The sequence below is a fragment of the Neovison vison genome, chromosome 2 (assembly GCF_020171115.1).
Source record: "Neovison vison isolate M4711 chromosome 2, ASM_NN_V1, whole genome shotgun sequence".
NCBI lineage: Eukaryota > Metazoa > Chordata > Mammalia > Carnivora > Mustelidae > Neogale > Neogale vison.
In genome coordinates, this window is record NC_058092.1 from 79,560,886 (window position 1) to 79,705,064 (window position 144,179).

Consider the following 144,179-nt stretch of genomic DNA (forward strand, 5'->3'; position numbering starts at 1 on the left):
CCGCGGCGGTTCGAACTCCGTGCGGCGGTGTTCCCTCGTTCCCCGCGTGGAGTGTTTGATGCTTACACGCCCTGAGCTCAGGAGAGGGTACGAGGCTTCCGAACGCGGACGAGAGCGCGGCGCGCGCTGTTGTCAGGTGGGTCTACCTCCCAACTACGCCTTGGGTGGTGAGTGACTGACTGCTCCTTGGAGGGTGAAAACAGGCCTACCTGGGGGAGTTTTGTTCCTGTCCCTCCCGGCACCCTCGGTCGCGCTTCGCGTCTTCACCCTTGCTGCGGACGCTGCTCTGCAGGCTTTTATTTTACATGAGAAATCGGAGGAAGATGTCCTGTTTTAATCTGCTTCTTTCAGATGAACGTAGGATCAAGTGCTGTCAAATTGAGAGTTCTTGGTAACCGGACCATACGCCATAAATCTATAACCCCCTTCCCAAATGAGGAATCTTTTTTCGACTACAGCCCATCCTTTACGTACAAGGTTTATAAAAAACACCTGTTTTTCAGTGTTGACGGGTGTGCGTGAGCGTAGAGCTACCGACGCGTTATTAGGACCAGCAGAGGATCTGGTCAGGGCCTGTAGGTAGCATGATGCCCTTTTCCACGTATGTAAAGGCAGTGAAAATAGACTTTTATAACCTATTATAAGTTGAAGGGAAGAAAAGTCTTCATCTGAAAGTAAATGGCTCTGCAGGGGAAAAAAAAAGCAAATGTATTCATTGGTACTTAAGAAGTTTTAGGGAATTGTTACATTAAGATACATAGAAGAGGGGCGCCTGGGTGGTTCAGTGGGTTAAGCCTCTGCCTTGGGCTCAGGTCATTATCCCAGAGTCCTGGGATGGAGCCCCTTTGCTCAGCAGGGAGCCTGCTTCCCCCCCTCTCTCTGCCCGCTCTTCTGCCTACTTGTGATCTCTGTCAAATAAATAAATAAAATGTTAAAAAAAAATACATAGAAGATGTTGGATGTAAAACCTGATTTAGTTTAAACTTAGTATCGAATGACATTTTGGAATTTATCCAGCTTGTCTGTACTACCCTTTTTTCCTTCACCATCCCATAGATGATGTTGAAAAGATAAAGCAGTATGGGCACCTGACCCATTGACTTTTGTATGGGAGAGTCTTCTCACCTAGGCAGAAGCAAATTTGTGCAAACGAAAAGGGAAAAAAGAAACTTTTCTCAGCTCTTACATAGCATCTCATTTAATTTCCTGCCACAGTTTCTTCCAAAAAGGTGAGAGTTTTCTTTTTAATCTTCCTTCTTACATCTGAGAAATTTTGTGTGGGGAGTAAATTTGCTATTCTATTTTAGCTGGATGAAGGGAGGGAAGGGCAATTCAGCAATCTTCATTTATTCACTGAACATACTGACCTGTAAGTGCCTTACAGTTCTCAATATAATACATAAGACTCCTAACCTTTTGGAGCTTGAGATGTGGTCAGAATTCTAGAAGGGTGATGAAAAAGAGGTGCTATAATGACAAAGGTAAATGGGATCTGAAAGAAGAATGTAATTTTAAGATGCAGAAAGATCTACAGTAGTAGAGATTTTAAAGCCTTAGTTTTTATTATATTAATATGTACTTTAATACATAATGATTGTATGTGTTAATGGTTAATAATAAAATGTGGCCTTTTATCACGATTTTTATGGGTAAAGGTTATTTAGTAGAGAATTCACAACTCTAGAGATACTCACAAGTTGAAGAAAGAAAAACTTTTCTTCATGTATTTCTGAGTTAACTTGCCAAATGCGATTTTGATCTCTATGATTGTGATGCGAATGTCTGTGTTTTTTTAATTTTATAACCATTGTGAATGGGAGAAGGAGATAACCTTTATTTGGTAATAAATTGCCATTAAGAAAATATGAATGACTATAATGATACCAATTTTGTCAGATTTCCAGAGATTGTAACTTGATTTTATAGGTTCAAACAGCTCATCTTGAAATTGATCTATGAGTTAGAAATTACAGTATGATATAATTAAAAGGTCTTTGGATCCTGATGACTTAGGTTCAGATCTTGTTGCCACCATTTACAGTTTATGTGACCTTTAGCAAATTATTTATTTTACCTTATTTTTAGTTTGTTTTAACTTGAACATGGAATAACAGTGTTTAATGTGCACTATTGTTAGAAAGATTAAATGTGCTTAAAAAAGGGGAACTATTGAACTTTCTATTTCCTTGGCTTTACACTGGGGAGAAACTCATTGTAATTGGGTTTTTGTTTTGTTTTAAATTACCATGAAAGATTGCACAACATTTGAGATAAATAGAAAAATAATAGAGTTGAATTCTATTAATGTGAGAGTATTTTGACACCACAGATTCTTTCTGGCAAGGTACAAGAAATACACTTCTTTTTTTAAGAAATGGAATCTAGTTCATCAGAGTACTGTAAAAAAGACAATGAAGAAGAAAGTTTGCTTGCAAATGTTGCTTCCTTAAGACATGAACTGAAGATAACAGAATGGAGTTTACAGAGTTTAGGGGAAGAGTTATCCAGGTACGTAAGTAAAATCACATATGCACTTCAGAATATGACTTTAATTTATGAATGTAAAATGTATGAAGTTCATTATTATATATTGTGTTTTAATAGAATAGAATAGGAAATAATCTATAATCTTTAATGTAATTCTTGGTTTAGGAAAGAAAATAGAAGTGTTAGAGAAGTGTTTATACATTAAATAAACACCTGTGCTATATTAGTACTCAGAGTATAAAATATGTTTTGGGCTTAATTAGTCTTTTATTATTATGACTACTTTTTGAATCTTAAGTAATTCTAGCATAGAGTCTCTAAACTACACAGATTGTTCGTTAAAACTCATTACAATTTATTAAGAATTTTAGTTGAGACATTGCTCTAAGTTCATAACTGAATGTGATTTCCATCACAACTTCAGGTGCTTTTCTTTCTGTTTTCTTGTTCAATGTATAGAAATTTGGAGTGAATACTTAAATTAGGAACTAAAATGGATTTTTCTTTTTTCTCTAGTGTTAGTCCAAGTGAAAATTCCGATTACGCTTCTAATCTCTTAAGACCTGAAAAACTCATTCTGGAAGATCTTTCTCAGCCTAACCAGCTTGGACTTTTGAATCACATACCTTATAAAAAAGTTTGTAAAATGCCCACTGGCAGTACTGATTTTCAAAAAAAGCCAAGAGATAAGGTTATTGTTTTTAGACCTGTCTACTTAAAAGTAACTTTAGTTTCAGACCTGTTTACTTAAAATACCTTTCCTTTGAGTTTTTTCTTTAAATATCTGTTTATGTTTTCCATAGTCTTTTACCATTGTGCTTAAGACTCTTGAATTTAAATATGATGGTTCTTATTATGTCCTAACAAGAAAGTAGTTGCTGTGGTGTATTACTGTATTTTTAGACTTCTATATTTATTACCTTTTTGCAATTAAATGTTTTGTTTTCCCAAGTAAATGGTAACCCCTGTGATTTTTGGCACTATACATAATAAGAAATCAGTTATTTATTAAGTGGTTAAAATATATTTAGAATATTTAGCCTGGGTTATCTGCTATATGATAGTGTAGCACTGTTCTCTTTTCATTATCCCTAAATTTTGTGGATGATCTTAGACATCTTTACTGGTCTGGAACATTTTCCTTCTGTCTTTTTTTTTTCAGTCCTATTATCTACCTCCTTGTGTTTACCTTTCTTCCTTATTCAACCCTTCAATCTCCCTTTCCAATCTCCTTTTCCTGTTCTCTATTATCTCACTGCCAGCACACATGCATGCGTTTGTTTGCATATGCACATCATAATCTTCTTTCATAAAAATGTGCTCTTCCCACTTCAGGAAGCTAACAGCTGAGAGGTTTTCTTTTTCTAAGAAAGCTGCTTATGAAGCTTTGTGAGCCTGCAAGTTAGAAAATAAATTCAAATTCCATGTCTTCAAAGACTGTGTAATTCTATGAAATTTGATCTATATTCTAAATCAAATTGCTGATCATTTTTGCTACATATATGCTTTAATTGAAATCATTGTGTTTTACCCTAAACAAAATAAAAAGACTAATGATAAATTGGAGGGGAAAATATTGACAATGCCTATTAAAGACAGAGAGCTAATCTCTTTAACATGGAAAGCTTCTAGGAAGAAGATGAACAACCCAATAGAAAAATGAACAAAAGACATGTATGAAACAGGAAGTTAAAATGGTCTTCAAACAAATAAAAAGGTGTTCAGTCTCATTCATAATAAGAGAAATTCACAGTGAAACTATACTTAGGTACCAGTTCATACCTATCAGATATTTGACACTATATTTTGCAGGTAATATTAGGAGGAGATAGGCATTCTCATACATTGCTGGTAGCAGTGCAGAATGATACAGTCCTTTATGGAAGGGCATTTGGTAATGTTTCCCCAAATCACACATGCTCTTATCCTTGACTTGAGAATCCCACTTGTAGAAAGGTACATGACAGGTATGCCTGCATAAGTACAAAAGGAGACTTTGTCATAACAGATTAGAAATACCTCAAGTGCCTTTCTCAGGGGATTGGTTGAATAAACATGCAGTGGAAACTGCAGCTCAGGTGGGGAGATGAAAGGAGTTTCTAACTATCTTGATTATGGAGAGATTGGCAAGATATATTTAAAAAAATGCAAGGTACAGAATGATGTATATAGAATGCTAGTTTTTGCATAACTCACTGTGAGGGTGGGTAATTTGTATTGCTTGCAGATGAAGGTGGAAACACGAGAAGACTATGTTTAAGGCCTAACTTAGCTTTCCTATATAGGCAGTTCCCCATTATTATTATTATTATTATTATTATTTAGGATTTTATTTTTTACTTGAGATAGAGAAAGCATGAGTAGCAAGAGGGGCAGACTCCCTGCTGATCAGGGAGCCCAGTGCGGGTCTCAATCCCAAGACCCTGAGGTCATGACCTGAGCCATAGGCAGACACTCAGTCACTCAAGCCACCTAGATGCCTCAGTTCCCTAATGTTTTTTCTGTATGGTTGGTGTTATACAAAAATTTATAAATAAGAAAATTAAAGGGGTGTTTGGGTGGCTCTGTTAGTTAAACAATTTGACTTCCACTCAGGTCATGATCTCAGAGTCCTGGGATGGACCCTCATGAGCCTCATGTTGAGCTCTGCTTCTCCCCCATCCCTCTCTTCCTCTCCCACTGCTTGTGCTTGCTCTCTCCCGTCTCTCACACTCAAATAATTAAAATCCTAAAAAACCCACTTGTTAAATGGTTACTTACCTACTAAAAATGGGAATGAGGCTTCTGCGTATACTTTTTATATAGTTTTGACTTGAATTGCATATTACTTTTTTAAGAGTGAAATCATGTCTTAAAAACCTCAACCCTCATGAAAATAAAAAGAATTTCTTATAAAATATATATTCAGATGTATAACAAAAATGTGTATAAAGAATTTGTTTATTATCCATTTTGTTGATTTATTAACCATTTTGTCATTTGGATTCTTTCCATTATCTCTTATGGACAAGGTAGGTATGAATAATTCTTATATTTACAAGTGTAAAAGTTTTAGGTTTATACCCAGGACTAATATTGTTGAGTGTTAGCGTCTTCAACTTTACTGGATAATACCAAGAACTTTCCCAAATTGTACCATTGTTTTTTAAGCTATGCTTATTTATGTCTATATTCACCAGCAGTGGAGGAGAGAGCTGATTGTCCCACACAGCCTCACCAGCACTCACTAAACATCTGAACTCATTTTCTGAGTTAGTCATTTTACTGACAGTTGTTCATCATTTTCCATTACCTAAAAGGCTTAATGAAAGAATCCAAAATAGATTGCTCTTTTTAATTTTTCAGATGTCTTTTTCATCTGCCCCCGTGGATCACGAGATCAGAAATCTTCGAGAGAAACTTAACAAACTCAGGCAACAGAATGCTTGTTTGGTCTCACAGAATCATTCTTTAATGACTAAAATGGAATCTGTCCACTTTGAATTAACACAGTCAAGAGCAAAAGTATGTTTTTTGAAGTGGTGACTATGGCAATGGAAAGTACTTTGAATCATTTTAAGATTTAGAATTGGAAAAATAGTCCATGTATTGGCTTAATGTGTTACATATAATAAATTTTATAATGATAATATAGGATCAACATGGAATGTTGGAGTCTAATTTACGTGAGTTTAATATCTGCAAATGATTTAGGAGAGATTGTATTTACATAAGTCAGCGCTTCTTAAAATCTTAAGATTACCAATTCATGTGGTTTTATTTTTATAGAGAAAATATAGCTTATTTATCTTCCTTTTTAAACTAATACATTCCCATTGTTGAAACTTTGAAAATAGAAAAGGGGAGAAAGATCACCCAGTTTCCACCAATGAGAAACTACTTTACTGGCTTATTACATAGTTGAATCCAGACTGTTCGAATAGTTTTCTTTTTTCCTGTGTTTTTTAACTTCGTGCATAGTCTGAGCATTTTCTTTTTATAAGATTTTATTTATTTATTTGACATCGTGAGAGAGATCACAAGTCTGCAGAGAGAGAAGGGGAAGCAGGCTCCCCGCTGAGCAGAGAGCCCAATGCAGGTCTCAGTCCCACGACCCTGAGATCATGACCTGAGCCAAAGGCAGAGGCTTAAACTTCTGAGCCACCCAGGCAACCCTGAGCATTTTCTGATGGATAGTCCAAGCATTTTCTAATATATTTACTTGGCTTCTCCACTGATCATTTTTTTAATCGTAGCTTTGTTTCCTTATGTGATTATGCCATAATTTAATTAATAATTCTCCTTTTAAGTGGCTATTTTTTTTTTAAGTAATCTCTACACCCAAAGTGGGACTTGACCTCATGACTCCCAAGTTGAAGAGTTTCATGCTCTACAGACAGCCAGCCAGGCGCCTCTAATGGTTTCCTATTTTTTGCTGTATGATTGTAATTATATAAAAAATTAGAAACCAAAATGTCCAATAATAGAGGGATGGTAAATTACAATATATCTATGTAAGGGATTGCTACAAAGCTTTTTTTGAGGTTAAATAAATCCATTCTAAGATCCAAAGTTAATAATATATGAAAAGGCACCTAGAACCTGCATAAAGCATTCAAAAACTGTTACCTAAAATATTGAGTGGTAGAGGAACATTACAGAGCAACACACATAGGCAGGGTGATCCCAGTTTTGCTTTTTATTAAAAGAGCAAATGTGTGTATATGTTTGTGTTTATGTATATAGGTATATATAACATATATAAGAATAGAAAGACTGCACTCCATATTGTTGATAATTTTGAGAGGGATTGGATTGTCTTGTCTCCAGCGAGGCTTTCACTATTTACTTTTATATTTGTATTGTTTTAAGTAGTAGGGTTATGGGAGATCCTTATTTTTCTTTTGTGTGTTTTATTTTTTTTTTAATTTTTAAATTTAATTTTATTTTTACTTTTCAAAGATTTTTATTTATTTGACAGAGAGATAGAGAGCACTGGTAGGCAGAGTGGCAGTCAGAGGGAGAGGGAAAAGCAGGCTGTCTGCTGAGCAGGGAGCCCAATGCAGGGTTCGATCCCAGGATCCTGGGATCAGGACCTGAGCCCAAGACAGACACTTACCTGACTGAGCCAGCTCTTTTGTATATTTTAAACAAAAAGTGCTATTGGAGATAATTCCAGCCTAAGAAGAAAAAAAATACTCCAATGAACAAGAAACTTTTTTGTATTTGGGATTATTTCTAGGATAGAATTTTAGAATAACCAAATTACAGGGAAAATTTTTTTTCAAGATTTATTGTACTCTGCATTCAGTATTATACTGAGGTTTTGTTTTTTTTTACATTTTATTTTTTTGAGGGGAAGTATTTTGTTTTTCTTGATTTCTCACAAGGTTACCTTTCACTATGTTTGTTTGCTATGTAATTTGTTCACTTTTTTTTTTTTTTAAAGATTTTATTTATTTATTTGACAGACAGAGATTACAAGTAGGCAGAGAGGCAGGCAGAGAGAGAGGAGAGGAAGCAGGCTCCCTGCTGGGCGGAGAGCCTGATGCTGGGCTTGTTCCCAGAACCCTGGGATCATGACCTGAGCTGAAGGCAGAGGCTTTAACCCACTGAGCCACCCAGGCTCCCCTTGTTCACCTTTTTTGTTTATTAATTGTTTTAACTTTTCTACCAACTATAGATTTTTTTTAAGTCATAGAAGCTTAATTATTTAAAGGCAAAGGGATATTAAGAGAATTTTACTAATAACTACCAAACCAAAACAGCATTTTGTTCCTTTCTTTTAGTATGTAGAAACACCAGTGGTTATTTATTGTATGTAACAGGAGAATTATTTATAATTATAAATAATTTATAATTATTTATATTTTATATATAAAATATATATTTATATTTTATATTATATTTTATATTTTACTTACCATGTCAGCATTTTCTACATTTTCTACATTGCCTAACAAAATGTTTTTTAGGGAGACTCCCTTTCCTAGGGCAGGTCTTAGCTTTTGCTGTTGCATATATACCACTATTGGAAATCTTGGGCTGAAATTCCTCATTGTGTCAACCAGTATATTCATAATTTATCTTTCCCAATGTTTGTTACACTTTTGGAGCCAGGCATCCTGCTCTTCCCAGCTTATTGCCCCTCAGGCCTGCTGTCCGACTGCTCTCCTGAGACTCGTCTTTGATATTCTAGGTTGGATCTACTGTCCCTGGATCCTGTGTCTTCTTCTTTTCTTGGTTTACTCTTTCTTTAAGTGGAACATATTTTTCTACTAACCCCCCCCAGCATGTCCGAAATGTCCTAATTTCTCCCCTACATTTGATTTTAGGTTGAAAATTATTTTGCCTCAGGATTTCTAGGACATTGCTTACTTGTCTTCTATCTTTTGCTGCTTCTCTGAAAAGTCCAATGCCATTGTGAATCAGTTTTCTTAGCATGTAATTTTTTCCATTGTTTTTCCTTTTATGGTAGTTTTAAGTATATGTGCTGCTGAAGCGAGCACATTATGTTAGTTTTAAGGATCTTCCCTCTTTCCTTGGTGTTTCAGAATTTCAGAATGACATGTCTTTCAGTAGACCTTTTTCTTCAGGCTGAAATCTTGTGTTCTTTAGTCCTGGAAATTTTTCTTATGCAATCTCTTCAGTAATATTCTTCCCTCTGTTTTCTTCTGTTTTTCCTCTTAGGTGATCACCTCTACTGGCCCTCTAACTCTTTCAACCTTATAATTTATTAAGTTTTTTTCCCCTCATGTTTTCTATCTCCTTGTCTTCCTGTGATACTTTTTTTTTTAAATTTTATTTATTTATTTATTTGACAGACAGAGATCACAAGTAGGCAGAGAAGCAGGCATAGAGAGAGAGAGGAGGAAGCAGGCTCCCTGCTGAGCAGAGAGCCTGACTCGCCTGATCCCAGGACCGTGGGATCATGACTGGAGCCGAAGGCAGAGGCTTTAACCCATTGAGCCACCCAGGCACCCCCTGTGATACTTTTTAAGAGATTTCTCAAAACTATCATCTACCTGTGTTAAATCATTTTTTAGCTTTCATATTTTTTCATTTTCCAGAGCTTTTCCATATTCTCTAATTCTTTGCTTTGTATTGAATAATATCCTGATGCATCCTCACTTAGTTTTCTGCAGATTTAATGATGTGTGTGTGTGTGTGTGTGTGCATGCATATTTGCCTTGCTTGCTGCCAGTTGCCTCTTTGTTTTGGCCTCTGACTTATAGGTTAGAAATGTTTTTGCAGATGTTAGTGTTTTAGCTATTTATATTTAAGAGAAAGGCACTTAAATTTTGTTTAGAAGCTCTGTGTATGAAGGTGAAGTTTGAAGTCCACTGAGCTTTATATGTTGGTGATACCTGGGGAGATGGCTCTTTTTTTTTTAAAATATTTTATTTATTTGACAGAGAGAAATCACAACCAGGCAGAGAGGCAGGCAGAGAGAGAAGGAAACAGGCTCCCCGCTGAGCAGAGAGCCCGATGCGGGGCTCGATCCCAGGACCCTGGGATCATGACCCGAGCTGAAGGCAGAGGCCTTAACCTACAGAGCCACCCAGGCGCCCCGAGATGGCTCTTTTGTAGGGAGATACCTTAGCTCTTTCATCCAGTGTCAGTATGTGAAGTCTTTTTCTTTGGAGCTGTTGAATTTCTCCAGCAAAGAATCCTTTAATTTCCCACCTGTGGGATAGCCCTAAATCAGATGAAGTAAGTAGTTGGAAACTGACCATTTTATATTAATCAATTTGTTTATTTATAAATACTTCATCCCTGCTCATCATTCTACATAGTTTCCCAGAGTTCTAAACTTTTCCTGTTCAATTTCCCTAGGTAATAAATTTTCTCTCTCTTCCTGATAGGCCATCATTTAATTGTTGGTGTTTTAAGAATGGGAAAAGGAGTGTTGACTTACCGACAGAGATTTTGAGCTATACTCCAGGTTTTCTTTCCTGGACCTATGCTTTTCTGTATTTTCTAGGTTTTCTCTAGTAAGCATGTATCCTAAAATAAGGTCTTAAATTGTAAAAAGATTCAATAGGTATTCTTTTGTTTACTTTTTTATGATTTGATCTTTATATTTAATTTTCTGATTTATGTGAAGTTTATCTTCTTGGATGTTGTCAGTAGAGATTCTCCACCCTCAACCCCAAATAGCTAATCAGTTATCTTGGAATATTAAGAATAGATAGGGTGAGCTTCACATAGACCAGTGATTAGGGAGTTATATTGGACACCCTCATCAGTCAGAAAAAGAAACAAAGTACCAATTAGATTAATTTATCTTCTGACACGAAGTGCTCTAAAACTTATTTTGTTGTTGTTTTAGGTTTCTATGCTTGAATCTGTTCAACAACAGGCAGCCAGTGTGCCAATCTTAGAAGAACAGATTATAAATTTAGAAGCAGAAGTTTCAGCCCAAGATAAAGTTTTGAGGTAAGTATACTTTTTTAAGGCTTTAAAATTTTTATTTCTTCTGCTTTTTGGTATATCTTGTGAAATCTGTACCCCAATAAATCTGTAGTGTCCTGTAGACTGTCTTAGAACTTAAGGAATCTGTTCTACAATCCACCATACCTCCTCTTGGCTCCAGGATGCGTGATGTTTAAGGGGGCTAAAAAAGACTAAATATTAGCTGAGATGGTTATTTACATGCTTTTATTGAAAATGAACTCGTTCATTTCTTGCCTCACGTAGTAGTACATACTGGTGCTTCAGTGGGAGGTCAAGAAATAAAATAGAAGGAATCAGGCACCTTATAATTTATCCCCTTCTTCTGCTTTGAATAAAATGAGAGCTGTATGTGTACTAAATAGCCCATTACTTCATTTTGATGATTCTCAAAGTGTAGTTCTGAGACCAGCAATATTAGCATCTTCTAGGAACTTATTAAAATTGTAGGTCTCAGGGGCACCTGGCTGGCACAGTCATCTGACTCTTGGTTTGGCTCAAGGTTGTGATCTTGGTTGTTAGTTTGAGCCTTGTGTCAGAATCTCTGCTTGAGATTCTCTCTCCCTCTCCCCCATCTCCCTCTCTCTAGAATAAATAAATAAATAAATAAATAAATCTTTCTAAAAAATTGTAGATTTCAGGTTCTGTCTCAAATTTACTGAATTACAAATTCTAAGAGATGAGACCCAGCAATCCATGTTTGAATAAATCCTGCAGGTCATTCTCATTTACCCTAAAGTAATTTTTCATTACCATCAGTCTTGTAATTTCTTTGTATTACAAGGTATTTTGTATTTTTAGTTGTTGTGAGTTTGTTCATGTTCTGTTCATTGATGGTATATAGGAAGGCTATTGCTTTTTGTATAATAATTTTGTAATTAGAACTATTTGTCATAATCTTTTATTCTAATTTATCATTTGTAATAATTTATCATTTTTGTAATTAGAACTATTTGTCATAATATTTTATTCTAATAATTTATCATTTTGAGTCTCCTGGATTTTTCAGGCATCTAATGATAATATCAGCAAAAGAAAGAAAATATTGTCTTTTCAAAATTTATACTTACTACTTTTCATTTTTCTTTTTGTAGCTGTTCGAGGAATCATTGAATATAGTGGTGATAATAGTCATTCTTTTTTTTTTTTTAAATTTTATTTATTTGTTTGACAGAGAGATATCACAAGTAGGCAGAGAGGCAGGCAGAGAGAGAGAGAGGAGGAAGCAGGCTCCCTGCTGAGCAGAGAGCCCGATGCGGGACTCGATCCCAGGACCCTGAGATCATGACCTGAGCCTAAGGCAGCGGCTTAACCCACTGAGCCACCCAGGCGCCCCAATAGTCATTCTTATCTAGTTTCTGGACTATATGGTTATGCTTCTAGTATCTGACTATGAAATAGGATATAAGCTGTTTTTTCAGATATATGTATTATTTCATTCCTTATAAAGATTCTTAGTAGACAGATGATGAATTTTGTCTCTCTCTTATTAAATAATGGTTTCTCTTACCTCAGTGATTTAAAATGATAGAATTCTTAGTATTGAGCTATTCTTGCATACGTGGAATAATCTCTTTAATAGCCTTTTAAAAAATTTTATTGGGATGTCTGGGTGGCTCAGTTAGTTGAGCATTGGGCTCTTGGTTTCTGCTCAGTTCATGACCTCATGGGTGGTGAGATGAACACCACCCCCACCCCCGTCTGGCTCTGCAGGGAGTCTGCATGAAGGTTCTCTCCCTCTGCCCATCCCCCCACTTGTACACACATGCATGTACACACTGTCTCTCAGTAAATAAATCTTTAAAAAAAATATATATCCTTTATTTAATAGGGCGGCCGAAGATAAGTTAGAGCAGAGCCAGAAAATGGTGATTGAAAAGGAGCAGAGTTTGCAGAAGTCCCAAGAAGAGTGTATAAAGTTAAAGGTGGACTTACTTGAACAAAGTAAACAAGGAAAGAGGTATGTGTTTTCAAAGCAAATTTTCAAACAAATTGTTTTTATAGAAGGAAAAAGAATATATTACCTATTTAAAATCATAGCTAATTTTTTTTTTTTAAAGATTTTATCTATCTGACATACAGAGAGATCACAAGTTGTCAGGGAAGCAGGCAGAAGGGGGCGGGTGGGGGGGAGCAGACTACCCTGCTGAGCAGAGAGCCCAGTGCGGGGCTTGATCCCAGCACCCTGAGATCATGACCTGAGCTGGAGGCAGAGACTTAACCCACTGAGCCACCCAGGCGTCCCATAAAATCATAGCTAATTTTTAAAGTGAAAAAATTTAAGTAACCCGGTGGTAGGATAATTTAATGTTCTTTTTGTCTATTAATTTTTTTTTCATTTTCTATTAAAAACTTCATATTACTGGCATTCTGGATTGGGATTAGAAACTTAATAATGATAGTCAGTATATTGATATTTACTTATTTCTGAAACTAAGGTTTAAAACTACATAAAATTCATGAGGAAGTGTAGTTGGATCTTCCTTTAGGAACACATAAGTAATGCAGAAGTATTTATTTTATATAAACTCGTTTTAAGATAAAGTTTTGTAAGTAGCATTGACTAAGGAACCATTAACTCTTAATGTCAATTAACTTGTAAATGGATAGGATTTTTTAAGTTTAATAATATTTTCTAATATCATTATATAATTATAGCAGTTTTACACAGAGTAAAGTGATAATCTGCATTTTGATCTTCAAAAAAAATTTTTTTTTCTTGGGGCTCCTGGGTGGCTTAGTCCCTTAGACATCTGACTCTTGGTTTCAGGTCAGGTCATGATCTCAGGGTAATGAGATCAAGCCCCTTGTTCAGTTCCATGCTCAGGAGGGGCCTGCTTGAGATTCTCTCTATCCCTCTCCCTCTGTCCCTTCCCCACTCACATGCTTGCACACACACTCTCTCAAATAAAAAAAAATAAAATAAAATCTTTAAAAAGCTTTTTTTTCTTTTTTGAGTTTTTATTTAAATTCCAGTTAGTTAATGTACAGTGTTAATACTAGCTTCAGGTGTAGAATTTAGTGATTCATGACTTAAATACAATACAAGTGCCCCCCTAAATACCCATCACCTATTTAACCCATCCCCTACCCACCTCCCCTCCATCAACCCTCAGTTTGTTTTCAGTAGTTAAGGGTCTGTTTTATGGTTTGTCCCCCACCCATCCATGTTCATCTGTTTTGTTGCTTAAATTCCACATATGAATGAAATCATTATGGTATTTGTCTTTTTGTGACTGACTTATTTCGTCTGGAGTAATACTGTCTAACTCGGTCCATGTCATTGCAAGTGGCAGGATTTCATTCTTTTTGGTGACTGAAGAATATTCCATTGTATATACATACTGCATCTTCTTTATCCATTTATCAGTTGATGGACATTTGGGCTTTTCCCATTATTTGACTGTTGTCGATAATCAAAACATTGGGGTGCACGTATCTCTTCAAATCAGTATTTTTGTATCCTTTGGGTAAATAGCTAGTAGTGCAATTGCTGGATCGTAGGAAAGTTCTATTTTTTAACTTCTTTTTTTATTTAAAGTAGACTCCATGCCTAGTGTGGAGCCCAGCACGGAGCTTGAATTCACAACCCTGAGATCTAGACCTGAGGTGAGATCATGACTCAGACGCTTAACTGACTGAGCCACCCATGAGCCTCTATTTTTAACTTTTTGAGGCACCTCCATACTGTTTCCAGAGTGACTGCATCATTTGGCAAGGTTGTGGAGAAAGGGGAACCCTCTTACACTGTTGGTGGGAATGCAAAAAATTTTTTATTTTCAAAAAAGGTATACCATGATAAAATAAGGTTTTGAAGGAAGTTTTTTTTTAAGAAAATATTTTTTGAAAAGTTGTCATAAATAAGTTAAATATTTGTTTGCATGTGCATTTAAACTTCTAAAAACCACTTGAAATCTTTAAGTCATTTTTCCTTAAGCTTGGAAGAACATTTTCCCACAGTATTTGGTTAGTATAGTTCAAGTTTCAGTATATATTTGGATGGCACTATTACTTTATGGAAATATTTAGGTTTTGGAGTCAACCAGATTTTATTTCTCAGTGGCTCTGTTATCTTGGGCAAACTGTTTGACCTTCTGGAGCTTTAGTTTGTTCATCTGCTAAATCAAGATGATAGTATATCTTTGTGAGGATTAAATGAGAAAAAAGAAATGTAAGGTGCCTCTTAATAAACACTAACAAATGTGGCTATTTTAAGTGTAAACTGTGGGTTTAAACATTCTGAAATTAAGACATATTCAGATAAATTTTTACTTACTCAGATAAACATTTTGTATATGGTTATTTGAAATAAAGAAATGATAATACACAAAGACTAGCTTCATAATATAGCTAAGAAAAAGTACAGAGGAAGAATGACTGGTTATCTCTGTAAAACTTAAAAAAGAGATAATTTTTATGGAAGGGTGTTGACTTTGCTTTCATACATTCTGGACAAGGCATGGAAGTATGAAAGCATCACTGCTAAGAATAGTAGGGAGTTTTTTTGTACGTATAAATGGATAGATATAGTAGGAAATGAGGCAAGAAATTGTTAGGCCAAAGTATTTGTGTTTTAATCTGGAGAGCACATATAGGCAATTGATATTTTTAGGTAGAGATATGACATCTAAATTTTTTTTTAAAGATTTTATTTATTTATTTGACAGAGAGAAATCACAAGTAGGCAGAGAGGCAGAGAGAGAGAGAGGAGGAAGCAGGCTCCCTGCTGAGCAGAGAGCCCGATGCGGGACTCGATCCCAGGACCCCAAGATCATGACCTGAGCCAAAGGCAGCGGCTTAACCCACTGAGCCACCCAGGTGCACCGACATCTAAATTTTTGAGAACTTTTTGAAACTCCATCCATCTAGAATGGATGTTGGCATTCTAAAATTGGAATCTTTGCAAAGACTTGAAGATTAATCATAATCATAATGGGTTAGAAAACTAGTGTAAAGGAAAAGATTGTTTAGCTTTATGCTGTTTATGAGAGACATACCCAAAATATAAGGACACAGAAAAATTGAAAGCAAAAGAATTAGAAGAAATATTTTAGGCAAATAGTCACTAAAACAAAGTAGATATAGCTATATTAATATCACACAAAATAGATTTAAGTGCAACAAGCATTACTAGAGTTAAAATTACTCTTATAGGGGTGCCTGGGTGGCTCAGTTGGTTAACTGTCTGACTCTTGATTTCTGTTCAGGTCATGATCTCATGGTTGTGAGATCCAGGCCTGTGTCAGGCTCTGTGCTGGGTGTGGAGCCTGCTTAAGATTCTTTCTCCCCCTCTCCCTCTGCTCCTCTCCCTGCCCCAAACCTCTCTCCCCCTCTCAAAAAACAAACAAACAAACAAACAAAAAAGGCTCGTATATAATGTTTAAATAACCCTTAAGCAGAAGCCCTAAAGATTCTGAACTTGTGTGAGTCTAATAGTAAAATTTCAAATAAAATGAACAAATCTGTAATCATATAGGGAACATTTTTACACATTACTAGGAATTGTTAGGTGAGTAACAAGAAAGCTAGAAGTTGAAGAGTTCAATGACAATTAACAATCTTGATCTCATGTGTATATATGGAAACCTATACCCAACAGTTTGAAAATTCACATTCTTTTAAGCACTTCTAGAATATTTATAATCTCTCACCTCACTGTGCCAAAAGTGTGAGTTTCAACAAACAACAAAAGATTGATATGTTTTATGTATTGCTTTCTCAGACTGTTGTACAATTAAATTAGAATGTAATCCCCCAAATCATGTATGTTTGGAAATTTAAAGCCAGCCTTCTTGATACTTATGGAGCATTGAAGAAATTAGATAAAGATTAGAAAGCTCTTGAAGAGGAGTGATATAAAAAAATAATCATAGCTCATGGGCTGCAGCCAAAGATACTCTTTTATTATTATTATTATTATTATTATTATTATTATTACATTCAGTTAGCCAGCATATAGTACATTTGATGTAGTGGTCAATGTTTCATTAGTTGTGTATAACACACACACACCCAGTGCTCACCATCACACATGCCCTCCTTAATACCCATACTCTCCCTTCTATAACCCTTAGTTTGGTTCCTGGATCCAGAGTCTCTCATGGCTTGTCTCCCTCTCTGATTTCTTTCCATTCACTTTTCCTTCCCTTCCCTTATGATCCCCTGCACTATTCCTTATGTTCCACATATGAGTGAAATCATATGATAATTGCCTTTCTCTGCTTGACTTATTTCACTCAGCGTAATCCCCTCCAGTTCTATCCATGTCAATGCAAATGATGGATATTCAGCCTTTCTAATGGCTGAGTAATAGTCCATTGTATATGTAAACCACATCTTTATCCGTTCATCTGTTGAAGGGCATCTTGGCTCCCTCCACAGTTTGTCTATCGTGGACATTGTTGCTATGAACACTGGAGGTGCAAGCACCCCTTCTTTTCACTACGTCTGTATAACCAAATAAATTCTTAGAGGAAAATTTTTAGCCTCCTATGTGTATGTTAAATTAATATATGAGTGAGAATGAATGAGTTAAAACATCCAATTTATATAGTCAAAAAAAGGACAGTAGAAAAAAGAGCATCACAAGAAAAATAAAAATAGAAGTATTGTAATAATAAAAGATGAAATGGTGGAATAGAAAACAAGAAAACAATAGAATCACAAAAACCTAAATCTGGTTCTTTTCATAATGACCAAACTAATGGGTACCAGATAAGATTAATCAAGGAGACAAGGCACAAAAGCAATACTGGGATTGAAAAGGAACTTCTAAATTACAGATTTAGCTATGATTTAAGAAATAAGACCAAATACTATGAACCATTGTAGTATGATAAATATGAAAACTTAGACTGAATAAATGACTTTTTAACAAAATATAATTTAACAGAATTTAAGAATAAATTGAAAGCGTGAATTGATATATAGCCATTATATATATTGAATCAATAGTTAAAAATTTGCCTACAAGAAAGTAAACCAAAGAAAACAATGGTGATGACAAAAGGAAACATGCCCATTATGGCTCACAATATCAAGTTTTGGCAAAGTTGTGGAGCCCTTGGAATTCTGATATGCAGGTTATGCAGGGGGCCATTGAGGGGAAGCTTCAGGGTTTGTCAGGAGGCAGAGAGAGTTGGGAGAAAAATATGAGCAGGAGAAGTTATTGTGGTGTCTGTGAGAAGGAGCAGTTAAGGCAGGGTCAGCAGGTTTAGGTTTGGTAGTATAAATAATCTCAATGGACTGAGTGTAAGACTGTCCTGAGTTGTCTAGTACCTGGTCCTGAGGTAATTAGGACAGGGGATTATTGGCCATGAGTATAAGAGCCAAAGACTGGAGTGAGGAACCGGCTCTGGGGCTAATTAGTTCGTTTATGAAAGGTAAACTTCCAGGTGAGTAATTTCCTATCTTGAAGAATTGGCTAACCCTGGGAGGGCCAGTCTTCCTAGGATCTGTAAGGTCCCACATATAAAAATGTCAGAATAGAAGGACATACTTAATCTGATAGAGAAAGTTATAAAATGTTACTGAAAATTTTAAGAAAGACCTAACTAATGAAGTATATATCAGAGATTGCTTTGGCAGCACATACTAAAATAAAACTATATATACTATTTTTTTCTGGAAGGGAGCCTAATATAAAATTGTCAGTTTTTCCCAAAATAATTGATACATTTAATACAATTTCAATCAGTATCCCAAAAGATTTTTGGTAAACCGTATTGAACTGACCCTGAATATCATATGTAAGAACAAAGGTCTAAGAATAAGGGAGACAATTTTGAAGCTGTAGACCAAAGTGGAGGACATGCCTGTAGATACCAGGACTTCTCAAGTTTATGAATTAAATTAATGTGTTGTTGGTATAGGAATATCCTATCCATCCCCCCCCCCAAAATTGATTGTATAGAACAGACCCTCTTTAGCAAACAGACACACAAGGGAAACTTGGTATGTAACAGGTGGCATTACAAATCAGGGGAAAGATTCGAAGAATCAGTAAGTTAAGGTGCTGGACAGACTGACATTGTGTATTTCATATGTGGTAGAGTGGAAAGAGTATAATGTCACTTATGTAGTGTGCTCCCAAGAATGAATAGCCTGCATCCACTACTCATGAGGAAACAGGCAAGGCTAAGCAGATGTGTAGCAGCATGCATTCAATGATTACTGGATTTCTCACGTGGGACACATCAGCTGTCTAGAGAATGTGAGAGAACCCTGGTCTGATGTGTTTCTCTCATGGTGAAGCACAAAGCTTGAGAAATAGTAGGTAGTTGTGAAAAGAGAGGGAAGTAGGATGAGAAAAACATGTTGTAATGATAATCTACTTCCAGATAGCTTGAGTGGCTGCTGCACATTTATGCCAGCTTTGGTCATAGGTCATTTAACTTTATACTTGATCACATTAGGAAGTAAAAGAAGGTAGAATCATTCAATCCAGGGCTTCACAGTAAACATAGAATTGTCCACCAGCTTCTGGCAGTTGAAGATCTCATCTTGTGTGACTCTTCAATGGTGTTGTCATTATAGACCTTTGAGTAACCTCTGTGTGTGTGTGTGTGTGAGAGAGAGAGAGAGAAAGGTTTTTTTCTACTTATTAAACAGTGAATGCTCATATTTCCCTATATAAGAAAAAAAAATACTCGCATAGCATGAGTCTAAAATCATGTTTTTTTGTGCACCTTATTTGACATTTAATTTTGTGTCAGTAGTCCGTGTACCCTGGTGGCTGAGAGCAAGGGCCCACCTGCTTCTTAGATTCATACATTGTGTTTACTACTTAGTATATGTGAGGGCGTGCCTTGAGCATACTGTTTAGTCTTTTTAGGTACTAGTTACAGATAAAATAAGGATAATGTCCAATTGAGAGTTGTGACCATTTGATTAGGTATATAAAGCAGCTAAAGCTCTCTGTGGCACATAATATATGTTCAATAAATTCAAACTATTATTGTAAAAAAATTGTCGGTATCATGAAAGACTTAAAAAAAGCTGAGCTATTCTAGATTAAAGAAACTAAAGATAGAAAATAACTAAAAGCGGTATGTGATCCTAGATCAGAAGGAAAAAAAAGATCTATAAAGAACATTAGAATAACTGATAAAACTTACACATGAATTATATGTTAGATAATAGTATTGTAACAATTTTAAATTTCTTGAATTTGATAGTTGTGGTTATATGAGGCAATGTGTGTTTTCTTAGGATACATACTAAAGTATTTAAGGGTGAAGGTTACTAATTTCTCTAGAATGCAGTTCACTACAAAAACATCTCAGGTGAGAGACAAAAGCAGTTATGGCAAAATATCAAAATTGGTTAATCTGCATTAAGGGGTACCTGTTTGCAATTTAAAAAACAAAAAGTTCATAAAATGTTGCTGGGAAAATTCATTATTGATTTTTAATAAATAAATAAGATCCCTGCTTTGTGCTTGTAGGAGTGCTGACAGTCCTGACTCTGTTTTTGGCCCTCCATCTTGTTCATGTTCACTGGATTACCTCTCTTGGGGCTACGCATTCTGGGCCCCTTGAGATTAATATATATAGCTTAGAAATGCCAATCAAGGTAGGGATCGGGGCGGCTTGCATTGGCCTCCCAGGAATCTGTTAAAAATAACATAGTCTTTCCCCTTTCCATGCACAGGTAGGCCACAAGACCTAATTAAAGGTTAGTTCTCAGGTACATGCAAACCCTCTGATCTCACTGTGGTGTCCCCATTTCCTCCCTGCCATGCATCCCCTTGCTTTATAAAATCTTTAGGCTAAGGTCTGGACTTTACAGAGAAGAAGTTTAGATAATAGAAAAACGTTTAGGCGTGGGTATGATACTGATTATATTTCAGCCCAGTAGTCTCAGTTCGATGTGAAAAGTAAGAGGAAAGATCAGGGTTAACTAAGGCAGGGCTTTGTAGTGGTTGGATGTTGTTATTTAGATTTTTATATCTTTTAGATATGTCTTTTGAAAATACCTTCTTGAAAATTTACTTGCCCTTTGCAAAGGTCATAGGATTTATTGAGTATTTTTAATATACTAGACAATGGACTGATTCTGTAATAACTGATCTTTGAGAATTTGTACAGCCTAAGCCACTTCCCATAATCTTTTCCAGATAAAGAAAAAAAAATTGCCAACACATAGGAATGTATATATGTTTCAAAGTTAATGTACTTTATTTTTCATATTGATAATAGTGAGGAAATTTTTTAGTCTCTATTCTTCATTTTGCAGTTTAAGCCTAATATTCTTATTTAGTACTGCTCATTTCTAATTTTTCCTTACAATAAAGTATAGGTTACTTTGGAGTTTCACTAGTCAAATGTAGAACATTCTTTACTTTTATTAATCATCCCTTTTTAAATTTTAGAGCTGAACGACAAAGGAATGAAGCACTATATAATGCTGAAGAGTTAAGTAAAGCCTTCCAACATTATAAAGAAAAAGTGGCAGAAAAACTGGAAAAGGTAAGAAGCAGATGTGCCAATTCAGTGTTTTGTGTTACTGTCTATATCTAAATATAAAAACAGACATAAATAGAATATGTTTGCTTACAACTAAAGCAGGGAATAATTTTTATGACCTCATAATAAAATTGTTGGAATAAAGAATTTATAAGTAGTGGTTAAGGCTGGTGTTCATAATCTTCTTTTAATGAGCAAAAAACTTCTCAAGGAACATTCCTTGAACATTTTCTGCATAGTAGTATAGTGACTTTATTACATTCATTTAATATTTTCAAGTAATAGCACAGGGATTATAAAACCTGTTTGGAGGAAGGCCATATGCTGAATATTCAGATGTTGAGCTCAGAAGGGAGGTCTGGTCAATAGATACTAATGTGAGAGAATTTCATTTTGATTTAATAATTAAAACAGAGGAAGTTAATGATTCTGTTCAAAGAAAGGTAGACAGAAGAAATAATAAAATTTTAATAAGGGGGTGTTTGGGTGGCTCAGTTGGTTAAGCATCTGCCTTCAGCTCAGGTCACGATCCCAGGATCTTGGGATCAAGCCCCACATCAGGCTCCTTGCTCAGTGGGGGACCTGCTTCTCCCTCTGACTGCTGTTCTGCCTACTTGTGCTTGCTCTCTCTCTCTCTGTCAAATAAATAAATAAAATCTTTAAAAAAGAATTTAATAAGAGGGGTGCCTGGGTGGCTTGGTTGGTTAGCTCAGGTCATGATCTCAGGGTCCTGGGATGGAGCCCAGCATCAGGCTCCCCACTGCAGGGGGTCTGCTTCTCCCTCTACCCCCACCCTGCTTTTGTGCTCTCTCTTTACTCTCTTTCTTTCTCTTAAATGAATAAATAAAATCTTTTTTAAAAATTAGAAAAAATAAAAATAAGGACAGATACAATATGATTTCACTCATATATGGAATCTAAAAAAAATGAACAAAAAGCAGTATCAGACCTATAAATAAAGAAAACAAACTGATGGTTCACAGAAAGGGAAGGAGGGTGGGGGAGGGCAAAATGGCTATACCCGTAGGAGGTACAGGCTTCCAGTTAGGGAATGCATAAGTCACAGGGATGAAAGGTACAGTATAGGAAATAGAGTCAATGGTATTGTAATAGTGTTGTGTGGTGTCAGATGGGAACTACACTTGTGGTGAGCATAGCATAATGCATAGAGTTGCAGAATCACTGTGTTAGATATCTGAAACTAATGTAACATTGTGTGTCAACTGTATTTCTTTCTTTCTTTCTTTCTTTCTTTTTAAGATTTTATTTATTTGACACAGAGAAATCACAAGTAGGCAGAGAGACAGGGGTGGGCGGGGGAGCAAGTTCCCCCCTGAGCAGAGAGCCCGATGTGGGACTCCATCCCAGGACCCTGGGATCATGACCTGAGCCAAAGGCAGAGACCCAACCCGCTGAGCCACACAGGCTCCCAACTATATTTCAATGAAAAAAAAAAATTAAAAATCAGGATCTTATTAAGTACTGTCTAAAGTGTAAATTAATCTGGTCACTGTTTTGAAAGCCTTGGAGAAGATCCCCATGGGAATGAAATAGCATAGAAGGGATTTTTTATAAGGTAATATGAAGGAGGTAGAATACTCACTGCGGGGGAATATCCTCAGGGAGAGGGAGGACTTTATACAGGAAAGAAAGAAAAAACACAAGATGCTTTTTCACACTTCTCCTTAGGATTCTCAGTTTCAAACCGTGGTCAGCAGAGCCCTGTAGTAATGTAGATGTAACAGAAAGTGGAGGCAGATCTCTTGAGCCTTCTTCCCCCACCACTCCAACCTGGGTGCTTGACTTTTTTTTTTTTTTAAGATTTTATTTCTGTCTTTGAGAGAGAGAGAAAGAGATTGAGAGAATGAGCAGTGGGGAGGGGCAAATGGAGAAGCAGATTCCCGCTGAGCAGGCAGCTGGATGTGGGGCTGGATCTCAGGATCCTGGGATCATGACCTGAACTGAAGGCAGATGCTTAACTGAGGCCACCCAGGCACCTCCTGGGTGCTTTACTTTTACCTGTTTTAGATTTGATTTCAGTGGGAGTATTCAAGAATACAATAAAATTTCAAGAATTATTTCTCTGGAACATTTGCGGTATAGTTTGCCTTTACTAACTTGATGTAGCATCCCTATATGAGTTGCTTGCCTGTGGCCTGTGAGGCCAGAACACTTGCTTTCAGATGGTAGTACCATTGCCCCTCTTTCACAGGCCTTAACCATTTCTGGACAGATGGTCGAGTCCCCCTCCCTGCCCTTTGTTATTGCTGAGGAAGTTTACTTTGCTCCTTTCACTACAAGACCAGGGCCTTAAACATGTTGAATGTGAATTGTACTCTCATTTTTATTTCTGAAATCACTATTTTTTTTTTTTGGAACACCTAAAATTTATGACCACAGTAGTATGTCAACTTAAAATGAATTATTGTTTTAGGTTCAAGTTGAAGAAGAAATATTAGAGAAAAATCTAATTAGCTGTGAAAAAGAAAATAAAAGGCTACAGGAAAAGTGTGGTCTATATAAAAGTGACCTTGAAATTCTGAAAGAGAAATTAAGGTACAGTATCCTGTTGTGGAAAAAGGATTTTTATGTGGAAATGAAGAAAGAACTGAAACATTATAAGATAGAATATTTGTATGTTGTAATTATGGCCTTAAATTGCATAGAAAGATAGGTTTCGTGACTGAAATTGTTTTCTAGGTAATGTTAGGATTCTTTTTTTTTATTAAATAATTTTTTAATATTTTTTTATAAACATATAATGTATTACTAGCCCCAGGGGTACAGGTCTATGAATCACCAGTTTTACACACTTCACAGCACTCACCATAGCACATACCCTCCCCAATGTCCATAACCCCATCACCCTCTCATGACCCCCCTTTCCCCGGCAACCTTTGTTTTGTGAGATTAAGAGTCTCTTATGATTTGTCTCCCTCCTGATCTCATCTTATTTCATTTATTCTTTTCCTATCCCCCCAACCCCCCACGTTGCATCTCCACTTCCTCATATAAGGAAATTATATGATAGTTGTCTTTCTCTGATTGCCTTATTTCTCTAAGCATGATACCCTCTAGTTCCATCCACGTCATCGCAAATGGCAAGATTTCATTTCTTTTGATGGCTGTATAATATTCCATTGTATTTATATACCACATCTTTATCCATTCATCTGTTGATGGACATCTAGGTTTTTTCCATAGTTTGTGTATTGCGGACATTGCTGCTATAAACATTCGGGTGCTAACGTTAGGATTCTTAACCAATAAAGTATGTTGATATTAATATGCTTGTAAATACAGAGTAATATGATCAACATATTTGCTTTGCATATATTTAGAGAAAATGAACACACACATACTGTCCTTGTAGAGTGACATTAGCTTATTAGTAAAATATGTGTTTTTCAAATCATGATGAATTACTTAGTCCAGACTTCTCATTTCAGAGACATTAAAAATGTGAAATAGGAAACTATGAATGCATTGTGATGTATTTCAGTATTTAATTTTTTATTGTTGAATATTATTCTGCTGTATGGATGTACCACATTTTTGTATCCATTAATCCATTCACCAGCAGTTCTAAAGATTAGATTGGTCTAATGTTTGACATGTTTTTATAGGTGTATGTGGATGTGTGTGGGCGTATATATTTGAAAATAATACTGTTTAGTATTCAGTTAATGGTTGATTACTGTTTCTTAGAGTTATGGCTAATAGTTCATGATTTTTCCTTATATAATTTAAAATTTTCTTGGGCGCCTGGGTGGCTCAGTGGGTTAAGCCGCTGCCTTCGGCTCAGGTCATGATCTCAGGGTCCTGGGATCGAGTCCTGCATCGGGCTCTCTGCTCAGCAGGGAGCCTGCTTCCATCTCTCTCTCTCTGCCTGCCTCTGCATCTACTTGTGATCTCTCTCTATCAAATAAATAAATAAAATCTTTAAAAAACATATTTAAAACTTTCTTGATGTTGCAATATGTTGATTTAGGATTTTGAGTTAGATCTCCTGTCTTACACTTTTCAAAAGAGAGCAGAAATGCTTTGAAGATAATGGAATTGTCCTGCCCTCCTATTTACTGTGAGCACTGGCAAAGTTTCATAACCTTTCTATAGCTTGGTTTCCTTATCTGTAAGCAGAGAATGATAATAGTGCTGCCCACATAAAGTTGTGGGTGCCTGGCGTGCAGAAAGTAGGCACTCAGTAAAGGTGAGCTGGTGTTACTGTTCTAGAATTAAAGCTTTAAAAATATTTAAAAAGTGAGATTAACTAAATATGACTTCTGAAAATAGGGTATATTTTATTCTCATTTTTATGCTTGTTTCTTCATAGGCAGTTAAAAGAAGAAAATAACAATGGAAAAGAAAAATTAAGGCTCATGGCAGTGAAAAATTCAGAAGTTATGGCACAACTGACTGAATCTAGGCAAAATATTCTGAAACTAGAGAGTGAATTAGAGGACAAAGAAGAAGTACTTAGAGAAAAATTTTCTCTAATGAATGAAAACCGAGAATTAAAGGTCCGTGTTGTAGCACAGAATGAGCGACTAGATTTGTGTCAACAAGAAATAGAAAGTTCAAGGGTGGAACTGAGAAGTTTGGAAAAAGTTATGTCCCAGTTGCCAGTAAGTATGGGTGAAAAAGAAAATCTTACTGAACTGCTTTATGAGAGGTCATCATCTTGTGGTTGCTTTATTAGTATACATATATGTATGTATGTATGTATGTATTTTTACATATCTGTACTTTCAATCATGAATTTCTCCTCTGTCTAATCCCTTTTCTTTTTCTGCACTTAACCTTTCTACTCTTCCACCTGTCTTAGTCTCTGAGGTGCCATATGTAAGAACAACACAGGATTTTTTTTTTTTTTTTTTTTTTGACAGAAAGCACAAGTAGGCAGAGCAGCAGGCAGAGGGAGAGGGAGAAGCAGGCTTTCCACCGAGCAGGGAACCTGATGTGGGGCTTCATCCCAGGTCCCTGGAATTATGATCTGAGCTGAAGGCAGCAACTTAACTGATTGAGCCACCCAGGCGCCCTGACACAGGATTTTTTAAAAATAGCTTCATTTAGTGTGTAAACCTCAATTCACAGACCTGTACCCCTGGGGATAAAAATACATTATATGTTTATAAAAAAAAAATTAAAAACAACAACAACAACAACTAAATAGCTTCATTTAAGTAACATTGACATAGCATAGAATTCACTAATTTTAATTGTACTGTTCAGTTATTTTTAGTAACCTTGCAAGTTTTGGAACAATACCACGATCTAGTTTTCAAACATTTTTATCATCCTCAAAAGATCTTTGTGCTTATTTATAATTAGTAACTGTACCCATACCCACCCCTAGGGAACCACTAATCTACTTTCTTGTCGCTAGAGATTTGTCTTTTTTGAGCATTTCATATAAATAAAATTATACAATATATGGTTTCTTGCATTCTAAAAATTTGGGGGGGATCATCCATTGTGACATATATCAGTACTTCATTTCCTTTTATTGTTGAATATTAGTCCATTGTATGGATATACCACATTTTATTTATCTATTCACCATTAGATGGACATTTGGATTGCTTCCACTTTTGGACTATTAAGAACAATGCTACTGTGAACATTTGCATACAACTGTTTTTGTGGACATACTTTTCATTTCTCTTGAGTAGATAGTTATGTAGGAGTGGACTTTCGGTGTCATATGGTAAAGTTATGTTAAACTGTTTTCCAGAGTAACTGTACCATTTTAGGTTCTCACCAGGAATGTAATATTATTCCTGCTTTTCTGCATCCTAGCCAACATCTTTGATTATCTGTCTTTTAGATTATAGCCATCTTAATGGGTATAAAGTGGTATCACATTGTAGTTTTAATTTGCATTTTTCTAATGACTAATAATGTTGTATGGCTTTTCATGTACTTACTAGAATGCACAGAACATTAAAATGTTTTTATGATAGCAGCTGACCACTATTTCTCTTTCAGTTATATATATGACCATATATATAAGTGAGATTAGGAAGAAAGTAAATATAACTATCAGAAACCCATTATTGATACATGTATGATAAGGGTGAGATCAGGAAAAGAGCGTAGATAAATATCTCATGGATGGTTTCAAATATATTTGAATGGGTGGTAGACTCTTACCAATTTTAAACTACCATGGAATTAATAAGCTGAAAGGGGCCTTAGAAATCGTTTGATTCAACACCGTCATTTTATCGCTGAAGAAATATAGCGCCAAGGAAGTAAGTAACTTTTACAACTAGTTCATAGTAGAATTAAAACTAGAATGCATAATTCTTGGTTCCCAGACCTCTGCTATATCTGCTTTCCTAGGATCCTGATTTTTTTGCTTAGGTTTTTAATGTACTGTTTACTTTTGAAATTTGACAGTAATTAAATGCAGATTACATTCATTTTTTAATTTTTTAAAAAGATTTTATTTATTTGAAAGGGAGAGAGAGAGAGAATAAGTGGGGATAGGAGCAGAGGGAGAAGGAGAAGCAGGCTCCCTACTGAGCAGGGAGCCTGATGCAAGTCTTCACCCCAGAACCCTGGGTTCCTGACCTGAGCCAAAGACAGATGCTTAACTGACTGAGCCACCCAGGAACCCAATAGCATTCATTTTAAACTGATATTCTCATTTGACTCAATATCATGAATTACTTTCTATATGATTCTGAAGTTGGTTTGGTAATATATGTTTGATCCTGTGTTTCATGCAATGCTAGGAATAACATGGTTTGGAATTGTGAATTTTTTTCATTTCTAGGAAGCTTGGTTTGGTTATAATTTGAAGGTAGTAGTCATTAAGTGCTTATCTTACCCCCTTTCACAACTAATTTAAAAAATTCTCTATTGTTCAAACACAGAAAAGCACATACCACTTGCTATATCTGAGTAATATATTGTGATATCCACTTCAGATTTTTTTAGAATAAAATTTTACAGATAAATAAAGCCTCTTTATGTACTGTGTTAGATCCCAGTCCTTTGAATCTGTCCACAGAGGTAGGCACTATTCCAAAACTTATGTGTATTGTTCTTGTCTATATTTTAAATGTTGCCACAATGTGAATGCTCTAGAAAAACATATATTACTAATATATTTTTGGAAAATACTACATGTGCCTCTGTTGTTTTTCACTTAATGTTGTGTTATATGATGTCTCCAGATGATTTATATAATGCAGATTTATTTTAACTCTTGTGTTTTTCCTGCTATCTTATCATTTCATAATGTATTTATACATTTATCCTATTGATGGACCTTAGGTTATTTCTATTAATTCACATAATTTTTAAAAATTGGAGTTCTGAATAATAAAACAGTTGCATCATCGATGTTGTAAGTTTACATGTGTTTGTTTTTAAATTTGCAGTTAAAAAGAGAAATGTTTGGTTTTAAATCATCTCTTTCTAAACACCAGATGAGTAGTTTCTCAAACAAGGAAGACAATTACATTGGCTGCTGTGAGGCAAATAAAATGGTGATTTCAGAATTGAGGTATGGTTTTCAGATGCTGAAGTTGCAGCAAATACAGTGTTTTTTTTTAAATTGGTAATTAATCTTTAAGAAGATGAAAAATGTACAGAAATGTTCTGCAAGTATTATAACAAATATCTTTGTTTCCACAACTAATAATTGATTCTTCCTAACATTCTGTGATTTTTTTTTTCAAATGTGTTTAAGTAAAAACATTATGGGTTATTCCTTCCCACTAGTCTCATTCTCCTCCTAAGTGTCCACCATCCTGAATTGGGTGTATATTCTTCAGTCCATTTTGTATATGTTTACATCCATACATGGAAAATATACTATGTGCTTATATTGTTTGTAATTTTGCTTTTTCACTCAGCATTATTTTTTAAATTCATAAATGTTGCGGTAGGTACTTAGAGGTAGGTAGTTAGAGTGACTAATCAATGGGTGGATTAGTATGGTTAGTTTTAGTAGCTAACTATATAGGAGTCTATCCTATAACTGTATCACTATTTATTGATAGCTACCTTGTTTCTACTTTTCTCCCATTATAAACAGTGCTCCAAATTCCATACATTTACATGTTTCCTTTTACAATATGCCAGAGTTTCTCCAAAAGTGAAATTGCTGGCTCTTGGTGTGTGTATATTTTTAGTTTTACTAGGTATTATCAAGTTTTTAAAATAGCTGACCAGTTTAGATTCCAATCAATGGTATGTAAGAATTTCTACATCCTGCCCAATAGTTAACAAATACCAGAGTTTTAAAATTTTGCTAACTTGAGGTAAAAATGATATGAGATATTTATATAGGATCTTTCTAATAATTTTTGGTGTATTTTATTTTGTTCCAGGATTAAGCTTGCAATAAAGGAGGCAGAAATTCAAAAGCTTCAGGCAAACCTGGCTGCAAATCAGTTATCTAAGAGTCTTATTGCTTGTAATGAGAAACAAGAAAGTGGCAAATTAAATAGTTTAGAGACAGAACCAGTAAAACTAGGAGGTAGTCAATTAGGTGAGTGTATTAAATTGAATTTTTAAATTCTAGGTCTTTTTTTTTTTTAAGATTTTATTTATTTTGGGGGAGGGGGAAGCATACGCATGAGCAGGGGGAGGGGCAAAAGGAGAATCAGGCTCCCCGCTGAGCAGGGACCCTGGGATCATTACCTGAGGCAGACATTTAACTGACTGAACCACCAAGGTGCCCCTTAATTCTGAGTCTTTTATGATAATTTTTTTAGAGAAATGGATTATCAAAAGTTTAGTTTCTATTATCGATAATCTGTTAGTACTAGTTTGGGTTGGTCTGATCTCTCCTCATTCATGATTTTATCTATCTGAGGCCTTTCTCTCTCTCTTTCTCTCTCTCTTTTTTTAAAGATTTTTTAATTTATTAATTTGAGAGAGAGTGAGTGAAAGCAAGAGCAGGGTAGGGGCAGAGGGAGAGCATGAAGCAGACTCCCCGCTAAGCAGGGAGCCTAATGCAGGTCTCAATCCTAGGACCCCAACATCATGATCTGAGCCAAAGGCAGATGCTTAACTGACAGAGCCACCCAGGTTCCCCTCTCTTTTCGTTTTGATAAATCTGACTCAGGGTTTATCAGTTTTATTCTTTCAAAGAACCAGGTCCTTGTTTCATTGATCTATTCTGGGTTTCTTTTTTTGTTTGTTTCTATATCATTTATTTCTGCTCTAATCTTTATTTCCCTTCTCCTGACTTTAGGCTTTGTTTGTGTTCTTTTTCTAGCTCCTTTCCAGTGGCTTTTAAAAAAAAATTTTTTTTTAAATTTTTATTATTTTTTTTAAAGATTTTATTTATTTGAGAGAGAGAGATCACAAGTAGGCAGAGAGGCATGTAGAGAGAGAGGAGGAAGCAGGCTCCCCGCTGAGCAGAGAGCCCAATGTGGAGCTCGATCTCAGGACCCTGAGATCATGACCTGAGCCGAAGACAGAGGCTTAACCCTCTGAGCCACACAGGTGCCCTGCCTTTTTTTTTTTTTTTAAATACAAAGATATATTTCTTTCTTTCTTCCTTTCTTTCTTTCTTTTTTTTTTTTAAAGATTTATTTATCTGAGAAAGAACGAGAAAGCACACACAAGCAGAGGGGAGAGGCAAAGAGAGAGGGAGAAGCAGACTCCCCACTGAGTAGGGATCCCGATGCAGGACTCGATTTCAGGACCCTGGGATCCAGATGCTTTACTGACTGACCCACTCAGGTGCCCTCCAATGGCATTTTTTATAGAAGAGTAGAACAATCCTAAAATTTGTATGGGACCACAAAAGACCCAATAGCCAAAGTAATTTTGAAAAAGTAAAACAAAGCTGGAGGCATCACATTTCCTAATTTCAAACTATATTACAAAGCTATAATATTTAAAACAGTGTGGTATTGACATTAAAACCAGACATAGATGAATGGAACAGCATAGATACCACAAAACCTGTGCATAAGGAGTCAATTAATTTATAACAAAGGAGATAAGAACATTCGATAGGATAAGGATAGCTTTTTCAATAAACACTGTCAGGAAAACTGAATAGCCAAATGCAAAAGAATGAAAGTAGATTACTATCTTACAGACAAAAATCAACTCAAAATGGATTATGGACGAATATAAAACCTGAAACTGTGAAACTAGAAGAAAATATAAGAAAAAATCTCCTAGATATCAGTCTCGATGATGATTTTCTTTTGGACTTAAGACCAAAACCAAAAGCAAGAAAGTAAAAATAAGTGGGACTATATCAAACTAAAAAGCTTCTCTCCAGCAAAAGAAAAGACAACCTATAAAGTGGGAGAAAGCATTTGTAAATCATATCTGATAAGGCTTAATATCCATACATAAAAATTCCTACAACTCAATACCAAAAAAATTTAATTTAAAAAAATGGGCAGAGGCGGGGCACCTGGCTCAGTCATTTGAGTATCTGACTCTTGATTTCAACTCAGTCTTGATCTCAGGGTCGTGTAATCAAGCCCCAGGTTGGGTTTGGCACTCAGTGTAAAGTCTGCTTGTCCTCACCCTCTGCTCCTGCCCTAGCTTTCTCTTTCTCTCAAATAAATAAAATATATATTTTTTAATGGGCAGAGGATCTACATAGACATTCTTCCAAAGAAGACATCCACATGGTAAACACATGAAAAGATGCTCAACAGCACTAATCATCAGGGAAATGCAATCAAAGCCACAATGACATATCACCCCACATCTTTCAGAATGGCTATCATCAAAAAGGCAAGAAATAAACACTGGTGAGGATGTGAAGAAAAGGGAACCCTTGTGCCCTGTTGGTGATCACGTATATTGTACAGTTGCTTTGGAAAACAGGATGGAAGTTCCTCAAAAAATTAAAAATAGGACTACCATATGTTGTAGTAATTGCAGTTAGGAGTATTTATCTGACATCTGAAATTACTATCTTTTCTTTTTATTATGTTCAGTTAGCCATCATATAATACATCATTAGTTTTTGATGTAGTGTTCAATGATTCATTAGTTGCAAATAACACACAGTGCTCATCACAACATGTCACTTCCTTAATACCCATCATCTGGTTTCTCTATCCTGCCAACCCCCTGAAATCACTATCTTGAAAAGATGTCTGCACTCCTATACTATATATATGTATATAATGTACGCATACTCACTGATATATTATTCAGCCATAAAAAAGACACCCTGCCACTTGTGACAACATGGATGAACCTTGAGGACATTAGGTTAAACAAGAAGTCAGGCAGAGAAAGAAATACTGCATGATCTCGCTAATGTACGAAATGTCAAAACAACAAAACAAACTCATAGAGGACAAACTGGTGTTTGCCAGAGACAGGACTTGGTAAATGTGGTCAAAAGGTACAAACTTTCAGTTATAATATAAACAAGTCCTGGAGATGTAATATATAGCATGATGACTATAGTTACTAATACCGTATTATATGTATAAAAATTGTTGGGAGAGAATATCTTTCTTTTTCTTTATTGTGTTATGTTAGTCATTCGTTTTTTTTTTTTTTTTTAAAGATTTTATTTATTTATTTGACAGAGCGAGATCACAAGCAGGCAGAGAGAGAGAGGAGGAAGCAGGCACCCCGCTGAGCAGAGAGCCTGATACGGGCCTCGATCCCAGGACCCTGAGATCATGACCTGAGCCGAAGGCAGCGGCTCAACCCACTGAGCCACCCAGGCACCCAGTCATTCGTTTTTGATGCAGTGTTCCAGGATTCATTGTTTATGTGGGAGAGAAGATCTTAAAAGCTGTCATCCCTCCCTAAAATTTGTAACTATATGTGATGATGCATATTAAATAGACATTGTAGTAATCATTTCAAAATGAATACATATACCAAATCATTATGTCATACACCTGAAACTAATATAGTGTTATATGTCAATTATATATCAATAAAAAATAGCTGGAATAACTATATTAATTTTGGACAAATCAGAGTTGAGGCTGACAGAACTAGAAGGATAAATTAACAAATCCACATATATATCTGAAGATTTCTAAAGTACTTTCTCAATAATTGATAGAACAAGTACACAGAAAATCATTAGGAGGGGGCGCCTGAGTCACTCAGTGGGTTGTGCCACTGCCTTCCGCTCGGGTCATGATCTCAGGATCCTGGAATCAAGTCCCTCATCAGGCTCTCTGCTCGGCAAGGACCCTGCTTCCCCCTCTCTCTGCCTGCTGCTCTGCCTACTTGTGATCTCTCTCTGTCAAATAAATAAAATCTTTAAAAAAAATCATTAAGAGGAAAGAAGACTTAAGTACTATAAAGAAGTTTAGAAGTTTAATATGATTGACATTCACTCTATATAGTAATCACCAGAATATACAATTTTCTCAAATGTATTTAAAATATTCATCACGAGGGGCGCCTGGGTGGCTCAGTGGGTTAAGCCACTGCCTTCGGCTCAGGTCATGATCTCAGGGTCCTGGGATCGAGTCCCTCATGGGGCTCTCTGCTCTGCAGGGAGCCTGCTTCCTCCTCTTCCTCTCTCTGCCTCCCTGTCTGCCTGCTTGTGATCTCTGTCTGTCAAATAAATAAAATATTCATCACGATACTCCATATGCTGGCTAATAAATGAAGTCTCAAAACATTTTAAAAAACTGAAATTTAAAAAAAAAACCTGAAATCAGGTTCATTCATACAACCTAATGTCCACTACTAATAACCAAAAATTCGCCAGAAAATTCTAAATATTTGGAAATAAACACACACAAAAGATATTATAGGATATTTTGAAGTAAATAAAATGAAAATACAACATATAAAAATTAGTGTCAGCTATAGCATTGCCTAAATATAATTTTATACCTTAAAACACTTAGATTAGAAAAGAAGAAATGTTTAAAATCAATAATCTAAGCTTTCACTGTAGGAAAAATTAAGGACAATTAAACCCAAAGGAAACTGAGAAGGAGTACAAGGGATCCTGCGGGTATGTTTTTCTAGTTTTTTTTTTTTTTTAATTAAAGTATAGTTAACATAGTGCGTTATGTTAGCATCAGGTATACAATATAGTAATTCAACATTTCTATACATTACTCAGCATTCATCATGATAAGTGTATTCTTAATCCCTTTTATCAGTTTAACTCTTTCCCCACCCTCTGGCAACAACCAATTTGTTCTCCATATATGAGTGTATTTTTGTGTTTTTTTCTTTGTTCATTTGTTTCTTAAATTCCACATGTGAGTGAAATCAAACAGTATTTGTCTTTCTCTGACTTATTTCAGTTAGCATTATATCCTCTAGGTCCATTTATGTAGCAAATGGCAAAATCTTGTTATTTTTTATTTTTTATAGCTGATACTACTTTTATGGTTGATATTACTGAAATGTAATATTCCATTTTATACACACCCACACCCTATCTTCTTTATCCATTCATTTATCGGTGGATACTTAGGTTGCTTCCAAATCTTGGCTATTGTAAATAATAATGGAATAAATATAGGGGTGCATATATGTTTTTGAGTTAGTGTTTTCATTTTCTTTGGGTATACACCCAGTATTAAAATTACTAAATCATATAATAATTCTGCTTATTTTTCTTTTAAAGAATTTATTTATTTATTTGACAGACAGAGATCACAAGTAGGCAGAGAGGGAAGCAGTAGGGGGCAGGCAGGCTCCCTGCTGAGCAGAGCACCCACAATCCCAGGGTCCTGAGATCATGACCTGAGCCAAAGGCAGAGGCTTTAACTCACTGAGCCACCCAGGCGCCCCTCTGTTTTTGGTTTCTTGAGGAACTTCCATATTGTTTTCCAAATGTGTTTTTTATTTTAGCTATTCTGGCAGGTATGAGGTGATATCTTACTGAAGTTTTGATTTGCATTTCCCTGATACTTAGTGATGTTGAACACTTCTCATATGTCTGTCTGTTGGCCATTTGTTTCCTTTATTTATTTATTTTTTTGGCCATTTGTTTCTGATGGAAATTTTAGATGTCTTGATTGTGCTGATAGTTACAAAGATAAAGCCTATGAAAAAAACAAACATTTGACCAAATGTATCGAACTTTATATTTTTAATGGGTGCACTTTATTGTAAGTAAAATTTACATCAAGTACCTTTTTATTTATTTAAATAATAGTACTTTTGCCCCCTTGTGGGGGGGCAAAGGGAGAGGGAGAGAAAAACTGTCTTCTTGGTGTTTGTTTGGTATTTATTTTAATGGCATTTATTCCTCCTTCCTGCTTTCTTTTGGATCAGTTATAGTCCATTCTTGTCTCCACTATTGATTAGCTAACTATACCTCTTTCTTTTCTTTTCTTTTTTTTTTTAAAGATTTTTATTTATTTATTTGACAGAGAGAGATCACAAGTAGGCAGAGAGACAGGCAGAGAGAGAGAGGAGGAAGCAGGCTCCCCACTGAGCAGAGAGCCCGATATGGGGCTCAGTCCCAGGACCCTGAGATCATGACCCGAGCTGAAAGCAGCGGCTTAACCCACTGAGCCACCCAGGCGTCACTCGCCTCTTTATTTTCTTAATGGTTGCCCTAGTGGTTAACTTATGTATCTTTAACTTATCATGGTCTATCTTCAAGTATAATTGATAGGTGGCAGGAAAAATGACAGCAGAGAAAATTAGATAGCTAAGTGATTAGAGAGAATAGGAATGAGTAATGAGATTATTAGCAGAGTGCATGCTAGTTATTAGAGGTGTTAATAAATATGTTATAAATTCTCTTACATCAAAGAGTATAGAGCTAATGATAGATAGATAACCTAGAATGTGAACTATTAGGAACATGGAGAATTGGTAGGAGATGGCTGCTTAAGCAATCCTTGAAAGCATAATACATCTCTACACATTTCCATACCTATGTGTATTTTCATGCCATATAGATTATGCCTCTTTAAGGCACTCTTGAAAACTCAGTCACTTTTGGATGGGAGTAGGTTTATATGTGTGTAGTGGATAAAGGATGTGTTTGAACAACTATTTTTGCTAACCCTCAGTAGTTTCAAAGAGCATCACTGAATTCTTATGATCTAGTTTAGACTAGGAAGAATTCCGTTCTTCAGTTTTTGAACTTGCATCTGTATACAGTACATGAAAATGCTCTTTTTTTTTTTAAAGAAACACTTTTTTTTTTAAAAAAGATTTCATTTATCTGACAGACAGAGATGACAGGTAGGCAGAGAGGCAGGCAGAGAGAGAGGAGGAATCAGGCTCCCTGTTAAGCAGGGAGCCTGATGCAGGGCTTGATCCCAGGACCTGGGATCATGACCTGAGCTGAAGGCAGAGGCTTTAACCCACTGAGCCACCCAGGTGCCTCAAAAATACTCTTTTTTTGAAAAAGATTATTTATTTGAGAGTGAGAGAGAACATGAGAGAGAGAGAAAAAGCACAAGTGGGGGAAAGGTCAGAAGGGAAAGGGAGAAGCAGACTCTCTTGCTGAGCAGGGAGCCTGATTTCAGGGCTCTGTCCCAGGACCCTGAGATCATGACCTGAGTAGGAGTCAGATGCTTAACCAACTGTGCCATCCAGGTGCCACTATATCAAAATATTCTTAATGATTCCAGGTTATCCAGAGAAATTTTATGGTCAACTTCAGTTTAAGGAAACAGCACAGCTTTTTTGAAAAACAATGATTTTTTAAAAACAATGTTTTCTATCCCAAAGGGGGGGGGTACTTTTAGAGTGAGAGAAGGACTCTTTCTGTTATAAAAGAATAGTCTAGAAAAGTGAGTGATTCAGAAGAATTTATTCCTTCTTTTATGTACTTAAATATGGAAAGTACCTTACTTACTATGTTCTTTCATTATATTTTCCTTAATGTATGTCTCATTCTCCATTTCCTTTAGTATTTTTTAGATGAGAAATTAAACTTTGTTTATGACTAAATCTTCCAACATTTAATAGGTTTTTATTTAAGCTTGTTTTTAAAAGATTTTTAAGATTTTTTTAAAAAAGACTTTATTTGGGATAGAGCGAGAGCAAATGAGTGAGAGAGTGCAAGGAGGGGCAGAGGGAGAAGCAGGCTATCCACCAAGCCGGGAGCCTGACACAGGGCTTGATCCCAGGACCTTGGAATCATGACCCAAGCCAAAGGCAGATGCTTAACAGACTGAGACACCCAGGCACCCCTATTCTTTAAGTTTTATACAGAACAATTTTCCTTCTATGTTTGTTAGCAGAAAGAATAAAAGACCAAAATCAATATACTATGAATAAGCAGTATGAAAGAGAAAGACAAAGACTCGCTTCTGGAATAGAAGAACTACGTGCTAAGTTGATGCAAATAGAAGCTGAGAATTCTGATTTGAAGGTTAACATGGCCCACAGAACTAGTCAGTTTCAGCTGATACAAGAGGAGCTGCTGGAGAAAGCTTCAAACTCGAGCAAACTGGAAAGTGAAGTAAGCTTGAATTAGCTGTTTGTATGTACTAACTGTGGAGACAAGAAAAAAGGTCCTGTAGAGTTGTGTCAAAGTTGGATGTGTAAGTCCAGATTTATACATCAGTTATAAACTCTTTTAAAGTCATATTTGGAAACCTTTGGGTTTTAACCTATGTTAAAAGTAGAAATTACTCTCTAGTGGCTAGCAGGTATCAAATATGGTAGAACTTCTAATGTATGGCAGTCTATTATTTCTTCCAAGTATAAGTTAATATGGCTAATAAACATTCAACAAGTCAAGAATTTGGATTATGTAATTAGAAGAAAAAGAGTGATAATAGATGATTTTGAATGTTAGCTGACAGCAGAATGAGCTGGGATGCCTGTTAAATGTGCAGATTTTGGGTACTGTTCTAATGATTCTGGTTCAGTAGGTATGGAGTAATGCTCAGAAATCTCCATTTGTGAACAAGTGCATATGATTCTGATGCAGATATGTTTGGATTACATTTTGAAAATTGCATAATGCGTGTTTTGTGAGTATTTGATCTTCATTTCTATTGAGGACAGAATAAGGATGCCTTCTTAGGTAATTATAGACCAGAACCACATGTGTATATGTTATATTCACACTTTAGACTGAAGCTGATGCTGTCTGTAGGAATACTTTTTTTGATAGGAGTACTTTTAAAATGTCTGATTTCTCATTTTAAAATCTTTACCCCACACTTAGGAAAAAGATGGGACAATCTGTCATATATCTGGTCTCCCCTTCACTATTTTTCTTTTAAATTGTCACTTATCTTTAAAAGTAATTTTTAAGAAATAATAATTTATTTATTTATTTAAATTATTTTTATTTATTTCGATGTGTTTTCAGATGACAAAGAAATGTTCTCAACTTTTAACTCTCGAGAAACAGCTGGAAGAAAAAATAGTTGCTTATTCCTCTATTGCTGCAAAAAATGCAGAGCTAGAACAGGAGCTTATGGTAAAAATTACTGTTTGGCTACAAATTCACTGTGACTTTAAGGCACTTGATTTGTGATAGTGTGCTTGTTTTAGTATCATTGTTGTATAGGAAACTATAAACTAGTAAATTTTTCTGATGATTCATTTTTTTGCTTCTTTCTTTTTAAGTTTATAGGCTTATATGGTAAGTTGTTATCTGTAATTTCTCATTTTTATTATAGTAGAATTTTGAAGGAAATGATATACTTCTTTGATATGCTTTTCAGTACTTTGAAATAGTTAAATCTTTTTATTTTGATAGTTTTTTTTTCCAGCATAACAGTATTCATTATTTTTGCACCACACCCAGTGCTCCATGCAATCCGTTCCCTCTCTAATACCCACCACCTGGTTCCCCCAATCTCCCACCCCCCGCCATTTCAAACCCCTCAGATTGTTTTTCAGAGTCCATAGTCTCTCATGGTTCACCTCCCCTTCCAATTTCCCCCAACTCCCTTCTCCTCTCTAACTCCCCTTGTCCTCCATGCTATTTGTTATGCTCCACAAATAGTTTTTTTAAATAAGTATTTTGTCTTTTCAGTAACTGTGTAAATATTTTTGAAGTTTTACATATTAACTACTGTGATTCTTCAAAGAATAGAGTATGACAAATTTAATGCTTTACTTATGTACTTTTATGTAAAACTAGTTGTCAGTTGTATTCTTTTAAAGTGTATTTGTATGTCTAGGAAAAGAATGAAAAGATAAGAAGTCTAGAAACCAATATCAATACAGAACATGAGAAAATTTGTTTAGCTTTTGAAAAGGCCAAGAAAATTCATCTTGAACAGCATAAAGAAATGGAAAAGCAGATTGAAAGAGTAAGATACTATGTTTTTCTTTTTTGTGGCTGGATAATACTCCATTTGGGGTGGGGTGTGTGTGTGTGTGTGTGTGTGTTTGTGTGCAAAAATATGAGCTTGAAATATAGAGCAATAACATTACCCAGTCTGAGCAACAGACTGCTTGACTTATTTCACTCAGCATAATCTCTTCAGTCCCATCCATGTTGATACAGAAGTTGGTTATTCATCCTTTCTGATGGAGACATAATACTCCATTGCATATATGGACCATATCTTCTTTGTCCATTTGTCTGTTGAAGGGCATCTTGGTTCTTTCCACAGTTTGGTGACTGTGGCCATTGATGCTATGAACATTGGGGTACGAATGGCCCTTCTTTTCACTACATATTTATCTTTGGGGTAAGTACGCAATAGTAAACAATTGCAGGGTCATACGGTAGCTTTATATTTAATTTCTTAAGGAATCTCCACACTGTTTTCCAAAGTAGCTGCACCAACTTGCATTCCCACCAGCAGTGGAAGAGGGTTCCCCTTTCTCCACATCCTCTCCAACACTTGTTGTTTACTGTCTTGTTAATTTTGGCCATTCTAACTGGTGTAAGGTGGTATCTCAATGTGGTTTTGATTTGAATCTCTCTGGGCTAGTGATGATGAACATTTTTTCATGTGTCTGTTAGCCATTTCTATGTCTTCTTTGGAGAAGTGTCTGTTAGTGTCTTCTGCCCATTTTTTGATGTGATTATCTGTTTTGTGTGTGTTGAGTTTGAGGACTTCTTTATAGATATTGGATATCAACCCTTTATCTGTACTGTGATTTGTGAATATCTTCTCCCATTCCATGGGTTGCCTCTTTGTTTTGTTGACTGTTTCCTTTGCTGTGCAGAAGGTTTTGATCTTGATGAAGTCCCAAAAGTTCATTTTCGCTTTTGTTTTCTTTGCCTTTGGAGACATATCTTGAAGGAAGTTGTCATGTGGCTGAAGTTGAACATTAGTTTTCTTTAAATGTTTGGTAGAATTCACTAGTGAATCTATCAGGTTCAAGGCTTTTCTTTGTTGGGAGCTTTTGATTACTGATTGAACCTCTTACTAGTTTTAGGTCATTATTCAGATGATCTATTTCTTCATTATATAGTCTTTGTAGGTTTTGATTTATAGGAATGTGTCCATTTCATTTAGATTATTCAGTTTGTGGGCATATAGTTATTCATAGTACTCCCTTACGACATTTTTTGTTTCTGTATAATTGGCAGTACTGTCCCCACTTTCAATTCTGATTTTGGTAATTTGCCTTCTCTGTTTTTTTAATCTACTTAGCTAAAGATTTATCAATTTTGTTTTGTTTTTTCTAAGAGCTAACTTTTCATTTCATTGATATACTTTGTTTTCTGTCCTCCATTTTGTTGACTTTTACTGTAATCTTTATTCTTTCCTTTGCTCAACTGGCTTTGGGTTTGGTTTGTTCTTCTTTTTCTAGTTCCTTATGTTTTGAAGTTAAATTATTGACTTGAGATCTTTTTTGTTTTTGAATATTAGCATTTATAGCTGTAAATTACCCCTTAGCTCCACTTGGCTGTGTCTCTTAAGTTTTGGTAAGTGGTGTTTTTGTTTTCATTTGTCTCCTGATTTCTTCTAATTTCCCTTGTGAATTCTTTGATTCATTGATTGTTTAAAAATCTGTTGTTTAATTAATGTCCCAGTCTTGTGAATTTTTAAATTTTCCTTTCATTATTCATTTCTAATTTCATCTGATTGTTGTTGGAGAAGATACTTTGAATGATATCTGTACTTCTAAATTTGTTGAAATTTCAATTTGTGGCCTAACGTGGTCTATCCTGCAAAATGTCCCCTTCACACTTGAGAAGAATGTATATTCTGTTGTTGGGTAGAATGTTCTGTATATGTCTATTAGATCTAGTTGATTTATTATGTTAAGTCCTCTAGTTCCTTACTTATATTCTGTCTGGTCTTCTAATTATTATGAGTGGGGTATTGAAGTTTCCAACTGTTTTTGTAGAACTGTCTACTTTTCCCTTCAGTTTTGTCAGTTTTTGCCTCATATATTTTGATGATCTGTCATTACATGAGTAAACTTTATAATTATTAAATCTCACTATTATTTTGAGCCTTCTAGTAAATAATGTCCTTCTTTTTCTTTTAAAAACTTTTTTGATATAAAGTGTCTTATCTGATATTTGTGTAGGTACCCCTGCTCTCTTTTGGTTACTTATTTGCATGGAATATGTTTTTCTGTCCTTTCACTTTCAACATGTTTGTGTCTTTGGATCTCAAGTGAGTCTCTTATAGACAGCATATACAGTTGATCCTTGAACAACAAGAGTTTGAACTACATGGGTCTACTTATTTGTGGATTGTTTTTAAAGCAGTACTGTAAATGTATTTTCTCTTATGATTTTATTAATATTTTTCCTCTAGCTTATCTTATTCTAAGAATATGATACATATAAAATACAAAATATGTGTTAATCTGTTTATGTTATTGATAAGGCTTTGGTCAACAGTAAGGTATTAGTAGTTAAGTTTCTGTGGAGACAAAAGTTATATACTGACTTTCAACTGCACATGCAGTCAACCACCCTAATCTCTGCATTGTTCAAGGGACAACTGTAGTTGAATCATGTGTTTTATCTTCTGTCAGTCTCTATCTTTTGATTGGAGAGTTTAATCCATTTATATTTAAAGTTAATACTGATACAGACTGACTGACTTTTGTCATCATGCTGTTTGTTTTCTATAGGCCTTATAGCTTTTTTGTTCCTCCTTTCCTACATTATTATCTCCTTTTGAATTTAGTTTGTTTTTTTTGTAGTGAAATTTTAAAATTATTTTCCCATTTCCATTCCTTTTGTGAATATTGTATTGCTGTATGTGTGGTTGTCATGGGTATTACATTTAATATTCTAAAGTTTTATTATTCTAATTTGAATTTGTACCACCCTAACCACTAATATACAAAAATTGTTCCTTTTACAGCTCCATTTTCACTCCTTTCTAATGTTAATGTCACAAAATTATCTCTTTATACATTGTGTGCCCTAAAACATAAGCTAATAATTCATTCAAATGTATTAGTCTCTCAAATTATGTAGAAAAGAAGATTCGGAATTGCAAACCAAATTTATACTAATAAATTACACTAACTGGTTTTTTCTTCATTAAATATATTAGACTCTTAAATCCTATAGAAAACAAAAAATGTAATTACAACCATTGTTAGAATAATACTAGATTTGTAATTATCCTTGCAGTTATCTTTATTGAGAGTTTTATTTCTCCATATGGCTTTGAATTATTGTCTGGTGTCCTTTCATTTCACTTTTTTTTTTTTTTTCCAATTTATTTATTTTCAGAAAAACAGTATTCATTATTTTTTCACCACACCCAGTGCTCCATGCAAGCTGTGCCCTCTATAATACCCACCACCTGGTACCCCAACCTCCCACCCCCCCGCCACTTCAAACCCCTCAGACTGTTTTTCAGAGTCCATAGTCTCTCATGGTTCATCTCCCCTTCCAATTTACCCAAAAGCACATACCCTCCCCAATGTCCATAACCTTCCCCCCTTCTCCCAACCCCCCTCCCCCCAGCAACCCACAGTTTGTTTCGTGAGATTAAGAGTCACTTATGGTTTGTCTCCCTCCCTATCCCATCTTGTTTCATGGATTCTTCTCCTACTCACTTAAGCCCCCATGTTGCATCACCACTCCCTCATATCAGGGAGATCATATGACAGTTGTCTTTCTCCGCTTGACTTATTTCGCTAAGCATGATACGCTCTAGTTCCATCCATGTTGTCGCAAATGGCAAGATTTCGTTTCTTTTGATGGCTGCATAGTATTCCATTGTGTATATATACCACATCTTCTTGATCCATTCATCTGTTGATGGACATCTAGGTTCTTTCCATAGTTTGGCTATTGTGGACATTGCTGCTATAAACATTCGGGTGCACGTGCCCCTTTGGATCACTACGTTTGTATCTTTAGGGTAAATAGCCAGTAGTGCAATTGCTGGGTCATAGGGCAGTTCTATTTTGAACATTTTGAGGAACCTCCATGCTGTTTTCCAGAGTGGTTGCACCAGCTTGCATTCCCACCAACAGTGGAGGAGGGTTCCCCTTTCTCCGCATCCTCGCCAGCATCTGTCATTTCCTGACTTGTTGATTTTAGCCATTCTGACTGGTGTGAGGTGATATCTCATTGTGGTTTTGATTTGTATTTCCCTGATGCCGAGTGATATGGAGCACTTTTTCATGTGTCTGTTGGCCATCTGGATGTCTTCTTTGCAGAAACGTCTGTTCATGTCCTCTGCCCATTTCTTGATTGGATTATTTGTTCTTTGGGTGTTGAGTTTGTTAAGTTCTTTATAGATTTTGGACACTAGTCCTTTATCTGATATGTCGTTTGCAAATATCTTCTCCCATTCTGTCAGTTGTCTTTTGGTTTTGTTAACTGTTTCCTTTGCTGTGCAAAAGCTTTTGATTTTGATGAAATCCCAAAAGTTCATTTTTGCCCTTGCTTCCCTTGCCTTTGGCGATGTTGCTAGGAAGATGTTGCTGCAGCTGAGGTCGAAGAGGTTGCTGCCTGTGTTCTCCTCAAGGATTTTGATGGATTCCTTTCTCACATTGAGGTCCTTAATCCATTTTGAATCTATTTTTGTGTGTGGTGTAAGGAAATGGTCCAATTTCATTTTTCTGCACGTGGCTGTCCAATTTTCCCAACACCATTTATTGAAGAGGCTGTCTTTTTTCCATTGGACATTCTTTCCTGCTTTGTCGAAGATTAGTTGACCATAGAGTTGAGGGTCTATTTCTGGGCTCTCTATTCTGTTCCATTGGTCTATGTGTCTGTTTTTTTGCCAGTACCATGCTGTCTTGATGATGACAGCTTTGTAATAAAGCTTGAAGTCCGGAATTGTGATGCCACCAACTTTGGCTTTGTTTTTCAATATCCCTTTGGCTATTCGAGGTCTTTTCTGGTTCCATATAAATTTTAAAATTATTTGTTCCATTTCTTTGAAAAAGATGGATGGTACTTTGATAGGAATTGCATTAAATGTGTAGATTGCTTTAGGTAGCATAGACATTTTCACAATATTTATTCTTCCAATCCAGGAGCATGGAACATTTTTCCATTTCTTTGTGTCTTCCTCAATTTCTTTCATGAGTACTTTATAGTTTTCTGAGTATAGATTCTTAGCCTCTTTGGTTAGGTTTATTCCTAGGTATCTTATGGTTTTGGGTGCAATTGTAAATGGGATTGACTCCTTAATTTCTCTTTCTTCTGTCTTGTTGTTGGTGTAGAGAAATGCAACTGATTTCTGTGCATTGATCTTATATCCTGACACTTTACTGAATTCCTGTATAAGTTCTAGCAGTTTTGGAGTGGAGTCTTTTGGGTTTTCCACATAGAGAGTATCATATCATCTGCGAAGAGTGATAATTTGACTTCTTCTTTGCCGATTTGGATGCCTTTAATTTCCTTTTGTTGTCTGATTGCTGAGGCTAGGACTTCTAGTACTATGTTGAATAGCAGTGGTGATAATGGACATCCCTGCCGTGTTCCTGACCTTATTGGAAAAGCTTTCAGTTTTTCTCCATTGAGAATGATATTTGCAGTGGGTTTTTCATAGATGGCTTTGATGATATTGAGGTATGTGCCCTCTATCTCTACACTTTGAAGGGTTTTGATCAGGAAGGGATGCTGTACTTTGTCAAATGCTTTTTCAGCATCTATTGAGAGTATCATGTGGTTCTTGTTCTTTCTTTTATTGATGTGTTGTATCACATTGACTGATTTGCGGATGTTGAACCAACCTTTCAGCCCTGGAATAAATCCCACTTGGTCGTGGTGAATAATCCTTTTAATGTACTGTTGAATCCTATTGGCTAGTATTTTGGTGAGAATTTTTGCATCTGTGTTCATCAAGGATATTGGTCTATAGCTCTCTTTTTTGATGGGATCCTTGTCTGGTTTTGGGATCAAGGTGATGCTGGCCTCATAAAATGAGTTTGGGAGTTTTCCTTCCATTTCTATTTTTTGGAACAGTTTCAGGAGAATAGGAATTAGTTCCTCTTTAAATGTTTGGTAGAATTCCCCCGGGAAGCCATCTGGCCCTGGGCTTTTGTTTGTTTGGAGATTTTTAATGACTGTTTCAATCTCCTTACTGGTTATGGGTCTGTTCAGGCTTTCTATTTCTTCCTGGTTCAATTTTGGTAGTTTATATGTTTCTAGGAATGCATCCATTTCTTCCAGATTGTCAAATTTGTTGGCGTAGAGTTGCTCATAGTATGTTCTTATAATAGTTTGTATTTCTTTGGTGTTAGTTGTGATCTCTCCTCTTTCATTCATGATTTTATTTATTTGGGTCCTTTCTCTTTTCTTTTTCATAAGTCTGGCCAAGGGTTTATCAATTTTATTAATTCTTTCAAAGAACCAGCTCCTAGTTTGGTTGATTTGTTCTATTGTTTTTTTGGTTTCTATTTCATTGATTTCTGCTCTGATCTTTATGATTTCTCTTCTCCTGCTGGGCTTAGGGTTTCTTTCTTGTTCTTTCTCCAGCTCCTTTAGGTGTAGGGTTAGGTTGTGTACCTGAGACCTTTCTTGTTTCTTGAGAAAAGCTTGTACCGCTATATATTTTCCTCTCAGGACTGCCTTTGTTGTGTCCCACAGATTTTGAACCGTTGTATTTTCATTATCATTTGTTTCCATGATTTTTTTCAATTCTACTTTAATTTCCCGGTTGACCCATTCATTCTTTAGAAGGATGCTGTTTAGTCTCCATGTATTTGTGTTCTTTCCAAACTTCCTCTTGTGGTTGAGTTCTAGCTTCAGAGCATTGTGGTCTGAAAATATGCAGGGAATGATCCCAATCTTTTGATACCGGTTGAGTCCTGATTTAGGACCGAGGATGTGATCTATTCTGGAGAATGTTCCATGTGCACTAGAGAAGAATGTGTATTCTGTTGCTTTGGGATGAAATGTTCTGAATATATCTGTGATGTCCATCTCATCCAGTGTATCATTTAAGGCCTTTATTTCCCTGTTGATCTTTTGCTTGGATGATCTGTCCATTTCAGTGAGGGGAGTGTTAAAGTCCCCTACTATTATTGTATTATTGTTGATGTGTTTCTTTGATTTTGTTATTAATTGGTTTATATAGTTGGCTGCACCCACGTTGGGGGCATAGATATTTAAAATTGTTAGATCTTCTTGTTGGACAGACCCTTTGAGTATGATATAGTGTCCTTCCTCATCTCTTATTATAGTCTTTGGCTTAAAATCTAATTGATCTGATATAAGGATTGCCACTCCTGCTTTTTTCTGATGTCCATTAGCATGGTAAATTCTTTTCCACCCCCTCACTTTAAGTCTGGAGGTGTCTTCGGGTTTAAAATGAGTTTCTTGGAGGCAACATATAGATGGGTTTTGTTTTTTTATCCATTCTGATACCCTGTGTCTTTTGATTGGGGCATTTAGCCCATTAACATTCAGGGTAACTATTGAGAGATATGATTTTAGTGCCATTGTATTGCCTGTAAGGTGACTGTTACTGTATATTGTCTTTGTTCCTTTCTGATCTACCACTTGTAGGCTCTCTCTTTGCTTAGAGGACCCCTTTCAGTATTTCCTGTAGCGCTGGTTTGGTGTTTGCAAATTCTTTCAGTTTTTGTTTGTCCTGGAAGCTTTTAATCTCTCCTTCTATTTTCAATGATAGCCTAGCTGGATATAGTATTCTTGGCTGCATGTTTTTCTCGTTTAGTGCTCTGAAAATGTCATGCCAGCTCTTTCTGGCCTGCCAGGTCTCTGTGGATAAGTCAGCTGCCAATCGAATACTTTTACCATTGTATGTTACAGACTTCTTTTCCCGGGCTGCTTTCAGGATTTTCTCTTTGTCACTAAGGCTTGTAAATTTTACTATTAGATGACGGGGTGTGGGCCTACTCTTATTGATTTTGAGGGGTGTTCTCTGAACCTCCTGAATTTTGATACTCGTTCCCTTTGCCATATTGGGGAAATTCTCCCCAATAATTCTCTCCAGTATACCTTCTGCTCCCCTCTCTCTTTCTTCTTCTTCTGGAATCCCAATTATTCTAATGTTGTTTCGTCTTATGGTGTCACTTATCTCTCGAATTCTCCCCTCATGGTCCAGTAGCTGTTTGTCCCTCTTTTGCTCAGCTTCTTTATTCTCTGTCATTTGGTCTTCTATATCGCTAATTCTTTCTTCTGCCTCATTTATCCTAGCAGTGAGAGCCTCCATTTTTGATTGAACTTCATTAATAGCTTTTTTGATTTCAACTTGGTTAGATTTTAGTTCTTTTATTTCTTCAGAAAGGGCTTTTATATCTCTGGAGAGGGTTTCTCTAATATCTTCCATGCCTTTTTCAAGCCCGGCTATAACCTTGAGAATTGTCGTTTTGAACTCTAGATCTGACATATTACCAATGTCTGTATTGATTAGGTCCCTAGCCTTCAGTACTGCCTCTTGTTCTTTTTTTTGTTGTGAATTTTTCCGTCTTGTCATTTTGTCCAGCTAAGAGTATATGAAGGAGCAAGTAAAATACTAAAAGGGTGGCAACAATCCCAGGAAAATATGCTTTAACCAAATCAGAAGAGATCCCAAATCGTGAGGGGGGATTTCTCCCCCCTTACGATTGGGTGAGGGATCTCCTCTGATTGGGATCTCCTTTGATTGGGATCTCCCAATCTCTTCTGATTGGGATCTCTTCTGATTTGGGGATAAAAAGAGGTTCAAAAAGAAAGAAAGAAAAAAAGAATTAAAAAAAAGAGATTGAATTAAAAATTCAATCAAGAATTTAAAAAAGAATTAAGAAAAAAAAGATTGAAGAGATTAGGATCTCTTCTGATTTGGCGATAAAAAAAGGTTCAAAAAGAAAGAAAGAAAAAAAAGAATTAAAAAAAAGAAAATGAATAAACAAAAGTATAAAAAAGAAAAATATATATATTAGATAATCTAGTTAAAAAACGTTAAAAGAGAAAAGGGTAAAAGTTATAAAAAATTTTAGCAGAAGAAGAGAAAAAAAATGAAAAAGAAAAAAATTAAATTAACTGCAAGACTGAAAAATCACAGGCAGAAAGCCATGAGTTCCATGGTTTGTTTTCTCCTCCTCTGGAATTCTGCTGTTCTCTCCTTGGTATTGAAACTGCACTCCTTGGTAGGTGAACTTGGTCTTGCCTGGATTTCTTGTTGATCTTCTGGGGGAGGGGCCTGGTGTAGTGATTCTCAAGTGTCTTTGCCCCAGGCGGAATTACACCGCCCTTACCAGGGGCCGGGCTGAGTGATCTGCTCGGCTTTGCTTTCAGGAGCTTTTGTTCCCTGAGCGCTTTCCGTAGAGTTCCGGAGGACGGGAATACAAATGGCGGCCTCCTGGTCTCCGGCCCGGAGGAGCCAAGAGCCCGGGGCCCCGCTCCCCTGTGCGCCCTCAGCGAACAGCTCCCAGTAACTCGCGTCTGCCCAACCTCCGGCCGCGCTCTGAGCTCACCGAGCTTGCGACCGGTTCAAGGCAACTCCAAGCTGCGAGCTTACTGTCGGCTCTGTCTCTGCAGCCGGCTTTCCCGTTCCAATATCCGCAAGCTCTGCGACACTCGGACACCCCCGATCCTTCTGTGACCCCGCAGGACCTGAGGTCACGCCGACCCCGTGTGGGCTTCGCCCCGGTTTAGCCTCCGGAGCGATGTCCCTCAGCGGAACAGACTTTTAAAAGTCCTGATTTTGTGCTCCGTTGCTCCGCCACTTGCCGGGAGCCGGCCCCTCCCCCCGGGGTCTATCTTCCCCTCGCTTTGGATTCACTTCTCCGCCAGTCCTACCTTTCAGAAAGTGGTTGTTTTTCTGTTTCTAGAATTGCTGTTCTTCTTCTCCTCGATCTGCCGATGGATTTGCAGGTGTTTGCAATCTTTAGATAAGCTCTCTAGCTGATCTCCTGCTAGCTGAGGTAGTCTCAGCCTGCTACTTCTCCGCCATCTTGACTCCTCTTTCATTTCACTTTGTAGATCTCCTTTGAGCATTTCTGGTAGGGCATATCTAGTGGCCAAAACCCCCTCAGCATTTATTTATCTGGGAATGTCTTAATTGCTATCTCACTTTGGAAGGACAGTTTTGCCAGATGGTAGGATTCTTGGTGGACATTTCAACACATTGTCTTTTGGCTTCCAAAGTATCTGATGAGAATCTGCTTGTAATGTTATTGCGGATCCTTGTATGTGATTACTCATTTAACTCTTGATGATTTCAAGATTCTCTGTCTTTTGAAAGTTGTTTTTTTTTTTTTTTAAGATTTTATTTATTTATTTGACAGACAGCACAAGTAGGCAGAGAGGCAGGCACAGAGAGAGAGGAGGAAGCAGGCTCCCTGCTGAGCAGAGAGCCTGATGTGGGACTTGATCCCAGGACCCTGGGATCATGACCTGAGCTGAAGGCAGAGGCTTTAACCCACTGAGCCACCCAGGTACCCCTGTCTTTAGAAAGTTTTCATTATAATATGTCTTCATGCAGTTCCCTTTTGAGTTCATCTTTCTTGGAGTTGAGATTCTTGGATGTTTTTATCAGTGTCTTTCATTAAATTCAGAAATTTTCTTTCTTTCTTTTTTTTTTTTTAAGTTTTTAGTCAAGTAATTTCTACACCCAACATGAGCCTCAAACTCATGACCCTGAGATCAAGAGTTGCATGCTTTTCCAACTGAGCCAGCCAGGTGCCCCAAATTTTGACATTTTCAATCATTATTTCTTCAGATATTTTCAGTGTCCCTTTTTCCCTCTCCTCTCCTCCCATGATCTGCATTTTGGTCTACTGGATTTTGTCCAGCAGGTCCTTCAGGCTCTGTTCACTTTTCTTCCATCTTTATTTGTTCTGTTCCTCTAATTTGTTATTTGATTATTTTTGTTTTACTGTTTCCAGAGTTCCTTAGTTTTGTTTGTTTGTTTGTTTAAAGATTTTATTGATTTACTTGACAGAGAGAGGTCACAAGTAGGCAGAGAGGCAGGCAGAGAGAGAGGGGGAGGCAGGCTCCCTGCCGAGTAGAGAGCCTGATGCGGGGCTCAATCGCAGGACTCTGACCTGAGCCAAAGGCAGAGACTTAACCCACCGAGCCACCCAGGTGCCCCTCAGAGTTCCTTAGTTTTAATACTTTCTATTTGTTCTGCCATATTTGTATTATATACTTATGTGAGTGTTATATATATCACATAATTTTTGCCATATTTGTTCTGCCATATTTGTGTTATATACTTATGTGTGTGTTATATATATCACATAATTTTTGCACTTTTGTATATAATATGCACATATATGCATATACACATATCAGTAATTTCCTATTTTGTCTTCACAAAAGTATTTTGAAATTTTGATAACACCAGTTATTGTTGAAGTTGTGGGAGTGAGAATCTTCTACATTTCTAATCTAAGCATAAATTTTGATGCACTTTGAAGAGAAATACCTAATGAAATTGGAAATGTGCTTATCCTACAAACAGAAAGTCCACTTCTAGGTGATCTGTTCTAAAGAAACTCTAATACATAAAGGGACATGCACACAGGATGTATTTAACATTGTTGTGATGGTGAAAAATAGAATATTAAACTGTTTTTGAGTAGAAGAGAAGACAAACTGTAGTTTGTTGTTACAGTGGAATACTGCACTGTTAGAAAAAGCAATGAACTAGATCCACATATGGATGCATAGATAACTGTCCAGGGATGAATATCTAAAATAATATTGAGTAAAAAAATCAAGCCACTAAAACTTGCATGTGTTTTGATATTGTCTGTGTAAAATTTTAAAATAGAAATATATTACATATCATTCATAGACCTACATATGTAGTAAACACAAAAAACATGTGTGAGAAGCATGCCCGAGAATAATACTGACCATATCAGATAGTACAGTTGACCTTTGAACAACTTAAGGGTTAGGGGCACAGTCCTCCTACGCAGTTGAAAATTCACATCTAACTTTTGACTCCCCAAAACTTAATAGCCTACTCATGACCAGAAGCCTTGGTGATAATAAAACAGTTAGCTAATATATATTTTGTATGTTACATGTATTATATAGTGTATTCTTACCATAAAGTAAGCCAGAGAAAAGAAAATGTGATTTAAAAAATTGTAAGGAAGAGAAAAAATACACTTATAGCACTATACTGTAAAAAATCCTCATGTAAGTGGACCTGTACGATTCAAACCTGTGCTGGTCAAGGGTCAGATCTATTGATGAGGGAGGAAATCAACTGTATTGATGAAAGATAAGACCTGGCTATGTGATTTCATTTCTTCTCTCAAGGGAGAGAAACTGAAGGAAATTTGGCACAATGCAAAAGTCTGTTTAATTTCAGTTGTAATTTAACTTGGGAGTATTATACTCTTTTCTGTATATAACATGTTTCATGATTTTTATAAAATAATATGAAAGATAATAAATCGTGTTTTTATGTTTAGCTTGAATCTCAACTAGAGAAAAAAGACCAACAGTTTAAAGAACAAGAAAAGACTATGTCCATTTTGCAGCAAGATATAATATGTAAACAACATCATCTTGAATCGCTAGACAGACTCCTGACGGAAAGCAAAGGGGTAAAATCTATCTTTGTAAAAGTGCTGTTTATTATATTTATTTATTCATTTTTAAATTTATTTTTTAATTTATTCATCTGAAAGAGACAGAGATAACAACAGAGAGCACAAGTAAGGAGAGAGTGGGAGAAGCAGACTCCCATTGAGTAGGGAGCCCAATGCAGGGCTCTATCCAAGGACCCCAGGATCATAACCCAAGCCAAAGGCAGACATTTAATTGACCAAGCCAACCAGGTGCTCCTGAAAATGTTTAAACGCTGACAAATACTTATGTTTCTGTAACGTACGTTTAATTCTAATTAAATCAATTGCTTAACAGCCCATTAGTAATGCTAAAATTAAAACATTTATACATGTACTCATATTTTTGCTACTAATCTATGTGTTTTTAGGAGATGGAAAAGGAAAACATGAAGAAAGATGAAGCTTTGCGAACATTACAGAACCAGGTATCTGAAGAAACAATCAAGGCCAGTATGCTAATTTTTTAAAACTTTTTTTTAATAGAGACATTCTGTAGCTTTAACACTTTTCTCTATAAGTTGCAAAAATTACTTGGATAAAAACTCACAAGTAAAGGTTTTACCTGAGTCAGTGATCTTACTTTCTGTGAGAATATTTTCTTCATTGTGAATTATAATCTTAATTATTTGATTGTTGATAATCTGTTTTGTGGATTATCTAACCTCTTTTTTTTTTTTTTTTGCCTGAAGTAAGGCTTCTTTTTTAATGAAAAATGTTTTTTTTTTTTAACTGTAGCTACTTATTAACATTACCAGTAAAGAATTAACAGAAGAAGTGAAGGGGCGCCTCGGTGGCTCAGTGGGTTAAAGCCTCTGCCTTCAGCTCAGTTCATGGTCCCGGGGTCCCGGGGTCCCGGGGTCCTGGGATCGAGCCCCACATCGGGCTCCCTGCTCAGCAGGGAGCCTGCTTCCCCCACTCTCTCTGCCTACTTGTGATTTCTGACTGTCAAATAAATGGGTAAAATCTTTAAAAAAAAATACACACACAAAAAAACCAGAAGTGAAGGGAGATGAATCTACAAGCAGTTGAGTTTTGCTTCTTTATATCAGTTCTGCTATAAGATTAATTAAGGGTAAAATCAGAATTTCCAGATAAAATACAGTTTCATGGATACTCTGTCTTCATGGTTTAAAGAATGGGTTTAGGAGCTGAGTTGACTTGAGTTTCAGTTCTGATTTCAGAGTGCTTACTAGTTAACTTTAACCCTGGCTAGTTCATTTAAGTCTCTGAACTTTAAGTTTTTCATCAGTAAAATAGAGACAGTAATACTCTGGAGGAAGGTCAGTATGAGGAGGAGATGAAATGAGGTACCTATAATAGTTGAGCACATACTCAGTTACTCAAAGTTTAATAAGTACTTATTATATATTTGATATTTCTCCTTTGCATTTTTAATGTTAAAAATAGGTCCAAACATGCTGTTTATTAAACATGAATGTTTATTCTGTCATATATGGCTTGAATATAAAGAATATTTTAAAAATCCAGTGTTATTTTTGTCTAGTATTCTGTTTTTAATCCATTTTGTTACCAAGTATGCCATTGTAAACACAATTATATGTTTATCCGTAGCTTTCATATAGTATTCTTCAAAACTTTCAACATTTAATGCCATGTCAGTTAATTTCCTCATGTAAAAATAACATCTAACATCATTAGCATGAAAAAAAATCATTATAAAAGTTATAGGCGTGAAATAATTTCATTAAATAAAATCTATATTGCCACTTACCTCCTGTTTTTTATTAAGCTGCCTAACACATCTAGTAGCTTATTTCCATATGTTAGTAACCAGGTATTAAAATTGGTAAAAGAAGAAATTATGTCATTGGGTTTTATTCCCTTAATAGGAAGGTTTTATATTATTGGGGCAAATACCAAAATGAAGAAGAAACATAGAAACAACATTCCTATGACTAAAGCTATACCAAACCTAACACACAGGGTATTTGTACCAACAAAATTGAAGTTTGAAATCGAGTTTCTTCTTTTTTTTATTTTTTATTTTTTAATTTTAAATTTTTAAATTTTTTATTTTTTATAAACATATATTTTTATCCCCAAGGGTACAGGTCCGTGAATTGCCAGGTCCACACACCCCACAGCACTCACCAAAGCACACCCCCCCACCAATGTCCATAACCCCACCCCCCTTCTCCCAAGCCCCCTACCCCCAGCAACCCTCAGTTTGTTTTGTGAGATAGAGTCACTTATGGTTTGTCTCCCTCCCAATCCCATCTTGTTTCATTTATTCTTCTCCTACCCACTTAAGCCCCCATGTTGCATCACCACTTCCTCATATCAGGGAGATCATATGATAGTTGTCTTTCTCCGCTTGACTTATTTCACTAAGCATGATACGTTCTAGTTCCATCCATGTTGTCGCAAATGGCAAGATTTCATTTCTTTTGATGGCTGCATAGTATTCCATTGTGTATATATGCCACATCTTCTTTATCCATTCATCTGTTGATGGACATCTAGGTTCTTTCCATAGTTTGGCTCTTGTGGACATTGCTGCTATAAACATTCGGGTGCACATGCCCCTTCGGATCACTACGTTTGTATCTTTAGGGTAAATAGCCAGTAGTGCAATTGCTGGGTCATAGGGCAGTTCTATTTTGAACATTTTGAGGAACCTCCATGCTGTTTTCCAGAGTGGTTGCACCAGCTTGCATTCCCACCAACAGTGGAGGAGGGTTCCCCTTTCTCCGCATCCTCGCCAGCATCTGTCATTTCCTGACTTGTTGATTTTAGCCATTCTGACTGGTGTGAGGTGATATCTCATTGTGGTTTTGATTTGTATTTCCCTGATGCCGAGTGATATGGAGCACTTTTTCATGTGTCTGTTGGCCATCTGGATGTCTTCTTTGCAGAAATGTCTGTTCATGTCCTCTGCCCATTTTTTGATTGGATTATTTGTTCTTTGGGTGTTGAGTTTGCTAAGTTCTTTATAGATTTTGGACACTAGTCCTTTATCTGATATGTCGTTTGCAAATATCTTCTCCCATTCTGTCAGTTGTCTTTTGATTTTGTTAACTGTTTCCTTTGCTGTGCAAAAGCTTTTGATCTTGATGAAATCCCAATAGTTCATTTTTGCCCTTGCTTCCCTTGCCTTTGGCGATGTTCCTAGGAAGATGTTGCTGCGGCTGAGGTTGAAGAGGTTGCTGCCTGTGTTCTCCTCAAGGATTTTGATGGATTCCTTTCTCACATTGAGGTCCTTCATCCATTTTGAGAAATCGAGTTTCTTCTTGATTCTGTTATTACCACCTTCCTTTCTTGACTTTGGCTGTGCCCTCTACATACCTTTATTTGTTCTTTGCATAAAAAATTGTGACTTTAGGGGCGCCTGGGTGGCTCAGTAGGTTAAAGCCTCTGCCTTCAGCCCAGGTCATGATCCCAGGATCCTGGGATCGAGCCCCACATTGGGCTCTCTGCTCGGCAGGGAGCCTGCCTCCCCCCCTCTCTCTGCTTGCCTCTATGCCTACTTGTGATCTCACTCTGTCAAATATATAAAATATTAAAAAAAAATTATGACTTTAAAAAAGTGAATTTTTAAAAAATAACCAATCAAAGAATATATTCTTACAATTGGTAAATTCTTAAAAAATGCAGTCAGTTCAACCATTAACAAAGGAAATACAAATATAATTAATGAAATCATAAAAATTCTGAATTTTCTAACTGCAGAAGAGTTGTAAGAATCAGTTTAAAGTTATATCACTTATGAAAGTATGACTAGTGAGAACTAGAAGATTGATGAGAAATTTTGAACAGGAATAAGAAACCAGTAAATTAAAGCAATTATATTACATGTGGTTAAATAGAATATTGAAAAGGTGCCTGTTAGATTTAGAGATTTTTTTTTTTTTACTTACTTTCTTTAGTTTTGTTTTGCTTTTATATTCCACTCTGAATTTTTTTCTTTTCCCAAAGAAAGTCATAAGTGGAAAACAACAGCACCACCATGAAAGAACTTAGCTGCTTTTGTTGAAGATAGGTAGACTAGAGCCCATACCTGTTTACCCCTAGATTATACTCCTGAGGAAGTTCTTTGCTTCATTGAAGCAGTGTCTTTGTTTTAATTTCATTCATTTTTTGTCCATATATACACACATGTGTATTTATAGTTGGTTCGTATGAGGTGAATAATGCTTATCCAAATGACTCTCTTATCCATAGACTCTCAAACTCCTTGTTCAAATAATAAAACCAACAGAGTAGTGAGTGTTCTGGGTTTTATTATTTTAAAAATTGATTTATTTTAATTAAATTTTATTTTGAAAAATTCCAAACCTACAAAAATGGAAAGGATAGGACAGAGAACATTTGTGAACCCTCTGCCTAGATTTACTGTCTGTTAAACTCTAGCTACATTCATTTCATCTCTCCCCACACACACCTACACACACATACCCACTTGTGCATGAACCCACCCAATCTCATACTTATACATTTCCTTTTTGTTAGACCCCTGAGAGAAGATTGCAGATGTCATAAGACTTTACATCTTTAATATTTAAACCTGTATCTCCTGTGAACAGAAACTTCTCCTATGTGACTACACCACTTTACACACCAGAGAAATTAAAAATTAATTCAGTGACATCGTTCAACACACAGTCCATACTGGAATTTTTCCAGTTATTTAAAATTGTTCTTTATAGCGTTACTACTTAAAGTATGGTCTGTGGACTAGCGATATCAGCATCACCTAGAAACTTGTTTGGCTTGCAGAATTTTGGCTGTACCCCAGACCTACTGAACAGAATTGGGATTAAGGTGAAGGAAGGTGGGGGGTGCCTGGATGGCTCAGTCGATAAGCGTCTGCCTTCTGCTCAGGTCATGATACCAGGATCCTGAGATGGAGTCTGCTCAGTGGGAAGCATGCTTTTCCTTCTCCCACTCCCCGTGGTGTCTTCCCTTTCTTCCCTCTCTCTCTGTGTCTCTCTCTGTCAAATAATAAATAAAATCTTAAAAAAAAAGGAAGTAAATTGCTTCTGGTGTAAAATTTAGGGAGATGCTTACTGTTGGGGTTGTATAAGTGTAGCATTGTCGTTTGGCATGGCCCTGAGAGTGAGTGCCTCCTTAAATTTTGAGCCCATATCTCCTGTCTTACCTCACCCTAATCCTTGCCCTTCTACGAATTAGAATCTGTATTTCCATAGGGTGCCCAGCTGATTTGTATGCCCATTAAAACTTTGAGAAATACTACTTCTGCTTGTTCTTGTTCTTTTTCCAGAATAGGATTCAGTTATAATTACATGTTGCTTTTGGCACTTTAGGTTTTCCTGAACTTACTCTTTCCTTCTGTTCTTCTTGATACTGAATCTTCTGAAAAGTCTGGGTCAACTAGAACACCACATTCTGCATCCCATCAAGAAGCACATGTCAGACTACCCCATTACTGGTATTGCCAATATTGGCACTTTTATTTAAGTCGATTACTACCAGATCTCACCATTTGAAGGGCACATTTTTTTCCTTTATAATTAATAAAATGTGCAGTGATTCTTTCAGGCCATGTGAATGTACTGCTCCTCCACAACCTATAACCTGTGGTTTTAACATCTACTGATAAAGCTTGCCTGAATTAGTTTTTACCTTATTAATTATCAGGTGTGATATTCTGACAGGCACAGATTTTATTTTTTCCCTGTGTGTGGGAGATGAAACAAGTACCAGTGCTCATTCTCATGGCTAAGAAAGAAAACTAAAGAATAAACTTGCCTGGAGGGCGCCTGGGTGGCTCAGTGGGTTAAAGCCTCTGTCTTTGGCTCAGGTCATGATCCCAGGGTCCTGGGATTGAGCCCCACACTGGGTTCTCTGCTTAGTGGGGAGCCTGCTTCCCCACCGCCCCCTGCCTGCCTCTCTGCCTACTTGTGATCTCTGTCAAATAAATAAATAAAAATCTAAAAAAAAAAAAAAAAGAATAAACCCCTCAGGAGTGAAAGAAATAAAGAAAACTCATAAGTATTTATACCTTTATAAAACAAATGTTAATTTAAAAATAATTACTAGGGTAACTATTAATAAGGATAATAATTAAAAAGTTACCAACATTTTAGCTCTGGATGATTATATTCACAGGCTTATAGGGACAGTCTTCAAAAACTGTCTTTCAAGGGGCGCCTGGGAGGCTCAGTGGGTTAGGCCGCTGCCTTCGGCTCAGGTCATGATCTCAGGGTCCTGGGATCGAGTCCCACATCGGGCTCTCTGCTCAGCGGGGAGCCTGCTTCCTCCTCTCTCTCTGCCTGCCTCTCTGCCTACTTGTGATCTCTCTCCGTCAAATAAATAAAATCTTAAAAAAAAAAAAATCTAAAAACTGTCTTTCAAGATTCCCTGTTTAGAAATAAGAGTTGTAAATATAATTCATGATATAGAATGAATAGTGTCTGCAAGAGGGAGCATTTTTCTCTTTCTTTCATCTTGAGATTTCTTTTATGCCTTCAAGATGATTTACAAGAATGCTACTGGATTAAGGGGGGAAAACCACGCCTGAGAAGTTCAGAATTACACTAAGAAAGAAGCAAGACAAACATCTTTTTGAGAGATGGGATATGGAACATGTGGCAAATTGTGGCCCTTGAACTAATTTTTGTGAAAAAAAATTTGCTGAATGTGTGTTGCTCTTTGCTCATTTGCTCTTTAATAGTAAGTTGGCATAAAGCATTTGCAGCTATGTGAACTCTTGAACCAGGTTACAGTGCTGTGCTTTTCTGAAAATGTTTTCACTGATTCAGAGCAAATGCTGCCCCCTCAGTTTTTTTTTTCCTAGCTACAAAAACATTTTCATTTTCTTTGTGACTTCAACACATTCAGAATATTCACACCATAGCATTATTAGTACCGAACACTAGTTTGTACTCATTTTATTTATTTTCTTGATCAGGGGAACTTAAGAAATTGGCTTAAATGTTGCTTACTATTTTAGGTAAATGTCTTAGGGCATTTGGTCTACAGGTTCTTGTCAGTTGGTCCCAGTCTGTCTTTCCAAACTAATCTCCCAAATACCCATCTCCTATAAATTAATACTCTTTGTACCCTAAACTGCCAACTTCACACCATTCCTTTTCACATTGTTTTGTCTCTGGATATACTCCCTCTTCCTGGAATGCCCTTCTTTGCTTGTTCATGTTCTGTTTATTCTTCAGGACTCCAGCCTCTGATTTCCTAATTTGCAATAAAAAATTAGTTTTCTAAATAAATCTTTTCTGTAATAGCATTTTGTATCCTGAGTTGGGCTGTGTATTCACTTTGAAGCAGTTAGGTAACATTAGGAGATAAACCTGTAAAATATTGAACATATAATAAGCATTCATTAGTATTAGTTGATTTTTCTTTTTTTGTTTTTTTCCTGCTTAGGTCAGACAACTAGATTCAGCACTGGAAATTTGTAAGGAAGAACTTGCCTTGCATTTGAATCAATTAGAAGGAAATAAGGAAAAGTTTGAAAAACAACTGAAGAAGAAATCTGAAGAGGTAAATTAGTATTTTGTGAAAACATATTTTCCACATGATTTCTTTTTGAGATATTATTTTTAAGATTCTTTATTTATTTTTTTAAAGATTTATTTATTTATTTATTTGACAGAGAGAGATCACAAGTAGGCAGAGAGGCAAGCAGAGAGAGAGGAGGAAGCAGGCTCCCCGCCGAGCAGAGAGCCCGATGTGGGACTTGATCCCAGGACCCTGAGATCACAACCTGAGCCGAAGGCAGCGGCTTAACCCACTGAGCCACCCAGGCGCCCTAAGATTCTTTAAAAGTATATCTTTTATCAGTAGCTAATAAAAAAATCCTTTCCATTAACGGGAGCATAGGTGGCTCAGTGGGTTTAATCTTCTGCATTGGGCTCAGGTATTGATCCTATGATCCTGGAATCAAGCCCTCCATTGGGCTTCCTGCTAAGCAGGGAGCCTGCTTCTCCCTCTGTATAACCTCAGTGAAGAATTCCTTTATTTCTTTGTAAGAATTTATAGTATAAATTTAAAATAAATTCTGTTTCTAAAATTAAATATAAGCCTTAAACCTTAAATTCTTGTTTAGAAATAGTCCCCTCAAAATGTCCAGTGAAGTTGACTTGAATGTATCAGAAAGTTCCAACCAGAAAAAGAGAATCCTTTCTATTATCTTTAAAGTGGAGAGAATTTTATGCAGAAAATTAGATATGCAGGTGCTGGAAGAGGGGAGAAGCAAACAAAGCATGGTAAGATAACTCAGATTATCATAAGCAAGGACCTACTACCATCATCAGGGATAGAGAAATATCAGGAAGAGATGCTATGATTATAGTCCAGAAGCAGGATTGCCTAGTGGAGCGAGGTCCACAAAGGAATCTATCTAAAACTGAGGCTATAGAGGAGGAGAACTGCTCCCAGTCCCTCCCATTGGCTAAATCTTTCTATTATCCAAAAGGGAATTTCCTGCAATACCTGGAGCAGAGCAAAGGAAAGGCATGCATAGATCTAAAAGCAGATATGTAGTTGACTAGCATTCCAGACTTAGGTATAATCACGTAATTATATAAGCTTAGAGAGTCAAAAAGAAAATCTTCATATTTTATTGGTCCCGTCTTCTTCCTTCCATGTCTCTCCATGAAGGCTATTATAACATCTTTGTTTCTCAATTATAGTATATGGAATTTAAGATACCTCAACTATGGATACTTTGATTTTTTAAGATAAAAATATTTTTATTTTACCTTGAACTTCTTCAAACATTACTTAAACATTTCTTTGCTAGCCTTCACTATACTTGAGTGTAAATGGACTTGCCAGAGATGGAATTTGCAGACAAGCAGTGTTTGTAACAAGATAGTTTGTTGAGCTTTACACTTTGTGTTCTCAGAAACTGCATCAGAGACTAGGGTGGATAGTAAGCATTAACCTAAAATGAACTTAGAATTATTTCCAAAACAACTGGAAGTATAAACCTAGGTTCCAGGGGCACCTGGGTGGCTCAGTGGGTTAAAGCCTCTGCCTTCAACTCCGGTCTTGATCCCAGAGTTCTGGGATCAAGCCCCACATCAGGCTTTCTGCTCAGCAGGGAGCCTGCTTCTCCCCACCTATCTCTCTAACTACTTGTGATCTCTGTCCAAAGGGAAAAAAAAAATTAAATCTTGGCTCCAAACTGAATTAGAAATCAGAAGTAGTAGTCAATTATGTACAACTATACTAAGGAATAAGTAAGTAAATTAGAAAGATTGGCACTTTTTATTGCTGCTGAATTATTATCTCAATGCGTGTGTATTTGGCTTACTTAACAGGTTATCTTTCACATATGTTGATAAGAAACAGAATAATCCAATTACTATTTATTTTGTTTTCTTAAGTACCATCCCTATACATTTATTTACTTTTGAGTTATTTGTCTTTAGAGCAAATTCTAATATCAGTGCTGGTAAATATAATTACAGTTGACCCTTGAACAACCCAGAGGTTAGGGTTGCCCACCCCCTCCCCACCATGTACTTGAAAATCCCTATATAACCTTGGATTTCCCAAAAACTTAACTACGAATAGCCTACTGGTGACTAGACGTCTTAACATAACACAGATGATTAACATATATTTTCTGTGTTATATGTATTATATACTGTTTTCTTACAATAAAGTGAGCTAGAGAAAAGAAAATGTGATTAAGAAAATCATAAGGGAGAGAAAATACACTTACAGTTCTATACTATAAAAAATCTTCATGAGTAGACCTGTGTAGTTCAAACCCATATTGTTCAAGAGTCAGCTGTATTATCTTGGATCAGACTTGTGAGGTTTTAATCATTTATAGCTAGGTTTTAGGAAATTGGATTTGATTCATAGTGCATCCATTCTTTTAGTAATAGGTGATGTTATAAAGATGTTTTAAAATCTTTAAAATCCATAAATATTTCCAAATTACGTACTAACTGAATAATTAGGTGACCCTAGAGCATACCGGTAAGAAGTTATCCCGTTGTAAAAACTAAATGTTGATTATCTACAACAAAAAGCTAATAAATATTCCTCTGAAATTTTGCCTCAGGTAAATATTATTTTCCACATGTTGAAGTAAGTACATTTATGATTAAAATAATAGTAACTTTAGAGTTCTGAATCATTTTGATAATATTTTAATTCCATATTAAAATGCTTTAAAAAGTGATAAAAGTATGATGCAGAATTACATTGTTAACATGATAGGAGAAAATAAACACAAAATAGATGTAAATAACCCTAAACATTTTTTGCATAAAATCAATCATTTTATTGGTATTTTTATTCAAATTGATAGACTTAAATTTCAAGAAGTTGGCATCATCATATCATATCAGTAACTTTTCTGGGTTATATTTAATTTAATTAATTTATTTATTTTAAAGATTTTATTTTTTATTGGAGAGAAAGAGGGCATATGAAGGGGAAAGGGCGGATGGAGAGGGAGAGGTAGACTCGTCACTGAGCACGGAGCCTAACTCAAGCCTCAATCTTACGATCCACCTAAGCCAAAACCAAGAGTTGGACACTCCACTGAGTGGGGTACCCAGGCATCCTTGGGTTATATTTTATTTTTTGTAATAATTGTGAGAGTATTTTTCCTTCAGATATAATCTGGATAAAATTAATTGTCAAGTAGATTTTATAATGTAATTTCTAATTTCTTCTTAACCCTAATTATAAAATGATAAATCCCTTAGGAAAATTATTCTCTGAACATAATAACTTAGTAGAGAATATAATGTAAAATCTATTTCTTATATTTTAAAGTCAAGTGGAAGTTAAAGGGTAGTACAGTAAAATGCCACTTTAAATTGAATATATGCAGGTTGATACTCAATAGTTTTAATTGAAATTATTTTGCCAGTGACCAGGTTGCTGAAATAAATTTTTTATTGTTATTATGTGGTATGGTTTCCTGGTGTTTTAGCTAAGGCTTATCTTTTTTTTCTTCTGTTTCATCTTATCTTAATATTTGGACCATCTTTTTCTCTGACTATGTAAGTTGTAAGACAGGATGTTCCAATAAAGAAAAAATAGTATTTGAATTTATCTTGCAGGCAAGTAAGTTCTGTATAAAATAAACTATTGCACTAAGTGTTATCTGCAGTTTTCTTGGGGGCTAGCAAGTAAAAGAGAGAAAACAGGTGATACTGATACATGTTGGCACTAAACAAATTATTTTCATGTAGACAAAATTAAGTAGATTGGCATAAAAAAAAGAACTATAATAATAGAATTAGAAATTGGTTAGTTGCCTAAGGTTCTCCAAGTATACAGTGTCAGCATATAATGAAAAAATGCAAAACTTAAGAGCTTCTCATCATGAGCAAAGAATATTTGGCCCCTGAACCCTACATGATGCTACTGACTGTTCAATTGCTGGATAATTAGAAAAAAGGACCAAATCAGGGTTATCTTCCACTATTTCTTAGCAGTTTAAAATTCCTTCCGTCTGGAATACTTATTGGGAAGGAGTGCTTTAAAGGAGTGGCTTTTATTTTCCTTCATATTAAAAATAATTACATAAGCAACAATAAGATATTTTCTAAAGATTTGCCTACAATCCACTTTCTTATACATAAGTTTTCAGTTTTCTATTTGCCTGCATATTTTTCATAATTATGTTAGTGAAATGTAATTCTGGGGGGCTTTTTCCACTTAATTTCATTTTGTAAAATGTTATATTTCCTACTGTCTTTTAAGTTATGATTTTAGGGAACCTGGTTGGCTCAGTTGGTTAAGCAACTGCCTTTGGCTCAGGTCGCAGTACTGGGAGTCCTGGGATCAAGTCCCGCATTGGGCTCCCTGCTTGGTGGGGAGTCCGCTTATCCCTCTGACCCTTCCCCACTCATGCTCCCTCTCTCTCATTCTCTCTCAAACAAATACATAAAATCTTTAAAAATAAATAAATGAATAATTATTTTAAATGGTTGCTTCATTTTTTTTTTATGTATATACCACATTTTATTTATCCAGGCAGCAGTCGATGGGCTTTCATATTGCTTCTACATTTCGGCTATCGTGAATAATGCCACTGTGAACATGGGTATACAAATAATCTGTTTGAGTCTCTGCTTTACTTCTTTTGAGTATATAGCCAGAAACAGAATTTCTGGATATATGGTAATTCTATGTGGAATTTTTTTTAAATTTTTTATTTTTTATAAACATATATTTTTATCCCCAGGGGTACAGGTCTGTGAATCGCCAGGTTTACACACTTCACAGCACTTACCAAAGCATATACCCTCCCCAATGTCCATAACCCCACCCCCCTTCTCCCAACCCGGTTGCTTCATTTTAAATCAGATTGATATATCATCATTTATTAAGCTTTCTCCCTTCTTTTGGGAGTACATAAAGAATATTATAAAATATATATTATATTATGCTGCATTATTACTATGATTTTTAAAATAATTTCTTTGGGCAGTTTTATTGGATTTGGATTACTAGGACAAAGGGAATTTTTTTCCTTCTTAATAGGTACTTCCAAATAATTGTAAAGGTATCTTATAAAGCCAATTTAGAGGCCAGCATATTCAAGTCCTAAATATTTGGCAAGAATGAATACAGTTTCTTAGTTGATACTGTCATTCCTTTTTATGTTTTTTAGAGCATGAATAATCACATACCTTACTGATATTATTTTACAAAAGGCAGTAGTAGCAATGATAATATAATAAATAGCACCTAACATGTGTGCAGTGTTTTTATGGCTATAGTGTATTCTCAGTAAGGAGTAAAGAGTCATTATATAGAGTGTGGAGAAATCCATGGCTTCCTTGGGTCTCTCCCTTTTCTGGGAGGGGGTCAGATAAAACATTTCATTTCTATAGCAGTGAAATATGGCAATATATGTGCGGCATTTCTGCCCAGAGAAGTCTATTTATGACTCAAAGTTCAGGTTTTTCATTGTGGGTTTGTCCCCTAGGACAGGGATCAAAATTATAGGCTCCCAGAAGGAAAGCATAATTCAGTGCCATAGCGAGGCAAGACAATCTCATCACTTAGGGAATGTTTCAAAAGCCACATTCCCGGGGCACCTGGGTGGCTCAGTGGTTAAATCCTCTGCCTTCGGCTCAGGTCATGATCTCAGGGTCCTGGGATCGAGCCCCACATAGGGCTCTCTGCTCAGCGGGGAACCTGCTTCCTCCTCTCTCTCTCTGCCTGCCTCTCTGCCTACTTGTGATCTCTGCCTGTCAAATAAATAAAATATTTAAAAAAAAAAAAAGCCACGTTCCCAGACACCAGCCAGGAGTCAGTCTCTTAAGCAGACCCTTCTAACATGTACTCCCATCAGAAAAGTGAACCTACCTTCCATATAACAAATAATAGCCATAAATACAATCATTCCACGTGACAAGTGAAGATAATAAGGAAGATAGCTTTGACATTATGACTTCTTATTTGAAATGTCATTTTAATGAGAAATGTATATATTTATTAGGTATACTGTTTACAGAAAGAACTAAAGATAAAAAATCACAGTCTTCAAGAGACTGCTGAGCAGAATGTTATGCTACAGCACACTCTTCAGCAACAGCAGCAAATGTTACAACAAGAGACAATTAGAAATGAAGAGCTAGAAGACATTCAAACTAAACTTGAAAAACAGGTATATCTTATTGGTCAAAATAGTTTCACTTGTATGAAATAGAAATTTTAATAATAATAAATATTTTGTTATATTGCTGTTTACCTCACAGATTTCGTGTTGTAAGAAATATTCTGTGTTAACATTGAAAAATGGGTGAAGTTGTATTTGTGTATATTCTAACCAGCACCTTGAATACCATGGGCATATTTTTGTCATCCATAGAACTTAGTTATAATTTAGACTTCTTCATTCAACCATGTTTTTTGGATCAGGACTTGTGATCCTAAACAAATGCTAAAGCAGTGCACTACAAGAAGAATCCCAAAGGAAACTACTTACTTCTAAAAATAACTTCTCACTCCAATGAAAAAAATCCTTGGAATTTAATACTAGAATTGAATCTTTTCTTTCATTCATTGCCAGTTCATGTGAATTCTTCAGACAGATATTTCATATTTTTTGTGGTTTCTCTTTTTCAAACTTCACAAAAATGTGTGAATTAGAAAATGATAGTTCCCTGTAATCTCACAACACCTCACTCACCTTTTTGTCATTTGGATGGCTTTTTATCTACGTATTCTGAATTCATCCTCAGCCTCTCTAGTGGAACTAAAGAATCCCTCAATACATTAAAACATATCAAGTTTCTTTTTTTTAAAGACAGCTGTTCTGCAGCTCTCCATCCCTTTTGTAAAAGTCTTCATCCAGAAGCATTTCTTCATCTCATATGTATTTGATTACCACTTCCTAAGTCCCCTGTTGTTGACTCTGGCTTATAGAATTGATTAAAATTCTTATTCCTTCTGAAGTTGTTTTCATTTCCATAATGATTTTATGGTTTCCATCTCTCTCTCTCTTTTTTCTCTTAAATCTACCAGTTCGTTTGTATTTTTCATTTGGTAAATTTTTTTTCTTCTTGATCTTTGTTTTAAGAGATTTTTGTATGTTCTTTAACTTCTTTGAGGGTCTAAAGAATTTTTTTTAAATTTTTATTTATTTATTTGACAGACAGAGATCACAAGTAGGCAGAGAGGCAGGCAGAGAGAGAGAAGGAAGCAGGCTCCCTGCGGAGCAGAGTGCCTGATGCAGGGCTCAATCCCAGGACCCTGGGATCATGACCTGAGCCGAAGGCAGAGGCTTTAACCCACTGAGCCACCCAGGCGCCCAAGGGTCTAAAGAATTTTATATCTAAACGTTTCTGTAGTATTTGGAGTAAATTTTCCAGTGTATACAATATTCTCTTTCTGCCTTTCATTCATGTTTCTCTATGTATAGATTCCATGTTAGATCCTTTTGGATTATTACTCTTTAGATTCTTTCTGCTTATGAGTATGCTATTTAATAAAATGCAGAGTGGGTGGGTTTTGATGATTCCCTTTAGTTTTTACCTGGGTACTATTTTAATTTTATTCTTGGAATTTGAGTTAGAGGTGTGGATATTAATAACTTACAATCTGTGTATTCAGTTATTTGGTGAGAGGTCTTAGAAGAGCAGAAAGGAGGGAATCCTGGGTGGCTCAGTTGGTTAAGTGGCTGTCTTTGGCTCAGGTCATGATCCCAGCATCCTGGGGTCAAGTCCCACATCGGGCTCCTTGCTCGGCAGGGAGCCTGCTTCTCCCTCTGCCTCTGCCTACCACTCTGCCTGAGCTCGTGCTCTCTCTCTCTCTAACAAATAAATAAAATCTTTAAAAAAAAAAAGAAGAGCAGAAAGGATATTAAAGTCATTAGCCAGAGATTAACATAACCAGAGTCATGTGAATGTTCACTGAAAAAATGGAGTGGCTGAGATTAACTAGGAAGAAGATACAGAGTGAGAGGTGGGAAGATTGACTTGGGCAGATGTCTGTGAGATGCGGTACATAGAAGCCAAAGTAACCATTTCATAAAATTAGGAATGATAATTGGTGTCTTGGGCTGCTGAAATCAGTATCAAGTAAAATGAAAGTTGAGAAATGTCCACTAGGATGATCAACATAGAGGTCGTTAGTGACCTTGCTTAGTTTCTGTAGAATGGCTAACTTGCTTTGGGTGGAGGAATGAGTGAGAAGTGAGAAGATGATACAACAAGCATAGAAAACTGAGAAATGGCTTTGACAAGGAGGAAAGAAAGGATGGTGGTGGTAGTTGGAGACAGGTAGAGATATAGGTAATATTTTATGATGGGAATATCTTGAACATGTTTAAATGATAATATAAAGAAGCCAGAAGGAAAGAGGAGTGATAGTCAATAGTATGAATTCCTAAGAAAGTGGATAAGTTCCTGAGAAAATGAATTCAGAACACCAGTGAAGCAATTTGACTTATATAGGAGGAAAATAGCTCTATCAATAGGAGCAAGTGAAAGTGGTAACCTTTGAGGGCATTTGGGAATTTAGAAATCCTTCACCAAATGAGCCAATTTGTGAGGAAGGAAAGCAACATAGTTTGCAAGCGAAGAAAACATTTCAAATGAAAAGGGGAACAGTACCAGGGCACCTGGGTGGGTCATTGGGTTAAAGCCTCTGCCTTTGACTCGGGTCTTGATCTCAGGGTCCTGGGATCGAGTTCCACATCAGGCTCTCTGCTCAGTGGGAGCCTGCTTCCCTTCCCCTCTCTCTCTCTCTGCCTGCCACTCTGCCTACTTGTGATCTCTGTCTGTCAAATAAATAAATAAATAAATAAATAAAACTTTTAAAAAAGAAGAAAAGGGGAACATTACCATTATTTTGTTCAATTCTTGTAAATCCTACTTTGGTGTTATGATGTGGCTACTTCTATAAATATGTATATGAATGAAATATCCTACACAAGGTTTAGTTTTGCTTTTTTTTTTTTTTTACTGAAACATTTGCTTCCTCATCTGTACTTTGAGTTTTATAATGCATCTTGAAACTGAATGATAGGCTAGACTACATAGTTATGTAAATATTTTTCTTCCAAAGAATATTATGATGTGACTGAACTTAACATACCTAAAGAAAATTATATTTTCAAGGTGTCAAAACTGGAACAAGAACTTCAAAAACAAAGGGAAAGTTCAGCTGAAAAGTTGAGAAAAATGGAGGAGAAATGTGAAGCAGCTTCGCATGAAGCCGATTTAAAAAGGCAAAAAGTTATTGAGCTTACTGGTACGGCCAGGTAAAATGGATATGTTACTTTTTCTTTTTCTTCCTATTTCAATATCAGTAGTTACCTGAATTTCAATATCAGATAATGTTAAGTGAAGTATTTGCTTAAGGATTGAATTTCTTTACAGTCCATGTTCTTAGCATTTTGTTTGTACCTTTATATTTTTCTTTATGCCTTTTTTGTATTGTATTATTGTATTTTAATATTCTTTATCCTCCTATTGTATTATAAGTTCCTTAAGGCCAAAATAATTTCTGGTTTATGTTTGGGTCCTCCCACAACAGTTAGCATAGTTCCCTATACCTCATAGGCACTCAGCAAGTACTGTGTTATATTAAATTGTGAATAGTATTAAAAGTTTTAGGTAAAGATGTACTCATTGAAAACTTTCACGGTGTCTAATTGTTTATGGGAAAGAATAACTTAACAGAATACAGCAGTGGTTCTGAACCTTAACTGAACATTAAAATTACCTGAGAAGCTTTAAAAAGTACTGATGCGTTGGTCTCACCTCTAAGGATTCTGATTTAATTTTGCTAAGCCAGGCCCAGGAACCAGTAGTTAATTGGTTAAGGAAGGGACCCATAGCTGAAAGCATGCCTCAGCTTCCCCAGACTCCTATGCTTTGTCAACAAGAGTTTACATAATTAATAATACTTTAATTCTCAAACCACCATGCTATCAACAGGAATCAAGAGTTAACTTGAACTAGGACTCTATGCCCCCAGGTTCCTTCTCTCCCACTGGCAGGAGTAAAGATCAGGCTTTGTGCATTGAGTAGCAACTTTCTTTTCTAGATGTCAACTCTCTCAACTGGGTCAAGAAGATTGCCCTGTGTTTAAGACTTAAGATCACAGTTCTTCAGACCTTTCTGCCACTGATTGGTGTCTCCCACACAACAGCCTCACCACCAAAGTCTGCTTGAATAGTTACATAATAACTTTGTCCTTGCTAATGCCAGATGCCACAAGAAGCTGTGTATTTCCAGGGCAACAGTCATCTCTCATAATAATTCCCCAAACCTTACCACATACAATGTTTCCTTCTTAGCTTATCCCAACTTCTGGAGACCTCTACTTGTCCTCTGAAATTCACAGTCCATCCTGAAAGACATTCTCTATATTCCCTACTTTTTTTTCCCTCTCGCTTTAACAGAAATTTTACTTTTCCCTAAGGACTTTGCTTCATGTCCTGCAGCCCTCTAAAGTTAAAAGTTTTTTCCTCTGGTCTTTAGACCATATCATTCCCCACTGTTGCTGACACCTACAGGCCACCTGATGTACTGTTGATTCCTCCAACACCACTCCAACACCAGTATTCTTGAGGCTTTCAGTATGTTAGCTGATCCATCTGAGATGCTAGCTTCTCATTTAAAGATCCCTCTCCTGTAATGATCTTGAGCTCTATCATACCTCAGCCACTCAACTCACGTGATTTACTCTAGATCCTGTCATTTTCAGTATCTCTGGTTTTTCTGTTTTCTGAATATTTGGCATCTATACCTCTATTATCACCTGATTCCCTTTAATACCCCCAAATTCAACAGTTCTTTGATCTCACCAGGACTTAATTCATCAGTTCCATCACTGTTTCATTCCCTGATGTCTTCTTTGTTTACCCAGCTTAAATTCTGATCAGTCATTAAAATTAATGATTTGCATCTACTTGAAATTCTCTTATCTCTTACTTACTTTTTTCTACACAGCACTAAAAATCCAACTCACACTACTCTGTGCTTGCATCTTTAGAGAAGCTGGAGGAAAATATAAGCACACTGATCAGTCTTACTTTAAATTCATAATTTCATCCTTAAGGTCCCTTAAGGGACCTGCTGTCTGGCAATCACAACATTACTAACTTCTGTAGAGGACTCTTTTATACTTAGTCATTTTCTTTCAAAACTCCTAACAACCACTCCCCAGTCTTTGCTGTCATTGATGATCTTGCTTTCTGTTTCAATGGGAAAATTGAAGCAATGCTTGTTACTTTTCTTATTCTCACTCTTTGACTTCTAAACAAAACCTCTCCTTGATTATAGCTAATAGGCACATTTAGGAGGAAAAGTAAGTCCCAAATACTAATAAGAAGCTTATGAGCAAAATGATTAGACTTCATAAGAAAGAAATATCCTAGTTCTATGCTATCTTTTCCTCATGAAGCAGGGCTTTTTCATTTTCTCTGGTCCCATTATTGCTTCTTTCCCTTCTGGAACTACAATTTATAAAACTCTGTTTTTCTCTCCCCAAAGTTATAACAGTTAAAATATCTCCTTGGATCTGTTTTAGAACTAAAATACCTTCAGAGAGAAAGAAAGGAAACTAACTTTTTGAAGCAAGTATTAAAAGGTGCTTCTGGTGCTACATGTAAATGTCACTTCATGTAAATGATCCTGATCCTGGTTTCTCAGTGCTGAGGCTCATATAGCACTTTTATTTTACATTGGAAGAGGCCAGAGAGTCTGACCAGAGAGTCAGCCATCATATTCTTAAAGTTTAGTATTATGTTTGCATAACCCTTCCTTTGGCTTTATTTCTAATCTCAGAGTTGATTGCTCTCAATAACTCTGCAGTAAGACAGTGAAATATTTCTGGAAAAACTGGGTGGGTTTAAAGCCTGTTGTAAAATTTTGAAAGGGAAAAATTTTTGGTATTGGATTACTTCTATAATAATTAAAATTTTCAAATCCATAAATATTTATTATATTATACTAATGCCTCATTTACCTAGCATTAAGAAATAATGAGTAGTTGCTGATAAATAAATAAGAGTGGAATTTACCTTTACCAAGTACTGAAACTTTAAAACAAAACAAAAAACTCCTTTTGGCAGAAATTTTCTAAAATATATATTTTCTTGTTATTTAAAATTTTTCTGGTTGTCTTAGGATTATCATTACATACATCAGTTATTGTACCATGCTGAAAAATATAGTAGCACCTCAACAAAATCTTGAAGAGTACAGAGCTCTGGTTTTTTACTAAAAGTCTGTAGATTACTGTCCTTTTCAAGTTATTATATTTTTTTAATGTAATTTTGTCTCAATTCCTTTGCTGATAAGCTGTCATCTTTTGGTACTATATGCCAACCTCTTGCATTTATTATTTTCTAATTATGTTTTATATCTACTGTAATATAAGAAATTAATTAAGCTAAAAATCACTTACATGGAATTTTAGAAATGTAAAAGGGTAATTAGCACTTACCTAATAAGCTTCTTAGCTTTTTGGACTATGGACATATTTGAGGGTGTGATAAAGAGCTATGGATTATTTTCTATACCTAGAACATATGTATACATAATTTTGCATATTGTTTCAGGAGTTTTATAGTTCTCCTCAATTTCATTCATGGACATCAGATTAAAAACCTCTTGAGCAAATCCACATTTGTCTAAGTTGCATTTACAAAAGGAATGTTCCTGCTTGCAAACTCAATTTACAAAATATTCAAGACATAAAGAACAACAACAAAAAAATGTTGATTCAAAGAGTGTCAGTTCTACCTACCATTGAGGCTGACATTAGCACTTGTTTACTTAGTGAATATCACTTTGGAATTACCAACAAATGGGCTTAAAACTCTCTCTCACTATGTTGATTTGTCAATAAGAGAAGATCTTCCATGTTGGAATAAGCTCAGGATTGACTGGAAGTTAGTAAACCTGATTCTCTCACTGTTAATAATTATTTGTCTTTTCCCAGACGACTCACTGACCTTCCAGTTTCCTCATCTGTAAAGCAAGAAAGTTGCACTAGTTGGGGAACCCCAATAGTCCCTTGTAAAGCTAAAAAGGATAACATATATAATAAAGGTCTAAATAAAAATAACTCACTTGATTCTCCTATGAGTAGTATGGTCATTATGGTGAATATTTTGATTGGTTGGCTTCCTTTTCTGTGTTGCAGATAACAGAAATTCCAGATGAATGTGACACCTATCTATGTATGGATACATACATACTCAGTATACAAAGCTTTTCACAAGCTAACTGTAGTTAGATTGAAAAGAAGGCTAGCCTTGCTAGATATTACCAGGTAGTACAGTCATATTTAGTGGTACATAATTGGTGCACAATTACAATCTTTTAGTTGGAGCATTTTTAATAATATGACTTAAGGATGACCCAAGATTCTGACTAGGTGTTTTGCTGATATTTGCTCTTAAATAACTTACAGATTTTGTTTAGTCAGAGAAAATCAGTTGGCTTTTAGGTTTCCGAATTATCCTACTTGTTTTATTTTTTGCTTTTAACTAGGCAAGTAAAACTTGAGATGGATCAGTATAAAGAAGAACTCTCTAAAATGGAAAAAGAAATAATGTACCTAAAACGAGATGGAGAAAATAAAGTAATGCATCTCTCTCAGTTAGATATGATCTTAGAACAGACAAAGACCGAACTAGATAAGAAGACAAATTCTGGTAAGCAACAGGTTAGCTGAGCTTAGCTGCCTGTATATTTATATTTGAAAAGTGGAATAATGTGAGCATTTGTGTTAGTAGGGCTAGAAGGGACAATGAGTGGTCAGTATTTTGCCTCTTGTTGATGAATAAAATTGGATATTCTTAGTTATAATTTTTTAAGATTTTATTTATTTATTTGACACACACAGAGAGAGAAATCACAAGTAGGCACAGAGGCAGGCAGAGAGAGAGGGGGAAGCAAGCTTTCAGCTGAGCAAAGAACCTGATGCAGGACTCGATCCCAGGACCCTGAGATTATGACCTGAGCCAAAGGCAGAGGTTTAACCCACTTAGCCACCCAGGCGCCCTCTTAATTATAATTTTTTACAAATTTTTAATAAAAATGGTTTTTGTATAATTCAAAAATTATTGTTTCCTTTTTACAGTGAAGGAATTAGAAAAATTACAGCATAACACTGAAACTGAACTAACAGAAGCTTTGCAGAAACGGGAAGCATTAGAGTCTGAACTCCAAAATGCTCATGGAGAATTAAAAAGTACTTTAAGACAACTTCAGGAATTGAAAGATGTACTACAGAAGGCTCAATTATCATTAGAGGAAAAATATACTACTATAAAGGATCTCACAGCTGAACTTAGGTATGTTAAACAGTAAGAAATGATACCACAATTATAGGTATTTCACTTTATTACTCTGACTCTTTGGGTCATACAGTAAAGTTTGCTGTTTAATTCTAGATGTCTAAATTTCTCAGCTGTGTTTGGCTCACTGTTATTCATCCCAGGCAGCCTGTCCCATGCTCCTTCTAAATAATTCAGCCTTTCCTCATGACTAATATTTCCATCCTTGGTCTTTGGACCATTTTATTTTGACCCTCCCCTATATTATATCTTCAACAAAAAGGCCAAGAGAAAAGGGAAGAGTATGAAATGAAGCCAGAGAAACACGCAGGAACCCTGTCGTGAAGGGCTTTGTATTCCCTGATAAGGAGCTTGGATTTTTTTTTTTTAAGATTTTATTTATTTATTTGACAGAGAGAGAGATCACAAGTAGGCAGAGAGGCAGGCAGAGGTGGGGTGGGGAGAAGCAGGCTCCCTGCTGAGCAGAGAGCCCAATGCAGGGCTTGATCCCAGCATCCTGAGATCATGAGATCATGACCTGAGCCAAAGGCAGAGGCTTAACCCACTGAGCCACCGAGGCACCCTGAAGCTTGAATTTTTTTGTTGATACTTAAAACTTGGTAAATTTTTCCTACTTTTTGACTTTGCTGTAATTGTCTTTTTGACCTGAAATAATGATTGAATGGCTGACCTCTTGCCTTTCATATTACCTCTAAGGGCCCTTTTCCGACCACCTACTCGCAAGTAGCCACCCAGGCATTATCTCATCACTTTAAGACAACTTCAGGAATTGAGAGATGTACTAACATATTTAATGCTCTAACATAGCACTTTATGTTTTTCCTTTTGTTTATTATTTATAATCTCTCTCCTCTACTGGACCTATTAGTATGTATTCTCCAAATGATGAAGAACATCTATCTTATTGTGAGCCTAAATCAAGAGTTAGTCACTGAACTGTCTGAGCCACGCAGGCACCCCTAACTGTTGAGACTTTTAATAGAACAGTAAACAGTTCATTAAAGAAGTTCACAATCTGCTTTTTCAAATCAGTACCTTTGTTCAATATTGTTTATATTTAAGTCTGGAAAACCATATGAAGATTTTCAAGATGAACATTTTTAGCTTTTGTTGTATTGGAACATAGAGCTCCAAATTAAAATTCTTTGATTGCACTCTCTGATCTAAGTGGTAGTAGTCTTAAAGTTGTGTCAATATTAAGCATTTTTATAACATAAAATAATACATAAGTTAAGGTTTTAGGAGAGAAACAGTTTATAAAAAATGTTAGACTTCAATACTTAGCTATATATGTAAGGCGTCATTTGAGTAAAATTCCCATGAGAAACACAGTGGTCATTTACGGAGCTGTGGATATCGAAGATATCAATCATGAGATAAATGCCTCATTCAACTGTAATAAACTTATAGCTGTTGTACAGAAACGACTTTCAAATACTCTCCTGATCTGTAAATGAAAAAATATGGACATATTTTTAAAATTCTTACACTGATTCAGTTTTTTTTTTAACTTTTTTTTAAATTGGGTTATGTTAGTCACCATACAGCAGTACATTAGTTTTTGATGTAGTATTCCATGATTGATTGTTTGCATATAATACCCAGTGCTCCCTGCAATCCGTGTCCTTCTTAATACTCATCACTAGGCTCACCCTCCCAGGACCCCCTCTCTTCTAAAACCCTCAGTTTGTTCCCAGAGCCCGCAGTTCATCTCCCACTCCAATTTCTCCCCCTTCATTTTTCCCTTCCTTCTCCTAATGTCTTTCATGCTATTCCTTATGTTCCACAAATAAGTGAAACAACATGATAATTGACTTTCTCTGATTCCGTTTTCTATCTTAGGAGTACTTTAACAGTTAGTTTAAATTGTCTACAGTAATAGTGTTTGAGTTAACTTTTACCTTTTGAGAATACTCTATTAAAGTAACTTGATACCAGTCATTTTCTTCATACAGTATTTCTTTAATTTGAGCCCTTTCAATCAGAAATAATTGCATAGGGACGCCTGGGTGGCTCAGTGGGTTAAGCCACTGCCTTCGGCTCAGGTCATGATCCCAGGGTTCTGGGATCGAGTCCCACATCGGGCTCCTTGCTCGGCAGGGAGCCTGCTTCTCCCTCTGCCTCTGCCTGCCTCTCTGTCTGCCTGTGCTCACTCGCTCTCTCTCCCTCTGTCTCTGACAAATAAATAAATAAAATCTTTAAAAAAAAAAAAAGAAAGAATTGCATATATTTTAATCACTTTTAACCTACAGGAATTTAACCCAATTGACTTAATTTTTTAAAACTATAATATTCCTACTATTTGCTTTGACCTTTTTCCTTTGATAAATTGCAGAGAATGCAAGATGGAGAATGAAGATAAAAAGCAAGAACTCCTTGAAATGGATCAGGCACTTAAGGAGAGAAATTGGGAACTAAAGCAAAGAGCAGCTCAAGTTGGTTTTCTTAATTAAATTTAATGAAATTTTCTGTTACAGTACAATCACACAGGGTTTCAGAGGTCACCCCTTTTTGGTAAAATGGACCTTTTAAAAACATACATGTTTGTGTACATTAATATTTTAAAAGTTAGTAGTATGTCATCTTTCTTCATCTTGCTATTTTTTTTTAAATATTTTATTTATTTTTTGACAGAGAGAGATCACAAGCAGGCAGAGAGGCAGGCAGAGAGAGAGGAGGAAGCAGGCTCCCTGCTGAGCAGAGAGCCCGACGCCAGGGCTCAATCCCAGGACCCTGAGATCATGACCTGAGCCGAAGGCAGTGGCTTAACCCACTGAGCCACCCAGGCGCCCCCTTCATCTTGCTATTTTTATAGCAAGTTTATTTTTGAGAATGAAGTTTAGCTTAGTATCTGAATCTTTTGATCTCTTACATTATTGCATATCATAAGACAACGGAATTAAAGTAACTCCTTCAATACTGTGTTTGTTGGAGGAGCAAAACTATTCAAAAGACATCTTTTTTAAAGACTTTATTTCTTAGACCAGTTTTAGGTTCACAGTGAAAGTGAGTAGAAGGTACAGAGATTTCCCAAATACACCTTGCTCTCATAAATGCACAGCCTTCCCTATTACCAACATTTCCCACCCAAGTGGTACATTTGATAATAGTTGATGAACCTACACGTTATAATCATCCAGAATCCATAGTTTACATTACAATACACTCTTGGTGTGTACATTCTCTGGGTTTGGACAAATGTTTAATCACCCGTATCCATCATTATGATATATTACCCAGGGTATTTTCACTGCCGTAAAAATTTTCTGTGCGCCACATAGCATCCTTCTTTCTCTTCCCCCAGCCCTAGCAACCACTGATCTTTTTATTGCCTCCATCATTTTCTCTTTTCCAGAATGTCATATAGTTGAAATCATATAGTACATAGTCTTTTCATATTGGCTTCTTTCACTTAGTAATACTCATTTAAGTTTTCTCCACATCTTTTCATTGCTTCATAGCTCATTTCTTTTAGCACTGAATAATATTCCATTGTCTCAGTGTACTACGGTTTACTTAACCATTCACCTACTGAAGGGCATCTTGGTTGCTTCCAGGTTTTGACAATTAAATGAATAAAGCTGTGCAGGTTTTTATGTGGATATAATTTTTTTAAACTAAGTTTAATTTTTTTCAGTGTTCCAAAATTCATTGTTTATGCACCACACCCAGTGCTCCATGCAATATGTGCCCTCCATAATACCCACCACCAATCTCACCCAACCTCCCATCCCCCTTCCCTCCCAAACCCTCAGTTTGTTTCTCAGTGTCCACAGTCTCCCATGGTTTGTCTCCCCCTCTGATTTCCCCCCAACTCACTTCTCCTCTCCATCTCCCCATGTCCTTCATGTTATTCCTTATGCTCCACAAATAAGCGAAACCATATAATTGACTCTCTCTGCTTGACTTATTTCACTCAGCATAATCTCTTCCATTCCCATCCATGTTGATACAAAAGTTGGGTATTCATCCTTTCTGATTCCATTGTGTATATAGACCATATCTTCTTTATCCATTCATCTGTTGAAGGGCATCTTGGTTCTTTCCAAAGTTTGGCAACTGTGGCCATTGTTGCTATGAACATTGAGGTACAAATGGCCCTTCTTTTCACTACATCTGTATCTTTGGGATTTTAAGATTTTATTTATTTTACAGAGAGAGATCACAAGTAGGCAGAGAGGCTAGCAGAGAGAGAGAGAGAGAGAGAGAGGGAGGAGGAAGCAGGCTCCCTGCCCAGCAGAGAGCCCGACGCGGGACTCGATCCCAGGACCCTGAGATCATGACCTGAGCCGAAGGCAGAGGCTTAACCCACTGAGCCACCCAGGAAGTCCCTCTATTTTTAATTTCTTAAGGAATCTCCACACTGGTTTCCAAAGTGGCTGCACCAACTTGCATTCCCACCAACAGTGGAACAGAGTTCCCCTTTCTCCACATCCTCTCCAACACATGTTGTTTACTGTCTTGTTAATTTTGACCATTCTAACTGGTGTAAGGTGGTATCTAAATGTGGTTTTCAACTTCTCTTGGTAATTATCAAGGGGCTTGATTACTGGATCATATGGTAAGAGTATGTTTAATTTTGTAAGACTTTCCAAACTGTGTTCCCAAGTGACTTGTACCAATTTGCAATGAATGTGAATGCCCGTTGCTCCACATCTTGGCGAGCATTTGCTGTTGTCAATGTTTTGGATTTTGGCTATTCTAATTAGTGTGTAGTGGTATCTCCTGGTTAATTTGAACTTCTCAGATGACATATGGGATGGAGGATATTTTCTGGTGCTTATTTTCTATCTGCACATCTTTTTTGGTGAGGTGTCTGTTATAGTCTTTGGCTCATTTTTTAATTGAGTAATTTGCTTTTTTATTGTTGAATTTTAAGAGTTCTTTGTATATTTTGGATACAAGTCCTTTTTCAGGTGTGTCTTTTACATATATTTTCTTCTAGTTTGTGGCTTTTATTCATAATCTTTTTTTTAAAATTTTATTTATTTATTTGACTGAGAGAGAGATCACCAGTAGGCAGACAGGCAGAGAGAGAGAGAGAGAAGGAAGCAGGCTCCCCGCTGAGCAGAGAGCCCGATGCAGGGCTCGATCCCAGGACCCTGGAATCATGACCTGAGCCGAAGGCAGAGGCTTTAACCCACTGAGCCACCCAGGCGCCCCTATTCATAATCTTTTGACATTGACTTTCACAGAAGTTTTTCATTTTAATGATGTCCAGCTTATTGTTTATTTCATGAATTATGCCTTTGGCTTTATAACTAAAAAGTCACCCAGGGTCATCCAAAGTTTATGTTATCTTCTACAAGTTTTATAGTTTTGCAAATTATATCGAGGTCTGTGATCCATTTTGAGTTTTGTGAAGGGTGTGGTGTAGATTAGGTTTTTTTGCATATTTTTGTCCACTTATTCCAGCATCATTTGTTGAAAAGACTATCTTTTCTGCATTGTATTGCCTTTCTCCTTTGTCAAAGGTTAATTGACATATTTAGTTTGATTCTCTTCTGAACAATTATCTATTCATCTCTGTTTTTGCCAGTACCACGGTCTGTTTACTGTAGCTCTTTTGTGTCTTTAAGTCAGGTAATGTCACTCTTCCAACTTTGCTCTTCTTTAGTATCATGTTGGTTAAGAATATCCAGTGTTTTGCCTCTCCATAAAAGCTTTAGAATCAGTTTGTCAATATCCACAAATTAACTTCCTGGAATTCTGATTGAATTGCCTTGAATGTATAGACTTAGTTGCAACTAACTAACTGACATCTTGAATCTTGACAATATTGAGTCTTCCTATCCATGAGCATGAACTATCTCTCTATTTATTTAATTCTTTGATTTCTTTCACTGGAGTTTCGTAGTTTCTCTTTATAGATCTTGTATATATTTAGCTAGGTTTATACCTAAGTATCTGTTTTGGGGGGTGCTAATGTAAATCATATTATGTTTTTAATTTCAAATTCCTCTTACTTATTGCTAGTATATAGGAAGGTGACTAAATTTTGTGTACTTATTGTATCTGCAGTTATTGGTTCTAGGAATTATTATGTCAAGTCTTTCGGAATTTTCACCTAGATGATTATGTTATCTATAAACAAATATAGTTTTGTATTCCTTCCTAAGATGTGTATCTTTTATTTCTTTTTCTTGTCTTACTGCTTTAGTGAGGACTGCTAGAACAGTTTTGAAAAGCAGCAGTAAGAAAGAGAGTATCCTTGCCTTATATCTGATCACAGTGGGAACATTTTTAGTTTCTCACCATTAAGTATGATACTAACTGTTGTTTTTCTATAGATATTCTTTATTAAGCTGAGCAAGTTCCCCCCATTCCTTGTTTACTGAGAGTTTTTATTGAGAATGTGTGTTGAAATGTCTGTCTGGTTTTGGTAATTAGGTTAGTACTGGCTTCATTGAGTGAGTTAGAAAGTATTTCCTCTGCTTCTGTCTTCGGAATTGGATTGCAAGAATTGGTATAATTTCTTTCTTAGATGTTTGGTAGAATTTACCAGAGAGCCCATCTGGACCTGCTGCTTTCTCTTTGGGAAAGTATTACTGATTCCTTTAATAGATATAAGCTTATTCAGATTGTCTTTTCCTGTGTGAGTTTTGAAAGATTCTGTCTTGTAAGTAATTGGTCTGTTTAATCAGTTTTATTAAATTTGTGGTCAGAGAATTGTTACAGTATTCCTGATTATCCTTTTAGCATCTTTGAGAGTTATAGTAATGTCTTCTCTTTCATTTCTGCTATTAGTAATTTGTGTCCTCTCTCTTTTTTTCTTAGTCTGGCTTAGAGGCATACTGATTTTATTGATCTTTTCAAGAATCAGCTTTTGATTTTGTTGGTTTTCTCCGTTGATTTCCTAATTTTAATTTTACTGATTTCTGCTTTAACTTTTATTATTTCTTTTCTTTTGCTTACTTTGGATTTAATTTCTTCTTCTTTCTCTAGTTTACCAAAGTGGAAGCTTAAGTGATTGATTTCAGATCTTTCTTCTTTTCTAATATTTGCATTCAGTGCTATACATTTTCCTCCAAACACTGTTTTTGCTGCATTCCACAATTTTATTATATTGCATTGTGTTTAGTAGCTTTTATTTAGCATGAAATGAAGTCTAAATCATTTATTTGATATTTATGAATATAGTTGCATCTTTTCTTCAAGTTTCTATAATATATATGAGGCTTAAGATACAGTATCAATAAGCAATGAATATTTTTTCTCATTTTGTAAAATAATCTGAGATGAGTTTATGTTTCAGTTATACCTACTGTAAACAATTTTAAAACACACTCCAAGAACACAATTTTTAACATTAGAATTAAGTTGGGACGCCTGGGTGGCTCAGTTGGTTAAGCAGCTGCCTTCGGCTCAGGTCATGATCCCAGCGTCCTGGGATCGAGTCCCACATCCGGCTCCTTGCTCGGTAGGGAGCCTGCTTCTGTCTCTGCGTCTGCCTGCCTCTCTGTCTGCCTGTGCTTGCTCTCTCTCCCTCTCTCTCTGACAAATAAATAAAAAATAAAAAATCTTAAAAAAAAAAAACATTAGAATTAAGTTGAATAATAGTTTGATGTTACTTTGGTATTTAGGTAACGCATTTGGATATGACTATTCGTGAACACAGGGGAGAAATGGAACAGAAAATAATTAAATTAGAAGGTACTCTGCAGAAATCAGAATTGGAACTTAAAGAATGCAACAAACAGGTAAATTATTTAAAATTACATGCTTTATATTGTTTTTAAAAATAACTCCTTAACTGTAAGCATCTACTTATTAATAACATAATATGGCTTTTTTATAGAACACATATAACAAAAATATTACATAATTTTAACCACCTTGTACATGTTACTTTAAATTCACTTTTCTCCTCTTAATTTTTCCCCAGTTTTATTGAAATATAAATGACAGAAATTGCATATATTTGAGGTATACAACATGTTTTGATATACACTGTGAAATAATTAACACAATCAAGCTAAATAACATAGCCATCACCTCAGTTATTTTAATTATTTATTTTTGTTGAGAATGCTTAAGGTCTATTCTCTCAGCAGATTTCAAGTATACAACACAGTATTACTAATTATAACCATACACTGTACATTAGATTTCCAGAATTTACTCATCCTATACAACAAAAATCTTATATGTTTTGACCAACATTTCCTCGTTTTACTCACTCCCTACCCCCTGATGATTACCCTCTTAATGTTACTTTGTAGTTTTTCTTGTCTCAGTGTGTCCACATGTTTATCACCATGTGTGCATGTTTGAATATGTATAAAACACCTCTGGAAGGATTTGTAAGTCTCTTAACTGTGGTTGCCTCTAAGGAAGGAACACAGTGGGAAAGAGGACTTTGTTTTCACTAACTATATTTTTCACCTCTTGCACATATTACCTGTAAAACTACTTGTGAGGTATGTAACATCTGTTGTTTTAATGTACTCTAATTATCCTTAAACAAACGTGATTGAGACTTGATTTCTTATAGTGTATTTTAGGTATATAGATAAGCATCTTATTAAGCATAAGAATTCTGATGTTAATGTCTAAGTTATGGTGGTCTTAAGAAAAATACATTTTTATATTTTGCTGTTGTATATAAATGTGTTTGAAGTTTGACTTATTTGGATTGCAGTTATGATTAAAGAACTGTTCTTCCTTAGTTACATTAATATTGCTCTGTTTAAAATTCAGATAGAAAGTTTGAATGAAAAATTGCAAAATTCCAAAGAACAGCTTCGAGAAAAAGAGTTTATAACGCTACAAAATGAACAGGAGATAAGTCAACTGAAAAAAGAAAATGAACGAACACAACAAAAGATGAAAGAAATGGAAAGTGTAAGCAAATTATTTTCTAAGGAACAGATTAATATTACCTGAAAAGTGGCATAAATCTTTGTTTTAAACTAGTTTTAAAATACAGAAACTGTGCCCTAATATTTTTAGGCCAATTATTTGTGTCAGATAATTATTGGGTTTTTTTGACCTTTCTAAATATTTTACTCTGATATTCGAATTATAGAGAAGGGCATCAACTTATCTTTATACTGCCTACAGGCATTGGCATGGTATCTGTCACATAGTAAGCCCACAATATGTGCTTACTTGGTCAACAAATATTTATTGAGAGCCTGCTATGAAACAGATCTGGAGATACAGATATTAATAACATATACTCATTTGTCTTGAGGAACTCCCTCCAGAGAATGAATGAACTTGGATATTGAAACTAAGTATATTGAGTTAGTTGCCAGATGAAATTTGATGTCTTTGTATTATCAGTTTGCATGTGTGTTGACTGGTGAACCCATTCTACCCACTTGCCTTTTTAAAAAGTGAATTTGCTTCTGAGAGCTCTCATATATGTAACTTTTTTTGTTTTTAAATACTATACTATACTCAACTGTAAAACTTCACATATAGCTCTTTATAATCAACTTTAAAACTTCACATATAGCTCTTTATTGTCTGTCTGCTTCAGGAGGATATACTATCCATAAAGGTAGCCACTTTGTCTCCTTTGTTCACTCTTAAGTCCTCAGTACCTAAAACAGCACACATCACATGGTAAGCATGAATAAATATTCATTGAATTTATACATAAATTAAGCAGAGCCTTTGAGAGCAAGTTTGGGCCCCAGGGAAAAGAAAATCATTATTGGTCCACTCATTTCATGTTCCCTAACAAAGGTTAACTAAAAATATTTACATGAGATTTATACTGATATGTAATACACTTGGACCCAAGGTCTCCATTCCAGATGTCAGGGTCCTAATGATTTATATTCATTTCTTTCCTTCTTATCAGCCCTAAAGTCAATTACCTGCATTCTAATCTCCCTCACCAAGCTAATTTAGAACTAACTTACTTTTCACTGATATTTTTTTCTCTAAGAAAACAATACTTTACTAGGGATTTAACTGAGCAGTAATGCAGAAATGTTTCAGAAGGAGTAGCAGCCCCAGTGGCAAATTTTACTTTTACAGAAAATAAGGTCATGACCTTAACCCAAACATGTGGATTAATGGTGGCTTTTGGTTATCCATGCCAGTGTATTCTCCATCTGTGAAATGGATAATCAGATATTAGCTTCTTTTGTTACTTTATATTATTATATATTCTGCCATGTTATAGTCATAATGATAAAGGATTATACAGCTTGCATATTAGTCATGCAAAATACAGTTAGTCCCAGATTGATTACGGTACATTTTCTTATCATTTAAAAAGAAAAAAACATTGGCCATTCACAGACCTGTACCCCTGGGATTAATAATACATTTTATGTTAATAAAAAATTAAAAATTAAAAAAAACATTTTGTAAGTATCAGTTTCACAGTGGATGATGTTGTATGTTAAATTTTTTTTAAAGGTTTTATTTATTTGACAGAAAGACAGATAGTGACAGAGATAGTGAGAGAGAGCACAAGCAGGGAGGAGAGGGAGAAGCAGGTTCCCACTGGGAGCTCGACAGAGGGCTCAACCCAGGACTGTGACCTGAGCCACCCAGGCGCCTCTTGTGTGTTAAAGTTTATAGAGATTGAGTTGGGTTGAGGGAAATCACTTATTAAAAGAAAAATCAAAATAAGAAATAGGTTAATCTATATAACTTCATTTTGAAACCTACAAATATCTTGCATTTTTCAGGTTATGAAAGAACAGGAACAGTACATTGCAACTCAGTATAAGGAGGCCATAGATATGGAACAAGAATTGAGGCTAACTCGGGAGCAGATGCAGAACTCCCATGCAGAATTGTTGGAGGCTCGTCGTCAACAAGTCCAAGCACAGAGAGAGGTAGAAAGGCTCTCAAGTGAACTGGAGGAAATAAAGCAACTCTCTAAAGAAAAAGTAATCCCTATTTTAAATAATTTTACCTTATTAAAAATCTTTTTAAAATTTTAACATTTACTTTTTTAGATTATAGATTATATTAACTTTTACACACACTGAATGTACTTCATGCTACTGAATTTTACACTTAGAACTGATTAAAGTGGTAAATTGTATGTTATGTATATTTTGCTAAAGTTTTAAGAAGAGAAGTGTTATATTTAGTGTAGCCTAGTAATATAAATAAGAAAACCTTTGGAATTGAGTTTTGGCCAAACTCATTAGTTTTCAATAAATTGAGTTACAGAGTACTTTTGGATTTTCAAGTGAGTTAAGCTATCATTTGGAAGAAAAAAACAAAGCTAATCTTTCTTGAGTAAAATGTTTACATTTGTAGCTACTAAGTTTATAACTGTTATGAAACCTGTAGTCCAGAACCCTTACTGAGGGAAGGTACTTTTAATAATAAGAACAATAATATAAATTGTATTTCCCCAGGATTTGGTAGAAGATTAACAACTTTGCTTAAAAATACTAGATTGATATGCTTGGGTTAATTACTTAGACTTCTAGAAAAATGTATTGGTGTTTCAGAAAAGTGCCTGTGAATCCTCTGCTTTTTATTATGGTTACTAATACAGTATAGGAATTGCATTAAAATATCTTTACATTTAATTTTGGTAAATTTAGTGCTTTTATTCACATACTTGGTTGGTTAGATTAATAAAGAATATATAAGGGGGACATGCCTGGGTGGCTCAATTAGTTAAGTGTCTTCCCTGGGCTCAGGTTGTGATCCCAGGCTCTTGGGATGGGGTCTTGGGATGGAGTCCTGGGATGGAGTCCTATGTTGGGCTCCCTGCTCAATGGGGAGTCATCTTCTCTCTCTGCCTCTGCCCCTCCCCCCACTCATACTTGCGCATTCTCTCTAATAAATATTTTTTTCTAATACATTTTTTTAAGAATATATAAGGAATTTTTATTAGAATATGTTGGGCATTTGCAAGTCTCCTTGGAAAAGCTCCTAGGAAGCTGTCTATTTTTATCTCATCTCTATCCTTATCAGTAGTATCTAAGTATAGTATAATTGATTTTCTGTGGATATAATAAACTCAATTAATCGAAAAAGTGAAAGTGAGGAATTATTTAAAGTGACAGTTTAACATGAAAAAATGCTCAACAGCACTCAGCATCAGGGAAATACAAATCAAAACCATAATGAGATACCACCTCACACCAGTCAGAATGGCTAAATTTAACAAGTCAGGAAATGACAGATATTGGTGAGGATGTGGAGAAAGGGGAACCTTCCTCATACACGGTTGGTGGCAATGTGAACTGGTACAGCCACTCTGGAAAACAGTATGAAGATACCTCAAAAATTTGAAAATAGAGCTACCCTATGACCCAGCAATTACATTACTGAGTACCCCAAAGATACAAATGTAGTGATCCAGAGGGGCACCTGCACCCCAATGTTTATAGCAGCAATGTCCACAGTTGCCAAACTATGGAAAGGGCCCAGATGTTCATCAACAGATGAATGGATAAAGAAGATGTATTTATATACAGTAGAATACTACTCAGCATCAAAAAAATGAAATCTTGCCATTTGCAATAATATGGACGGAACTACAGGGCATTATGCTAACTAAGTGAAATAAGTCAATCAGAAAAAGACAGTTACCCTATGATCTCACTGATAAGAGGAATTTAAGAAAAAAAACAGTGGATCATAGCAGAAGAGAGGAAAAAATAAAACAAGAGGAAACCAGAGAGGGAGACAAACCATAAAAGACTCTTTATCATAGAAAACAAACTGAGGATTGCTGAAGGGGGTAAAGGTGAGGGGATGGGGTAACTGGGTGATAGACATTAAGGAAGGCATATGATGTAATGAGCGCTGGATATTATATAAGACTGATGAATCACTGACCTCTACCTCTGAAACCAGTAATACATTATATGTCAATTCATTGAACTTAAATTAAAAATGGGGGGGGGGAGTAATTTTTTTTTATTTTCTAAGTTTCATTTAAATTCAAGCTAGTTTCAGATGTAGAATTTAGTGATTCAGCACTTACAACACCCGGTGCTCATCACAAGTGCCCTCCTTAATCCCCACCACCTCTTTACCCCATCCTTCCATCTACCCCTTCTTTGGAAACCATCAGTGGTCTATAGTTAAGCTTATGTTTCTCGGGTTTCCTCTCTTTCCGTGCAACCCAGGTTTGTTTATTTTGTTTCTTAAATTACACATAAGTGAAGTCATATGGTATTTGTCTTTCTCTTACTTATTTCACTTAGCATAATTCTCTCTAGCTCTGTCCATATCATTGCAAATGGCAAGATTTGATTCTTTTTATGACTGCATAATACTCCATTATATCTATATATTGCATCTTTATCCATTATCAGTTGATGGACATTTGGGCTCTTTCCATAATTTGGCTATTGCAGATAATACTGATATAAACATCAGGGTGCATGTATCCCTTTGAATTAGTATTTTTGTATCCTTTGGGTAAATATCAAGTAGTGCATTGCTGGATCCTCAGGTAGTTCTATTTTTACCTTTTTGAGGAACCTCCACACCGTTTTCCAGAGTGGCTGCACCAGTTTGCATTCCCACCAACAGTGTAAGAGGGTTCCCCTTTCTCTGCATCCTCACTGACACCTTTCTTTGGATCCTTGTTTCTTGTGTTATTTTGAGGTAGTATCTCATTATAGTTTTGATTTCTTTTTTTTTTATAGTTTTGATTTCTTAAAATGATAATTTAATATAAAATATTTCAGCTCAAAACTCTAAATATGTATTCATGTATAAATCTTTTAATTTAGGACCCAATCTTGTTTTTATGTGTGTGTGTGGGTAGAGTCTTTGATTAGAATTCCACCTAATCTTTTTTTTTTTCCACTTTTTTTTTTCCCAATTTATTTATTTTCAGAAAAACAGTATTCATTATTTTTTCACCACACCCAGTGCTCCATGCCACCTAATCTTTTTGCATTAACCATACTTCTAGTCCCTCATCTATTGCAATTCTGGTTTCTTTAAAGTAGAGTAAAAATTAAAAGACATTTTTAAATCAGAGTATAACATCTATTTTACATCTATTTCCCACAATATTTTACAACTATTTTGATTGCTTCTAATTGAGTAAAAAATGTTTGACTCATTCAGTAAGCTGTCTCAAGGCACGTAACTAATTTTTCATATAAAAACTTTCTTTTTTCATGTATATTTTCTCAATGTTCATATATTATATATTAGAATTGCATAATTATAATAATGAGCACAACTAGCATAAATAGGTTTGGATAAACACAACTGACTCTTTTTCTTTTTAAAGATTTTATTTATATATTTGAGAGAGAGAGAGAGCGCGCGAGCGCATACACACTCATGAGTTTGGGGGAAGGGCACGGTGGGAAGCAGACTCCCTGCTGAGTGGGAAGCCATGCAGAGCTCAATCCCAGGACCCTGGGATCACAGCCTGAGCCAAAGGCAGATGCTTAACTGATTGAGCCACGCAGGCACCCCACAACTGACTCTTGATAAGCAAATAGTGCATTTGGTGAATAAAATGCATAGGCAAACCTTACAGTAGACTTATCTACTGAAGTTCAACATACTGTGGTTATTTGTTTTGCAGAATGCATTGGTTAGTGAACTATTACATTGTGATAAACAATATACTAATACAGTCCCATTTGTAGTCTCTTAAGTGTCTAGATTTTAAGGTATACCATTTAATAAACTAACTTTGTGTATGAGCACTTATATAGTATTATAAAAGATTAAAATACTTCCATAAATCTACATGATTGGTTTAGCTATAATAACCAAATAAACAAACTTTCCTTAATGTATCATTTTTAAGGAAGCTCATGGACACCATTTAGCTGAAGAATTGGGGGCTTCTCAAGTACGTGAAGCTCATTTAGAAGCAAGAATGCAAGCAGAAATCAAGAAATTGTCAGCAGAAGTAGAATCTCTCAAAGAAGCTTATCATCTGGAGGTAAAGAAAAATGTTAATTTGTTCCATAACTCCCTGCTACAGAAGTGGATTGAACTATCTAAATGAAACTATAAGTCTAGCTTCTAAATGTTCATTATAGAATAACTCATTATGGTCTTCATTTCTGGTAGCTAAATATAATTCCACTTCATATCCAGTGAGTTCATGCACTGTGGGGTTAAGAGCTTAAAGTCTTGAGGTAGGTAGTCTAGTTCCAAATCTCAGCTTATCACCTGGCACTTATGTGACCTCGAGCAATTAACATCTCTGTCTAAAATGGGCAGAATAATCATATGTACCTCATAGAACTGGATTAAATGAATTAAATGGATTCAATGAATATAGTTAAAGGTCTTAGGCCAGAGCCTGACTCATCATCATCATCATCATCATCAGTTATAAATAGCAATTGCCAAAACTAACTGGAGATATTTAGTAAACAACATAAGTAGTTTCATGTGCTATGAATCTACAATGCTTTGCAATTTCCAACATTTGTTCTGATAGTAAGTTAGAGAGGCAAAATTAGAACCTGATACTTTTTATCTACCTAGTATGTCCTGAGCCTTTATAGAAATGAAGTGTTATCAATTAGAATAGCACTTCTTGTCTTTTTAAAAACTATATCTAACAATATCTAAAATGTATGTATTAGAACTAAATAAATTACTTACAGAGTTCTAATAAAGCATTTTTCTATATGAAAAGGATTACAACTACATTCAGAACTACTCCTTTCAAAGGAGTTTAGAACTATCATATTTGTGAGAGATTGGTAAGGCTTGTAGTCACTGGTCACTATGTCTTGTTTAAATGTGTTTAGATTCAGATCTCTTTGAAAACATTGTGTCTGCCAAACAAAACATTTGCAAACTGAATCCAGTTAATAGGCTAAGAGATTTCAGTCCTTGGTCTTTAAAGACAAATGGAATGCTGTTGGATTCAACATAATTATTTAATAAGTAAATATTAGCTACTCAACCAAGTGACCATCAGTAATAACTAGTCCAGCTAGAGTGTTTACCAGCAAGTATTCTTTGCATTTTTATTATGTAATCTTTACTGTACTTTTATTTCTTATCATTCAATTTTTTACTTTAAGTTTTTTAAGCCCTCTGAAAGTATTTATAAGCAGGTAGTACATAAAATGAATTGTGAAAATAGGTTTTAATGTTGCTGTTTAATATTTGATACGGTTTTATATGTATAATATAAAAATTTGTAATATGTTTTTATCCTCTTTGGTACTTGACAAAGATTTATTTTTAAAGCATGTATGTTGTTTGAATATGAAAATGAAGGAATAAATCATTAAAGTAACAAAGTTAGTAAAAAGGATTAATAATTTTTAATAGCATTTTAAAAATTATAGGTTTCAGACTTGTCAGAAAAGTCAATAATAATTGCAAAAGTCCTAATATTCTTTTCAAAGATTTTATTTATTTATTTTTATGAGAGAAAGAGAGTGAGCACAAGCACAGGGAGTGGCAGGCAGAGGGAGAGGGAGAAGCAGACTCCCTGATGAGCAAGGAGCCTGATGCAGGACTTAATCCCAGGACCCTAGGATCATGACCTGAGCTGAAGGCAGAAGCCAAACCCATTGAGCCACCCAGATGCCCCCCTGATATTTTTGATAAGAAATAGATTTTTTTTTTAAGTTTTTATTATGGAAAATTTTGAAAGAATGGTATAAATCCTCCTATATTTATTATTCAACTTTAATAATTGCCAACCTATTGGCCAATGTGATTTCATCTATAAGTATGCTGACAATTTCTTTTTGAAAGGGAATACTTTGGGGCGTCTGGGTGGCTCAGTTGATTAAGTGGCTGCCTTTGGCTCAGGTCATGATCCCAGGGTCCTGGGATCAAGTCCCACGTTAGGCTCCCTGCTCACTGGAAGGCCTACTTCTCCCTCTTCCTCTTCCTCTGCCTCCTACTCTGCCTACTTGTATTCTCTCTCTGTCAAATAAATAAATAAAATCTTAAAAAAAGGGGGGCAGAATACTTTTGAGAATGAAAAATGATGCTGTTCTTAACTACACCAGGATGCCTGGTGTAGTTAATCACCAGGCATAAAACCTGGTGATTCTCGAGCAAACTGGGAAGTATGATCACCACATCTCACTCACTTCCCTTCCCCCACATATCTATCTCTATTTGAAGCAAATTTCAGACATCAGACATCATTATTTCATCAGTAAACATTTCGGTAACTCTAAAAGATAAGTGATATCTTAAAAACAACCACAATACTATCATCACGCCTAAAAATTTGACAATAACTTGTGAATATTATCAAATACCCATCATTTGTTCACATTTTCCCAGTTGTCACAAAAATGTCTGAATAGGTAAAGTGCTTCAAATCAGAAACAAAAACAGCCCATTGTATGTGGCTAACTGTTCTTAGGTAAATTTAAGACCATAGGTTTCTTCTTCCCCTTTTTTCCTCTAATTGGTTATTTGTTGAGAAATCAGATGTTTGTACCTATAAACAGAATTTACTTTAGTACAAATGGAAGTGAAAAGTATTAGAATATTTTCGAAACCAACTCCCTCCTATTTTTTTCCTTTTCTTTTTCAATTTTGGGGCTGTGTAGATGATGTCACATCAAGAGAACCATGCAAAGTGGAAGATTTCTGCTGACTCTCAAAAGACTTCTGTTCAGCAACTAAATGAACAGTTAGAGAAGGCAAAACTGGAATTAGAAGAAGCGCAGGACACTGTAAGCAATTTGCATCAACAAGTCCAAGATAGGAATGAAGTAATTGAAGCTACAAATGAAGCATTACTTATTAAAGTAAGTAAACATTTAGAAGTACATAAAATATAAGTACATTTACGACTTGTTTTCCCTGTCCTTAGTTTATAAAGAAAAATATGATCAAATGTTGACCAGTTTGAATAAAAAGCATTTTATTTAGAAGATATTGGGTGTGGGAATTATGAGTATGATGTATATCACATTACACCAGGAGAAATAATTTTTAAGTTCAAACATAAAAAGTTTTAGATATATTTTTTTGGTAAGAAAATTTTTCTGCTTTCTTAGCAAATTCAGTTATATAATACCTATATCAGCAACTGCCATCACCATGTTATACATTAGATCCTCAGACCTTATTCATCTTTTAATTAAAATGTTACACTGTTTCACTAATCTCTCACTATTTCCACCACTTCCTAGCAACCCCTTTTCTATCTTCTGTTTCATTATTATGTTATGTCACCATATAGTATGTCATTAGTTTTTGATGTAGTGTTCAATGATTCATTGTTGTTGTTTTTTTAAAAGATATTTATTTATTTATTTATTTGACACAGAAATCACAAGTAGGCAGAGAAGCAGGCAGAGAGAGAGAGGAGGAAACAGGCTCCCTGCTGAGCAGAGAGCCCGATGCGGGGCTCAATCCCAGGACCCTGGGATCGTGACCTAAGCCGAAGGCAGAGGCTTTAACCCACCGAGCCACCCAGGCACCCCTATGATTCATTGTTTACGTATAACATCTAGTGCTTCGTGTAATATGTGCCCTGTTTAATTAATACCCATCACCATCATCATCTGCTGTTTCTGAGTTTGATTCTCTCTTTTTTTTTAGACTCTACATACAAGTGATACCATGAACTGTTTTTCTGTTTTATTTAATTTAGCATAATGTCCTCAAGGTCCATCCATGTTGTTGCAAATAAGGTGTCCTTTCTCATGGCTGAATAATAGTCTACTGTGTGTATCTACATACCACATCTTTATCCATTCATCTGTTGATGAACACTGTGGTTGTTTGCTTAACTTGACTGTGATGCTGCCATGAATGAACTTGGAAATACATGTCTCTCTGATATCCTGTATTAATTCCTTTTGTGTATATACCCAAAACTGGTATTGTAGCATCATATGGTAGTTCTAATTTTAATTTTATCCAGAACCTTCATACTGTTTTTCACAGTGGCTGTCCCAATTTACGTTCCCACCAACAGTGCACAAAGGTTCCCTTGTCTCCACGCCCACACCAACACTTGTTATCTCTGGGTTTTTGGTGGTTGTTGAGTTTGTTTGTTTTTTTTAATACTAGCCATTCTCACAGGTATGAGGTAGTATCTCTTTATGGTTCTGATTTGCATTTCCCTGATGATGAGTGATGTTGAGCACCTTTTCATGTACCTGTTGCCTGTCTATATGTCTTCTTCAGAAAAATATCTGTTCAGTTCCTCTGCCAACTTTTCATTGTATTTGGGTTTTGAGTTGTATGAATTCTTAATATATTTCGGATATTCACCCTTTATCAGATATATGATTTTCAGATATTTCTCCCTGTATGTAGGTTGCCTTTTCATTTTGATAGTTTATACTACATTGCAGAGCTTTTTGAATATAGTCCCATTTATTTATATCTGCTTTCATTGCCCTTGTTTTTGTGTCAGATCCAAAAAATTATTGCCAAACTTGATATCAAGTAGCTTAACCCATACTTTTTCTTCTAGGAAATTTATGGTTTCTTTTAAGTGTTTCATCCATTTGGAGTTGGGTTTTGTATATGGTGTAAGATGGTATTAAAGTTTTTTCTTTTTTCATCTGACTGTGCAGTTTTCCCAGCACAACTTGTAGAGAAACTATACTTTTCTCATTGTGTATTCTTGGCTCCTTTGTCATAAGTTAATTTGCTGTATATGCATGGGCTTATTCCTGGACTCTCTGTTCTGTTCCATTGATCCATGTATCCATTTCTATACCATTACCATACTTTTTTATTACTATAGCTTTGTAATATAGATTGAAATGAAGAAGTGTGATGCCTCCAGCTTTCTTCTTATTTCTTAAGATTACTTTAGATATTTGGGTCTTTTCTGGTTCCATACAGATTTTAGGATTGTTCTGTTTCTTTGAAAAATGCCACTGGAATTTGGATGGGGATTGAACTGTATCTGTGAATTGCTTTGGATAATACAGTGATTTTGTATCTTACAACTTTACTGAATTCATTTATTGTAACAATTTTTCCTAGAAGAAAAAGTATGGGTTAAGCTACTTGATATCAAGTTTGGCAATAATTTTTTGGATCTGACACAAAAACAAGGGCAATGAAAGCAGATATAAATAAATGGGACTATATTCAAAAAGCTCTGCAATGTAGTGTAAACTATCAAAATGAAAAGGCATTTGATGGATTTTCTAGTGTTTTCTATATATAATATCATGTTATCTGCAAATACAGTTGCTTTCCAATTTGGATACTTATTTCTTTTATCTTTCCTTTTTTTCTTCCTCCCCCCTTCCTTCCTTCCTTTTTTTCTGGAGGGAGAGAAAAGGGAGTGGGAAGGGCAGAAGGAAGGGGAGAGAGGGAATCCTAAGCAGGCTTCAGGCCCAGCACAGAGCCTGACACAGAGCTCTGTCTCACAACCCTGAGGTCATAACCTAAGCCAAAATCAAGAGTCAGATGCTTAACCCACTGAGCAACCCAGGCACTCCTTTAATTTCTTTTTCTTGACTAATGGCTCTGGGTAGAACTTCCAGTACTATGTTGAATAAAAGTGGCAAGAGTGTTCCTGGTCTTACAGAATGTTGAATTTTTTCAAATGTTTTTTCTGCATTTGTTGAGATGATCATAAAATTTTTATCCTTTATTTTGTTAATGTGGTGTATCATGCTGATTTTTTTTTTGCAGATGGTAAACCTAATCATCCTTATACATCTATGGAATTAATCCAACTTGATCATTATGTATTATCCTTCTAATATATTATTGAATTCAGCTTTTCTTCAATTTTGTTGAGGAATTTTGCATTTATTTTCATCAAGGATACTGGCCTCTACTTTTGTTGAGGCTTCCCTGTCTAGTTAGGTATCCGGGTGACAGGCTTCTAAAATGAGTTTGGAAGGGTTTCCTTCTCTTCTGTTTTTTTGGAAAAGCTTGAGAAGGGCTGGTATTAATTCTTCCTTAAAGTTTGGTAGAATTCGTAATGAAGTCATCTGGTCCTGGACTTTTGTTTCTTTGGAAGTTTTTGATTACTGATCTAATTTCCTTACTATTAATTGGTTTGTTCTGATATTCTATTTTTTCATGATTGTCTTGGTAGATTTTGTGTTTCTAGGAATTTATCTGTTTCTTCTAGATTGTCCAGTTTGTTGGCATATAAGTCTTCATATCAATCTGAAATGATTCTTTGTATTTCTTTGGTAGCAGTTGAAATGTCTTCTCCTTCATTTCTGATTTTATTTATTTGGGCCCTTTTTCCCCTTGGTAAATCTGGCTAAATATTTGTGTATTTTTTTTTAAGATTTTATTTTTTTGTTTGACGGAGAGATCACAAGTAGGCAGAAAGGCAAGCGGGAGGGTGGGGAAGCAGGCTCCCCGCTGAGCAGAGAGCGTGACGTGGGGCTCGATTCCACAACCCTGAGATCATGACCTGAGCTGAAGGCAGAGGCTTAACCCGCTGAGCCACCCAGGTGCCCCTTTATTTTATCTTTTTAAAAGAATATTATGCAGCCATCAAAAACCCCTGAAATCTTGCCATTTGGAACTTGGATGGAACTAGAGAATACTAGGTTAAGCAAAGTAAGTCAATCAAAGAGGGACAATTATCATATGATCTCACTGATTTGAGGAATTTGAGAAACAAGACAGAAGATCATAGGGGAAGGGAGGGGAAAATGAAACAAGACGAAACCAGAGTGGGAAACAAACCTTAAGAGACTCTTGGTCTCAGGAAACATACTGAGGGTTTCCGGAGTGGAAGGGAGTGGGAGGGATGGGATGGCTGGGTGATGGACATTGGGGAGGATATGTGCTATGGTGAGCACTGTGAATTGTGTAAGACTTATGATTCACAGACCTGTACCCCTGAAACAATACATTATATGTTAATTTTTTTTAAAAAGCCCTCTGCTCAGTTTCCCTGACCTTTTCTGTTGTCTTTTTAGTCTCTATTTCTGCTCTTATCTTTGTTATTTCCCCTTCTCCTAACTTTGGGCTTAGTTTGTTCTTTATCTAGTTCCTTAAAGTGTGAAGTTAGGTTATTTGCAATCTTTCTTGTTTTCTAATGTAGATGTTATCACTATGAACTTCCCTCTTAAAAATATTTTTGCTATATCTCATAATTTTTGGTATTTTGTATTTCCATTCTCATTTGCCTTGAGATAATTTTTTCAAATTTCTTTAATGCCCACATAATTGTGAACTGTCAGTTTTCTTATAGTTTATTTTTGGTTTTATACCATTGTGGTTGGAATATATTAATATTTCAGTCTTCGAAAATTCATTAAGACTTGTTCTGTGGCCTAACACATGGTTTACCTTGGAGAATGTTCCTTGTATATTTGAGAAGAATGTATACAGGCCTTATGCTGTATGAAATGTTCTGCAAATGTCTGTTAAGTGCATTTGATCTTCTGTGTGGTTCAAGTCCAATTTTTCCTTATTGATTTTTCTGCCTTGATCTAGCCATTGATGAAAATGGGGTATTTAAGTCCCCTACCATTATTATATTTCTGTCTTTTTCTTCCCTCATGTCTGTTAATATTTGCTTTATATATTTATATATGTTTTGTGGCTCATAAATATTTATATAATGTGCTCTTATTATTAGATTGATCCTTTTGTCATTATATAAAGACATTCTTTGTCTTACAGTTTTGGTTTAAAGATTGTTTTTTCTGATGTAGGTATAGCTATACCAGTATTAATTTGATTTCCATTTATATGGGATATATTTTTTTATCTATATTATTTTTAAAAATTTTTATTTTAAATTCCAATATAGTTAACATACAGTGTTTTGCTAGTTTTCAGTGTACGACATAGTGATTAGGCACTTCTGTACATCACCCCATGCTCATTAGGACAAGTGGTCTCCTTAATCCCCATCACCTACTTTCCCCATCCTCCCACTCACCTCCCATCTGGTAACCATCAGTTTGTTCTCTGTAATTAAGGGTCTGTTTGTTGGTTTATCTATCTCTTTTTTTTCCTTTGCTTGTTTTATATGTTTCTTAAATTCCACATATGAGTGAAATCATTTAGGGTATTTGTCTTTGTCTAACGGACTTAATTCACTTAGCATTATACTCTCTAGCTCCATCTATGTCATTGCAAATGGTAAGATTTCATTTTTAATGGGTGAATAATATTCCATTGTATGTATATGCCATATCTTCTTTATTCAGTCATATTTCAGTGGACACAAGCTGTTTCCATATCTTGGCTCTTGTAAATAATGCTGAAATAAACATAAGGGTGCATGTATCCCTTTTAACTAGTGTTTTTATATTTTGGGGGTAAATGTCCACTAGTGCAGTTTATGGGTCATATAGTAACTACTTTTAGTTTTTTTTTTTTTTAATTTATTTATTTGAGAGAGAATGCATGAGAGGGGAGTGGTCAGAGGGACAAACAGACTCCCTGCTGAGCAGGGACCCTGATGTGGGATTCAATCCCTGAACTCCAGGATCATGACCAAGCCAAAGGCAGCTGCTTAACCAACTGTGCTACCCAGGTGCCCTATTTTTAGTTTTTTGAGGAACCTCCATACTGGTTTCCACAGTGGCTGCACCAGTTTTCATTCCTACCAACAAAGCAAGAGGGTTCCTTTTTCTTTACATCTTTGCCAACACTTTGTGTTTCTTGAGTTGTTGATTTTTAGTCATTTACACAAGTGTGATATGATCTCATTGTGGTTTTGATTTGCATTTCCCTGAGGATAACTTACATTGAGCATCTTTCATTTTGTCTGTTGGCCATCTATATGTCATACTTGGAGAAATGTCTGTTCATGTCTTCCTCCCATTTTTAAATTAGATTATTTGGTTTTTTGAAGTTGAGTTGTATAAGTTCTTTATATATTTTGGATACTAACCCTTTGTCAGATATGTCATTTATAATTATCTTCTCCCATTCCATTAGTTTTGTTGATTGTTTACTTTGCCATGCAGCTTTTTTTTTTTTTTAAGATTTTATTTACTTGAGAGAGAGACAGAGTGAAAGAGAGACCAAGCTTGACTCAGGGGAAGGGAAGAGAGAGAGGGAGAAGCAGGCTCCCTCTCAGGAGGGACATGGGGCTTCATCCCAGGACCCCCCGGAATCATGACCTGAACTGAAGGCAGATACTTAACTGACTGAGCCACCCATGCACCCGTGCAGAAGCCTTTTGTTTTGATGAAGCCCCAATAGGTTATTTTTTCTTTTGTTTCCCTTACCTTAGAAAGCATATTTTAGAAAAATGTTGCTACAGCTGATGTCAGAGAAATTACTGCCTGTGCTCTGCTCTAGGGTTTTTATGGTTTCAGGTCTCATATTTAGGTCTTTAATCCATTTTGAGTTTATATTTGTATTACACAAATATAAAAAAAATTGGCCCAAATTCATTTTTTTGCATGCAGCTATCCAATTTTCCCAACAACATTTATTGAAGAGATGGTCTTTTTCCCATTGCATATTCTTTCCTCCTTTGTCAAAGATTAATTGATCATATAATTGTGGGTATATTTCTGGGCTCTCTGTTCTGTTCTCTGGATTTATGGGTCTGTTTTTGTGCCAGTACCAAACTCTTTTGATTATTACAGCTTTGTAGGACATCTTGAAATCTGGGATTATGATACCTCCAGTTTTGTTCTTCTTTTTCAAGATTTCTTTGGCTATTCAGGGTCTTTCATGGTTCCATACAAATTTTAGGATTATTTGTTACAGTTCAGTGAAAAATGCTGTTGGTATTTTGACAGGGATTGCATAGAATCTGTAGATGGCTTTGGGTAGTGTGGATATTTTTACAATATTTGTTCTTCCGATCCATGAGCATGGAATATCTTTCCATTTCTTTGTGTAATTTTCCATTTCTTTCATCAGTGTTTATAGTTTTCAGAGTATAGGTCTTTTACCTCCTTGGTTAAGTTTATTCCTAGGTATTTTATTACTTTTGATACAGTTGTAAATGGCACTGTTAATTTCTTCTTCTTAATTTCTCTTTCTGCTACTTCATTAGTAGTATATGGAAATGCAGTGTATTTCTGAATATTGATTTTTGTATTGTGCAACCTCACTGAATTCATTTATCAATTCTAGTAGTTTTTTGGTGATGTCTTTAGAGTTCTATGTATAGTATCGTGTCATCTACAAATAGTGATTATTTTACTTCTTAATTCGGATGCATTTTATTCCTTGTCTGATTACTGTGGCTAGGACTTCTAATACTGTGTTGAATAAAAGTAGTGAGAGTGGACATTCTTGTCTTATTCCTGGTCTTAGGGGAAAAGCTCTGAGTTTTTCCCCATTGAGTATGGTGTTAGCTATAGGTTTTTGACATATGGCCTTTATTATGTTGAGGTATGTTCCCTCTAAAAGTTTGTTGAGTTTCTATCATGAATGGATGTTGTACTTTGTCAAATGCTTTTTCTGTGTCTAATGAAATGATCATATGGTTCTTATCCTTTCTAGTGTTGATGTGATGTATCACACTGACTGATTTATGAATAGCAAACCACATTTGCATCTCCAGAATGAATCCCACTTGATTGTGGTGAATGATTTTTTTAATATATTGTTAGATTCGATTTACTAATATTTTATTGAGAATTTTTAAAATTTAAATTCAGTTAGCCAACATACAGTACATCATTAGTTTCATACGTAGAGTTCAGTAATTCATCAGTTGCGTTTAACACACAGTGCTTATCACATCACATGCCCTCCTTAACGCCCATCAATTATCCCAACCCCCGTCTACCTCCCCTCCAGCAACCCTCGGTTTGTTTCCTATAGTTAAGAGCCTCTCATGGATTTTCTCCCTCTCTGATGACTTCCTATTCAGTTTTTCCTCCCTTCCTCTATGATTCTCTGCACTGTTTCTTAAATTCCACATATGAGTGCATCTGTGTTCATTAGTGATACTGGCCTGTAGTTCTTTTTTTTATAGTGTCTTTGATTTTGGTATCAGGGTAATGCTGGACTCATAGAAAGAGTTTGGAAGTTTTCCTTCCTCTCGTATCTCTTGGAATAGTTTGAGAAGAATAGGTATTAACTCTTTTTTAAATGTTTGATAGAATTCACCAATCTGATCCTGAACTTTTGCTTCTTGGGAGTTATTTGATTACTGAATCAATTTGATTGTTGGTAATTAGCATGTTCAATTTTCTGTTACTGAATGGGAAGAAATCAGAGAGGGAGACAAACCATGAGACTCTTGACTTCAGGATGCAAACTGAGGGTTACAGATAGGGAGGTGGATGGGGGAATGGGGTAACTGGATGATGGGCATTAAGGAGGGCACATGATATGATGAGCATAGGGTGTTAAAACACAACTAATGAATCATCGAACACTTTATCAAAAACTAATGAGGTACTATACATTGGCTAATTGAATTTGAAAAAGATAAAATGAAAATTTTCTTTTTCTTGATTGTATGTTTTTTTCTTTTAGTAGTTTGAATATATCATGCTATTATCTTCTGCCCTGCAAAGTTTCTGCTGAAAAATCAGCTAATAGCCTTATAGGGTCCCTTGTATGTACCTATTTTCTTTTGCTGCTTTTTAAAATTCTCCCTTTAGCACTACTTTTTGCCATTTTAATTACTATTGTCTTGGTTTGGACCAATGGAGGTTGATTTGGGGGGCGGGTCTGTGTGCCTCCTGGATCTAGGTATCTATTTTCTTCCCCAGATTTAGGAAGTTTCAAGCCATTACTTCTTTATTTTTTTTTAATTTTTAAAAAATATTTTATTTATTTATTTGACAGAGAGAGATCACAAGTAGGCAGAGAGGCAGGCAGAGAGAGAGGGAAGCAGGCTTCCTGCTGAACAGAGAGCCTGATGTGGGACTCGATCCCAGGACCCTGAGATCATGACCTGAGCTGAAGGCAGTGGTTTAACCTGCTGAGCCACCCGGGTGCCCGCCATTACTTCTTTAAATAAATTTTCTTCCCTCTCTTCTCTCTGCCTGGGATCCCTGATATGTGACTGTTACTACTCTTGATGGTGTTGTAGAGTTTCCTTAATCAATGGTTTTTTATTTTTCTTTTTTCTCTCCCTGTTAAGCTTGTTTTCCATTATTTCCATTATTTTGTCCTACAGGTCGCTGATCTGTTCTGTTTCCTTCAGTCTACTATTTATTCCCTTTAATATATTTTTAATTTCAGTTACTCAGTTCTTCATCTCTGATAGGTTCTTTTAAATGTATTCTGTCTCCATTGAGGGTGTCACTGTGAGGTCCTCCACTCCTAAGTCTAGTGTGTATGTTGTTTTTGTTTTTAAGATTTTATTTATTTGTGGGTGGGGGCAGGCAGAGGGAGAAGCAGTCTCCCTCTGAGCAAAGAGCCTGATGTGAGACTCTGGATCCCAGGACCCTGGGATCATGACCCAAGCCGAAGGTCAACGGAGCCACCAGGCGTCTCCCAGTAAGTATCTTTATGTATGACTATTACTTTAAATTCTCCATCAGACATATTATCTCTGTTTCATAAGCTCTCTTGCTGTGATTTTGTCCTGTTCTTTCATTTGAGATAAATTTCTCTACCACCTCAGTTTGTCTTTCTGTATCTATTTCTATGTTAGGAAAGCCAACTATGTCTTTTGATCTTGAAAGTCACAGCCTAATGAAGATGATGTTCTGTAGTGCCCTGCACTGCAATATCCCCTGTTCACCAGAACCTCGTGCTTCAGGGGTGTCTCTTAAGTGTGTCATATGTGCCCTACTATTGTGGCTAAGCTGCGTTTGCCTTCAGTCCAGTAGTCTCCAATGGCTTTCTTTGCCTCTTGTGGGCAGGATTTGGTCCCTGTTTTGGTAGTCAGCCAGTCTGGGGCTGCCTTGGGCTTGAGTTGAGTCAGACCAGGCAGGCATTTGCCGGATCTGCAGGGTGTTCTCTGTGTTGTTCCCCTGAGAAGCTTTTGTTAGTGGGCGAGGCCTGCAGGCAGACCAGATGTCTGCCTCCACCCCACTGACGGGGCCACAGTTGTACTGGTGTGTGTGGTTATCTTCCTCTCTTCCTGGTCAAGGAGTCCCTTTGGAGTGGTGTTGACCCTTGTCAGGACTGCTTTTGCACTGCTAACTTGAGCCACTACTTTGGATGGAATCCTGTCAAGGGCAGGTCTGCAGGAGAACACAGCAGTAGGGTACACGGTGTTAGGTATTTGCTAGTCTGCTTTGGGAAGGGACTTGGAGCCACTTTTGAATACTCTTGTCCAGGCTAGGTTGGATAGGGCGAGTCTACAGGTGGACACAGGGCCAGAACACACTGTTAGCAAGCTAGGTAGAGAGTGTTTGTGTTGCACTGGTTCCTTACAAGTGTCTGTTTTTCTAGGCTGGGAGGCGGGGGAGGGAAATGTGGAGCTCTTATGTTGTTGGAGAAATCTCCCAAAGATCCCTGTCCCTCCAACACACACACACACACACACACACACACACCCCTCCTTCCTTTTTACCCCAGGCAGTTTTTCAAACTGCTGCTTCTATGCTGTACCTCCATGGCACTATTTGTTTCTCTTTCAGCATGGGGACTCTACTCTTCCAACTCTCCCAGACCCCAGCCTGCTGATATTTAAAGTTCCAGGTGGTAAGCCCCACTGCTTGTAAGAACTCATGGAGTTGGGTCCCTCGGTTTTCAAAGCCAAATGTTAAAGGGATTTATCTTCCCACTGCAAGTCCCCACGCCTAGAGTTCTGGCATGGAGTGTGCTCTTCTCCCTTCTCCATGCCCACAGTGTCCTTCACTCCTGCAGACAATCCTGCTAGTCACTGTGGCTCCCAACTGCATCTCTCTTTCCTACCCTCTTCTCCACTTAGCAGTGGAGAGCCTGTTCTGCTAGTCTTCAGGTTATTTTCTGGATTAGTTACACTGATGTGTGTGTTATCTAGTTGTATCCATAGGACGAAATAAGCTTAGAATCCTCCTCCTTCATCTTCCTGGGAACTACCCCCATGTCTTTTAACTCTTTGTATTAGAGTTTTAGTGATTTACCCACCATAATTGGAACATTAGAGTGTTCTGAATTTAACTATATGTTTACCTTTACCAATGAGCTTGAAACTTTCATATGTTTTCCTGTTACTATTTAGCATTTTTAAATTTCAGCTTAAAGAATTTTTTAAAAAATTTAGTGTAAGGCCAGTCTAGTGGAGATGAATTCCTTCAGCTTTTCCTTGTCTGGAAAACTCTTTATCCTTTAATTCTGAAGGACAACTTTGCCAGGAAGAGTATTCTTGGTTGGCAGGCGCTTTTTTTTTTTTTTTTTTCCATTCAGTACTTTTAATATGTAATGCCATTCTCTTCTTGTCTACAGATTTTCTGTTGATTTTCTCATAAGGGTTTCCTTATACATAAGTAGTTTTTCTCTTGCTGCTTTTAAGACTCTCTGTCTTTGGGACGCCTGGGTGGCTCAGTTGGTTGGACGACTGCCTTCGGCTCAGGGCGTGATCCTGGAGTCCTGGGATCGAGTCCCACATCAGGCTCCCAGCTCCATGGGGAGTCTGCTCTGCTCTCTGACCTTCTCCTCGCTCATGCTCTCTCTCACTGTCTCTCTCTCTCAAATAAATAAATAAAATCTTTAAAAAAAAAAAAAAAGACTCTCTGTCTTTGGTTTTTGACAATTATAAAGTATTTCAGTTTAGATCTCTGGATTCATCATATCTGGAATTCTCTCGGCTTCCTGGATCTGGATGTCTGTTTCTTTTCTCAAGTTAAAAAAGCTTTGGGCCATTATTACTTTAAATAAACTTTGTGCTTCTTTCTCTCTTCTCCTTCGGGGACCCCTATAATGTGTATGTTGTTCTTCTTGATGGTGTCCCATTAGTCCGTTAAGCTGGTTTCACCCTTTTTAATTTTTTTTCTTTCTGCTCCTCTAATCGAATTCCACTACCCTTTGGGTCCTCTGATCCTTTCTTCTCTTGGATCTAGTCTGTTGTTGAACCTCTTTGTTGAATTCTCCAGTTCAGTTACTGTATTTTCATTCTGTGACTTCTTATGCTCTGTGATTTTTGGTACCTTCTTATGTTTTCTGTCTCTGTTGAAATTCTTACTTTGTTCATGCATTGTTCTCCTGACTTGGTAAACATCTTTATGATGTTATTTTGAACTCTTTATCAGGTAAATCATCTGTTCCTGTCTCATTAAGGTTTTTTTAGAGTTTCAGCAAATTTTTTTATGGAATATATTCCCATGTTTCTTCATTTTTCTCAATTCTGTGTTGCTTTCAGCCACCTTTCCCAGTCTTAACAGAGTGGTATTGTGTAGGAGATATGCCTTATTGATCATCTGGTTCTGAATTCCTTATTGTTTTTCAAACCTTTGTGATTGTTCAGCCTTCTTTGTTCTAGGTGGATCCCAGTAGTTGAGGGTGTGCCACGATTTGTCAGTATTCCAAAGAGTACGATGATCTCAGTCAGCACCTAGATGTAGACTGTCTAAAGTCTATACCTTTGGGTAACAGCCAGGAAAGGGTGTAGTTGGGATCCTTACAGGGAGAAACTGAGAGACGGGCTTTATTATTTGTTCCCTCAGTGCTGGGCTTACATTTGTAGGCATGAGGGTGTGCTCCTCTGCCTACTAAGAACTGCTTTGTTGCCACAGTCCTGCTGACCCTGTTGGCTACGGAGTCATGTAGTCCAGAGAGGCCAGTCCCTTGGGCAACAGCTTCAAAAGCTTGAATGCTAGACGAGTACAAGCTCCTTTCAAGAAGATACTGGATTTTTTTTTTTTTTTTTTTTTTGATACTGGAAATTTGAAGCAGACTCTAGGGAAAAAGGTGGAGGGGGTACCTGGTGCTCTGGTGCTCCTGGACATGTGCTAAATTAGAAAACTGACCCTCGGGCAGAAGCTTTTAAAGTACATAAATAAAACTCTTTCAGGGAAAGATGAAGAGGTGGACTGTTTTTGCCAGCTTCTTCTGTGCTGATCCCTGGTAGACAGCCATACCACATTGTTGTGAGCCCATTAAGAATTGTTTTTCTATTTGCTCTAGTCTTGTAGGTCTCATGAATAGCTTTTTAGAGCTAGCTGTTTTAGCACACATTCCTCAAATGGTAGTTTTAAAAGTTGGGGTGTTAGAGGTGGGGTCCATACCCTTCACTCCTCAGGGAGAAGCTGGGAGTGAAGTGTTTCACCCACAGAATGGCCCTTTTGTAGGTATTTTCTCATTAACCCGGTGTGTGGATGTTGCTCAGCTGGCTTCTTTGAGAGGGAATTGCTCCATGACTAGGTATAGATTCAGTGTGTCTTGGGAGGAATCACTTATGTCATCATCTTGGACTAGAACTTATTCAAATACAGATTTAATTATGTTTACTTTAAAAAGTTCCACCCTTGACGTACCTACAAGTAGGAGCATTTTTCATTAAACAAAATTCCTTTATATTAAAAAAAAATTTACTATACACTATTTTCCAAATAGCTCATTGCTGCTGAGTCAGCCCTATTGATTATGGCAGTTTAGTGTAGAATTTAGAATTAATATCACTACTGCTGCATAGAGATTAAAATTTAATATTAGTTCAAAACTGCCACTATGTATGAGATTTACATTGCTAGCTAAGACCTTGCCAAAAAAGTTCACTAACAGCTCTGAAGCAATAAATAATTTCATTACAAAACAGAAGTTATTAAAAAGCAAAAAAATTCAAGTAATATTTTAGAAATATTTCTAGTTACTAAGCTGAGTACTCAAATTCCTTTTGTAACATACTTGTTATTCACAATACTAAGGAAAGCTGAATATACATAATCTTTTTTTTAAGATTTTATTTTTAAGTAATCTCTCTACCCAACATGGGGCTCGAACTCACAACCCTGAGATCAATAATCACATGCTCCACTGAGCCAGCCAGGTGCCCCTAGACATAATCTAAAATTATGTTTAGATTGAACACTCTGTGCTTTTTTAGAGACATGAATATACCTAGTGTTCTGGAGATTTACAACAATTATATAAAATTATGTAACTTCACTATAAAAAATTGACTCAAAATTTAAAGATTCTGTATTGCATATCCTTTGTTATAGCTATCTCTGCTCACTTGTTAATTATCACTACTGAGATAAATAGAATTGGATTGCACTTAATTATTCAGAAGTTTTTGACAGTAATTCTCAAAGTCAATATTAACTGGCTCTAGAGTCTGAACCGAAGAATAGTTAAGGAGGATAGAAGGAAAAAAAAGCTAACAAGAGCAGAAGCTGGCATAACAATAACAATTAGAAGTAGCTATAAATAATGGACAACAATTCCATTGACAGCAGCAGTAAATGACAGAGAACAGAAACAGAAGTGAGGGAGAAGAAAGAACAGAGTTTGAGACAACTGATCTTTCCAGCTTACTTCCTGTAATACCCTCACAAATACCCTATCATTTGAGGTTAACCAGAGTAAGGGCAAAGCTTAGACCATTTTCTGAGAGCCCTAAAGGCATTGCTTTATTATATAATAGTGACCACAACAGTGAAATTCTGCAAGTCTTAATAAGCTGAATTACGTTTAAGGTATTCAGTTACACTATATTTCATTATAAAAGCTAAGTGTTAAGCTGAAAGTTACATGGACTCGATTTAGCTAAGATAGCACAATTCTCAATTATGGCTAGATAACTCTGGCTAGAGTTAAAAAATATTTCAACTGCACAGAACCCTGTATGTGTTAACTCTGTAGCTACTTTATTAATTGTGATTATCAGAATGTAAATACAAGATTTACTACAAAAGTTGGTACTCTAGCCACTTGTAAATAATGTTTACCTAGAGAAAGTAGTACTTAAATAAGCATGTTAAACTTTCATTTTGTAATGTATTCTGTGGTTATGACAGTTTTAGTAAGCAGAGTATTTTTAGAAAGAAGAGATACTATCAGATTAAAAGTGACCAATTTAGAAATATATATTTTATGGATACCTATAAGAAACAGAAAATGTATTTGAACAGAAGACTACTAAACATTAACTTACGTCTCCTCTTCATTTTTTTAGGCTTTATGGTTTTTCAGTATTCACAGTCTCATTCTTGGATTCTAAAGTTGGGTCAGAGGATCCAAATGAAGGACATGGAAAAAATAGTAGAAATGAAAAGTTTAGGGGCACCTGGGTGGCTCAGTGGGCTGGGCCTCTGCCTTTGGCTCAGGTCATGATCTCAGGGTCCTGGAATCAAGCCCTGCATCAGGCTCTCTGCTGAGCCTGCTTCTCTGCCTTCTTGTGATCTCTCTGTCAAATAAACGAAATCTAAAAAAAAAGAAAGAAATGATAAGTTTAATATTTCATAAATCAGTCCTTACTAAATCACTTTTTGAAAGGTTTTTCTTTGAGCTTTGCGCAGTGGCAGTATCGTAGCCAATGAGGTTTATTCGAGGTGCGATTATTGCTAATTGAAAGGTTTTTCTTTGAAAAATTTCTGGTATAATGAAGCTTTCTTGTAATGAAGACATGTGAAGCATAATAGTTAACATAAATTTATTTCCTATTAGAAATTTTAAAGGGAGTAGTTTTGTGTGTGTGTGTGTGTATATATATATGTTAGATTAGCAAAATATAGTGTACCATTATACTTTTGAAGAGAAATTTTTAGATGTAAGATTTCAGTCTTAAATAGAAATTGATACTATTATCATTAGCACTTAAAATTGAAAAACATTGGTATAAGGAAAATCGAGTTTTCATGGAATTCCTTAGCATAGTTTTAACATATTTCAAGTGAACATATGTAATTGTCTCAAAATGAAGGGTTTAAACAGAGCTTGGAAAAGTCTCATGGGTTGTTATAAAAGGAATATGTGTTCTGGGCAGAAGATTGACTTAGAGAATCATGGACTCCCAGAAGACATCTAAGTAACTTTTTCATTTAACAAAAATGTCTGAACACCTACTATGTGCCTATTTTTCTATAGGAATCAGAATTAACCAGATTACAAGCCAAAATTTCTGGACGTGAAAGGGCAGAAGACCTCAAGTTTCTACCATCCCTGCTTACATCTGCAGCAGAAATTATGCCGGACATTCAAGATCCAAAACTTGCTAAACATCCTCACACAGCTTTTTTCAAGTATAGAAAGCTACGTCGCTCTATTAGTGCCAGCGACCTTAGTTTCAAGACACGTAGTGATGAAGATCTTTCTGAAGAATTACTACAGGACTTAAAAAAAATGCAGTTCGAACAGCCTGCAACATTAGAAGAAAGCCAGAAGGATCTGACTTATACCCAGTCAGACTCATTTAAACCTCTCACATATGACCCAGAAGATGATAGTTCTGAGAGTAATGACTTCAGTACTCTCAGTGGAATGCTAAGATACATAAACAAGGAAGTGAGATTATTAAAAAAATCTTCTATGCAAACAGGTGCTGGTTTACCTCAGGTATGTAATGTCATACATTTGAAGTTATAATAATTTGTCTCCAGTGAATATCATTTTGTTATTTGTAGGAAAATCCATATATTTCAATCAAGCATGCTATTAAGTGATATGCAAATATTGAAAGTTCAAAAAAATCCATTGTAAGTAGGTTTGAAAATTTAGCGTTGACTCTGCTCAGCGGGGAGCGTGCTTCCCCCTCTCTCTCTGCCTACCTCTCTGCCTACTTGTGATCTCTGTCAAATAAATAAATAAAATCTTTAAAAATAAATAAAGAAAGAAAAGTTAGCCGTGAAAATTAACTTTGATTAAAACAGCTTATACATTTAATTAAATATAATCTATATTTGATTAAAGATTATCGTAGCCAATGAGGTTTATTCGAGGTGCAATTATTGCTAATTGAAAGGTTTTGATTAATTTGATTGATTAAAGAACTAAGTCTGCCTCCTTTTAGGAAAGTATTTTGAACTCTAGAATAAAGTTGACCCTTGAATAATGCAGGGGTTAGGAGTACTGACCCCCTGCCTCCCTCTCCCACCCCAGTGCAACTGAAAATCCATATATAACTTTTTTTATTTTTTTTTTATTGTGTTAAATCACATCATACAGTGATTTTTCCCAAAACTTAACTAGTAATAGCCTGTTAACGGGAAGCCTTACTGGGAAGCTAAGCAGTCAATTTAACACATGGTTTGTATGTTATATGTATTATATACTGTATTCTTATAATAAAAGAAGCTAGAGAAAAGAAAATGTTAAGAAAATCATATGAGAAAGTACATTTACAGTACCAGATATTATTGATCCTAGAAGTTTATAAGTCATTTGTTTACATTTGTCAGTACATATATCAATACTGTCTTATACAAAACACTGTAGATGTTATATACATAACTAACACTAGATATCAAAAATGAAAAGGTAATGTAAAAAATAAATTCATATTTATTTATAGGTATAATAATTCATGCATTGAAAAGGAAGCAGTAGCAATATGAATGCTTTATGGTAGCTTAGCCTATACACTAATGGATGAATCGTAAAATTTTTATGGCAAACAATATTCTAGTCATATTTATAATACAGCACTGGAAACAGTGTTATATTTTCTTAAAAATCACTTACTTGTGATGATGGGCTGTTGTGCACCTTCTTCATTTAATAGAGAGAAGGGCACACTGTATGGTGTTATTCTTTGAAAGTGAAGTTATAAAATGGTAAGGAAAAACATTATGAAGTTTATATTACCTATTACTCACCTTTAATCTATGTAAGGATAGTCTGTCCACTTCCATACAAATCTTGCACCTGATGTTCTATACAATCAGTACTTAGGTGATGATGACACAGAAATGTCTCACAGTTCTTGTCATACATTACTAGGTTTTCACATGAAAACACACATACAAAAGGTAAGTTAATTAACCATGCAGCGTGATTATTTGTTAAATGAAAGTGGGTTATCATAAAAGTCTTCATCTTTGTCTTCTCACTGAGTAAGCTGAGAAAGAGGAGGGGTTGATCTTATTGTCTGAAGGGTGGCAGAGGCAGAAGGGGTAGGAGGTAGAAGGGGAGACAGGAGAGGCAGGTCCATTTGGTGTAGCTTTATGGAAATACATAACTATTTCTGTGTGATTTTTTTTCTTTTTTTTTTCTTTTGCATTTCTTTTTATATGATACCAATCCAACTTCCACCATTTGCTCAGTGATTTTTTTAATGGTGTTTTAGAGCTGTCTGCTGATGCTGCTTGGCTACCCTGATATTTTTTAGGTCAAACCCATTTCTAAAATTATCAAACCATTCTCTGTTGGCATTAAATTCTCCAACTTTAGACCCTTCACCTTTCGTTTGCTCTAAGTTATCATACAATGACTTTGCTTTTTCTTGAATTGTATTAGAGTCTTATAGGCATATGCCTTTCTTACAACATTCTTCTACTCTCATAAAAGTTGCATTTTCAACACAAGATAAAAAGTGCAAGGTTTTCATACCTGCCCACTGATCTATAGTGATGGCTTCACAAATTTTCCTTTTTTTTTTTTTTTTTTTACAATTGTCCTTACACTGGATTCATTTTTCTCGAAATGGGCAACCACAGCTGCACACCTCAATCTATGGTACATACCAAGCAATTCAGTTTTTTCTTGTAATGACACAACTCTTCTCTGCTTCTTGGGAGCACTTCCAACATCACCAGCAGCACTTCCTATGGGTCCCCTGATGTTTTTCAGAAGTTTATGGTACTGCACTAAACACCAAAAAAATATGTGAGAACTGCAAGAGGTCACTTTTTTATTGCGATACGTAATTTTACTGGTGAGACGAACTGGGATTAACATCACACAGTGTTTTAAGCAATACAGCATTTGAGCTCGCCACAATAACAACAGGTGGTGGCTACAAGATTACTACAGTAGTACTATATGTACTTTTATGCAGTTATTTAATCCTGCATCTTTACATTTGTTTACATTTCAACTGCAGATGGCACCATATACAGTCTCTGTGTGTATAAATTTTGATAAATTTAACTTTTTATAATAAATTTGTGTATATTTTATGCACTTATGACATAAATTTTTCTTAATTTTTCAGTAGTCCTAGGCTATGAGGGTCTTCTATTTTTACAAATTGCTGCAAATCTCCAAAAAAAAATCCAATACATTTATTGAAAAAATTAGTATATAAGTGGACCTGTGCCGTTGAAACCTATTAATCAAAGGTCAACCCATGTTATTCAAGGGTCAGCTGTACTGGAAAATGTTTTTGGAGTTCCAAAACTTACTGTGTTTCTAGACTTCCTGGCAACCATTCTAGTGAAAAATTAAGGTGACCTTTGTTTTGTTCATAGACTTCCACAGTAGCAGAGTATCTCATTGACATGATTTTTCTACTTCTGTTATTCCTTGAGCATATCATAAATAGGCAATTCTGTTCCTATTACACATACCTTACACTCAACATTTAAGATTTTATTTATTTGATAGAGGAGAGAGAAAGAGAGAACCTGCATGCAGGAGCTGGCAGGTGGTGGGAGGGAAGGGGGGGAGGGGATAGAGGAGGGGGTGGGAGTGGGGGTGGTGGGCAGAGGCAGAGGGACAAGGTGACTCTGGGCTGAGTAGGAAGCCTGATGTAGCGCTTGATCCCAAAACTCCAAGATCATAACCTGAGGCAAAGGCAGACACTTAACCACCTGAGCTACCCAGGTGCCCCTCAATATTTTTTTTAAAAGCATTTAATCTATAATTTGCATGCAGAAATAAAGAATCCCTTCCAGAGAAATCCAGCTTTTTCCAATGCTCATTTTTTTCATTTTCAAACATATCAAAATAGCACTGGTGGACTAAAAAGTTTTTAAAGCATTTTTAGATTGGATCCAAGACAAAGACCTTCATTTTTCCACATTGAAAAGGGCTTAATTTACTACTTAAAAGCAAAACACTGTTTAAGTAATATTCTTGTTAAATAAGATTTTCAAATGAAATTTCAAGAGGTAAACTAGGCAATTGTGTATAATGCCTGATAAAATCATATATAATACCTGAAAATTAGTTTTCATATAGCCTTTAAAACTAAGTTTGTATTTATTTTTATCACTTAATCAGCCATTTCATTATTTATTGAGTATCTACTATACACCAGGCTCTAGAATTATAGAAATAAACAGAAATGACAAAGACTCTGTCCAAACAGAGTTTATGTTTTAGTGAGGAGATCATTAGTAAACAGATAAATAGACATATGCTCCAATGCTAGGTGGAAATATGTAAGAGCATGCAATGTGATGGGGGGTACTGTTTTAGATAGGGTGGTCAGGGAAGATGTCTCAAGAAGGTGACATTTGATCAGAGTCTTGTAGGAAGTCAGAAGTAAGCTATCCCAATATCTGAAGGAAGAGCATTGGAGGAAAGGGAACAATAGGTACTGAAGTCGTCGGGTGGTGACCTGCCTGATAGGTGCAAAAAACAGCTAGAAGGTATTGCTGGTTTGGTATAAACAAGAAGGAAAGTAGTAGGAGATAAGAGATGATGCTAGTTGTTGGGTTTTAAGGTGGGGGTGGGGGTGCTCCAGCGGTGTTACCGTTCCTGTGAGAACTTTGGATTTTAATTGAAGTGTGATGGGAAGCCATTGGAAGGTCCTGCTTAGGGGAGTGACATTCATCTGATTTATGTTTTTAAAGAATCATTCTGGCTCTTTTAGGAAAAATGGGTGATAAAGGAGCAAGAGCAGAGACTATCCAGGAGGCTACTTGTAATATCCCCGCAGGAGATGATTTGGGTTAGGCAGGAGACAGATGTGGAATTGTTGAGAATAGTTCCATTTCAGGATACATTTTGAAGACAGAGCCAACAGGATTTAATGTAGGTCTTGAGTGAAACAGTTGTTAAGGAAGACTCCAGAGATTTTGGCAAGAGTAACTGAGCTTTCACTCAGTTGAGGATACTAGGAGATGAGCAGATTTGGAAGCATGGAGAGTTCAAAAGGTTGACTTTAGATATATTAAATTTGAGATTTCTATTAGATGTCCAAGTGTAGATGACAAACAAATGACTGGGTTAATGAGGCTGAAGTTATAAATTGAGGTATCAGCATATAGATGGTTGTTAAAGCCATAATGCTAAATTTAGTCCAGAGAATTAGTGGAGGTAGAAAAAGCAGCTCCCAAATTAAGCCTAAGTTAGTAAGGCTAAATTATTTTTAGCACTCAAGAATTTGAAGATCCAATAAAGCTGAGATTTAAACATAGACATAGAAAAAATAAGGAAAATGTAATATAGCACATGTTTCGGAAAAGATTAAATGTTGCTAAATAAAGTGAGGATTAATAATTGATATATTTGGCATTATGCAAGCTGTTGGTGACATTTATGAGAAAGGCTTTAGAGTAACGGGATAAAGCCAGCCTGGTTAGAGTGTGATCAGCAGAGAATAGAAGAAGAAAAGGAAACACCAAAAACAGGCAACTCTTTTGATGTAAAGAAATGAGGGAGATGGAATGTCAAGGGAGAGTTTTGTTTTGTTTTTTTAGAATAAGAGATAAAACAGCATTTGATTGGTGAGAGTGATCTGGTAGATAGGGAAACTGATAATTCAAGACAGAGAATAGAAGGCACAAAGTTCTCAAGGTAGGCTAAAAGAGAAATTACAGCAGAGAAGTAGAACTGGCCTTTGATAAAAGAAGAGACAGTTCATGTAATGTAGTGGGAAAGAAAGTGCAATATATGGGTACAGAAACACATGGAGTAGATTTGGTGAGAAGGGAGCAATTTCTTTATCACATGCCTTTATTTTCTTAGTGAAGGTTTTCTTAGTAACGTTAGGAACTGTGGGAGAGTAAGATTCTAGAGGACTAAGAACAGGAAAGGTATGTGAAAATTATCTTGGAAAATGAGAAAATATAAAAGGACTAGGGAAGTCTAGTAGGATTTCCAGACAGATAGTTCTGTTGGGTGAAATGGCCCTGCAAATATATCTGGCATCTTTTGTCCTTGGTTATATACCAGCAACAGGCTCTCCCCAGCATAGTGACAACCAAAAAGAACTACCACCAAATTTTCAGAATGTTCCCCGGGAGGGGAGTACTGCTTTCTTTGAGAACTTCTACTCTATTCCAATGGTCTTAGAGTCCTAGATGAGCAACAGTCTATTTCTGGTAAATAGAACTTATTTTATGTAGGATAAACTTGATTAGTACAGTGACCTATTGTAATCATAATACATTACATTTACTATATTCCAGCCACTGTTTTTTTTTTTTTAAGATATATTGCTTTTATTTTTTTTTAATTTTTTTTCCAATTTATTTATTTTCAGAAAAACATTATTCATTATTTTTTCACCATACCCAGTGCTCCATGCAAGCCGTGCCCTCTATAATACCCACCACCTGGTACCCCAACCTCCCACCCGCCCTGCCACTTCAAACCCCTCAGATTGTTTTTCAGAGTCCATAGTCTCTCATGGTTCACCTCCCCTTCCAATTTACCCAAATTCCCTTCTCCTCTCTAATGCCCCTTGTCCTCCATGCTATTTGTTATGCTCCACAAATAAGTGAAACCATATGATAATTGACTCTCTCTGCTTGACTTATTTCACTCAGCATAATCTCTTCCAGTCCCGTCCATGTTGCTACAAAAGTTGGGTATTCATCCTTTCTGATGGAGGCATAATACTCCATAGTGTATATGGACCACATCTTCCTTATCCATTCATCCGTTGAAGGGCATCTTGGTTCTTTCCGTAGTTTGGCGACCGTGGCCATTGCTGCTATAAACATTGGGGTACAGATGGCCCTTCTTTTCACGACATCTGTGTCTTTGGGGTAAATACCCAGGAGTGCAATGGCAGGGTCATAGGGAAGCTCTATTTTTAATTTCTTGAGGAATCTCCACACTGTTCTCCAAAGAGGCTGCACCAACTTGCATTCCCACCAACAGTGTAAGAGGGTTCCCCTTTCTCCACATCCTCTCCAACACATGTTGTTTCCTGTTTTGTTAATTTTGGCCATTCTAACTGGTGTAAGGTGATATCTCAATGTGGTTTTAATTGGAATCTCCCTGAGGGCTAATGATGATGAGCATTTTTTCATGTGTCTGATAGCCATTTGTATGTCTTGATTGGAGAATTGTCTGTTCATATCTTCTGCCCATTTTTTGATGTGTTTGCCTGTTTCGTGTGTTTTGAGTTTGAGGAGTTCATTATAGATCCTGGATATCAACCTTTTGTCTGTACTGTCATTTGCAAATATCTTCTCCCATTCCGTGGGTTGCCTCTTTGTTTTTTTGACTGTTTCCTTTGCTGTGCAGAAGCTTTTGATTTTGATGAAGTCCCAGAAGTTTATTTTCGCTTTTGTTTCCTTTGCCTTTGGAGACGTATCTTGAAAGAAGTTGCTGTGGCTGATATCAAAGAGATTACTGCCTATGTTCTCCTCTAGGATTCTGATGGATTCCTGTCTCACGTTGAGGTCTTTTATCCATTTTGAGTTGATCTTTGTGTACGGTGTAAGAGAATGGTTGAGTTTCATTCTTCTACATATAGCTGTCCAGTTTTCCCAGCACCATTTATTGAAGAGACTGTCTTTTTTCCACTGTATATTTTTTCCTGTTTTGTCGAAGATTAATTGACCATAGAGTTGAGGGTGCATATCTGGGCTCTCTACTCTGTTCCACTGGTCTATGTGTCTGTTTACTATAGCACCAAGAACCATAAGATACCTGGGAATAAACCTAACCAAAGAGGTAAAGGATCTGTACTTGAGGAACTACAGAACACTCATGAAAGAAATTGAAGAAGACACAAATAGATGGAAGACCATTCCATGCTCTTGGATCGGAAGAATAAACATTGTTAAAATGTCTATACTGCCTAGAGCAATCTATACTTTTAATGCCATTCCAATCAAAATTCCACCAGCATTCTTCAAAGAGCTGGAGCAAATAATCCTAAAATTTGTATGGAATCAGAAGAGACCCCGAATCGCTAAGGAAATGTTGAAAAACAAAAATAAAGCTGGCGGCATCACGTTACCTGATTTCAAGCTTTATTACAAAGCTGTGATCACCAAGACAGCATGGTACTGGCATAAAAACCAGCCACTGTTTTAAAGATTTTATTTTTAAAGATTTTATTGCCAGCCACTATTTTATTTTTTTTATTTTTTTAAAGATTTTATTTATTTATCTCACAGGCAGAGATCACAAGTAAGCAGAGAGGCAGGCCGGGGGTGGAGCGGCAGGCTCCCCTGTGGAACAGAGAGGCCGATGCGGGGCTCAATCCCTGGAGCCCAGGACCATGACCCAAGCCAAAGGCAGAGGCTTTAACCCACTGAGCCACCCAGGCGCCCACCAGTCACTATTTTAAATGCTTTACATAGGGGCATCTGGGTGGCTCAGTTGGGTGTCTGACTTCGGCTCAGGTCCTGATCTTAGAGTCCTGGGATCCAGCCCTGCACTGGACTCCCCATTCAGTAAGGGGTCTGCTTCTCCCTCTTTCTCTGCCCCTCTCCCCACTTGTATGTTCTCCCTCTCTCTTTCAAATAAATGAATAAAATCTTTAAAAATAAAGAAATAAATGCTTTACATAAATTGACTCATTTAATCTTTATTGATTGGTACTGTTATTACCTTAATAGTTACCAAATGGTTCTTCTATTGTAGTGGGCACTATTACCTATTCTGTTATAATGGAAGCCCAGAGCCATATTAAAATATGCAAAATGTTATCTCCTTTTTTTTTTTTTAGAAAATCCAGCCTAAGTTAAATTCTGTTCACATACAGTTTTGTTTATTGCTAGTCATATTCTGAGTTTTAATTGTATTAAACCACAATTGCTACTCAACATTAATCTCACCTGGGCCTCACAGCTCATGACTCTCAACTGCATTATCTGTGTTGGCTTAGTTTCATCTTTGATAGAAGGGACTGGTTCTTTGGTTTGCTCAGAACTCCATTCACTACACCCTTGGGACCCATGCTGGGACTGATGCTTGAAAAATGCTTATCTGTGAGTTTTATTCAACTTTTGGATCGTCATTACTTGTGTATTAAACCTTAATCTTAAGGGAAAGGTGACTGAAGACCTCTTCTTAATACTTTCTCTGTAGGGGCTCCTTCCCCACTAGCCCTAATAGGTTAGGGGTGTGTTTTATCTTTAATGGAAGGTGAGAAAATTCAGAGCAAGACTGCTACCATTGTTTTTAAAAAGACTTTATGTATTTGACACAGATAGAGAGATCACAAGTAGGCAGAGTGGCAGGAAGAGAGAGAGGGGGAAGCAGGCTCCCTGCGGAGAAGAGAGCCTGATGTGGGGCTCTGGGGCTTGATCCCAGGACTCTGGGATCATGACCTGAGCCAAAGGCAGAGGCTTAACCCACTGAGCCACCCAGGCACCCAAGACTGCTACCATTGAAAGAAACTTTGACTTCCTATAATTTTACTGTCTAACTAACTTCATGGTCATTTATATGTACATTGCATTAATAAATGTAAAAAAAATGACATATAAAATTGGGTTGTAGAACCTTGATCTGTAGGCCATGTCTGGTCCTTAGCTCATTTCACCCACATGAAAGTATGATGTTACATTGGTCTCTGATTTAAAAGCAGAAATGTTAAAACTTTTTTAAGCCAAGGAAAGTATTATCTAAATGAGATGTCATGAAGAAACCACCCAAATATGTCAATCAGATACAAAGATAATCTATCTGATTAAAGGTGGATTGTATCTGACCTTTATCCAGTTACTTAACCTGTTCACCTCTTTACATGTCTGCTTATGCAGACTCCAGAACAGCCCTGAATTAACCTTTAAGGAAAATAAGCTTGAGTTTAGGGCACCAAGGGAAGGGGAGCACCAGTTACTCTAGCTATAATGCTCTTAACCCTTTCACCACCACACTTAAGTGTAGTAGATTGTTTTGTAATTGTCTTTATCTGCCTTGTTGCAATTTAATGTGCACTGTTAATGTATCTTTTTCTTCGGTATAGTGAGTGACTCAGGTTTAAGTTTGGTTTGAAGGCGTCCTCAAGATACTACATTGGTTTCTGATTTATGGTGTGAGTTTCACTTCTCTAGAGAGCAAAACAATTTGGCATTTAAGTCATGCACTGATCTGTGTTAAGAACCATTAAGCTCCTTATTTTAAGCAATGGTCAGGTGAGGGGCTATCATTTTTGGGCTGTGTTGAGGGTATTATTGGGCTTAATCCAGCCCTGCCCCAGAGTGTGCAGTTTTATATATTTTTTAAAGATTTTATTTGAGAGAGAGAGAGAGAACGGGGGTGGGAAGGGAGGGCAGAGGGAGAAGCAGATTGCCTGCTGAGTAGAGAGCCCGATGGGGACTCGATTCCCCCGGGATCATGACCTGAGCTGAAGGCAGACACTTAAGCCACTGAGCCACCGGTGTGCCCCCAGCAACTGTGCAGTTTTAAAGTCCACGGATACAGCAGAAAAAAAAACTAGAAATTACTGTGTAAGAAGCGCTTAATAAGTGTTAGCTCTTTTATTTGTTTTGTAGCCCAAATGATTTTCCTAACAGTTAACTCTGTTTCCAGTTCCATTAACAATAAAGCCACTGACAAAAGCTTCAGAAGTCACAAAAAATTACACATGCACAAAATTTTGAACACATAATCAAAGGAGTTCAGAGATAAAGTTAAAAACTCCTGTTTTAGATTTGAATGGTGGAATACTGTGCTATGAATTTGATTGATTAGCTAATTCACAGGTTATTAGGAAGTTACAAGAAGTATTATTTGTATCCATCTTATTTCCAAAAAGGAGAAATAGTTAACAAATGTGGTCCCTATGCCATGCAATAAGATGAAAAATAAGAACTGAGAAAGTCAGCTACTGAAAACAGAGCTGGAAAGAAACAAGGCAAAGAAAGACTATAGGTAATATCTAAGGACATGGTAACATTTTCAAATCCCTGACTTAAGTAGGACAAAAGTATTTGACCTATATTTTTAGAATCTCCTGGACCCGGGGCACCTGGGTGGCTCCATGAGTTGAACGTCCAGCTCTTGATTTCAGCTCAGTCGTGATCTTGGGGTTGTGAAATCAGGCCCTGTGTCAGGTTCTATGCAGGGCGTGGAGCCTGCTTGAAATTCTCTCCCCCACCATCTCCCTCTACATCTCCGCCTGTTCTCTTTCTCTCCCTCTTAAAAAAGAAAAAAGTCTCCCGGGCCTTTTTCCTATATTTCTCTACTTCTCTATGTTGTGCTGTTTCTTTGTGCACATGGTTCTTCTTTGTCATTTCCCTTCCTTCTCTTACTTTTCTTCTTTATCACTGACTATTTTCAGGTAGCCCTTCATCTATCTTCCTTATTGTGCCCTCAAACCATGGTGTGACATCACTGTCTAAATATTTATGTCTTCTGTTTTTTTTATATCAATTTAGTTTGACTTTGCACTCCCTCCCATTGCCCCCCAACCAGAATTACTTGCTTTTTATATTCAATGTGGTCCATTATTGACTTTTTCTGATTCATATTTATTTTTTTAAGATTTTATTTATTTATTTGACAGAGAGAGAGATCACAAGTAGGCAGAGAGGCAGGCAGAGAGAGAGAGGAGGAAGCAGGCTCCCCGCTGAGCAGAGAGCCCAGTGTGGAACTCGATCCCAGGACGCTGAGATCATGACCTGAGCTGAAGGCAGAGGCTTTAACCCACTGAGCCACCCAGGCACCCCTGATTCATATTTCTTAATTGAGTAAATACTTCCCACTCTTGCTTCCAGTTACGCTCCTGATTATTATAGTGGACATTAATGCTAAATTAATAATATTTCAAAAGCTAATCTTTTTTTTTATTATTCCAGGGAGAAAATTTGTGAATGAAGATGTTGATGTGGTGAAAAATGAGATTTTTGGTACTGTGTTTATTACATGTAGCTCATACTTCATAGAAGCTGTTAATTTATTGCTTTTGAATAAATTTTTATTTCAGTATATTTAAAGAAAGTTCTTCTAAACCTTATTCTGTTTGTGAAAGTTAATTCATTACTCATTTTGTTTTAACTTGCCGCTTTGTTTTTTATCTAAAAATCACTGTTAAAATGCATAGGAAGTACATGGACTAATTTATATTTTCAATTATTGTTCTAGTAATATGTTACTTTTAGAATGAGTAAGTAAGAATTTAGAAGTCATTCTGCCCCAGGTTCATAATTGTACTAATAATGTCTGGCTTTTGTTGAGTGTTTACCATTTATCCATCACTATTCTAAGCGCTTTATAGTAACTCATTAAATTAACATAACTTATTTTGTGTTAATTTAATGGAGCACAAGCAGGGGGAGCGACATGCAGAGGGAGAGGGAGAAGCAAGCTTCCTGCTGAGCAGGGACCCCCCCCCCCCCCCGCCATGCAGGGCTTAATCCCAGGACCCTGAGATCATGCCCTGAGCCAAAGGTAGATACTTAACCAACAGAGCCACCCAGGTACTCCTCACATAATCTATTATTATTCCTGTTTTACAGGTGGAATTATTTACATAATGACACAAGTATGTGTTCCAAAGAAACTGATTCGTTCTAAGTATCAGGAGATGGACTTTGGGTTAGGGGCACATTTATACATGGCTAGCTTTATGGTAGAATAAAAATACTGCAGCAAAATTAAGATGACATATTTAAACCTTCAAATTTAAAAATCTCTCTAGGGTTCAAATTTGGTTTTTTTAGACCATATACTTAAAGCATATATAAATGTGTCCTTAGGAATTTTTCTAATATGTAAGCAGCAAAGCCATTAATGTTGACAGTACTATTTGAATAATAGTAATTCAGATTTTATAATTACTTGTCAGGGGTAGAATAAAGTTTATCTTTTTACTGCTACTCATTAGTGACTTGACCGTAAGAGTTAAATTACTGATTCAGTCTTCTTGGCCAACACCCTTTTCCCCTTTCCCCTGACCTTCTGTCATGTGCCTTATGAGCTCTTGTTCATGGACTAGTGAACATTACTTAGTCACACTGTACTTCTGACACCTTCATTAATTTAGTTTCCAGTCTGAGCTGGACTCTTAATTTTGACAAACCTTAACCTCTTCCTTTTAGCTTCCATTCTCTTCCTCTTGACAGGAATGTTAATATTTGTTATTCTTTTCAACTACCCCCTTTACTGAATCTCCTATACTTTCAAGAGGTGACTTAACCACATACTTCATGGGAGATCTTCAGGTCCAGTTTCCACCAGTTTCCTTCATCTTTCTAGACCTGCCTATGTCAGCATGCATTCATATTTTCTTCCCTCCTCTTTCATAAAGGCCTATTTCTCTGAAAGACCAGTCCTTTTACTTGTAAATTCCATTCTTTCCCTTTGATTCTCAGATTTTACTCTCTCAAATAACCCATGCCTTGTCCTTTATCTTTAATCCTATCCCTTTGGTTTCTCCCATTCCTATAAATATGTTCAAATCCCTTCCCTGGCGTAAACAACACAAACTAAAACCCCACCTTTATAATACCTACTTCTCAAAAAAATACTCTGTATCCTTATAGTGCATACTTATTTTGTTTGAACTTTCCCACATCCCATTGCATTTCATACATATTTGCAATAGGAATAGCCATGTTCTACTCCAGTCCATTCACCTCTATCATCCCTAGCTACTGTGGATTCATTCAGGGTTAGACACTTAGGTTAAGGGCCAGAGTCTTGTCTTAGGAATTTTTTTTTTAAGATTTTATTATTTCTTTGGCAGACAGAGATCACAAGTAGGCAGAGAGGCAGTCAGATAGAGAGGGAGAAGCAGGCTCCCTGCTGAGCTGAGCAGAGAGCCGATGCGTGGTTTGATCCCAGGACTCCGAGATCATGACTTGAGCTGAAGGTAGAGGCTTAACCCACTGAGCCACCCAGATGCCCCTTGTCTTAGGAATTTTAAAACTCAAACTGCAAACAAACTCCTCTATCTTTTTGCATGCTTGGACTGTAAAATGTTAAACTCCAGAACTCTTGATAGTCGTCTTTCCTACCATGTGGGCCAGGGCAGCAATGCAGCTAGTCTGGAGAAAGAAGGAGAGAAAGTGAAACAAACCTACAGAAAAGAACAAGAAAAAGAATAGCTGAAGATCCTGGTTCCGCATGCTTTTGAGACTCAGCCACATGATTGACCTTGCCTTCTGAGACATCACAATATTCTTATAGTAAGTCCTTTTACAAAGCTCGTTTGAATTAGATTTCTGTCACTTGCAAGCAAAAAAACACTAACCTATTCACTTTTTTATTTTTTGCCACCAGATTTCTTAGAAAAACCATTCTATATTCCGTATTTTACCCTACTTCCAACCCAGTCCTTAACCTAATACAATCTTTTACCACTCTGTTGCCACACCCAGTGTCTTATTTTCATTCTTTGATTTTCGGTAGCATTTGACACTGTTTGCCAGTTCTCCTTTGTTATCTCTTGATTTGACTCTGGAACATTGCTAGTCTTTCCTGATTCTTCTTTTTTCTTTTTTTAAGTATTTTTTTTTAAGACTTTATTTATTTGACAGAGAGAAGTCAGAAGTAGGCAGAGAGGCAGGCAGAGAGAAAGGGGGAAGCAGGCTTCCGCTGAGCGGAGAGCCCAATGTGGTACTCGATCCCAAGACCCTGAGATCATGACCTGAGCCGAAGACAGAGGCTTTAAACCACTGAGCCACCCAGGCGCCCCTCCTGATTCTCCTTTAAAAACAAATAGCTAACCTTTACCTAACGCTGTGTGCCAGGCAGGTTTGTAAACTCTTTACAAGTATTACTGTATTTTAATGAGGAACAAGTAAGAGGAAGAGTCATAAGGAAATACCTTTCAAGGAAGTCATGCAGCACAGCACTGTAGTACCATATGATATAGATGTAAAATAGTTTATTGAGGAAAATTTTACGGACTCAGTAGTAGGAGAAAACACACAATCCCACTCTTATCCTATAACTTTGGTATAGTCTGCCTGCACTGAGTCCAAAGTTCCAGTGGAAAGAAACCCTGCCTCTATAATGTTCTACATATTTATTATTGAGGTGGGGTAGGAAATATCTGTGTAGCTATGTACTAATGGAAACTTCTTTGTAAATGAAGTAGCTGTGTTAGAGAGGGGGGAATCTTTCTGTTCCTCTCTTGAGCTAACTCAAATTTGTTGATCCAGCTGTCTTCTTTACTAATAAAGTTTGAGAGGACAGGAGTTTGGGGGCTGAATGAGCCTCCATAGTTATCATGATTGTCTGTCATTAGGCAAGTGCTAGTATTGTCACTGTGCTTTACAGAAGACAAAACAGACAAAGAAATGTTAAGTAATTTTTTTCATGGTCATGTAGCTTTAAAATAGCTGGGATTTGAACTGACTCCAAAGTACATGCTCTTAACCACTGAAGCCACATTGCCTCTTTATATTGCCTTATACTTCTTTGAACATCCATTCTTAGTATTCTTATCTGCCTACTCTAAAATATTGGGACTCCCTAGGTTTCTACCTTAGGTTTCTTACCTCTTCTAAAGGTGTATGTTCTTCTTATCCAGTCCTGTTGCTTCAATAATAATCTTTATGGTAATAACTTTCAGATCTATATCTCCATATTTTCCTTGCAACAAATCTGTATTTTCAGTTGCCTACCCAGACAGTCCCTGGATGTCATATAGATTTCTAAGAAAACTTAAAATTTATTCAAAACTGAACTAATGGCATTTTCTCAAAATTTACCTGTCCTGCTTTCCTGTTTTCCTTTTGTTTAGAAGTTTGCTTATTTTCCATCATCATTCACCCAGTTCTTGCCATCAAAGACCATAATCCAGTGGCTGTCAGGTCACTGTTTTGTCTTTATGCAAAACATAGAAATTACACTATTCTGTTTAAGCCATCTAGGACTGTAAGATCTTGTTATCATGTATTTCATCTATGAAATATTTCATTCCATCATCCCTAGTCTCTGACAACAATCTCTTACGCTTTCATCTCTCTCATTCTTTAGTCCCTGCTGATATTTTTCCATATTATTAAGAATGTATTTCCAGGGCACCTGGGTGACTCGGTTGGGCATCCAACTCTTGATTTCAGCTCAAATCATGATCTCAGGGTCATGGGATTGAGCCCCAAGTCAGGGCTCCATGCTCAGTGGGGAGTCTGCTTGAGATTCTCTCATTCTCCCTCTGCCCCTCTCTCAACTTGTGCCCTCTCCCTCTCTAATAGGCAAAAAACCAACATACTAGTGTTTAACATTTTTTTCTGTAATATGGAATCCCATCATAGAGATAATTTACTAATGTAGTTAAGAATGTGGACTTTGAGTAGGAACCTTTTACATACAGCCATAATAGAATTATTGGTATTGGTCTTGCCCTCAGGTCCTACATGATTATAAAACTGAACAAAACATGCAAGGCAGTCCTTTTTAGGCATTGAACAACAGGTGGCACAAGACTGCAATCCTTTTTTTTTAAAAAAGATTTTATTTATTTTATTTGACAGACAGAGATCACAAGTAGGCAGAGAGGCAGGCAGAGAGAGAGAGGAGGAAGCAGGCTCCCCACTGAGCAGAGAGCCCCACGCGGGGCTCAATCCCAGGACCCTGGGATCATGACCCGAGCCGAAGGTAGAGGCTTTAACCGACTGAGCCACCCAGGTGCCCAGAATAAGAGAAATAAAGGGAGGGAACCACAATTGTATCAAAAGATGCAGAAAAAGCTTTTAACAAAATGCAAAACCCATATATGATAAAGACTCAACAAATTAAGGAATGAAGGAAATATCCTCACCCTGGTAAAGGAAATCTAAGGAGGAAAAAAAAAGGGAGGCTCATTCTCTACCTCAGGTATCTTAAAATTAAGTCAGGGTAGATGACACACCTAAATGTAAAAGCTAAAACTATAAAGATTCTAGAAGAAACAAGAGAGTAATTTTATGACCATGGAATAAGTAGAGATGTCTTAAGACCCAAAATGGCACTAAGTATAAAAGAAAAAGCTAATAAACTGGACTTGATCAAAGTTTGAAACTTATCTCAAAGTTACCATTACAGAGTGACAGTTATTCATAAAGAACCTACTATATATAGAAAGTAGAGTTCAGAGCTAAGATAGTGACATAGTAGGAGGGCCCTAGGCTTGCCTCGGGCCTCAAATACAGCTACGTAACTATCAAATCATTCTAAACACTCACGAAATCAATCTGAGGGCTGATAGAACAGACTGCATAACTAGAGGGAGAGAAGAGGCCACTTCAAGGAAGGTAGGAAGTGTTTGGGGAGAAACCAGTTGTAGGTGCTGCAGAGGGGAATGAGCCCTGGTCACAGAGAAAGGCCGGGCGTGGGGGGCAAACAGGGGAATGTTGGAGGAGAACACTTCCCCAAAGCCACTGGCTGGGAAAATGAGAAGGGCTGAGTTTTGTGAGTATTGCAGCCAGCTGGGCTCAGGACTGGAGTTTGCGAGGTCCCTGGGTTTGGGATAGAGACTGGAGGACACAGCCCCCCTCCTGGAGGGGAGGAGGGAAGACTACACAATCTGAAGGGCATCTAAGGAGCACAGGGAGAAACTGTATGTTTTGGGGCACATCTGTGAGAGGGGGCATTGCCTCTCCAGGAACCAAAAAAACAGCAGGCACCATTTCCCTTCCTGCCCCTTATAGGTCTAGACACACCTACAAAGGGCAGCTAACCAGGACCCTGGCTTTTTAGCCTGCTTGCTTCAAACCCCATGCCCCTGAGTTATGAGGAGACAGCCCTTCTGGAGCAAACCTGCAGCAGTGCCAGCATGGTGAAGCCCTTTCCCAGAGGACGGAAATCCCCACCACACCAGGTTGGGATTTGGGATTTTTTTTTTTTTTTTAAGATTTTATTTATTTATTTATTCGACAGAGAGAGAGAGGTCACAAGTAGGCCAAAAGGCAGGTGGGGTGGGGGGGGGAGCAGATTCCCCGCTGGGAAGAGAGTCCCACGCGGGGCTCGATCCCAGGAACCTGGGATCATGATCCAAGCTGAAGGCAGAGGCTTAACCAACTAAGCCATCCCATGGACCCAAAGTTTGGGATTTTAAAAGTCAGCAAGCTTGGATGAGGTAGAGCCCAGGATGTGCAGTGCTGTGTCAGGTAAGAAACCCAGAGACAACGCGACATCAGTGATCTGAAAAATGCCCATGAACGCCTAAGGGGAAATTATTCACTCCTCAGAAAGTGCTTCCTTGAGAACAGTGAGCACAGGCTCTCCTCCTCAGAGTAGGCTGGCACCATCCCCCTCCCCCACCCCTCAGCAGAATCAACTTCAGGAAGCAGCAGAGCACCAATACTCACTGCCTAGCTTGCTCACACCAGGTCCCATCCTCCCCCTGACCACCACCACCCCACTCTGCTGGTGCGGCTTTTTTTGGGCAAGCATGCATGAGGACCAGTGCAGTAGGCCCCTCCCCGAGAAGACCAGCACAAAACCCTGCACACACATGTCTACTGACCATAGAGTTCTACAAAACTTCAGCTACAGTGGAAGCAGTATCAGGTCTCTTTCAACAAGCAGACCAGAGCACACCTAGTTACAACTTGCCACACTCTGGCCAAGGTCCAAACACTCCCCACTGCAGGCTGTTAGAAACTCTAGAGAGCACTGACCTGAGGCATAGAGCAGCTAAAACACAGCAGCAGAGGGCACACAGCATACCCCAAAGACACTTCCTAGAGTCCCAGGCCCTGGACAGTATATGACCTCTTCTTCATAAAGCCATTACCCTCAGGAGCAGGAAACCAAACGGGTTTCCTAACACAGAGAAGAAGATAGAGACCTACAATGCCAAGAAAGAGGAATTCATCCCAAAAGAAAGAACAAGAGGAGGTCATAGCCAGGGATCTAACCAAAACAAATACACGGAATATTTAAAACAGTGACCATAAGGATACTAGTTGGGCTGCAGAAAAGCATTGAAGACCCTTACTACAGAGACTAAAAAAGATAAAAAACAACCAGACCAAAATGAAAAATGGATTAACTAAGATTGAAAGCTAGCTGAATGTAATGACTATAAGGACAAAATGACTCTTGTCTGAAGAAAGCATCAGCATCCTAGAGATGAAATGGAAAGCCAGAGCTTTGGGTGAATGCATCAACATGCCTCTAGTCTTCTAGCCCATTCCTACCTCTAGGTCCTGGGCCTGAGCCTCAGCCTCCAGCCCAGCCGTCCCTGTTGCACACCAGCTGCCTCACAGCCCACATCCTTCTATCCTGCCCACTTCTCCTGCCTAATGGGGTTTTGTGTAATTTGGAGTTTTTCCATAAACTGATCCTTATATAGTAGAGTCTTTAGGAGATTTTTGTTAGAAACCAAGGACCTCCTTTCACTTCAGAACAGGTTTTTCCCTCAATTGCAACTGAATGTTTTATATACCTTTCTAGTTCACTCAAATTTGTGGATGGCTTCTCCCCCTTTCCTTTTCTATATTCTTTTCTATATTCTTTCTATATAGTCCCATGTTAACCTCACACTCTCAGAAATGGTGACATGTGGTGGGGGGGACAAGATGGCGGGGTACTAGGAAGAGGCGTCTTTTCAGCTGGTACCCCAAAGTGAGCTGATTACCTACCAAAGAACTCTGATCACCCATGAAATCAGCCTGAGATCAGAATTATACACGTCTGGATCTCTACAGGGGCAGAAGAGCCAGTGAGCAGGTAAAGCGGAATGGGAACAGCGGACTGATATCGGAAGATAAACAAAAGGGGGAGGGAGCCACCAGAGGTGACCGGTGCAAAAGTAATACCCCGATACTAGCGAGAGTGCCCTGCGTCTGGGGACCAGCATTAACTCGGAGACTGGTTGAAAGCACTCCAAAAGAGCAAAGGATCGCGGGGGCAAATTGTGGGAATCGGGGTGGCTAGGGACAGGGGCTTGAGTCCCCGGTCCCAGACGGCCTCCCCGGCGCGGAGGCAGAGAGAGTGCGGCGGAGAAACCGGCTCCTGGTCCCTAAGCCGCCAGCGTGCCCCAGAGCGCGGGGTTCCGGCACCTGTGAGGGGATGGGAGCCGGTCTGCAGAACGCGCGCTCGCCCTACCACAAAGCTTGAGATGCGCGTGCACGTCGCTTCAGCTCTCCTGGGTTTCTAAGGCCCTGGGGCGCTTCTTGACCCGCACCATTGTTTCAAAATCTAAGCCGCGCGCCCGCGAAACTCTTCCCCGGACAGAGGCGCGCAAAAGCCCAGCCTGCGGCTTACGGACCAGCGCCCCGTTCTCAGTGCCCCAGACGCGCGCCCGACCCACAGCCGCCTCTGAAAAGAGGTGCGCGCAAGCCAGGCACTCCCAGCCCCGGCCAGCGGCAAAATCTCAGTGTGCGATCGCTGCTTGGAACCTCTCTGGCGGTCAGGAGCTCCCAGACAGCCGCCACTGCCTTGGCTTTGGGGACAAGCAAAAGATCCTGCGCCCCCAGGGTCTTTAACTTGGAACCTGCACTGCCAGCGTCCAAGGGGGAATTTATTCAGCTTCTGCACCCAGACTGAGGCTTCTCTCTGAGACGGAGATCAGGAAGTGTTCCAGGGTGCACCTTGACTGCACCAGAGTTGATACATCCAGCTACATCTGTTCAGTCATCTCCCACCAAAATGACTAGGAGGAGGAATGCCCAACAGAAGAAAAATACAGAGGATGGACCTTCCGCAACAGAGCTAACGGCTATCAACATAGACAATATGTCGGAAAGAGAATTCAGGCTAACAATTATCCAGGCAATAGCTAGGTTGGAGAAAGCCATGGATGACCAAACAGAATTGATTAGAGCCGAACTGAAAGCGACCAGACAGGATGTTCACAATGTTAGGGCGGAGCTTAAAGCTACCAGGGAGGAGGTCCACAATGCTCTCAATGAGTTCCAATCCAATCTAAACTCTCTCAAAGCTAGGGTAACTGAGACAGAAGATAGAATTAGTGATCTGGAAGACAAACAGATAGAGAGAAAGGATCAGGAGGAAGCCTGGAACAAACAGCTTAGATCCCACGAAAGCAGAATTAGGGAAATAAGTGATGCCATGAAGCGTTCCAACGTCAGAATTATTGGAATTCCTGAAGGGGAGGAGAAAGAAAGAAGTCTAGAAGATGTCGTGGAACAAGTCCTTCATGAAAACTTTCCGAGTCTCGCGAATGAAACCAGCGTTCATGTACTAGAGGCTGAACGGTCTCCACCCAAGATTATACACTCCAAAAAAACATCACGACACCTGATAGTCAAATTGAGAAATTATAATTGTAGGTATAATCTCTTGAAAGCTGCCAGGGCAAAGAGGCTCCTTACTTACAGAGGGAAGCCCATCAGAATAACGTCAGACCTGTCCACAGAGACCTGGCAAGCCAGAAGAGGCTGGCAAGATATATTCAGGGCACTAAATGAGAAGAACATGCAGCCAAGAATACTTTATCCAGCAAGACTGACATTCAAAATGGATGGAGAGATAAAGAGTTTCCAAGACCGGCAAGACTTAAAAGACTATGCAACCACCAAGCCGATACTGCAGGAAATATTAAGGGGGGTTCTATAAAAGAGGAAAAATCCCAAGAATAGCATTGAACAGAAATATAGAGACAGTCTACAGAAAGAAAGACTTCAAAGGTAACTCGATGTCAATAAAAACGTATCTATCAATAATCACTCTCAATGTGAATGGCCTAAATGCACCCATAAAACGGCACAGGGTTGCAGATTGGATAAAACGACAGGACCCATCCATATGCTGTCTACAAGAGACCCATTTTGAACCTAAAGATACACGCAGACTGAAAGTGAAGGGGTGGAGAAGCATCTTTCATGCCAATGGGACTCAAAAGAAGGCTGGGGTAGCGATTCTCATATCAGATAAATTAGACTTCAAACTAAAGACTGTAGTCAGAGACACAGAAGGACACTACATAATCCTTAAAGGGACTATCCACCAAGATGATCTAACAATTGTAAATATCTATGCTCCCAATATGGGAGCAGCCAATTACTTAAGAAAACTGTTAATCAAGATAAAGAGTCATATTGATATGAATACACTAATCGTAGGTGATCTTAACACGCCTCTTTCAGAATTAGACAGATCATCGAAGCAGAAAATCAATAAAGAAACAAGAGCATTGAACGACACATTGGACCAGATGGACCTCATAGATATATACAGAACATTCCACCCTAAAACAGCAGAATACTCATTCTTCTCAAGTGCACACGGAACCTTCTCCAGAATAGACCACATACTGGGTCACAAATCAGGACTCAGCCGATACCAAAAGACTGAGATTATTCCCTGCATATTCTCAGATCACAATGCTTTGAAACTGGAGCTCAATCACAAGGAAAAGTTCCGAAGGAACTCAAACACCTGGAAGCTAAAGACCATCTTGCTTAAGAATGCTTGGATCAACCAGGAGATCAAAGAAGAACTGAAACAATTCATGGAAACCAATGAGAATGAAGACACTTCGGTCCAAAACCTATGGGATACAGCAAAGGCGGTCCTAAGGGGAAAATATATAGCCATCCAAGCCTTGCTCAAAAAAATTGAAAAATCCAGAACACACCAGCTGTCTCTACACCTTAAAGAACTGGAGGATCAACAACAAATCAAACCAACTCCACACATAAGAAGGGAAATCATCAAGATTAGAGCTGAGATCAATGAGGGAGAAACCAGAGATACAGTAGAACGTATCAATGAAACTAGAAGCTGGTTTTTTGAAAGAATCAATAAGATCGATAAGCCACTGGCTACACTAATCCAAAAGAAAAGAGAGAAATCCCAAATTCATAAAATGATGAATGAAAGGGGAGAGATCACAACTAACACCAAGGAAGTAGAAACAATCATCAGAAGTTACTACGAACAGTTATATGCCAATAAGCTTAGCAACCTAGATGAAATGGATGCATTCCTGGAAAAATATAAACTACCAAAATTGAACCAGGAAGAAATCGACAACCTGAATAGACCGATATCTAATAACGAGATTGAAGCAGTGATCAAAAATCTCCCAAAAAACAAGAGCCCAGGACCTGACGGATTCCCTGGGGAATTCTACCAAACCTTCCAAGAAGAAATAACACCTATTCTCCTGAAGCTGTTTCAAAAAATTGAAGCAGAAGGAAAACTTCCAGACTCTTTCTATGAAGCCAGCATTACCCTGATCCCCAAACTAGGCAAGGACCATACCAAAAAGGAGAATTTCAGACCAATATCACTGATGAATATGGATGCTAAGATTCTCAACAAGATCCTAGCCAACAGGATCCAACAACACATTAAAAAGATTATCCACCATGATCAGGTGGGATTCATCCCTGGGCTACAAGGATGGTTCAACATTCGTAAATCAATCAATGTGATACAACAAATTAATATGAGAAGAGAGAAGAACCACATGGTCCTCTCAATTGATGCAGAAAAAGCATTTGACAAAATCCAACATCCGTTCCTGATTAAAACGCTTCAAAGTATAGGGATAGAGGGAACATTCCTGAACCTCATCAAATCTATCTATGAAAGACCCACAGCAAATATCATCCTCAATGGGAAAAAGCTTGCAGCCTTCCCGTTGAGATCAGGAACAAGACAAGGATGCCCACTTTCACCACTCTTGTTCAACATAGTATTAGAAGTCCTAGCAACAGCAATCAGACAACAGAGAGAAATAAAAGGTATCCAAATTGGTAATGAAGAAGTCAAACTCTCTCTCTTCGCAGATGACATGATTCTTTATATGGAAAACCCAAAAGACTCCACCCCCAAACTACTAGAACTCATACAGCAATTCAGCAGCGTGGCAGGATACAAAGTCAATGTGCAGAAATCAGTGGCTTTCTTATACACTAACAATGAAAATACAGAAAGGGAAATTAGAGAATCGATTCCATTTACTATAGCACCAAGAACCATAAGATACCTGGGAATAAACCTAACTAAAGAGGTAAAGGATCTATACTTGAGGAACTATAGAACACTCATGAAAGAAATTGAAGAAGACACAAAAAGATGGAAGACCATTCCATGCTCTTGGATCGGAAGAATAAACATCGTTAAAATGTCTATACTGCCTAGAGCAATCTATACTTTTAATGCCATTCCGATCAAAATTCCACCGGCATTCTTCAAAGAGCTGGAGCAAATAATCCAAAAATTTGTATGGAATCAGAAGAGACCCCGAATCGCTAAGGAAACGTTGAAAAACAAAAATAAAGCTGGCGGCATCACCTTACCTGATTTCAAGCTTTATTACAAAGCTGTGATCACCAAGACAGCATGGTACTGGCATAAAAACAGACACATAGACCAGTGGAACAGAGTAGAGAGCCCTGATATGGACCCTCAACTCTATGGTCAATTAATCTTCGACAAAACAGGAAAAAATATACAGTGGAAAAAAGACAGTCTCTTCAATAAATGGTGCTGGGAAAGCTGGACAGCTATATGTAGAAGAATGAAACTCGACCATTCTCTTACACCGTACACAAAGATCAACTCAAAATGGATAAAAGACCTCAACGTGAGACAGGAATCTATCAGAATCTTAGAGGAGAACATAGGCAGTAATCTCTTTGATATCAGCCACAGCAACTTCTTTCAAGATACGTCTCCAAAGGCAAAGGAAACAAAAGCGAAAATAGACTTCTGGGACTTCATCAAAATCAAAAGCTTCTGCACAGCAAAGGAAACAGTCAAAAAAACAAAGAGGCAACCCACGGAATGGGAGAAGATATTTGCAAATGACAGTACAGACAAAAGGTTGATATCCAGGATCTATAATGAACTCCTCAAACTCAACCCACACGAAACAGACAAACACATCAAAAAATGGGCAGAAGATATGAACAGACACTTCTCCAATCAAGACATACAAATGGCTATCAGACACATGAAAAAATGCTCATCATCATTAGCCCTCAGGGAGATTCAAATTAAAACCACATTGAGATATCACCTTACACCAGTTAGAATGGCCAAAATTAACAAAACAGGAAACAACATGTGTTGGAGAGGATGTGGAGAAAGGGGAACCCTCTTACACTGTTGGTGGGAATGCAAGTTGGTGCAGCCTCTTTGGAGAACAGTGTGGAGATTCCTCAAGAAATTAAAAATAGAGCTTCCCTACGACCCTGCAATTGCACTCCTGGGTATTTACCCCAAGGATACAGATGTCGTGAAAAGAAGGGCCATCTGTACCCCAATGTTTATAGCAGCAATGGCCACAGTCGCCAAACTATGGAAAGAACCAAGATGCCCTTCAACGGATGAATGGATAAGGAAGATGTGGTCCATATACACTATGGAGTATTATGCCTCCATCAGAAAGGACGAATATCCAACTTTTGTAGCAACATGGACGGGACTGGAAGAGATTATGCTGAGTGAAATCAGTCAAGCAGAGAGAGTCAATTATCATATGGTTTCACTCATTTGTGGAGCATAACCAATAGCATGGAGGACAAGGGGCGTTAGAGAGTAGTAGGGAATTTGGGTAAATTGGAAGGGGAGGTGAACCATGAGAGACTATGGACTCTGAAAAACAGTCTGAGGGGTTTGAAGTGGCGGGGGGGTGGGAGGTTGGGGTACCAGGTGGTGGGTATTATAGAGGGCACAGCTTGCATGGAGCACTGGGTGTGGTGAAAAAATAATGAATACTGTTTTTCTGAAAATAAATAAATTGGGGAAAAAAAAAAAAAAAAAAAAAGAAATGGTGACATGTACCCCAGTCCAATAAAATACAAAATAACAACAACAAAAAGGATTTAATGACAACAAGGATGGGAGAAGGACAGGAATATGTTTCAGGAGTGTACTTAGAAGATAGAATTATGGAAAATAATGAAACTGAAAAAAAGAACAATTTGGATCACAAAAGTAGACTTAGGGAACTCAGTGACTCTATCAAACATAGTAATATAACTATCATAGGAGTCCCAGAAAAAGACTGGGAAAAGGGGGCAGAAGGTTTACTTGAAGAAATTATAGCGGAAAACTCCATAATTGGGAGAAGGCAACAGACATCCAAATCCAGGAAGCACAGAAAACTCCCATAAAAATCAATAGCAGGCCAACAACCAAGATATATTGCAGCTGAATTTGCAAATAAAGAAAAAATCCTAAAAGCAGCAAGACAAAAGAAGTCCCTATCTTGCAAGGGAAAACCAGTAAGGTTACCAGCAGATCTCTCCACAGAAACTTCTGGAAAGCAAGAACAATGGCATGATATATTCAATGCGCTGGATAGAATAGCATACTAGATAGAATAGAATACTCTATCTAGCAAGGCTATCATTCAGGATAGAAGAGGAGATGAAAAGTTTCCCAGACAAATAAAAACTAAAGGAATTCATGACCACTAAACCAGCCCTGCAAGAAATGTTAAAAGGGACTCTTTCGGTGGAAAGACCAAAAGTGACAAAGACCAGAAAGGAACAGGAAAAATCTCCAGAAACAATGACAGAACAAGTAATAAAATGGCACTAAGTATACATACCAGTACTCTGAATGTAAGTGGACTAAATATTCCAATCAAAAGATACAGGGTATCAGAATGGATAAAAAAAACAAGACCCAGGGGTGGGTGGCTCAGTGGGTTAAAGCCTCTGCCTTCGGCTCGGGTCATGATCCCAGGGTCCTGATATAGAGCCCTGTGTTGGGCTCTCTGCTCAGCAGGGAGCCTGCTTCCCTTCCTCCCTCTCTCTGCCTGCCTCTCTGCCTACTTGTGATCTCTGTCTGTCAAATCAATAAATAAAATCTTTAAAACAAAAACAAAAACAAAAACCAAGACCCATCTAGATGCTGCCTACCAGAGACTCATTTGAGACCCAAAGACTTTTGCAGATTGAAGGTGAGGGGATGGAGAAACATTTATCATGTAAACAGACATCAAAAGAAAGCCAGGGTATTCATCCTTTCTGATAGCTGCATAATATTCATTTGTATATATGGACCATACGAATCTTGGAACACTGAAAAAATAAAATACAATAAAATAAAAAAACACAAGATAGAATACATATAACAAACAAACAAAGAAACCCAGAGTAGCCATGCTTATATCAAACTTGATTTTAAACCATAGAATGTAACAAGAGATGAAGACGGGCAATATATCACAATAAGGACTATTCAGCAAGATCTAATAGGGGGAGGAGTTAAGATGGTAGAGGAGTAGGGGACACCACCATTTTCATCCCCCATCTGTGCTGAAAGCCTTTAGGGAACAAAATAATGCAATCCAGAGCCACTACACTGAGCCCAGCCCCCTGGCAAGGGAGGTGTTATTTTCACAACTATAAAGGCACCTGAGAATCAGTGCAACAGGACCTTCCCCTGGAAGACCAACAAGAACAACTTGCTCAGACCAAGTTTCTGATAATAGAGGGCTACACAGCTTAGTTCTTGGGGAAAACAGTATATAGCATTTGTGGGGTGTTTTTCTTAATTTAAATTTTTATATATACATTATATATATATATATATATTTTAAAGATTTTATTTATTTATATATATATATATATAATATATATATTTCTTTCTTTCCTATCTTGGGATCTAGTTTCTTTTAACAAACAGACCAAAATACACATGGGATCTAGTTTATTGTTTTGTTCTGTTTTACTTGTTTGAATTTTTCTCATTCTGTTTTGTTTCTGTTTTCTTCTGGTTTGTTTTATTTGTATTTTTCCAGTTTTGTTATTATTTTGTCCTTTCTCTCTCTTTCTTCTGTTCTTTTCTGGACATAATGACAGTGAAACTCACCCCAAAAGAAAGAACAGGAGAAGGTAGTCACTTCCAGGGATTTAATCAATATAGATATAAGATGTTGGAACTAGAATTCAAAACAAGAAGTATAAAGATACTAGCTGGGTTTTTAAAAAAAAGCAAAGAAGACACTAGAGAATAGTTTACTGTAGAAATAAAAGAACTAAAATCTAATCAGACTGAAATTAAAAATGCTATCATTAAGATGCAGTAAAAAATGGAGTCTCTACCAGCTAAAATAAACAAGGCTGAAGAGTCAGTGATATAGAAGACAAAATGATGGAGAATAGGGAAACTGAGAAAAAGAAAAATTACTACTGGATGATGTAGGGAGACTTCTAGAAAACAGCAAAACCATAAAGCAAAAGAATATCTGAATAAGAGGAGTTCCAGAGGACGAAGAGAGAGAAAAGGGCAGAAGGTTTAGTTGAATAAATTATAGCTGAGAACTTCCCTAATCTGGGGACAGAAACAGGCATTCAAGTGCAGGAGAACCCCCCCTCGAAATCAATAAAAATAGGTTAACACCTTGACACATAATAGTGAAGATCGCAAATTTCAGAGATGAGAAAATCCTGAAAGCACCTTGGGACAAGGGACCCTTAACCTATATGGGGAGAAACATAAGACTGGCAGCAGACCTGTCCATGGACTTCTGGCAGTCAAGAAAGGATTGGCATGATATATTGAAAGTGCTAAGTGGGGAAAATATGGAACCAAGAATACTTTATCTAGCAAGGCTGTCATTCAGACTAGAAGGAGAGATAAGAAGTTTCCAGGACAAACGAAAACTAAAGGAATTTGTGAACAATAAACCCGCCCCATAGGAAATATTAAAGGGATCCTTTGAGCGAAGAGAGAGCCCAAAAGTAACACCAGACAGGAACAGAGACAATCTACAGAAACAGTGACTTTACAGGTAATACAATGGCACTAAATTCTTATCTTTAATAGTTACTCTGAATGTAACTGGACTAAATCCTCCAATCAAAAGACATAAGGTATCAGATTGGGTTAAAAACAAAACAAAACAAAACAAAACAAAAACAAGACCCACTGATATGGAAGAGATTCACTTTATTTTATTTTTTAAATTTTATTTATTTACTTATTTGCTATAATAAAAATATGGAAAGGCTCGTGAATTTGCCTGTCATCCTTGCACAGGGCCCATGCTAATCTTCTCTGTATTGTTCCAATTTTAGTATATGTGCTGCCTAAGCAAGCACAAAAGATTCATTTTAGACCCAAAGACATCTCCAGATAGAAAGTGAGGGGGTGGAGAACAATTTATCATGTTAATGGGCATCAAAAGAAAACCAGAGTAGCAATCGTTATATCAAACAAAGTAGATTTTAAATCAAAGACTGTAATAAGAAATGAGGAAGGACAATATATTAAAAGTGTCTATTCGACAAGAAGATCTAACAATTGTAAATATTTACCCCCTAACCTGGGAGCATCTAAATACATAAAACAATTAACAACAAAAATAAAGGAACTCATTGATAATAGTAGGGGACTTTACCACCCCACTCATAGCAATGGACAGGTCATCTAAGCAGAAGATCAATAAGGAAACAAGTGCTTTGAATGACACACAGGACCAGATGAACCTCACAGATATATTCAGAACATTCCATCCTAAAGCAACAGAATACACAATCTTCTCAGGTGCACATAGAACATTATTCAGCATAGATCTCATATTCGGTCACTGAGTAGGTCTCAGCCAGTACCAAAAGACTGAGATTATGCATATTTTCAGACCACAGTGCTTTAAAACTTGAACTCAATTACAGGAGAAAATTTGGAAGAAACACAATACATGGAGGTTAAAGAGCATTGTACTAAAGAATGAATGGGTCAATCAGGAAATTAAAGAAGAATTTTTCAAAATACATGGAAGCAAATGAAAATGAAAACACAACCATTCAGAACCTTTGGCATACAGTAAAGGCTGTCCTCGGGCACCTCGGTGGCTCAGTGGGTTAAAGCCTCTGCCTTCAGCTCAGGTCATGATCCCAGGGTCCTGGGATTGAGCCCTGCATCAGGCTCTCCACTCAGTGGGGATTCTGCTTCCTCCTCCTCTCTCTCTGCTTGCCTCTCTGCCTACTTGTGATCTCTGCCTGTCAAATAAATAAATAATCTTTAAAAACAAAACAAAACAAAAAATGCAGTCCTAAGAGGGAAGTATATAGCAATACAAGCCTTTCTCAAGAAACAAGAAAAGTCTCAAATACATAACCTAACCTTACACCTTAAGGGGTTAGAAAAAGAATGGCAAATAAAGCATAAATCCAGCAGAAGAAGAGAAAAAAGATTAGAGAAGATATCAATGATACAGAACTCAAAAGAAGATAACAGATCAATGAAAATGAAACTAGAAGCTGGTTCTTGAAAGAATTAGTAAGATCAATAAACCCCTAGCCAGACTTATAAAAGGAAAAGAGAAAAGACCCAAATAAATAAAATCATGGAAGAGAAGAGACCACAACCAACACCAAAGAAATATAAATTAAAACAGAAAACAATTATAAGAATAAAACAACTATATGCCAACAATTTAGGCAATTTGGAAGAAATTGATGCATTCCTAGAAACATATAAACTAACAAAACAGAAACAGGAAGAAAGAGAAAACCTGAACAGACCCATAACCAGCAAAGAAATGGAAGTAGTAACCAAAAATCTCCCAAAATCAAGAGTCCAGGGCTGGATGGCTTCTTAGGGGAATTCTACCAAACATTTAAAGAAGAATTAAAACCTATTCTTCTGAAGCTGTTTCAAACAATAGAAATGGAAGGAAAACTTCCAAATTCTTTATATGAGGCCAGCATTACCTTGATCCAAAAACCAGATAGAGGCCCTAGCAGAAAGGAGAACTAAAAACCAATATCCCTGATGAACAAGCATGCAAAAATTCTTAGCAAAATACTAGTCAATGGGATCCAAGAGTACATTAAAAGGATTAGTCACCACAACCAAGTGGGATTTATCCCTGGACTACAAGTGTGGTTCAACATCCTCAAATTAACCAATGTGAGATACTATATTAATAAAAGAAAGGACAAGAACTATAATGATCCTCTCAATAGATGCAGAAATAGCATTTAACAAAATACAAGCATCCTTTCTTGATAAAAGCTCTGTAATTTATGGACAGAAGAAACATATCTGAATATCATAAAAGCCATATAAAGAACCCACAGCAAATATTCTCAATGGGGGAAGAGCGGAGAGCTTTTCACCTAAGGCGAGCAATACAACAGGGATGTTCATTCTCACCACTGCTGTTCAACATAATACTAGAAGTTGTAGCCTTAGCAATCAGACACCAAAAGAAATAAAAGGCAGCTGAATCAGCAAAGAAGTCATCAAACTCTCACTCTTTGCAGATGACATGATATTCTATGTAGAAAACCCCAAAGACTTTACCCCAAACTGCTAGAACTCATACAGGAATTCAGCAAAGTGGCAGGATATAAAATCAATGCACTATAGAATCTCAAATGTATAATTGCATTTCTATACACTAACAATGAGGCAGAAGAAAGAGAAATCGAGGAATCGATCCCATTTAAAATTGCACCAAAACCCATAAGATACCTAGGAATAAACCTAACCAAAGAGGTAAAGGATCTGTACTCTGAAACCTCTAAAGTACTCATGAAAGAAATTGAGGAAGACACAAAGAAATAGAAACACATTCCCTGCTCATGGACTGAAGAACAAATATTGTTAAAATGTCCATACTACCCAAAGCTATCTACACATTTAATACAATCCCTATCAAAATGCCAACAGCATTTTTCACAGAACAATCCTAAAATTTGTATGGAACTTCAAAAGGCCTTGAATAGCCAATGCCGCATTGAAAAACAAAAACAAAGCAGGAGGTATCACTATTTCAGATTTCAACTGATACTACACAAATCTGTAGTAATCAAAACAGTAAGGTACTGGCACACAAATAAACACACAGATCAATGGAACCAAACAGACAGCCCAGAAATAAATTCACAATTATATGGTCAATTAATCTCTGACAAAGGAGGCAAGTATATGCAATAGGAAAAACAACAAACGGTATTAGAAAAACTGGACAGCTACATGCACAAGAATGAAACTGGGCCCCTTTTAACACTATATACAAAAATAAACTCAAAATGGATTAAAGGCCTAAAGATGAGGCCTGAAACCATAAAAATCCTAGAGCAGAGCACAAGCAATGATTTCTCTGACATCAGCTGTATCAACATTTTTCTACATATGTCTCCTAAGGCAAGGGGAACAAAAGAAAAAAAAAACTATTGGGACAACATCAAAATAAAAAGTTTCTTCACAGCAAAGGAAACAATCAACAAAACTAAAAGCCTACAGAATGGTAGAAGATATTTGCAAATGATGTATCTGATAAAGGGTTAGTATCCAAAATATATAAAGAACTTATCAAGCTCAACACCAAGAAACCAAATAGTTTAAAAATGGGCAGAAGAAAACAGACATTTCTCCAAAGACATACAGATGGCCAACAGACACATGAAAAGATAGATGCTCATCATTAGGGAAATGCAAAATCAAAACTACAATGAGACATCACCTCACACCTGTCAGAATGGCTAAAATCAACATAAGAAACCACAGCTATTGGCAAGGATGTGGAGAAAAAGGCATACTTTTGCACTGTTGGTGGGAGTGCAAACTAGTACAGTCACTGTAGAAACAGTATGGAGATCCCTCAAAAACGTAAAAATGGAACTACCCTATGACCCAGCAATGGCACTACTAGGTATTTACCCAAAGAAGACAAAAACAAATCCAAAGGGATACATGCATCCCTATGTTTATAGCAGCAGCATTTACAGTAGCCAAGTTATGGAAGCAGCCCAGGTGTCCACTGTCAGATGAATGGATAAAGAAGATGTGATGTATATACACAATGCCATACTATTCAGCCATAAAAAGAATGAGATCTTGCCATTTGCAACAATGCAGATGGAGCTAGAGGGTATACTGCTGTGAAGTAAGTCAGAGAAAGACAAATACCACATGATTTCATTCACATGTGGATTTGAAGAAACAAAACAAATGAACAAAGGGAAAAAGAGAGACAAACCAAAAAGTTGACTCTTAATTACAGAAAACAAACTGATAATTTTACCAGAAGGGAAGGATATGGGAAAAACAGGTGAAAAGGATTAAGAGTAGATTTAATCTTGAGGACATTGAATGATGTACAGAATAGCTGAATTGCTATATTGTGTGCCTGAAACAAATGTAATGCAGTATATTGTCTATACTGGAATTAAAATAAAGAAAAAACTTGAAATGGATTACAGACTTGAATGTAAGACCTGAAACCATAAAGCTCCCAGGAGAAAAAAGAGACAAACAAACAAACAAAAAAAGGCTTTAAAAAATAAATTCCTTATGCAAGAAAAGTAAGGGGGAGTGCTTTTGGTAAAAGAAGGTATGAGGAATGAGATGCAATTTTGTTGAGGAAACAAAGCCAAAAATTTTGCCCTAAAGTGAAGCTGAGGCTGTTTACTTAAGGAGGAGAGACTTAGGACAAACTTTATTTATGAATTTTTTTTAAGATTTTATTTATTTGACAGAGACACAGCGAGAGAGGGAACACAAGCAGTGGGAGAGGGAGAGGGAGAGGGAGAAGCAGGTCTCCTGATAAGCAGCGAGCCTGATGAGGGGCTTGATCCCAGGACCCTGGGATCATGAACTGAGCCAAAGCCAGACACTTAACTGACTGAGCCACCCAGGTGCCCTGAAAAGGAATTTTTTAAAAGGAATTTTAGGGATGCCCAGGTGACTCCATCAGTTAAATTGTCTGCCTTAGGCTCAAGTCCTGATCCCAGGATCCTGGGATTGAGCTCCGCATTAAGCTCCCTGCTCCATGGGGAGTCTGCTTCTCCCCCTCCCTCTGGCTTCTGTTCCCCTCGGTTATACTTTCTAATAAATAAAAGCTTTAAACATTTTTAAAAAGAAATTTTAATGTATGGTCAAGCTGGCTAAAATTAAAATAAATTTATTAGAGCATATACACTATGGAGTATTATGCCTCTATCAGAAAGGATGAATACCCAAATTTTGTACCAACTTGGACGGGACTGGAAGAGATTATGCTGAGTGAAATAAGTCAAGCAGAGAGAGTCAATTATCATATGGTTTCACTTATTTGTGGAGCATAACGAATAGCGTGGGGGACATGGGGAGATGGAAAGGAGAAGGGAGTTGAGGGAAATTGGAAGGGGAGGTGAACCATGAGAGACTCTGGACTCTGAAAAACAACCTGAGGGGCGGGGGGTGGGAGGTTGGGGAACAAGGTGCTAGGTATTAGGGAGGGCACATATTGCATGGAGCACTGGGTGTGGTGCAAAAACAATGAATACTGTTAAGCTGAAAAGAAATTTCCAAAAAAAAATGATACCCGTAATGATCCTGGTATACCCAACATCTCCTTTTAAAACAATCTGAGGGGTTTGAAGTGGCGGGGGGGTGGGAGGTTGGGGTACCAGGTGGTGGGTATTATAGAGGGCACGGCTTGCATGGAGCACTGGGTGTGGTGAAAAAATAATGAATAATGTTTTTCTGAAAATAAATAAATTGAAAAAAAAACTACTGTAATATTGCATTTGTAAATTTATGGCCATTTAGAAAATTACATCAGCTGTAAAATGTCCATAATCAGCAGCATTCTTTCCAGGAAATCCACTTTATACATTTTTTTTCCTTCCAAGTGTGCATTCTTTTTCTGCTCCATCACACCTTAATGACTAGAAATTAGTTTTAATATCAAAGTAAGCTGGTAAAAATTAAAATTTGTCTTTTCTGCTAAATATTTTCTTAGATTGATCATCTTTTAATAAAAAATTGTAAAGAAATGTTTTTCTTTACCTTTAATGGATTCTATCTAGAAAAACAAATATTCTACATTTTATCTTTTGTTTTTTTAAGATTTTATTTTTAAGTGATCTCTATACCCAATGTGAGGCTCAAACTCATAACCCCAAGATCAAGAGTTGCACGCTCTTCCAACTGAGCCAGCCAGGCACCCCATACATTTTGTCTTTTTCAGGTCTTTGATTACTTAAGATATCTCTATTCAACATTGAAAGAGCTAAGGCTGGGCGCCTGGGTGGCTCAGTGGGTTAAGCCGCTGCCTTCGGCTCAGGTCATGATCTCAGGGTCCTGGGATCGAGTCCCGCATCAGGCTCTCTGCTCAGCAGGGAGCCTGCTTCCTCCTCTCTCTCTCTGCCTGCCTCTCTGCCTACTTGTGATCTCTCTCTGTCAAATAAATAAAATAAAATCTTTTATAAAAAAAAAAAGAGCTAAGGCTTTTTGTAAGTGTTTAACTGTCTGTACTTGTCTGTGCAGTTTTTAATTGTCACTTTGGTTAAATGGATTACCAAGTATTGTTTCATAATGATCTGTGATCCTATTTAATCAAATGCCCAAGTCTTTATATATTTTTCAAAAAACTTCCCCAAATCACACTTTAAAGTCTTTTTTTTTAATTTTGAGATTTTATTTATATATTTGAGAGAGAGAGAAAGAGCAGGAGCAGGGGAAAGGGAGACTCAGACTCCCCACTGAGCTGGGAGGCTGACGTGGGACTTGAGCCCTGGACTCCAGGATTATGACCTGACCCAAAGGCAGATGCTCAACCAAGTGGGTAATCCAGGCACCCCTAAAATGAAGTCTTTTGACCAGAAACTAACCTTGAAATATTTAGCAGATCCCTGGAATATCTAAAAGGATTTGTTCTCATAAGAGATAATAAGTTAATTAAGTTTATTTGGTATATTAAGTTACATGGGAAGCATTGTCAAAAAAGTGATGCTAAATCTTCTTAAATTTGTGGAGATATACGTTATTAAAATATAAGTGCCCTAGAAATTATATGAAACTCCTAAAAATATGATGTGTCTTGGTATGTTATCACCTTTAATTCTAGTTATTATCTTGAAGTGCTGTGTGTCACAGAAATAACCAAATTTCCTTATTAATTGCATTGTAAAAAACGCTAATTAGATCTTTAGCCATAGGTATTCTTATATCTTTTTGTCATTTACACACAGTTAATTGTTCTAATATTTTGGTAAGACTGCTTCATCATCAAGGAGAGTCAGAGAAAAATCTCCGGCAAGTACTCCAATATACAGGTCTCTGATAACTTAAAGATCATACCATTGAATTGTGTAAGAATTTACAGGACTCTGATGGAGAAACTGATGGCTTCATAAAACTACTAACAAAGATCAAGATCAACAAAAATTAATTATGTAGGACTGAATAAACTGAGTAGTATGGTTATAATTTGTAATGCTTTTTGTTAGAAATTTTGCTGGTTTTTAATCTTTTGTTTTCCAGATGTAAGAAAATCTTTTCTCTTAAGCTATGATTTATAGGTTATAACTAAGCAACCTAGTGAAATGGATGCATTCCTGGAAACCTAAATTTCCAAAACTGAAACAGGAAGAAATTGACAACTTGAATAGACCAGTATCTAGTAATGAGATTGAAGGAGTGATCAAAAACCTCCCAAAAAACAAGAGCCCAGGACCTGATGGATTCCCTGTAGAATTATACCAAACATTGAAAGAAGAAATAATACCTATTCTCCTGAAGTTGTTTCAAAAAAATATAAACAGAAGGAAAACGTCCAGACTCTCTTTTATGAAGCCAGCATTATCCTGATCCCCAAACCAGGCAAAAACCCCACCAAAAAGGAGGATTTCAGACCAATATCCCTGATGAACATGGATGCTAAGATTCTCAACAAGATCCTAGCTAAGAGGATCCAACAGTACATTAAAAACATTATCCACCCCGGCGGGGGG

At 36.8% G+C, this 144,179-nt stretch overlaps 1 protein-coding gene, 1 non-coding gene and 1 pseudogene across 7 annotated transcripts; 2 read left to right on the top strand and 1 right to left on the bottom strand.

The window, feature by feature from the left end:
- The first annotated feature begins 1,109 nt into the window (after window positions 1-1,109).
- On the top strand, window positions 1,110-119,570 carry CCDC18 (coiled-coil domain containing 18). Of its 6 annotated transcripts, none has more exons than XM_044238699.1 (29): window positions 1,110-1,229; window positions 2,330-2,508; window positions 3,004-3,178; window positions 5,833-5,991; window positions 10,799-10,905; window positions 12,752-12,880; window positions 21,293-21,389; window positions 23,821-23,942; window positions 25,720-26,011; window positions 28,778-28,902; window positions 29,732-29,892; window positions 37,535-37,758; window positions 38,620-38,730; window positions 39,440-39,571; window positions 52,035-52,169; window positions 52,562-52,639; window positions 59,559-59,675; window positions 65,620-65,787; window positions 68,744-68,886; window positions 73,133-73,296; window positions 73,725-73,938; window positions 76,277-76,376; window positions 81,525-81,641; window positions 82,642-82,785; window positions 84,597-84,800; window positions 88,667-88,804; window positions 91,407-91,607; window positions 107,650-108,117; window positions 119,439-119,570. In XM_044238699.1, the coding sequence occupies exons 2-29, from the start codon at window positions 2,375-2,377 to the stop codon at window positions 119,451-119,453; spliced, it is 4,374 nt and encodes a 1,457-aa protein (XP_044094634.1). In that variant the 5' UTR covers window positions 1,110-1,229; window positions 2,330-2,374; the 3' UTR covers window positions 119,454-119,570. The 6 variants fall into 6 exon arrangements, with proteins under 6 accessions (XP_044094634.1, XP_044094635.1, XP_044094637.1 ...); XM_044238700.1 differs by having other exon boundaries at window positions 2,373-2,508; XM_044238702.1 differs by lacking the exon at window positions 82,642-82,785.
- Window positions 107,070-107,219, top strand: LOC122901427 (annotated as a pseudogene).
- A 16,873-nt stretch (window positions 119,571-136,443) lies between the features above and the next one.
- Window positions 136,444-136,550, bottom strand: LOC122901491. Its single transcript, XR_006383508.1, has one exon. It is a non-coding gene; the product is annotated as a U6 spliceosomal RNA (small nuclear RNA).
- Between the last annotated feature and the right edge of the window lie 7,629 nt (window positions 136,551-144,179).

Bases quoted from the DNA above. Each gene is read 5' to 3' on its own strand.
- CCDC18 (XM_044238699.1), top strand. From the start codon at position 2,375: ATGGAATCTAGTTCATCAGAGTACTGTAAAAAAGACAATGAAGAAGAA. The intron at 12,881-21,292 runs GTATGTGTTTTC...TTTAAATTTTAG, and splicing joins CAAAGTAAACAAGGAAAGAG to AGCTGAACGACAAAGGAATG. The intron at 29,893-37,534 runs GTGAGTGTATTA...TATGTTTGTTAG, and splicing joins ACTAGGAGGTAGTCAATTAG to CAGAAAGAATAAAAGACCAA.